We start from the raw sequence: 105,274 nt of genomic DNA, 5'->3' as shown, positions 1-105,274 counted from the left end.
TTAATAATAGTAGTTTTTAACTATTAAAAATAGTAATATTTAAAATTAATCTCTTTAACAACCTTATTTATCAGAGCATATTCCCCAGGACTGTCAGGGAGATGCCTGGAGAATCGGTTTTCTTGTTTGTTTTAAAAAAAGATAAAATCAGTAGAAAGTCTCCCCCATTTTTTCACTTATGGCACATACCTGTGGCACAGGGGATAGTTAGGAGTATACTGAGAGTCACTGCAGCCGCCTGCCCTGTGGCTTCCCAGGAGTTTGGTTTGTTGAATAAATCCCCAGAAAATCACAGAACTCTCACACAGATAAAGAAACGCACGGCAATGCTTAAAAGCATTGTCGAGAAATCCTAACGACTCTTTGAAAACCTCGGGAAAAGAAAAACAGCCACTGCAAAAGCAGTCTTTTTTTTTTTTTTTTTAAAAAAAAAAAAAAAAGGGAAAACGCTGGAATATCCCCTCATCCGTCAGGCGATGCACCTCCTAGCATCCCTGCCAGCCGTTCCCGGAGCAGCGGGAGGATGTCGCAGGGGTACGTACCGTGAGCGCTGTGCCGGGAGCTCCGGGAATAACCTGCCGGGGCAGATGCGGGAGGCTCGGCTCAGCCCCGCCGGGCAGCCCGCTGCGGCCGCTGACGCACAAGCTGCATCTTAACTCTTCCCCCGGGGAACGTCCTCAAGTTTGGAAAGAGCCCTGCCAGGGGATTTATAGGCTGGTGGATGCTCACGCAGGCACACGGAGCCCCGCACGGGGCCGGGGGGAGCGAGCAGAGCACGGCTCGATGCCTCGGCGGGCGCGGGGGCTGCTCCTCGCTGCTGCCTGGGGGTTTGTTCAGGCTACCTGCAGGGAGAGATTAACAAAGCCTCTCTCCTGTTCGCTCCCTAGCTGGGATCTTGCTGGAAGCGGTGGACAGAGAAGCGAATGCAGGTCGGTGAGGGATGCAGAGGGGGGTTTGCCCCGTTAAGGACTCGCCAGGAGCCCCAGGGTCACCCCACTTCTGTGCGAGCTTAGCAGATGGCAGAGATGTCCCTTTATGGGGGTGGCTGGGAGGGGACCTGGTGGCCACACAAGTCCCTGGGTCAGCAGCTCTCCCCGTTCCCGATGAAGCCACCTGCTGGGCTGGGCGCTGCCACCTGTGTGCCACCCGAGCAGCGGGGCTTGTCACAGCCCGCAGGGACTCTGCCCGTGGCCACACCGCTGACCCGGGCTGGCAGTGCCCAGCCAGGGTTATCTCAGGGGAAAGCAGCGGGCTGTGCTCCCTCCACTGTGCCCATGTGTCTGTCCCCAGGGAGGGGAAATGGCTGTAGCATCTGAAAGCCATATCCTGCAGCATCTTCCCTACAACATCCCACACAGTCACGATGCCGGGGCACAACTGAGTTATTGCAGGTCACAGAGACACCTGGCCAGCTGAAGGGGCTCCTTGCAATGTCTGTCACATCTTCCTCCCACCGTGCTCAGAACCAGCACGGGTGGCCATGTGTGACCTGCAGCAGGGCTCGCTGCTGTCATCCCCCCATGCTACAGTGCCCCAGGTAAGCGAGGTGCTGCTCCCCCTGTGCCTCACCACGTTTGGGTTCACCACAGGTGGGTTTGGAGCCAGGATCTGGCTCTTCAGTGTCATGAGGAGGAGCACCAAGGCCAAACTCCCACTCCTGAGCTGGCAAGGGGCACAGAGATGGAGTGCAGAGAAGAGAAGGCAGTCCCACAGCAGCAGCAGGTCACTGCTTCTCGTCCCCACAGCTCTGACTGGGACAAGAGCTGAGGATCCCAGCCCCGTAACTCCTGCCTGTGCGGGGACTGGCAGCATGTCCCAGAGCCTGGCTGGCTGCACCCAGCTGCCCCAGAGACCTGCTGTGCAGCAGAAGCTGACCAGGAGCTCAGGGAGGCGCAGACCTGAGCATGGAGCAGGAATAACGCCCAGGTGCTGAGCTGATGTGCTGTATCAGTACAGCCTCACCCTGCTGGGGGCCTCCACCAAAAGAGACCCTTTGTATATTTTTCCTGGCATTGTCTCTCTTATAAAGCAGCTCAAGATGCTGTGGGCCCTGAGGAGCTGCTGAGATGTGTGCCAGAGGGGTATTTCCATCCACCCCCCAGCCAGCAGGTGGGATGATGGCTGTGCCAGCGAGGAGACAGGGAAAATGCAGCTGAGGTGTCTCTGGCCCCACTGCAGCACTGCAGGAGGGGATCCCTCAGTGCAGAGAGCAGCAGCACCCCATGAACCAGCAGGGCTGGCTATCCTGTGGGGGGCTGTGCTGTGCTGTGGATGGCACTGGGAATGGTCAGGGTGTCAGGGTGGCTCCCATAGCCCTCCAGCTTTCCAGGCTGCCTGTTGTAGGGATCTAACCAGCTCAGCTTCACCTTCCTGCACCGGCTCACCCCAAAACAGCACCTCTCTGCAGGTGCTGGGCAAAGTGCCATCCCCAGTTTGCCAGTCCTGCAGATACCCCTGTTTCGTGTTCATCCACGGGGACAGGCGTGTCAGCTCCAGGGGCCAGCGGCAGGACAGCGCTTCGTGCTGCACCAGGGGGGCAGGCACTGGTGCTGCCTCCCTCCACTCAGCCCCTGATACCAAATCTCTCATTAGCGAGGCTGGTAAAGGCAGTTTCATTCCCAGCAGATTAAAAAGGCAGATGGGGACATGCAGCAGTGATCTTAACTGGGCAGACTGGGAGGTGCAGCTGTTGCCAAGTGCACACTGAGGTAAGGACACTGTGGCTGTGTTGTGGAGAGGGTGGTTTTTAATGATCTATTATTTCACAAAAGACAGAGCCCTGGGCAGCAAATACTCATCCAACGCTGAGAACTGCAAAACTTTTAATTTGGGATTTTTTTTGTGTGTGTTTTTGTCTGGCTGGGGGCTTGGGGAGAGTGAACCCACTGCAGCTCCCTCTGCCACGCAGCAGCTGAGCCTCTGCGCAGAGGCAAGGCGAGGGTTTTGTCTTGGGTGCAGATTGAAAGCACTGCTTAATCAGCACTCTGCGAGACAATCCAAATTCCAGGAACTGGAAGGGGTTTGTGTCCCTGCCAGGCGTAATATCCTGCAGCCCAGACTGGCCCGGCTGCCAAAGCACACGGTATCTGCAGCGAGGACCTCGCTGGGAGCCAAGAAGCACATGCATTCAGCTGGATACAGCAGCAGCAGGCAAATTCCCATTTTAATGAGCATCAGGGGGAACAAAAAAGATAAATCATTGAGTTCAAGCACTCTCTTGGCAGAGACACCCTCTGATGCTTTTATGACCAACAGACAGCAGCTCACTCCAGAATAAGATAATGGGACTTGCAGGATTTCTCTGTCATGTTTATTTCTCCCATCTGTTGGCTTTGGGCATCACCCATCACCCACATTCCAAGGTGGCAGACGGTGACATGAGCCCATGCAGGACTGAGCAGGGCTTTGCCCTTTGCTGACGTCAGGATCTGCTGTGGTCCCTGAGCGTCCTGATGCCTGGAGCAGGTTGATGTGGATTTCCATAGCAGGAGCCTTCTCTTTACTGGGGTAAAATAAAATGAAACCAAGGTCCTGTCTGAACAAATCTTTCCCCAGGCAATGCACAAACTCTGTTGCTTGAGTAAAATATTGCCCTCCTATCAACTGACAGAAAGTCTTATTTTCTATCTGTACTGAAAAGTGTTCCTTTTCCCCAGTTCCACCCCAAAACATCAACAAGAGCTTCAGCTACCTTGGTGCCTACCCTGGCAGGGAAGGAAAGTGGGTCTTTTGGTAGATTTTTGCATTTCTGGAGCCCTGTAGAGGTCCAGCATACCCAGAGCTTGGTTCCTCCTAACACATTATGAAGGGAGATCTTCCCTTTGACTTGGAGGTTGGAAGATTTGATCTCCACATCTTGTGAGTTGAGTAAACCCAGGCTGAGCTCCTGTATGTTCTTTTGTGACCTTCCAGGAGTGAAACACATGTTGAGGTGTAACACAACTGAGATCAGTCCTGAAATCTGAGGACTCCAAAGTCACCCTTCTTCCTGTTTAGGAGCAGTTCCTTGTGAATGCTGAATCCCTTACTGAGCTAAGCTGAACCTTGGAGGAAGAGCTACTGTCAAATCTCACACTGAAGAGGTGACCATCAACAGGGACTGGAGTTTTCCTGGAGCCTTTCATACGATGCCCAGCACATCCCTCTGCTTCAGGTGCAATGTCCTCTCATAACCCACAGTTTCTGCCTGTGGATTTGCTAAGGTGAAAAAAATCCTTTCCCATTTTATATACAGTGATGGTGGGGGGAGCCAGCAGTCAAGGGTACGGGCAGGAACCTGCACGTGTGGGTCTGACCATCCAGGCTGGGCTCAGCAGGGCAGCACAGAGCAGCCTTGCCCTCAGTCTGGCTTCTGACCCCTCTCCAAAAGTGACCTGGGCACTACAATTAGCTCCCTTTAGTGGTGCAACTGGCCAGGACTAATGCTTTTGAGTCCTGTAGTAAAAACCACTTGTTTTGGGGTATTAACTACAGTGTCCCTCAAGGCTGACATGATCCTCTATGAACTCCTTGGTGAAGAGGTGGGTGCCAGCCCCCACCCTCTCCCCACAGCACCTGGCACTGTCAGAGCTGTGGCCCCACCATCAGCCTGTGACTGCCTGAGAGGAAACTCTGATGGCAAATGGCTCCAGCCAGCACCAAGATATATTTGGAACCTTTGAAAGGTGAGAAATTTTTCCACTAGCTCTAGAAATAAACATCTCTGAAGTCAAGCTCTGTGGACAGTAGTTGCTCGCAAAGGTATTTTTTAACAGTAACTGGGCTAAGTTTAGAAATTCACTTAAATAACACGGAAGCTCCTCTCAGCACAATTTGGGAGATAGTTTTCTGCTTGCTAACAAATGGTTGTTCAGTCCAGTGCTGTGGGTGTGTGATGGTCTCACTGCACACTGCCAAGGTGAGAAGAAACTCTCAGCTCAGTGGGAAGAGGGACCCATCACACCCTGAGTCAGCTGAGAGCAAGACAGACCCAAACCTTGGAGCTGAACATCAGCTGTGACCTCCTCACCAGCTGCAACTAGGCTGGGTCCTGAGCCCCCCCAGCCCCACAGCAGTGCTGTGCCCACCACCCCATCCCCACTGCACACCCACAGCTCACCCACACAGGTGCAGCCCACATCCAGCTGTGCCCACGGACATGGGCCAGAACCAGCAGCCCTGGAAACACGGTGCTGGTGGGGCTTGTAGTGTGCTGCTGCCAGCTTTCCACATGATTGTTTTCCAGGCTCAGTGGTGGGAAACCCATCGCTCACACCCAAGAGTCGTGGTGGGAATTTCCCATCTCACCAGCCTGCACAAAATTCATCATCTGGGGTGAGCTGAGATCACGTCTTTCCTCATCATCTGACACAGTAAGTGCTACCTGTGTAATGGCTGGAGTGCTGTGGCTCCAGCAAAGGGCTGGATCAGCTGCTGGATGGGGGCTAGTGCATCCCAGCCCCAAAAGCCCAGACCCGGGGAAGTGAAGTCAGGACACCCTGGCAGCCTCACCGTGTAATTTTCTTGCTTGGACGGGGGTGTGCCACAGCTTGACTGCAGCCCCTGTGTATTCAGTCCATTCCCTTTTTTTCCAAGACCAAAATTAAGATAGAAACTGAGCACCTGGCACTGATTCACAGGCAGGTTTTTTGTGGCTGCACAGGGAGGTCTTGTTCCCATTGCTCCTCTTTTTGGGGTGGCCCCACTGCTCACATGCCCAGAACTCCACTGAGACACCAGCAAACACCCTCTGACCATCCCACCAGATCAGGGCTCCTCATCTCCAGCTGAAAAATGTTTTTGCTGTAGAAAAACACTGCCAGTGTTTGTTTGGCTCAGGTTAAATGACGGGGGCTAAAAGAGATGCTGCTTTTCCTCCCTGCCTCTGAAGGAAGAGGGCGATGTTTGCATCCCGTGGGATGTTGGGATGGATGTTAAGTTCTCCCCGAGGTCTGCCTGGGGCAGGAAGAAGGAGATGCAGCTTAGGTGGGTGATGATCATTCAAAGCCTGGGGGGATTTAAAAGCAGGCTCTGGTGAGCACAGGAAGGTGGTGCAGAAGGAAGGACGGAGCACAGCTCTCAGGGACATCCAGAGGTGATTCAGGGGTTTTGGGCAGGAAGGACATGCCTACAGAGGCTCTGGGTATATTAACATTTCTTCACAAGGCTGGGAAACAGCAGCAGTTCAGCTCTCCCCAGCAGTGCTGAAACAGAGCAAGCACTTGACAGGTGACACGGGGATGAAATCCAGAAACTTTTTTCAGAAACTCCTGAGTGACACTGAGCAAACCACTTTCCATACATATTTCTCTGCCCACACTCTCCCATCCTGATTGATCACATCTACCAGAGGACTCTGAGGGGTGCCTGTGACCTGTTCTGCATCAGAGCAAGTCCTGCCCTTCCAGGTGAGCAAGGCAGGACTATGCAGGATTTCTGTGACATTTGCCAGTTCCTGGCATTGAAGCTGAAAGGAGTCTGTGATATTTTTCCTCACTTTTAAAATCTCTTGGTGTACCTGCACATCTTGAGGCTTCCTGACTTCTGCCTAGGGAAAGTGAGAAGTTTGATGGACATTTTGTATTTCTCCTCCACTCTCCCATAAAGATATATTGTGAATCTTTGCCAAGAAATCTCCCTTTTCTCGTGGGACTTCCAAGCTTTACCATGTCCAGATGGTTGGATCGAAGCCACCAAATTTTTCTCTGCCTAGACAAGAAATTTCTCAGATTCAGCCATGGAAGCTGAGAAGTTTGCAAGAACCCCGTTGCTCAAAGCTGGGAAAAAATCTAGAAAAGCAGAAATCGAGACTCTTGGGATGCTCTGCAAAATGGGAGCAAGTATCTCTATATCTCTGTCATAAGAGAGACACACTTCTCAGGGTCTTTCCTCCCTGACCAGGGAACATGCTGACATGTGAGTCCCAGAAAATCCTGCAAGTGGGACACCTCACCTGAAGAGAACTGCCCTGAGGCTGGTGTGAGTGCTGGCAGCTCCCCTGCCCCTGAGTCCAGCCTTTGAAGGACAGAAGGAGCAGAACAGGGGATTCCTGCAGCTCCCTGGCTCTCTGTCCATCACTCAGGCTGTGTCCACACTGTGACAGTGTGGCTTTTGCCTGACAGTGGCTTTTGCTGCCACACCCACGTCGGTCTGACCTTGCCTGTGAGCCACGAGCAATGGGGAGGAAGGAGCAGCAAAGCTGGGCACACCCCAGTGCCAGGAGCACATCCCACGGTGACCTGGGCTTGTGGTGGCCCTGAGGACCAGGGATGATAAGGTTCATGCTGTCTCATCCTCGCTGCTGCGAGGCCGAACAATCCTGCACAGGCGAGCACAACCCAGCCTTCCCTGTGCCCACAGATGTGCTGGTGCCAGCCCCGTCAGAGGTACCTGCCAGGTGAAGGAAGGACAGAGCCCATCTGTCCCGGGGCCGGCATCTCGGACAGCAAACACGGAGCTCACCGAGCCGGCTGCTGCCTTTGGCACGGCTCTCCCCGGCTCTGCATCCCCGGCACAGGCGGAGCGCGGTTCTGCCCCGGTTCCTGTCCCTCTGTCCCGGCTCCTGTCCCTCTGTCCCGTCTCCTGTCCCTCTGTCCCGGCTCCTGTCCCGGCTCCTGTCCCTCTGTCCCGTCTCCTGTCCCTCTGTCCCGTCTCCTGTCCCTCTGTCCCGGCTCCTGTCCCTCTGTCCCGGCTCCTGCCCGTGTGCTGCTGCCGAGCCGAGCCTGCCGGGTCCCTCCTGTGCTTCCCCTGCCCTGAACCAGGGGAGGTGGGAGCCGTGTGTGAGTACAGTGCCCCCGGCACGGGGAGAGGCACCCCCAGAGCCTCCCCGGCATTTTTCCAGCCCGTGTCCCTCCAAGACACCATCAAAATCTTTGCATATTCCCATCTGGACCCCGTTACAGCCCCTGCACTTCCTTTTGTGTTTTTAACATCCAGCTGAGGGTTTGTGGCCGAGAGAGAGGGAGGGTGGCATTGCCCCAGGGGCATTGTTGGAGCAGTGAGGGTGCAGGGTCAGGTTTGGGCAGAGTGGTGAGGAATTAGCCTAGCCCCATCCATCTGCATTCATCTCATCTGGTGCTCAGCTGTTCCTGCTTTTTCCCTTCCCTTTTTCTCATTTAAGCTGCATTTTCATGCTGTGCTGATAAGCAAGAGGAGGCCTGGGAGCGTTGGTGGGTGGTTTTGGTGTCTGCATTTCCCCCTCCACCAGCTGCTGCACTACAGACATCATGGACAGAGTGGTCCAGCAAAGCCCTCTTCCCAAAACCAACACCCTGAGTCCCCCTGCGATGGGTTGGTGGGACATCAGAAGACAGAACTTGATAAATTCATGGAAGTGTTATGTGATGGTGTGTCCCCTGGAATTGTGAGGTGACTCATGATGTTCATGGATGAACCTGCAGCAGCAGGTGGGACATACAATGTGCCCTGTGAGCAGCTGATGCCCAACTGGAGTAACTGGCGTGAATGAAGTTGTTATAAAGCTACAGCAGCAGTGCTAGGAGCAGCACCGTTTTTTTCCCCAGACAAGAAAAGGATTTTCCCCTCTGCGTGCTCCAGTGATGGAAAGGATGAGGTGTCTGCAGGAGTTCATGGACTGTGCCGAGGGGAGGCCTCCAGGTCTCCTCACCGCAGTGTTTTGTGTCTGCCCAGCTCCTGAAGTGGCTCAGTAAATCAACAAGGCTCCCCTCTGTGCCTGCTGAAACCCCTCCAGCCGCCTCGCACAGATGACTGTTGAGGTGGTCAGGGGGGTTAATTGACTCTGACAAATATTTACCTGTTTCTCTGGGTTTGCAGAAACCTCCCTCCAGCCCCAGCTTTGAAGTTCAGTTCAAAGCCCCAGCAACGCTGACGTCTTGGGAGGATCGAGCTCTCCCCAGCGTGCAAAAGCTCTCCTTTAAAAGGAGGGAAACTGCAATCCCCCCATTCTCCTCCTTGGGCACCAGGTGCAGTCCTGGCATTTTCCATCATCTCACAGGGTCCTGCTCATCTTCCCACCCCAGAGCAACATCTGCTCTGCCAGTTCTTTGGGGCCTGCATTAAATAATCAGCCCAAAGAAAGGTCTTGTTCCAGCAAAGAGGCAGAACATGTTACACATGTATTTTTGTTCCTAACCTCTGACTGGTGTCAACAGAGATTGGGCTGAGTCTCACATCTGTGGTGGGCTTATATTTTAAAAAAAAAATCTTGTTTGAACTGTACAAATAAACACTTGTGAGAAGAATCCTGTTTCTTTAAGTGAAGTTGGTAAAAGCTCTGATTTAGTTAAAGCACTAGGATTTGGCTTTAATTTTATTTTTCACCAGAGTTAAAGCTAGAGGAGGAAAAAAAAAGTTGTTTATTGTCAGAACAGGTAGAGTCTAGGCAGGAGGAGCACAACATTCATCACCTACCTCCTCCTCCTCAGGCTGTTGGTGGCAGGGGCTGGTCTCTGTGCACTGTTGACCACCCTCCACACCTTCCTTCTGCTTGGTAAGGTGCAGGCTGAGTTGCTGTATTTTGGGAGATGCCTGGCAGTCTGGGATGTGCTTCCTTGGTGAAAGACAAGAGCAGCCAGGCTGGTGCACCTCACGCTGAAAATCTGGGCCAGACTGTACTGAAGCAGTAATGAACTGCCAGCCCTTCGTGCCTGACAGTAAAATGCCAGGAGATGCCTTGGAGAAGGTTCAGAAGCTCAAGAACAGACACTTCAGGCTTGGCTGATGTTTGGGAGCTTTTAAGCCTACTTGCAGCTCTTCTGTTCATGGGGTTCCAAAACTGCTGCAGATGATCAAGGGAAGAGTCCTGGATGGGAAGAAGTGTGAAAAGCTGGAGCCCAGGCCCCAGAACCACTCTGAGCTTCCTTTTGAGGCAAATTCATTCCTTCCCTGCCCTCAGGATGGGGATGGCTGAGCTGGGCATTGCTCAGCACCCTCACACCGACACATCCTCTGCCTCAGTGCCTTCCTGCCCTTCTTGTCTTTTGGATGCCACCCATGGATGGCGACCACACCAATAAATTCCATGGCCTGGGGTGTCCTGGTTTCTTCTGCCAAAGGTTGAGATGTGGGGCAGCCCTGTGGTGAAAGGGCATGGCAAGGTTAGCAGGGATGTTGAGCTCACTGAACACAGGGAATGCATAGGTAAAAAACTGAACAAATAGCTTTTAAAAATAATAATCTGTAATATTGGGCATCCAAATAAAGCCTGTGACAGAATTGAGTGCACTGGCTCTTCAGTACACCCTTTGAACATCTTTGTAATTATTATTTTTTGTCTGCAGAGCATTTCATTGTGGTCAGGAAAAATCCAAATCACATTTCCAGCCAACACTTTTATCATTATCCAAGCCAGTAAAGCACATATTAAATATTATGTATGTATATATTTTAGATTTATACTTAAATATTTGTAATTATATATTGGACTGAAATAGCTCTTGTTTTGTGGCTGGCTGTACCTGGTATCCAGTCAAGAAACCAGGCAGAAGTGTGGTCCTGCAGCTAATCAACACAAAGTCACTTCCAAATTTTACACTCTGATTCTGTCCTGAAAATATACGAGCTAAAAATGCACCAGTGAAGTTTGAAAAGTTCATATTTCTGAATATGAATTAATAAACACAGACCATTTCCTTCCCATATTTGACCAGTTGCAATAAACAGTAGTTTCTTAATCTAAAAATATTTTTAAAAATTTAGTACAGTAACTCGAGGGCCACCCACCAAATGGCTTTGTGGAAGTTGTCCCCGAGTTTTGTGTGATCTTTAATCTATGCTTGGTAATCCTTATAGAAAGGGAATAAACGGGAACAATAAATAATGCTTTTGGTGCATGGCTAACAGGAAGGTTAATTGGTCTGGGCAGGAGTTAATTCCCAGTAATTGCTGCTGGGAGAGCATTTCCCACTCAACCTGCAGGGAAAAACTTCTCAGCAGCTACCCCTGAAAGAACAACACATCGAGAATCAAATTAATTCAAATACACAGTTATGGGGGTGAGGAGGTTCTTTGGAAGCATGGAAGGTGTGAATTATGTGTTGTGGAAAAAAAGGGGAGTATTTCATCAAGGAGCTGCAAGTGCAGCCACCACAGCTGCTCAAGGAAGTCAGGCAATTAGACATAAACATGAGTAATTAAGACCGTTTTATGCCCAAGTACATTTACCCTTAATCACATGAATTATATATTTTTTCACATGTAATCTCATCCCCACTTCATCTGCTAATGGGCTCCTTAATCTGTATTCTAGGCAGAGTAGCTAGTTTACATCTTTGTGAACTCTGCTTATTTTTAAGTTCTTTGGATCATTATCACAGCCCTCTGCAACCTCATCATTTTCTCTGGAAGACATTTAGGAAGGAGAAGAGCAGAACCTCTCCCTTACTCTGCTCAGGGTGTGGGGATACAGAGCCTAAGGGTCTGTGGCTGGGGAGGGAGTTTGTCAGAGCCACAAATTCAACTCAGCTCCTCATGCTTGTCACAAGACCATTCTCTCCTGTACATCAAAGCCTGTCATTAGTCTGCTCTGCTGTGATCTAGCTGTGCCAAACAAGAAATGTAAATATTTTGTAGCAAGAGGCATTAATTTTTAGCATTAATAAAGTTTGCACCACTGAGAACTGAATTGGTTCTTTCTTATGCTTTGCCCCATATACCAAAATATTTTGATCTTTGGATGTAACCACCAAACACACTGCAAATTCCCTACAGCTCAGATCATACCCTTCCTATTCACTTGAGGAGAGTTGGGGGAAAATGTGTGACCTGCAGAGGTTTTCAGGCTGGATCCAGCCGGATTCAGTCTGTCTAAATTCCCTGGGGTTAATTTCCACACCTTTTTCTAAAATTCCTGGGGTTTCAGGATGGGGAAAGACCTTTCCCATTTATTTGGGCAGCCCCACAGGTGATGAGTTATCTCCCTTCTGTTTCCCAGCTCAGCATCTCCACTGCAGACAACACATCATCCCCTCACAGATCAGTCTTGTGAGGGGTCCAGGTTCTTCCTGCATCCATGGCAAGTCTGGGGCTGGCAGGAGGAGCATCCCTTCCTTCAGAGATAGGCAGCAAAGATCCAGGCCAGTGTGAGAGAAAGGCTGCAACGCCTCTGCCCCAGGCTGCATTTCAAAGGCATCACTGACACAAGGGAACAAAGCACCATATTATTTTTTTAATCTCTTTTCCTAAGCCAGCAGTGAATACAGAAGGCTGCGGAGCTCAAAGCACTGAGGTTGATGGACAGTGTCTCAGCAAAGGGCCAAAACTATCTTAACTTCAAGCTTAAGCTCCCATTAGGCAAAGAAAATACCGCCCAAATTATGCTTATGTAGCACCTCTCATGCAAACATCCCAGGACACTCCAGGATCAAACTCAAACACAATCAATCATGGAGATGTGAGCAGTGCTCAGCAAGGAAAACAGAGAGCAGGGGAGGCTCGGCAGGAATGAGCGGCACGGCTGCCATGAACACCTGGCTCCCCCAGGGAAGGGCTGGGGGCTGCGAGGGGCCCCGGGCAGGCAGGGATGGGGAAGCAGGTGCTGGCAGGCTGTGGGAATTGCTGGGAGGGAGGAGGATGAGCTGGGAAGACAGATGATCTCCCAGATCCAAAGGGGTTGTTGGCACTGGGGTAACTCATCCCCACTGAGTGTGTGGACATGGGCTGATGGCTCTGCCAGCCCCGGCGGGCCGGGTGCTTGGGTGGGCACCCACCAGCTGCTCCTGGTGTCCCTGGAGCACACCTTGCCCCTGGGGCTGACTGAGCTGAGAGAACCCACCTTACTCCAAAAGTGGGTCAGAGAAGAGCCATTGCTTGAATTTGGTAAAAAAAAGTGTGCAGTTTTCTCTTCTTCTCCTCACAGCATCCTTCCTTGGCCACAACACAGAGTGAACCCAGAAATCTCATAAAATAGATTCCTGTTTAGCACAGTCAAGAGGTTTAGTTTGACCGTTTGAGCTGAGATTTCAGTTCAAATGTCTTGGTCCTGTTCCACAGCAAACCTCCCAACCTTTGCCAATTTACTTTTAAGTGTCAGGACACTCCCTGGCTGGGGCATTCATGACGGCTGAACATCCTGCAGAGCTTTGCCAAAGGGCTGAAGAATTAAACTCCATTAAATCATCCTGTGATGGCTTTAAGGCATAATCAACTTTTCAGTAACAATCTTGCCACTTTCTAGCCTGTAATATTTTTAAGTGATCAGCAGGAATAATTTGTGAGCAGGGGTCTCGTGGCACTGAGGAGTGAGGCTGTGACCCCACTGCAGCATCATTTTCTCAGCATTGAGGCGACAGCAGATCACAATGCAGCACCTGAGCAAAATGCCACTGTCTTGCAAGAAGGTCTGAATTTCACCACAGCTAATTTTAAGCATGCCAATTAGGTGAACAGTTGCCCTGGGCTCCTGGAAAGAGCTGCTAAGGCTGTCTTTCCACTGACTATGTTGAAACTGGGGTGTCTGCTTCCTGATGAGGAGCCTCAGTTCTGCAGAAAGTATTCATACCATAGTCTTACATCAACAAGACAGACTTCTTTGCACTCAAAATGATTAGCAGATAATTAACAGAATCACCAAGACAAATATAATGTCTAAGCAACTTCATTATTTAAAATAATTAACAACTCCTTATGTCATTGCTCTTTGTCTAATTAATAGTTGATACCACATGAACTATGAGCAGGAAAGATTTCCCCCCAATCTGCTGCAGCTCATGAGTGAGGATGCCTTTTTCAGCTCTGTTGGATCCTATTTCAAATCTCTGCTCAGGGAGCTGGGATCTCCCCATTACCTGTCCAAATAAGTGTCCCAAGCTCCAGGTGACTGGCCATGAAGGGACAAGGCTTACCAACCACTCTTCAGCTCTACAAGTTGTTCTACAGCTCCTAAAGAATCTGTCCCTGCAGATTTTAGAGGCAAAATGGGATTTCTCAAAAAGAAGCAATTTGTTGGAGGCCTTGGTTAAAGTTAAATCAGAAAAAGAAATGACTCCCAAACCAGTTTTTGAAATCAAATAGTCTGAAAAATTTCAGCTTCAATCAGGCAGGGGTTTAGTGAGTCTAAGGAGGAAGTTAAGGCAAAAGCCACATCTGCTGTACCTGACAAATAAATTCAGTTTAGTATTGTTTATTCCTGTCACACCTTGACCAAGTATCCGTGAGAGTTTTTTAGGAGCCTTCTGCAATCCCATAGAAAAAACTTTAGTACTTGTTTATTAATGAAAGCTTTATCTGCTGGTTTAAAAGACCTAAAATCTTCTCTGATTCTTTATAGGGGTACAGCAGTCAGCTCCTCAGAAGGTCTGCTGGTCTTGGCTTGGTGCTCATGGCAGGGAATACATGGCCTGAAAGTAGAGCTTTCCCCTAAATCTGCAGAACACCTGGACCCAGTTGAGCTTTGCTCACTGCACTTGTGAGAATCCATGATTTACAGGGATAATCCTCAGACATTTCAAGCTGGGCTGAGGATAGACAACATTTCTAGCCCATACCATCAACTGCATTCATCTGGAACAGGTGCCAAGCTTACGAAATCCCCCTGCGTGTGGCAGACACCACAGCACGCTTCATTAGCAGCCAGCCGAGCAGCTCCCACCTCCAGCGCCGGCACTGCAAACAGTCTGCACATCACAGGCCCAAACCTGGGAAGCAGAGGAGGCAAGGTTTCAAAGGCAGAGGGGATTTAGGCAGACAATGGGGGACTCTGTGAAACCTGCTCCCAGCCCCTCTCATCCTCACTCGTTTGAGTGAGTGCAGCTGCCTGTCGTTTCTAATTCGGGGTGCAATGCTGGGGCTGGGAGTGCTGGACATGGCCGTGGCAGTCTTATTAAAAACAACAGCTAATAAATTGCCAAATGCCATTTACCCTGGATAACCTCCTTAGCCAAAACCCTCCATTTCTGCTGGGGATGCTTTGATGTGTTGTTCTGCTCTCTCAGCCCAGATGTTGTCATAGATTTGCTGACGATGACAGCGAAACAGCTTTGAAATGCTCTGGCAAGAAATACTTTCCCATCCTGTCTCAGATAGGGTCTGCTTCTCCCCCCCCACACCACTCTCACATTTTTCTTACTGAGGTCACTGGGATGAATAAAGGCTCTTTGTTCATTGAGCCATTTCTCTTCTTGCTGATGCTTTTTTATATTTTAAAAGCTAAGCTGACATGACAGCAGCAGCTGTTCAATAGATGAAATAGGTCTCAAATACCACAGCGACGGCCAGTGTTTGGACACCACTTTCAGCATAAACATGGGTAGTCAAAAGGCTTGGGAGCCTTAAAAGCTCTAGAAATATTTTCTCCCTCCCTCATAAACCCTAGGAAAAATTAAAATAATTGTACTGGTTGAGAAAATTCTCAGATTTTCTCATTAATATCACAATAAGACCCTCTTTTCATATGTACTGCTCTGGCTGCTGGCTGAATGGTACCCTACTTAAAAGTAGTGCTTGCTCTTTTATCAGGCAAGAGAAAACAGCCTCAAGTTGCACCAGGGGAGGTTTAGATTGAGGATTAGGGAAGGTTTCTTTACCAAGAGTGTTACAAGCACTGGCAGAGGGTGCCCAAGACAGTGGAGGGGTCACAGTCCCTGGAAGGATTTAAAAGATGTGCAAATGTGGCACCTGGGGACATGGTTTTGTGAAGGGCAAACGCTCTCAGGCACATGGTGTGACTCTCGGGGCTTTGCTGTGCAGGGCTAAGAGCTGAACTCAGTGATCCTTATGGATCCTTCCAACTCAGAATGTTCTGTGTTTCTGAGATTCCACAGCACATGCTGCCTCCCAGGAGGCCTTGGAGCATCTCTTCAGATGCTCTGCTCTGGGAGCACCGTGCACATCCAGGGAGAGACACAAAAGCCCATCTGTGTTCTCATTTTGACAGGGGAGGGTGGGAAATGGATGTTTCAGAGCATGGCTTTATTCCTGTGGCATGGACACACCACAGGGTGCTGTAGGTGGATCCATGTGGATAGATTTGTATGGATGGCTCTGTGTGGATGGCTCCTGTGGATAAATGCCTATGGATGGATCCCTGTGGATAGATCCCTATGGATGGATCCCAGTGGAGATATTCCTGTGGATAGATCTGTGTGGATAGATCTGTGTGGATAGATCCCTGTGGACAGATCCCTGTGGATATATCCCTGTGGATATATCCCTGTGGATATACCCCTGTGGATATACCCCTGTGGATGGATCCCTGTGGACATATCCCTGTGGACGGCTCCCTGTGGGTGGATCACTGTGGATGGCTCCCTGTGGATATATCCCTGTGGATGGATCCCTGTGGATGGCTCCCTGTGGATAGATCCCTGTGGATATATCCCTGTGGATGGCTCTCTGTGAATGGATCCCTGTGGATAGATCCCTGTGGATGGATCCCTGTGGACGGATCCCTGTGGATGGCTCCCTGTGGATATATCTCTGTGGATAGATCCCTGTGGATATATCCCTGTGGATGGCTCCCTGTGGATATATCCCTGTGGATATAACCCTGTGGATATATCCCTGTGGATGGATCCCTGTGGATGGCTCCCTGTGGATATAACCCTGTGGATATATCCCTGTGGATAGATCCCTGTGGATAGATCCCTGTGGATAGATCCCTGTGGATAGATCCCTGTGGATGGCTCCCTGTGGATATATCTCTGTGGATAGATCCCTGTGGATATATCCCTGTGGGTGGCTCCCTGTGGATAGATCCCTGTGGATATATCCCTGTGGATGGCTCCCTGTGGATAGATCCCTGTGGATGGCTCCCTGTGGATGGATCCCTGTGGATGGATCCCTGTGGATATATCCCTGTGGATGGCTCCCTGTGGATGGCTCCCTGTGGATATATCCCTGTGGATGGCTCCCTGTGGATGGCTCCCTGTGGATAGATCCCTGTGGATATATCCCTGTGGATGGCTCCCTGCGCACGGCCCCGCGGCGCAGCGGGCGCGCTCCCGCGGGCGCCCAGCAGAGGGCGCGGGGCCGCGCTGAGGGGCGGTGCGGGCGGTGGCCGCGCGGGGGCGCGCGCGGGGCGGGGCGCGCGCGGGGCGGGGCGGGCGCTGCGGCGGCGGCGGCGGCGGCGGCCATGGAGCGGCTGGAGCGGAGCGGGCGCTGGCTGCGGGCCGCGCTGGCCCGCGGGAGGCTGCGCCGCCGCCTCCCCGCGCTGCTGCTCGCCATCGCCGTGCTCGGCTCCGCGCTCAAGGACAGCGACCTGGTGCCCGACACGCCGCTGCAGAACAAGCGGAACCCGCTCAACGTGTGAGGAGGGGCGCGGGGGTCGCGGGGGTCGCGGGAGGGACGGGCCGGGCCCGCTGCGCGGCTCTGAGGGCCGGGGGGCCGGGCCGGCCCCGCTGGGCCTGGGCTTGGTGCTTCGGGGGATGGGATTGCCTCTTCCTGACTCAAAGGTTTCAGAATATCGCTACTTTCTGGCTCGGTCTTTATTGGAAGAGGGAGGAAGGAAGTTTTCTTTTTTTTCTTAACCTCGCCGATAATTCCTCGTAGTTGAGTAAACTGATTTCACTTTCTCTAGTAGGACTGACAGGAACCGAGGGCATGGCCTGAAGCTGCGTCAGGGGACGGTTAGGCTGGATTTTAAGAAAATATTTCTTCATCGAGAGGATAGCTGAGCACTAGAACAGGCTCCCCAGAACAGTGGTGACAGAACCAAGGCTGACAGAGCTCAGCATTTTGACATTTTGACAGCATTTTGACAATACTCCCAGGCACATGGTGTGATTCTTGGGCTGTCCTGTGCAGGGCCAGGAGTTGGACTCCATGATCCTTGTGGGTCCCTTCCAGCTCAGCAGATTCTGTGATAGTTACTGAGCTGATCTAAAACCCAGCTAACTGAAGGAAATAAGTCTTTTAGCGTCTTTCTTAAAAGCAGAGTGGTTGCCATCCTTTTCTAGCACCTGGGCAGTGATCTAACTGGCTTAGTCATTCTGTGAAACTAGTTTGAGCATTTTGAAGGCAGCAATGAGCTGGGCCAGAGGACCTGTGTCCTGCTAGAGGTCTGAAACTAAAATATCTGTTTTCCTCTGTAACTTGGGGAACTTTGGACTTTACTGATTCAAATTTGTCATTTAATGACATGGGAAAGGAGCTGCTTTTAGTGTGGCTGAAAGAGCATTTACAGGAAACACTAAGAAATTGATATTACAGTAAAAGCATAGTTCAGTTCTCCCTTTTAAACAGAGGAAGGTAATCTGTACTGACAGTTCTTGAAGCAAGTATTTTTTCCTTGCAAATTGCTTTCCTCCTGTGTTGTCAGCAGTAACCTTGGTATCCTTTTTTGCTTTTGAATAAAATGGGGAGTTTATTTTCAATTACTGTTTCATGGTAGTAGCTGTAGTTGCCACACAGACATCTTCTGTAAAAGAAGAAAAACCAACTTCTGTAAAATTAAAGAGTGAAGGAGGTACTGCTGAAAATCCTGGGCAAGGCCCTGACAGGTTTGTTAGGGTCATAAGGAAGATGCAGAGCTCTAGACTGGTTTGGCTTTGCCTTTGATGCTCAGGTGAGGATTAAATGATGACTGTGTGTGTCTGTCATGGCTCAGCCACAGAGTAGAATTCAGCTGTCTGTTTTCAAACTGGACTCTGGGTAACAAAGAGGCTGCACAATTCCCCTCTCCCATCAGCTGATAGGAAGCAAGCTCCATTGGAAGGTGCTGATGGGAGAAGCAAGATCCTGGACTGTGGTCACTTTAACTCATTAATAAATTCACTTACATGTGCTCCAGTTTAAGATTTGAAAAGAGAACAAGTTACACAATGCTTCTGTTAAACAAGATATCAACATATCATCATCTGGGTTTCAAGATTTTATGGGTATCACAGCAAAAGTTTTCAGGGCAGAGAGTGAATTTAGAGATGCAAGGATTTGTGTTTGCTAAAAGAAGGCTCTCATCAATTGAAAGGACAGTAAAGGAACAGACCCATAGTGCTGCTTCATTTATTTAGAAGGACATGAGAGGAAAAGCTTCACAGGCTGATGAGAGGAAAGAGCCAGCCCTTCTGGCTGTCTTAAGAGATTGAGTTTGTGAAAGGCTTTGTAAGGAGGGATAATTGAGATGGTGGAAGAGTCAGAGAAGGGGTTACTGTGGTCAGGGCGGCAAGCTAAAAATACATTCTTTGCAGCTGCATTTTGAGTAGGGCAGAGTTGAGCTGGCTTGTAGGGTAAAAAAAGCGATTGCAAAACTGAACTGCAAGTCTGCTGCAATGAATGAGGGCTCTGGGTCCAGTCAACGCTGCCTTGGGAACAGTACCTGCCTGAGGAAGTGTTCAGGTTTTGGGCTTGAGGGAAGTACAGGGGAGGGTTAAGATTGTAGCTAAGCTGTATTTTGAGGAGAGGGCACAAGTCTCTAATTTAGATGTTTCTGAACACTGACCTTGAGCACTTACTCCCCTGCTTGCCCCACTGCTGTGGCATTTCACCCGTGCTCGTGCTTCCTTTGCCTTTCCTCTGGCAGATACTTCGTGAAGGTGGCCTGGGCTTGGACGCTGTGGCTGCTGCTGCCCTTCATCACCCTCACCACGTACGAGTTGGCCCGGAGCAAGTTCCTGTACGGCCGCACCAAGAGCGCGCTGCTGGTGCTGCGGCGCCTGGGCGCGCTGCTGGTGGGCACGGCCGTGTGGTACCTGTGCACTGAGCTCTTCATCTACGTGGAGAACCTCACTGGGGAGTGCTCCCTGCAGGGCAAGCCTGGCCAGCCCCCCCGGCTCTACGCCTCCAAGCGGGAGTGCCACCAGGACAGCGGCGTCTGGAACGGCTTCGACATCTCAGGGCACTGCTTCCTGCTCTCCTACTGTGCCATGATGATCCTGGAGGAGGTGGCTGTGCTGGAAGCACTGTCCATAGACCACAGCTCCAAGCTGCGTGTGGTGATCAACGTCCTGTTTGTTTCCCTGTGTTTCCTCACCGTCATCTGGGTGTTCATGTTCCTCTGTACTGCCCTGTATTTCCATGACTTCAGCCAAAAGCTTCTCGGTGTGTTGATAGGTCTGTCAGCCTGGTATGGGACATACAGGTTTTGGTATTTAAAGCCCTTTTCTCCTGGACTACCTCTTCCAAATATACCTTTGAGTTCAAAGAAATACAGCTATAGCAGATAAAATAAGGTTTGAAATGTTTTGGATTTTGCTTTCAGTACTGGAGTAGTTGAATGTAGGAATGGTTACTGTATTTCCACTGTAAGGAACTAGGTGATGGGTTGGAGGAAACCAAATCTGTACTGGCCATTGGCTGGCAGGTGGTAATGAGGTTCTTCCCTGGGAGAAGAATAAAAATTGGTATTGGAAGAGGTCTGCTCTTGTTTAGGAGCTGACAACTGGGATTGTCAGCAGAGAAATCAGAAGCTGAATCTGTTTCTCTTACTAATAAAGGGAGAAGCAGACCCAAGGCTAAAAGAGGCCTTTGATCTTGAGGAGTGTGATTTATCTCAGTTAATTCTCCCTCTTCCTTATCGAATTATGTCAAGATATTGTGGATGATCCAAACCTCATGCTTTTTTTATTGTTCCTATTTGTATGGCCTTATGGGAAAGCTCTAATAATCACAGTGCTGCTAAGCATTGCAAAAATACCAATTCTTGTGAAAGCAGTTCTGTTGTGAAACTGGAATATCTCATGTTCTCAAGTATTAAAAACACTAACTTGCCAGAAATGCCTCATAGCTACCTGCACCTTCTGCAACAGAGAGTAAATCTGAAATGCAATGTCTTAAGCACACTGTGACTAAATTCATGCCTGCCTCCGAAAAGGAAACTCTTGAAAAACAAGCCTTAAATTTCTCCTTAGGTGAAATAGATGTAATAATATTTCGTCATTTTATTCTTAACACTAAAAAACCCAAACTCCTTTCTGTTTTGTTAAAAAGTCTAGTATGAGGATTGAGGTTTTAATTTTTAAAAAATCTAATCCATTGCACACTTTGCAACAACAAATTCCTTGGGTTTATTCTTTCTTCTAGAACAACAGTGGAATTCTGGTGTTCTGAATGAGCTAGCTTATCCTGCTATTTCCTAAATAGTCTGCTTGATAATGAGTGAAATGCATTGTTTATCCTGGGAGCTGCAAAGCAGAGTGTGCTTGAAGCAATATTTATTCTTGCAATACCAATAAGCTATTTAATTTTGATTGCACATAAAGCTGTGGCCACTTTTGATGTGGCTGGAAACCCACTACTGAATAAAACACTGCTATTAGATAATGAATAGGGGTGAGGTGGGTTTGCTCATCATATCAGATGTTTAGCATAGTTTTTATCTCAAAAAGCTTTTTATGATTTCATAAAGGCTCATTCATGATGCAGTTGCATGAAGTGTGTTTGACAGTAGTGACAGGACAGCCTGGAAGGTCTGTGGGTCACCTCCACTGACCCCACAGTGAGGTCACTTGGACTGCAAGGTGACTTTTTCTGGATACAGGGTATGGTGCTCCATCGGTTAATCTTGGCACATTTTGCCATCTCAACCTCTCTCTTCCAGCAAGAGAGTGGAAGCATTTGCAGTTCCTCCAGCAGTGTTAGTTCCATGCTGTGGCCTGCTTCTGAGGAGAGCTAAATTCACTGGAATTCCCACTGAATTCGGTGGCTAGTGGGAGTTGTGTGTCCTTAGAAAGAACAATTCACCTCTCAGAAAGAAGCTGTCCAGGGGGTTATGTATTTTCTGTCAAGCTCCTCTTGGTTTTGTATTAAATTGCCTTTTAAGCTGACTCTTTGAAAATTGCACTGAGTAACTCATATTGGGTTTAACTAAATTTGTTTAAACAATGCAAATTTATTTGCAGATACTCTTTTGATGTAATTTAAGCCTGCTCCCAAAAGAGCTAAGCTAGACCGCAAGCCACTTTCACCATGAAAAAAGATTATATACCCAGAAGGTTTTATGATTAATTTCATTAAGTTCCTATTTTAGGTTATCTTTATGTAACTTTGCTGTATAGACAAGCCCTTGGAACAGGAAATGCTGTTTACTTAAACCAACTGACTTGCTGAAATAACGTTCATTTTCACAAATGTTTTGTGCAATCACTGTGGATATTTCTATCCACTTTAACCAGTGTCATGCAGATTATTTTTTTAATGGTTATAATGTAGGATATGGTTATTCTCTTATTTAAACAATGAAAGAAATACATTTGAAAACTTTATCGGTGTTTGTGTCTTTGAGAATCTGTTCCTGATATCTGTGAATATGCCATTGTTGCTCTTCACTTCCTTGGATGACCCAGATCCTTGGAGTTTGTGTGACTACTGAGATGTGTGATCAGACTGGCACTGAAAGTCCTGCACTGCTTGAAAGGGTTAACAGATCATGGGTTCTCAGAAGTGCAGGGTTTTAAAAAGAAACAAAACAAAAGCCACGGCTAAAGCAAATTTCCCAACATGTGCCTGTTACACCAAGCAGTTCATTTTGTGGGCATGGGTTTGTTGTTGCAGAGGGAAAGCCTAATCCATTGAAATGTTTGGGAGAACTCCCATGGGCTGCAATACTGCTCGGGAGTTTGGAAATCTTGGGGTCTTTCTCAGTTACCCAGTCCTCTGCCTTGGGCCAGCTCCTGGCTCAGAAGGTTCCCTTGTGCTCCAGACCTTTATTTGTGCTTTTTGACTCTGCTCCAGAGTAGGAATCTGCTTCCTTCTGCTTCATCTGGAATCTTAAGGTTGCAAATTTCTTGTTCACATATTTGCCATCACATTTGTCTGACTTCCCTTTCCCTCCCAAATTTTATCATTAAAATAAAAATTGTAGCCTCTCCACAGCAGATTTGCAGCCAGAGAGAAACAGTGCTGGGAGCAGCTGGATTTGGTATCCTGTGCCAAAGGCACAAATCAGCTATCAACAGGTATTACTGGTTTCTTTCAAGTGTTGGGGTGGGGTTTTTTTTTTGGCTTTTTGTGCATTAAAGTATTCCTGTTCTCACAGAGCTATCTTTCTGTCTGTCGAATCACCTAGGGAATTTTTAATGTTTCCAACATTTTACTAACATATTTCAACATCTGTCTGCTAATCTTTCACTGCCTGTGTTTGGCCTGTTTTGTGGGCCTGTTTCACAGTTCTTTCACAGAAGCAGCATTTGGCCCGACTTTGTGGCCAAGGCAGCTCTTGGTGCCTTGAACATTCTCCTCTGCTGGGAACAGGTAGAGCAGTGGGACAAGAAACTGCCTTAGGATTCACTTCACTCTTCACTTACCTGGGACTCTTTCAAGTGTTGGCGTCACTGCAGGTGAGATCAGGCAAACAGGAAAGTTGAGGTCTTTCATAAGAGTCATGTGAGCAATTCAGACTTTAAACATGTCTGAACCCAGGGTTTGATTCTTCCTCCAAGTTTTTTCAAAGCAAATGTGAGCCATGAATGCTTCACTGGTGCTAAATGATATTCCTGGTTTCCCAATTTGTTTGTATGTGCTGAAACTTGGGTTGTGGGTGGCTGCAAAAAAAGAATCCTGTTTTCTGTTTTGGTGTGTAGCAATTGGTGACAGTGAGAAACACCCAGTTATGCCCTGGGGTGCACTTTTAATGGAAGAAACTGCTGTGATATGTTAAACATTTTGGGAAATCAGTCTTCAGTTATGAACACAAGTCTATGGTCACTTCATGAAATAGTATCTTCATTTTTCCACTGTAGCTTAATGGCCCTCAAACCAGGACACTTAAAGCAGCTTCTCTGCAATCGGCCTTTGCCAGCTCTCTGATCACCTTGTGTTATCATCTCCTTTTGCTCAGAAACCTGCTTCCTGGCATTATTTCTTTTCATAGCTTCATCTCTCCTCCTGGAGCACAGATTAGTAATAAACACTCTTCACCTCTGCTGGATGTGTGCTCTCTCTCGGTATTTTGCCTTCCCTTTTTTGAGGTATTTTGCAAAGCTGAAGATGAAAGTAATTAATACACAAAAAGACTGTTGTTAAACAGAGCTGCTCTCACAGTACTGGTGGAAAACCTGGAGAAAAGCACATGGTTTATTCATCGAAGCAGAACTGCACCTGATGTGCTTGAGCTCAGGGGAGGAAAAAGGTGATGTGACAGCAGAGCTCGATGCATTAAGAGAGTTACTTTTGTCCTTCTCTTGGGGACCGAGTGCTCACTTCAGTGGAGGGTACTTTCACCCAGGTGCTTAGCAGGAAATAATAAATTTGGATATGAGTGCCTTAGTGCTTAAATGAAGTATGGAATGAGAGCATAAAGTTTAAAAGCTGAAAAATCAGACAGAAATGGCTATCAAGATTGAGTGCAGTCCATGAAATCTCAGGCAATTATGTAATTGTAATACTTAGTCTGAAAGGTTATTTATTTTTAAATTACCCCCTGTCTATCACAAAACAAAAGACAATGCCACGTGCTTGTAACAAGCCAAATAACGCTAAAAGATGACTAGAGGATGGCTTTAGCAGCCTTTTGGGAGGGTTGGATATCACAGAAAGCAGCACCTGGAAAAGTGCCCTTTCCCTGTTGTGCTCTTCCTGACAGTGTGTGCAGTGGAAGGAGATCTGAGGCAGAACTGAGGATCCCCCCAGTGGTGGGGGCTGAAGAAAGGAAAATGTGCAACAGGAATAAATGCAAACCATTGCTTTTTTTCTCACATCTCCGCAGCCTTTTCCCATGCCCAGTCCGGGTTCATCTTGCAGGTCTGGGCTGAGTATTCCCTCAGGCACGGTTGATGTCAGAGCAGGAACTGGGCATATCCTCAGTGTAAATATCAGCTCTCCTGAAATGCCTTCCCCAGATCCTGCCCTGCCTGCAGAGCCTTCCCATCTCATGGGACTGTGCCGGGAGGGCACGTGTGGTGTGACCGTATCTGTGACAGGCTTAACGTCGTGATCATGGCCGAGGCAAATTCAGCTAAAGAACAGCCGACTGTGATGGAGAAAGCCATGCAAAAGGGGTGGAAAATAAGGATGGTGCTCAGCCCACAGAGCCTGCTGGCCTTATACAGGTGTGTGGATTGTTGTTCCCACACTGAGCAGGATTGTGCTGCAGGGAATGGCACCCTGGGCCTGCCCTCTGCAGCTTTTGCAGGAGTGAGCACGGATCTGCTGTGGGTTTGGCACAGCACCACTCCAGACCATGGCTCTGGTGCTTCAGCTTTGTCATAGCCTGACCTGATTCAATTTTTAGAAGAATGGGAGTGATAGAGGTTTGAAGTTTTTAAGAATATATGTATTTTTTCTTTTGATTGTCATAGTTTAGTTAGGAGGAAAAAAATGTGCCAGTGATTTTTTGGTTTATTTTGTTTACTGGGGAATTTCTTGGTTGTTTTCAGAGATTTTGTTGGATTTTTTTTTCCTTGTGGCCAAGACAAAAAACCGAGACTATTGCTGTTATGTAGTGCTTGGATCCAAGGGCAAAGAATGGAAAGAAATTGCTCCTGGTAAGCAAAAATAGGAGAATGTTCAGGAGTCTGGTGGTGGAGTGACATGACCTTGTGATGTAGAGAGTGTGTGCGAATACTTAACTATGTAGGATACTTGGTTCTGTGTCAAGAACTGCCTGCAGCATTACACAGCACCCTCAAACCTGGTTACACTCTGTTCTGATTGCAAAGTAGCTTTATTTGGATAACTCTCCTAGAGCTAAAAAGGATTTAGGTCGCAGGAGAGATGAGGTGCTGGTAGGAAAGAGCTGAGAAGGGAGGCAATGCAAGTAGGGAGATGGAGGTGTTATTTTTAAAGGAATGTTTTAGAATCATTGATCTGTGCTGTTTTTGTTAAGAGGTTTTTAGCAAGATTCCATCTCCTTCCTTTCTCAGCAGTTCTTCCTCAGACAGGGGGAACAGGAGGTGATGTGTTCACTGATGCAGAACCTGACAACCCAGGGACTCCTGAGAGCAGGAATGTCTCTGGAGATGGTCACGCACTGCCTGCTGTCTGTGACAGGAGAGTGACACCAGGGAGCCCAGGAGAGAGCAAAGGGCAGGACAGCAGAGACGGGTAAAGAAAAAGAGGGGCTGAAAGTAGATCATTGTGCAGAGGGAGCAAAAAGGAAGAAAAAATACTGTGAGCTCCTGAGGAGTGGGTGGAGGTTGGCATTTTGCTTACTGAAGCTTTTCAGCACCAAAGTGACACGGAAATGGAAATAATCTCCTCTCTGCAGGTAGAGCCTGGCCAGCAGCACATAGGTACTGCTGCAGTGATGGACACCCATGTTCTGACAGAGCAATTCTTCATCCTCATTATTTATGGCAGAGCTGCTATTCCTTCTTCCACTGAGAGCTGCTCAGTGAAAGCTGTTTTCTCTCTGTTTAATCCTCTAGAGGAAAGCAAGTTAAAAGGAGAATGAAAGACAACGATAGTGAAATGTCCTTTGGGCACATTTGGGGATCTGCACCAGGGGAAAACCAGGAAATTTGTTTGTCATGAATGTGCTTTATCAGAGAATCCAAGTTCCTGTGTGTTTTTATTACTGCTTATAACTGTAGATTCAGTAGAAATGGCTGGGTCTGAAACACTTGCAATTTGGCCACTGAGGCCATGCTTTGGGAAACCTTTCAGGCATACAAAATCTGTTCCTGTTCACTACATACACAGATGTTTTCACTCTCATTTCACACCTGTGGGGTTGACCTTTTCCCTGGGCACTGCTGCTGAACTGGGGACTTTGTTCTGACCCACCATGGAAGAAGGAACTTTTCTACAGACTTGTGTAGCAAGAGAAGCTTTACTGTGAATAGAAATTGCCCTTTTATCCTCAGCTGTGCCACAGATAATTGCAAGTTTCGGGTTATAACAGTTAGCTCTTAAATTGTACATTATTTCCTGTTTCTTTGGGCTTTTAGATATTAATCTTAGATTATCATATATTATCCCTAGCCACCTCAATATACTATATTCATATTTCCCACATTATTTTAATCCCATATATCTTTCAGCAGCCAGAGGGATTTAGTTGCTGTCATTGCCTGCATGGTGGATCCAGTCTGGGTGGTTTTGGCTTTGATCCTAATGATTGCAGTGAATGCCACCAAACACAACCTGATGTTAAATATTTTCACCAGCTTTAATGGTTTGTGTTTGGTTTTATGTAGGGAAATCCTTCATTTACTTCCACAGCAGAAAGGAAGGAAGGAGCAGCTCTTACACCATCCCTCTTCCCTCTGTTGCCTGGATTCTGAAATTGCAGTCGGGTGGTAAGGATGGGTTTATTAATTCAAAAACAGAGGAACACTTGGCAAATAATTTCTGACAGGGCCACCAAATGGTCACTAGATATTCCCAGGCAGCTCTTGATCTCTGTTTCTTTGGCAAGTTGTGAGAGGCTCTGCGATGTGTTCCCTGTCCTCTGGCCAGCTTGGTGCTGAAATCCTTTATTCTTCATGGAGAGGTCTTCTCCATCCCTTGCCAAGCAAAGGAGAATGCTGCCAGCCAGCAGTAAGGCTGACATGTACATTTACAGTTTTCATAATCGAGTCTTTTGAGCAAATCCTGTAGGAGTAAAAAGATTTTAGAAACTGTAGCTCTGCAAATGTGACCACTTGTTAAACAGGAGGCTTGGGAGGCAGGAGGGAGATACTCCGTGTCATGAAGCTGCATCTCAGGGGTGCTTGGACTTGATATAAAGCCCCTGATTTTCATCCCTCTGATAATTAGAAGTTCCACACCTCAGCACAGATACAGATTTTAAAGTACTGAGGTGCTGTAAAGCACATTTGTCTCTACAACGCAGGGATTTCAAAGTATGAAAATTTGCTTGGGTAAATAAGTACATCAAAATAAAGGAGAACCCTGGTTGAGGTTGGGTCAGGCACACAGGAGTGTTTGGTGCAAGATGCAGCAGGAGCCATTCCCTCTTGTCTAAAATATCAAATAGCACCTCTGAGGTGCCTCACCTTCCAGCCTTTCCCCTTGGGCACTGCTGTTACCCCACACCTTGCTGAGAGCAAAGCATAAAGTCCTGGAGTGAGAAAACAGATTTTTGCCATCATTTTCACGTTTTTGTGTGCAGAACATGCCCTGGGCAGTGGATGTCAGGCCAGTGCCTGGCTCATGGCCAGGTTGTGCAGTGGGCTCCCCTTTGCAGTGGAACTGGAGCAGAAAAGGTCTGATGAGAGCAGTCGGAGCAAGAGCAACTTTTTCTGATGACAGCCGGTAATCACCACAGGGCTGCTTACAGCAATGGGCTAATCTGGATTGATCGAGGCTCTGACATTCGTTCCAGGGATCTCACACATCAATCCAGCCTCAGCCTGCCACAGTAATTGTCTTTTTATCACTCTCACCGATTGCTTTTCCCTGGAGCAAAGTCCTGGTACTTTTTCATTACCAGCGCAGGAAAACAAGGCTTAGTGACAGGGAGTGGCACCAATTTTTTATTTTTTTAATTTTTTTAAAAATTGGTCTAGAACAAAGGCTTATTATTGACTATTTCTAGCTGAGAACCTGTGCAAAATCCACCACTACAGCATCAGTGGCTTCCCAGCAGCCCACAGCACAACGCTGGTGACAGCTCTTGTCCATGCCTTGTTCCAGCTGCTGGATCTGCCTGGTTTCCTTGTAACAGCTGCATTTTAACAGTGTGCTCCTAACAAAACACACACCTATTTTCTCCAGTGTTTAGAGGTCTGATTTGCTCCATGACTTTAAATTTATTCTGTGGTTTAAAATACAAAAATAAATAAAATTAAGGAGCAAAGTAACCAGCAGCAGTCTTGCTAAGCAGCTTCCTTCTGCCTCATTCTTGGACTGAAATCCTAGGAATGGAGGAAGTATTTCCTCTCCTTCCCTCTGGGTTTCCTGGTCTTGTAACCCATTAATATTCCTTTCTATACCTGGTGTGTGCATTTCATCAGCTTTTGGAGATCACTGGGGAATGTGAGTGTACGACCACAAACAAAGGGAAAAGGGTGAAATCCTGGTAAGGGTTTAATGTTGGTGTATCTTTATAAATATTTCTGGGGGGTTTAGCACCAGCTAATTGACCAAAGAGAGGATGACCCATAATTGATGTTCTCACACCTTTCAGATTCAGCAAAAGGGAGGAGCTCAGGGCACCCTCCTGCCTCCCCCTTCAAAAAGAAGGAAAATAACTGTTTTTTCTGAAGTCACTGATTCCACAAAGCAAATACTGAATGCATTTGGGAGAGCCTGGAAAGCCAGAGTGCTGACAGAAATTAGTGTTTGGAAGAAGAATACATATAATTTCCATGCAAGTTTTATACCAGTGCAGTACATGAGCCAAAGCACAAACCACCTGCACATCCCACTGCCCTCGGGCATGCCTTGCATTAGGACCAGAAGGATGTGGAACACATTTAGAGATGCCAAGCCATTACTCCTCCCATATGGTTTATTGAGGATCTGTTTCCAAAGCATGAGTAGCAGTGAGGCCCATTATTCTTTCCAGCATGCAAAAGGCACAAGAAAGTCATCAATGTGATTCTGTGCAAAGTGTCCCTAAGAAAACACACAGCGAGGAAATGACAGAAAAGAGCCCCCGATGGAAGAATGCCAAAGCGCCTTCAGGAAAGTGCTGAAAAGTTCTGAAAATGGTTGTACTTTTTCAGAGTCCAGATATGCTCAGTTGGTGAAAGATGCTTTGCAAATCCGTGAAAGAAAACTCAAGAGACAGAGCCAAAAGGCTTAAAACAATAATCTCCTTCATGTGCCAGAATTCAGGATGAAAGTCAAAATGATTTGTCTCAAGAAAAAAGTGTGGCAGTTAAAGACAGACATTAACTTCTTTAAAAAAAAGCCCACCGAAACCAGACGTAGAAAGTGGATACATTCTAAGAGCAGCTCAATAAAAAATATTCCTTTTAATGAAAATAATTTCTTAAATGGATACTTGAAGAACAGAAATCCACCTTGACTGTGACCATCTACTGCACCCTGCTCCCAGGAAAGCCTCCAAGCACGACAACACAACGCCTTCTAGAAGAAGAAAGTCCCCACTACCTGCATGTGTGAAATGTGAACAATTTGGAAACACAAACGCACAGGACCAAGTATCCAAGTCCCATTAGTCAACTTGGGTGTCGGGAAGTCTCCTGGGATTCCTGTCTCTCCCACTGGAGCTGGCTGGTGCTGGAGGCAGTGCCACTTCCCGGTGGGCACGGCTGAGCCTGTGAACCCTTGAGCCTCTTGCTGGAGTTGAATACTTAAACCTAAAAAAGGCATTTACAAGTTGACGCTTTGTTGTTGTTGTTGTTGTTGTCTTATTTCCTTGCAGTATAGGTTTCTACTTCTAGACTATGGAATGTTACATTAAACAATATAATTATTCATTACCTTGCTTCAAATTTCATTACAGTTACTGAGGCTTCATCATAATTTCACACAGCACAGAGACACCAAACTAAACACCGAGCAGTCAGCACTAGATGTATTTTTTCTTTAAGTACCAATAAGCAAAATACCCCATTCCCCCCAGAGATCCCATTAGGAAGGAGGCTCCAAGGAAGGAGGGAGGTTTCCGCTTGACCAGCCTGAAGGCATTGGGTACCACTGCAGACAGGAGCGTGGTGTGTATGTCTCCCAAAACTTTCCTGAAGGCAAAGCGTTTCTGTATCCTGTCAAAGAAGGACTGTAGGTTAGGTCTGCTGCCATCTTCCCAGTATTTCTTAGAGAGTCCCAGAAACTTGAGGCGGTGCAGGGTGGCTCCTAACAAGACATCGGCCAAAGTAAAGACGCACCCGCAGAGCCAAAGTTCACACTTCTGCCCTGGAGAGAGAAGAGACACAGCAAAGGTAAGAATCCCTAGGGTGGGCACCTAAAATCGTGCTCAAAAAGTCCACATAGGCAGAGCATTAGATCTGGGGTGTTTTTTCCCAGCTCTTTGGTGGGCCAGGAGCTCAGAGCCCATCACCAGGTTACATGATGGAGGGTATGAGGGTGCCAAAAGCTGGGAATGTGAGATGATAATTTATAGCCCATGTGAGTATACAAATTACGGACTGCAAAGTGGCTCTGCTGCCTCTCCCCCAAGTCAAGAGCAGCAGGATATGGCATGGAGGTCCCTGGAAAAGAGCCCTCTGCCCCTCTTGAAGGAAGATGCCGTGTAGTGACCCCTTCCACTGTGTCAGTGGTGGGGAGAGCAGCAGTGTCTGCCCTTGGCTGCACCAGGAGCTGTTTCAGGAGTGCCGCGTCAACCTGGCCTATTTTAGGGATGTGAGAAATCCTCAGGAATCAAAACCATTTGCTGGATGGCCTGGCTGCTCTCTCTTGTGTGCTGCTGGGGAGGTTCTGCCTTTGTTCTCTCTCCTGTACCCGGGACCCTGCTCCAGGACACCAAAACCAGCAGCACATCTGTGCCAAGAGCCAGGCTTTTGGGGAGCCAGAGCTCAGTGTGAGTGCAGGACACAGAGAAAGACACCAAAGGGTGAACAGCCCCTGATAATGGGTGATCCTGGAAATAACCCCACTAGAGAGACATCCAAAAATAAACCAAGCTGCTGTTAGGCTGGAAAAAGCAGTTTCAGGCCAGGATATTGTTAAGCACTCCCTCAGTGCCCTTTGAATACTGAGGAACTGGGCTTGGATGGAGCTGAGGGAGATGAAAGAAGGTGCAGGTAAAGAACATCAGAAGGGACACAAAAATCCACCCTCAGTCAGCTTTGCTCCAGATTCCTAATTCTGGGGTTCTTCATTGTCCTATGGTGATCGTATCAGGAAAGAGAAGAGAGGCTCTGGTACAGCACCCAGTGCAGGCACTGCTGCTGCAGGGCTGCCTGCAGGACCGGGCTGGGGCAATTATGGGTAATTAGCAACCCTCATTTGTAGTTGCTTGGCAGCCTGCCTAATCCTGCTGGAGGCACTGCCCAAGTGGACAGATTGCCTGTGCCTAATTAGTCAATAAATATTTTCAGTGACTAATAACTTGTGGGGGTGCTGCAGCCAGAGCTTCTTGGGTGTGGTGGGGACCTTGTGGGTGCTCAGAGGTGAGGGGAGCAGGGCTGGGGCAGCTGCCTCACTTCAGGCACTGCTGCAGGTGAAGGAGAAAGCACATGTGAGGATGGTGACTGTGGGAGAGAGCTGTGATCCTCTGCTGAGGTCTGGACCCCGATGTGGGCTACTCCAGCCCCTTGCACCCCTGCCCAGCACCGAGTGGGGTAGAAACACAGGCAAAGGCAACTCTTCCCATTTGCATCCACAGCAGCCCCAGCTCGGATCAGGGTGTCCCAGCTGAATGGGGTGTCTGTGGCAGGGGTCTGCTGCTGCTCCTGCAGCACCTCCCACCCTCCTCCCGCCTGCCTCGCCGCCAGCCTGGGCTGCGTGGGAGTGGAGCTGCAGCACTGCAGCTCCTGGGAAGTTGCCAAAGTGGTGATCATGCCCACTGCTGAGATCCTGACCAGGCCATGGGCACGGTGTGGGAGTTTGGGGTTCTGGGAGCGCCACTCAAGGACTGAAGGCATTGGAGCACCTGGGTGCTGGCAACAGCAGCAGCAGCGATTCCTCTGCTCCAGGAACCTGGGATGTGCTCCCAGGGTACCTCATTAGGCCGAATTCTGCTGTCCCAGCCCTCACACCCATTAATGAGGGTGTTTGAGGAAATTAGGGCAAGGCAGGATGCCACTGTGAACACTTGAGGGCTCTTGGTAAATCCCCACCTGATGCCCTGCAGGGCCCAACCTTGGCACCTCTGAGGACCCTCCAGCGTGGCCCCGAGAGTGATGCACGGCTCCCCAGGGCCAGGGCTGGCCCCGAGGGCAGGGGCAGCTGTGATCCCCTGATAAACTGTGCCTGGGCTCTGCTCTGGCACCGTGGTGCTGGCAGCCCTCCCAGGGCCGGTGTTCTGAGCCCTGCCAGCAGTGGGGAATAGAGGAGGGGGGACGGCGTCATCCAGGGGTGATGGCAGGACAAGCGCTGCCCAGCTGTGCCCAGGCACTCCTGACTGCCAGGGCTGCTCAGGGCAGGCTCCCAGCACTGTGTATTTGATGCCAGGGATGGCTTCTGTCCCTCTCTCCCACCTGCTGCCGTGTGACGCACACAATATAAGGGCTCTCCCCTCCAGGGCCCCTCAAATTCCTGGGTTTCGCTGCCCATGCTCCCCTGGGATGTGCTACAGCCTGGTGACATGAGGGGGCTTGGCTGTGGCACATGTCCCCATCTCTGCACTTTCATCAGCCAGTGCTCCTCATGGTGCAAGTGCGTGGGGCCAGCCTGCTCCTTCCTAAACCAGACAGAGCATCCATCACTGTTCACCCCTTGCTGGGGTAGAGGGCACCTGCCATCACCCTCTGGTGACTTTGGGGCTCCCAAAGAGCACCCATGAGGACAGGGGTCCTGCTATCCCATGGCAAGGGGTGGTTTGCCAGAGGTTAGTAAGACCATGGCTGCAACAACATCAGTGTACCCAAAACCAGAAGAGCCCAGTGGCAGCTCCAGACACACCAGTGGTTGCTCCATGGGAGTTGTTCATCAGATACAAAGCTTTTGGCTGTTTCTGGTGTTGCACCTCAGCCTCGTGTGGAAAAACACCCCAAAAACACAGCCCAGTGCCTACCTTGGTACTCCAATTTCCTTTTCTCCAGCTCAGCCTCAATCTGGTCTAGCACCATCCCAAGTTCTCCAAGGATCTTCTTCAAGTAATTCACATTATCGTGCTCCAGGATCTTGGCCTGGGTGGAGAGCAGGATTAGAATGGGGAATAAATGGATGCAGGGACACAAAGCATCAGGTGCCCATGGCAGGTCTGTGGGTCATGTTTCCCCAGCACCAGGGATGTGTGTGGCTTTGACCCACTCACCATGAGCTTCTTCTGCTTGGAGAGGTAAGGCTCAGATAGCTGTGGCTCCTCTTCATGGTCCAGCTTCATCAGATCCGTGGTGGCGTTAGCTAAATGTCCTGGGGGGACACAGACAAAGAGGCTGGGGTGACCAGTGTCTGGCAGCAAAGCACCTCATCCTCAGTCAAAATATCGCTGCAGCACCAAGAAACAACTGCAGCTCCATCCCCAGCAGGCTGAACCTTTGGGACGTCTGAGCTGGCTGCCCCAACCTGGTGTACGTTCAGAGCAGTGGGGCTGGGAGGGGCATGGGGACACTGCTTCCTCCTGGGTGGAGCTGTCCCACCCTGGCTCAGTGTTTGGGGATGCAATTCCATGGTGTGGAGCCCATCATGAGCATGGAAGAGATGCTCACCCTTCTGCCTCTCTAGGCATAGGGAGGATGGGAAGGGCTTTGTGCAAGGGAGCTAAAGGAAAGGAGCAGAGTGAAAGGAAGAAAGGAATCCTAGAGGCAGAGTAGCACCTAAGGGATAGCATGAATTACCCAAAGTTGGGCTAATGTCTTCCTGCCAGGGACCATCTGTCTTTCCCCTCCTTGTTCCCTCTGACAAGGGAGGCCTTGGCTCTGCCCGTGTGCTGGTGAAGGAGGTGCCAGGGCTGGCTGGGGTGGGAGCCAGCAGCAGGCTGTGCACTGCCATAAAATGCTGAAATTCTCTGTTTTCTGCCATGAGCTTGTGCTTGCTAAGGCTGCCAACCAGCTCTCTTGGGGCTGCAACTCAGATGGAAACCTGGATATCATCCTGATTTCATTCCCCTTGGGAGAGCCTGGAACCTTGGTTCACCCTCTCCTTGGGACGCAATTACATCGATTTCCCTCGGTACCCACTGCAACAGCGCAGCTGAGCCATTGCCTGAGTGCAGAAGATGTGCTGGGGAGGAAGGACACCATCAGCCCATGGACCTGCTTGTACCTCTCCAACAGCTTGAGGAAAATGTGTCCAGAGACCTCAGCAGAGTGCTGGGGAGGTGATGTGAGGCAGGTGGGGGCTGAAGCACATCACATCCCACCCTTTGGGGAAGGGATGGGCTCTGGCCTACATCAGCCAGGATTTGGGGGTGGAGGTGACACTTGGTGACATGGGGAAAGCTGTGATGAGTGTCAGCAGAGGCAGGGCAGACCACAAGCTACACCTCAGGAGCTGCCTATTTCTGTTTGTGTACAAGTTCATCCCACCTCAGCAGGACCATCTGGGACCCAGGCAACCGAAGGGATGGGGCTGGGAACAGTGTTTCCTACAGCCTCAGCTGGAGCCTAAAGGAAGGGAGAGACCTGGGACATGCCAATACCCTCCCCACAAGGTCGCTTTTCTGGCGAGGAATTCTCTCCAGGAGCAATCCCTGCCACTGAGTTATATTAAGCATCGTCAATGTTTCATGAGCACTTGAAGGTCAGGTACACAGACTTATGCCGATTCATCCACTGCCTGCAACTCAATCTGGCTGCACTCTCCCGCCTTTGCCCTTAGAGTTATTGGAGGGAGAGGGGCAAACTCCTGTGCCCCGGAAAGAGCTGAGGAGAAGCTTGCACGGCCCATGGGAGCAAGGACACCCCCTGAGTTAGGAAGTCTCTCTAGGATGCCTGCAATTCCCAGGTCAGCTGTGCTTTGCCATTTCCCAGCTCTGTCCCTGCCTGCTTTGGTGGAAAGGGGAGATGAGCAGGAGCAGGGTGGCTGGCTGGGCTGTGGAGCCTAAAGGAGCCGGGGAGCCCTGGGCAGCCCCGCCGGAAAGGCGACTTACTGCGGATCTCAGTGGTGGCGTACTTTGGGATCATGGAGTCGGTGGTGAGCTCGGGGTGCAGGATGCAGCCGTGCGTGTAGGCGTCCATGGGCAGCGAGTCCAGCAGCTCCCGGTACTGCAGCACCCGCGAGTGCAGCAGGCTGCCCGGCTCGGGGATCAGCTGTGGCACGTTCTCTGCAGGGCAAAGGCACGGCTGTGAGCAGCTCCTGGGAGGGCTCAAGAGCTCCATAGCGGCGCATCAGCCTGCTCTGGACAGCAGTGTGCAATCTGCTGACATAGCAGGGCTGCCTGAGGCAGAGCATTCACTCAGGTCTGTCGTGCTCTGCCCTCTCCCTCCCCGCTGCCCATCCCAGCCAGCCCATGGCCCGAGATGGGCAAACCTGCAGGAGCACAGGGAAGTGTGCAGATGTCATCACCCAGCCCCACAGCCCTTGTGTTCCCTGGGCTCAGTGCAGCCAGCCCTGAGTCCCCACAGCCTCTGAATTTGTACACTGTAACTTCACATCTCTTAGAATGGGAGAAAAATCTTCCTGGTCTGTAGAAAAGAGTTAATTTGAGAAGATTTGAATTTAGGATCTCCTGAGTTATATATTCTTTACTCCAATGACACTGAAGTACCCCATTCTCTTGGGTTTCCTTGAAAATCCCAAAAATGGGCCATGGGAGTAGATGACCAAAGGAGCCCAGTGTATTTTCCCTCCATGCTCAGGCAGTGTCTCAGCTGCAGGAACATCTCTTGCCCTGGCTGGCTCTGCTCCTCTCTGCCTTGCTGGGTTTTATTCACTTTCCATGGCTGGCAGTTTGCATTCCTTTTATTACACTTTCAGCTCAAAATAAATGGCAGATGACACCAGAAGAAGAGAAACGTTGCTCTTGTCTCCCCCAAGTTTTTTAACTCTCCAGTTTTTTAAGGGATCATAAATGTTTATAGTGTCTGCAGAGAGCAGCTCAGGTGAGTAAATCCACCACCGGGACTCTGCTGCCCTCATCCTGTCTGCAGCACTGGGCTCTCTGCGTGCCGGTGTCTCCACCTGAGTTAGGACACGTTGGCAGAAGGACTTTGGCAGATGTGACCAGTGCAGCCCCTTGTTTCAGGGCCTGAAGTGAGAGCTGTGCTCTGCCCAGCCCTGCTGGGCTGGCAGGAGCTGGGCTGCAGGCATGGCAGTGCCCACCTGGCAGGGATCTTGCCTTGCCATTATCGTGCCTGCTGGTGCCCATGGCTGGATGAGAGCCAGGCACATTTTGGTACCTCCTGTACTGGAAATCCCCCCATGGCTCTGACCCAGACTGTCCCTGCTGGAAGGCTCCACAAAGGTGTTCCCACTGATAGGCATCAGTGTCACTGTCCCCTGAGCAAAGGGGGTTTTTGGTGGCTCCTCCCTGCCATGGGCTCCAGCTCCCCAAGTGGGGATTTTCCACCTGAGAGAAGTGACCAGATGAATGAAACAATAACTGATCTATAGCTTGTGTTCTCCTTCCCCAGGGCTCCTGGCCAGCACCCAACAGGCTGGGGCTGGGAACAGCACATCCAGAGGGACTGTCCCATCCCGCAGGAAGATGGAGCAACCACAATGAAATAGCGGCGTGCTGGCCACCAGCCCACAACCTTCAGCATGTTCCAGGGAGGATTTTTGTTGGGATGGCTTGACATGCCTTTACATGCCACAGCAGCCTGCACACAAGGGCTGCTGTTGCACTCTATGGCTGTGCAAGGGGGTGCAGACCTTGGAGGACACTCTTGCCTGGAAGAAATATTGCCCTGGTCAACTCCTCAGTGGTTTCTGGGCACTGCTGGGCAGCGTCCTAGTGAGAAGCATCCTCAAATGTGTCTTATTGGCACTCTTCACTGCTATTTTGGGGGAAGGAAAACATTTCACCACACACCACCCTTTACTGATAGCTGGTTCCCAGTGTGTGTAAGCAGCTGATAAAGGCCATGCTCTTAGCCCAGGGGAAAACATAGCTCAGTAAAAATACCTGGAAAAGGCCTTTTCACACTCTACACATTTCTGCAAGGTGGCTGATTCCCCCTCAGATCCTAAACTCAAGATCAGCGCTGCCACATCCTGGTAATGCTTTTGGCAGCTGCTTTGCTGAGTGATAGGATGGAGCAGAGCATGGAGCAGGGAGTGATGCTCTGGGCCCTCTTTCCTGGAGCTTCCCCTCTCCATTTCTCAGCAAAAAGGTAAGAAACTGCACCTGGCTGGAAAATCTCAACAACAGGAGTTTTCCAGTGCTCAGACAGCTCTGTGTCCCCCTCCTGCTGGGGACAGCCTGTTGTCACATATGTCAGACCACCTGCCCTTCACAGAGACCAGCTGAAGTGGTGCAGGGACTGACACTCCCTGATGTCCCTTGGTGCTGGGGCTGCTGCCAGGCAGGAAAGCAGCTGCCATTCCCTAGGAGCTGCTGCTGGTGTGGGATTGTCCTGACAGACCCGTCCCTGCTGCCCCACTGGTGAGCGAGCTGTGAGCCTCCCCGGAGCAGCAGCACAGTGGCGGGGCCGGGAGAGGACAGCAGCTGAGCTGGCAAGGCGCCCTTGCTTCGGGAGCTATTTTGAGATGTTTTTGATGTCTCTGTTGCAAGGGGATGGATGCTGGGGAGAACATCGTGATGGCAAAGCCCGAGATCCCTGCTCAGCTTTGAAGGCTGCCCAGTGGGTGTCCCAGCCCAGCAGCCCCCAGGACTGGGGGAATGAGGGTGAAGATGTGAGATGCCAGGGAGCTGCTGAGCAAAGCTGACTTGGAGCTCTGTCTCAGCATCCCAGTGTGCCAGGCCTGCAGACCTGCTCCAGGGGGAATATGAGCTTCCCTCTCCTGGCTGTCCCTTCCTCTGGGTTTGTGTCACATCATCCTCCCGTGGTCTTCAGCACCACTAGCTGGTTTTGACTTTAAAGAGGCTGTGTCCTCTGAGGCACAGCAGTAGCAGGGACAGCAGGGTCCCCTGCCCATGGCCCAGGAATGCTTGAGGAAGCAGGGAGAGGGGCAGCAGCACATGGCTTAAACCCATCTTCTCTCAGCAGAGGCCCTTATGGCCCCTTTATTCATTTACCCAGGGCCAAAGCACAAACGTGCCTAAAGTCAGAAGTGTTCCCATGGGCTGTGCCCCAGTGGGGACTCAGGTGAAATGCCACCATGCACCATAGGGACTGAGAGAAATTGTCTGATTTGGAAGCGTGACTTTCAGGACAGAAAAAGAGGGACTCAGCTTTCACACCCCTCAAAGCCCTCCAGCAGGGGATTTCTGCTGGAAATTCTTCAATTTCATGGGAAAACATAGAAGTCTGGGGAGGGCCGGTGGCTTGCTGATCTTCTAGGATGAAGATGCAGCTTTAAAGGAAAAAGTGGATTCGTTTAGCAAACAGAATCTGGACCAGACACAAATTTCCCCTGAGGCACAGCCCAGCCTTGCATTACCTCCCGTGAAGTTCTTCTCCATGTAGTCGATGATCTGGTTGTAGTCGCTGATGATGTTGTCCCTGTGGATGATGACGGGCACCTCCTCGCCCAGGTTGAGCCGCATGAACCAGGGCTCCTTGTGCTCCATCAGGGGCATGCTGACATCCCTCTCCTCGCAGGGCAGCCCCTTCTCTGCGATCACCAACCGCACCTGGGCAAAGGCCGGGGAGAAAGGGCTCAGCCCACCCACTGAGCTGCTCTCCAGTCCCCCCATTACACCCCCAGACCCTTCCCTAAAACTTAAACACATGCCAGGATCACATGCTGGCCCTGAGACAAGCCAAGCAGCTGGTGCCATGGGACAGCTGCAAAATCCAGGCAGCCATGAAAGAATTTGTTTTCCTGGCAAAGAGGTGATTCCCAAACCCTTCCTGTCTTCTCAGAATCATGGGCCATCCTCCCTGGTGCTGGTGGCCTGTGTGACAGGCAGAGGAGCTGGAGGGCTGAGAGCCAATCCCTCAGCAGTGGGTGCAGGGAGGCAGGGGCTCTCAGCTGGGGGAGAATGAGTGATGCTGCTGTGGATCCCAGCATAGCCCAGCACATACCTGAGGAAGAAAAGGAGGAGGAAGAGGAAGAGGAGGAAGCAGAGGCTGCAGCAATGAGTCCTGCTGTCTGGCTGAAGGAGACCTGGATGCTGACTCAGGTATGTCCCACTCTCAGGAGTGGACTCTGGCTTTACCAGCATATTTTGAGCAGGTGAAGGCTCTGTTCCATGGGAAGTTCCAGGCAGCCCCTGTGACCCTGCACAGCGTTCCTCCTCCTCCTCCATGCTGACATTATCTTGAGGGCATCACCCAGCACCTTCACACCTCTCATGTCAAACCTGCTGCCTCCCCCTTCCCCTGCCCTCCTGGGCCTGCAGCAGCACTGTGGGGGTGGCACCCACACATCCCAGGGGTGGGAAAGGTGAGTCCAGCCTTGCAGAGGGGCAGGAGGAGGCAGGAGTGAGGCTGGATGTGGGATACCATCACAATCCCCATCCCAGTTGCCAGCCCTCAGGGCTGATCCTGCTGCTCTGCTCTATGTGTGAGATTATGTTGAACATGCACTCAGAGATGGCATTTTAGGCTTCTGGGTTATAAAACCTGACTATTATGAACTAAGTATGTCAAACATGAAAAAAAAAAAGCCCACGGGGGATGTGAGAAAGCCAGAACCACTGAATGAGGGAAAAGTACTTGTTTTCATCCAACTAGCAGCAGCTAAAAATACAATTTAACATATATAAGCATTTCTGTGAGTACTTCAGAGTTCCCAGGGAATTAGTCATTAATTATTCACAGGACTGGCAAGTTATTTTTTTCTTTTAAAGTCAAACAGGAGAAAGCCTGGGCTCCTCGACTGCAACTCGCTCCTGGCCTTTTCCAACCAGCTGATAAATAAACCTCAGCCAGTACCACCTGGGGTATCCAGCCCCAAGCTCCCTGCGCTTCCCTGTTCAGCTGTCGGGAGCTGAAGGCCTGGCAGGAGGCAGCTGCTGGGCAGGAGGCAGGTACCCCAGTGCCTGAGGGCAAGGGGAGCCCCTGCCATCTCCCCAAAGGGGGATCCCGGACAGGGGAGACAAAACATTGGGAATTCCGCGGGGAGCCGGGCACGAGCATCCCCCGCCAGTGCGGATCCCGACCGAGCCCGTCAGTGCCGTGCTGCCGGCGGTGCCGACCATGTGCGGGCACTCTCTGCTGCATTGGGCATCCTCCCTCCTTTGTGTGTGCACGCAGGAGCGGGCACCTCTGCCCCGGCCTTCCCGCGGGGCTGCGGAGCTCGGGGAGGCCCCGGCTCCGGGAACTTGGTGTTCTCCACCCACCCCTCCAACAGCGTTCTCCATATGGCATTAAGGGCTTAGGAATGCGGGGGGTTTGGGGCCGGGGGAGAAGGCTGGCTTTGCTACACAGCGCTGCGAAATGAGCATTTACTATGGTCTGGAAAAAGGGATTTCTTGCTGGGGCACCCCGGGAATAGAATATCCAGGGCACTGCTGCAGTGTGAGGTGAATCATCGCTGCGTGCTGGGGTCCGGGATGCTCTCCTGGAGCATCACCAGCCTGGCTCGGGGCTGCCTCTCCTCTCGCAGCAGCAGCAGCAGCAGCAGCAGGGTGGTCCCGGGGCCCGGCTCTGCCTTTGTCTGCGCTCCCGGCCACGCCAGTGCGGGGCTGGCAGCGAGCACAAAAGCCGAGGCGGCTCCCGGTGCGAGCCGTGATCCCAAAGCAAAGGCGAGATTTGCCCCCCCATCCTCATCCCCGTGCCCATCCCCTCCCCGGGCAGATGCTGTTAAAAGGTACAAAGATCTGCCTGGCCGCTGCTGCCCCGGGCAGCCACGGGGCTGAGCCCCTCGCTCTTCCCCGAGCGCCTCCATCCTCCCAAGGCAAAGGGATGCCCTGGGAACCGGAGGTGATTCTCGCCCGGGAGTCCGGCCGAGCGATTATTTTCTTTACCTTTTGCGAGCTGAAAGACTGGGTCCAGTGGTACAAAACCAATCTGTCCTGGGATTTGAGAGCGGGGTCCGTCGGGTCGTGATTTTCCTCGCCCTCCGTGGATTTCCCCGCGTTGTTCTCCAGCGCCGAGATGGGCCACCAGCTGCAGTTGGTGGGAGTAACATTATTGGGAGTCGCCATGACAGCGAGCGAGCGAGCGGGAGAGGCTCGGGGAGCGAGCGGCGCTAGCCCAGCATCACATGGGCTCCTGCCAGCCCATCGCTCCGGCTCCCCGGCCGGGGTGGGCAGCGCGGGGCGGTGGGCTCGGGGTCACGGCAGAGGATGCTGCCGGCTCCGCCGGGGCTGGGCTGGGGCTGGGCTCGCAGCCCGTCCCCGCTCGTGGCGGGGCTCCCACGGAAACGTGCAGGCATCGCTTCAATAGAGGAGGCAGCAGCGGAGGCTCCTGCCTGCCTGCCAGCTCGGCAATCCGGGGCAGCTCCAACCCCTGCGGCTCCTGAAGAACATTTTTCAGCAGAGATTAAGATATTTATTATTATTATTATTATTATTATTATTATTATTATTATTATTATTATTATTATTTTTACTCATTTAGTTATGGCGGATGTGTAATAAATAGCCACGGTGATGGACACTGGCTTTAAAATGCCTAGAAGGTGTCGTGCCTGCTTTGCAACCTTCACAAAAAGAAGGAGCAATGGCTCTTTAAAGGTATTCAATTACTTTTGGAGAGCACAAATTAATTTCTGCCTATTGGGTGTTATGTAGCCCACACAGGGGCAGAGCCCAGGAGCCTTTGGTGTGTACCAGAGCCAGGGATGTCTGCCCAAGCTGGACAAAGTAGGCACAGCTGGGGGTCACTTCCAGAATCAGCAAGGTGTGTCACAATTCCAAACGGGCCAGGAGACTCGGAGAGCATTGGGGATTGTGGAGCTGCTGCCCTATGATCATCACCCAGAGGTTTGCAGGTACAGATGTGTAGGCAGCTGAGTACAGTGACCTGGACATCTGGACTTGTGCTTTATGACACTTGGCTTTGTCATGCCCCATTTCCAGCAATCTGGGCGCCTGGAGATAATTTCCCACCCTTGGAACTATTGCCAGTGCCAGGGGATAAAGCCAGTCCAGCTGGGGGTGTTGTAAGGGCAGGTTCTGGTGAGGATTGGGACAGGCTGTGCAGGCAGAGGGAGCCAGCCTGTGTCTCAGGGCTGCGTGGGGGCTCTCAGTGTGAACCACTGGGGCTGGTGAGGGTAGAAACAGGAAGGTTTGGAAGAGCTGCTTCAAGTGGGGAAACTGAGGCACGCTTCACCCAGGAGCACTGGAAGGGAGCAGGGCCAGACTGGCACCCAGCTGCATAAATATAGTGCAAGGAGCAGTTTTCTAGGGACTGGGAGATGAAAATGAATTGTTTGTTTGTTGTGATGTTCTGTTCCTCGGGGTGTGCAGGAAGGTGATGAGAGGGGTGAGGCTGGGAAGTGCTGTGCTCTGCCCTGGCTCCTCCTTCTTCTCTCCCCCCCGTAGGCAACAGCCCCCAGTAACAAGCTCTCTCCCCAGCCCAGGTCTGCCCAAGTCCCTGAACTGGCCTCAGGGTCACCCACAGGGGCAGGCTCTCGCTTGGCCTCTGCCCTGGGACTGCAAAAACAAGGAAAAATTGAGTTTTGAAGAGCTGGCACCCTCATGCAGCACCAGCCTGCCCTCTGCTCCACAGCTTCCCCTCCTCGCAAGCGTCTTTGGGGGCTCCTGGCGCTGGAAGGGGACGCGGTGGGTGTAGAAAGGGCAGGGAGCAGTTTGTCCAGGCAGCAGCTGTTCTCCCTGGATCGCTGTCCAGAAGGCCCCATCTAGCGGCACATTTTGTGATGAATTAATGCTGCGCCGTGGGGAGTGAAACACGACAGGCTGCTGCATCCCTCTGGGTCCCGCAGGTACACGGTGCCTCTGTAGGGACCTGCTCATTTAAGCTGGGTTTTGGCTTGCTAAACTCAGCAAGGCTTGAAGGGCACAAGGGGTGCCAGCCCCCTTTAGGGGTGCCCTGACCTTGTGTGACCTTGAGATCATCCCCAGCTCTTCAACACAGCCTCCCTGACTGCCCCATGGGATGCTGAGCTCTGGAGACACTGGCAGAAGGTGCCATGGCAGCAGGATTGTGGCTGCTGGCAGTTTGGAAATCCCGAATCCAGGGGAGGTTCTCATCTCAGAGCTGATGCAAAGGTTACAGACAGAGACGAGAGAACAGGAGGATGGTCACGGGACTTTGCAGGCACAGAAGAACCCTCCCGTTTTAGAAGGAGAGGGTGGAAAGCAGGCTCTAGAAACGGCTCCATTGATTTTTTTTCCCCAGTGGCCTGATTCAGTGTCTGCCAATGTAAAGCTCAGCTTGGATTCAGAATTTGGCTTCTGTAAGGCAAGAAAGAAATGTCATTGATCCAGGGTGCCCTTCTGCATCCTGCTTCAGTTTAACTAGTCCTGGAACTAGAGGGACAAGGAATTGTAAAGTGCTGGGAGTGGGAAGCTACTGGAAAACACACAGGCTGGGTCTGCTGAGATAGGAAATAGAGAGGTGGGATCTGATTAAACTCCTGGGAGCACAGCAAGTCCACTGGTGCTTTCTCAGAACATTTCAGACATATTCTGTAGATTGACTGGGAACAGATCCTAGAGCATCCACACACAGAAAAAAAAACCCCAGGATTGCTGGGGCAGGTACAGCAGCAGCGGGGAGCAGTAGGGCTGCATTCAGCACTGTTTGTACCAGGGCACCTCTACTCATCAATCAAGCCCAAGGTGCTGTGCAGGCATTCCCAGAGAAGATGCAGTTTTCCAATAAATCCTGAGGTTTCAGGCAGGCAGCAGAAAAAAGTCACTGCGTTATCAGAGTGATATGGATGAGCTGAACTGAGAAGGTTTTGATGGAAACAGTAAGTTTGGGCCTCTCTTACGGCCCATCATTCACCCCCAGGGGTTGGTCTGTGCTGTGCAAATGTCAGCAGCAATGTTCCAGTACATTTACTGCAAACCTCACAATTGCAGTCAAGAACCAAAATATCTGCCCTTGCTCTGCCACAGGCAGCACTAGATGTGCTTAAACACTAGCAAAAACCGGGGTTCAGGCAGAAAACAAAACAACTGATTTATTCTTTTTTCCCTTTTTCCTTCCTCCTTCACTAGCAGTTTCCAGGCTCCACAGGACACCATGGAAGTCTGTCCTCAGAACCTGCTCTCAGGCTTTTCCCTCACACCTGGTGTTCTGGCAACCTGAATTCACTTCTCAGCCCTCAGTTTCAGGGTTTATTGTGGACTGGTTTAACCTCCACGATTTCCCAATTCCTCCTCTGTCCCTGGACACAGCAGGTCTGTGGCACATTGTCCTGCTCCACTACTGAAAATGTGCCCTTCCAACACTGCTGATCCAAACTGGGTTTATGTAACACCAGTCCAGACACTTCCTGGGGTTCTGCACACTTTATTAAAGAGCAGCACAGCAGAAACTGCCCCAAGGTGACCTTGAGCAGGCTGCCAGTGCACATTTCTGCAGAAGGGCCTTGCTGTGCCCCTCAGTAAGGCTCCAGATGCAGTGAGGAGTGGGGATAACCAATACCAGGCTTAAAGAACCATTTCTGTGCACGTGGAAGAGCTGTGCCTCAGCTTCACACACATGGATTCTGGATCAATGCTGGCAAAGAGGAAGGGAAACTGTTAAAAGGGGAAAAACCCTCTGTCTAGCAACAATTCCCATGGTTTTAAAGAGGGCACAGAACCAAAACGTGAATAAAAATAGGAGCAGATACCCTCTGCTGAAGCAGAAACACCCTTCAAAAAATAGCAGCAGCAGCAGCAAAGATAACTGGCACTAAATATTTATGTTTAAAAGCAAAGTACATATGATACCAGATTTTCTGTAGGGAGAAAGAAGGGAAAGTGGAGGAAACCCAAAGTGTGTGTGGGTACTGCAGGATAGTGCTGGAAAAGGGAGGTGACACAAGAAAATGTAGCAATCAGTTACATTTAATTTGAGTAAGAGCAAATACTGCATGCTAAATATATGCATGAAACTTAAGAGCAAAATTAGTTGTAGTTGTATTCTCATGTTTCTTGATTTGTTTGGATTTTAAATCTCAGCTTCCTGGACTTGTAAATTTTAGGGATGGTGAGAATAAAATCTACAGGGATTATCATTAGAATGTCTGAGCACTCTCCAGCAAAGACTACAAGGCCAACTGTCTGCATCTGCTTTTCATCTATTTATACACAACTGCTTGTGACTCCTTAGCTTGCTATCCACTCATTTTTCAGCATGTAAGTAAAAATTACAGTATTTTACTCAGACATGGTTGTTGAGCATGTTCAGCTGACACTGAAACCAGAGTTTTGTTGTGTTTTGTTTGTTTTTTTTTGAATAAAAAGGTCTTGAGGGAAGATGAATGCAAGTCAAATTATTCAGACTTTACGTTGCTGGGTTTTGACAAACATTTATTAATGCAAGTCTCGGCAACAGAATTTTTTATTGCAGTATTTTCAACCAGCAGGAATGTCATAGCTCTACAGCACAAAGCCAGGATGATGCACACATCTTTTTCACCCCCTTTCCACACCACTTTGTGTATCAGATGTGCTCAGGAACATCCTGTATAGATGGTTCAACCCTCTCCACTTCTGAGACCGCACAGCCCAAAAAACCTGATAGCCTGCTTCACTTCCCCCTAAATTATTCCATCTGTAAAGCACAAATAACAAAATATATCTTTACTTCTAAGAGCTTCACTTATCTGCAGAAAAATAGAACTGCTTAAGAGTGAGCGAGTTAGGTTGAGGAAGGGTCCAAGTACACACCCGCATGTTCTGGACCTCCCAAAAAATTCATAAGGAAGAAGCATTCACAACTTGATCCAAATAAAAAAGGAGCCAGCTAGTGTTCAAGGAAAGGAGATACATCCTATCCAAAATGCTGAATGCCTTCTCATCCTTCTCTCTAGAGCAGGAGAAGGATGGAGCTGTAGCTGTGAAACTTTTCTCTAAGTACTGAGATACATTAAGAATGAACATTCCAAACACTTCAAAATATCAGAAAAAAAAACCTACAAGTTTTTTGGTTTTGTTTGGGCTTTTTCCAAAACATAGTGAAAACAGCATACAGAGCTTCAATATTCACAGCACAAACCAAAAACCAAACAGAGCTCATTTGATCTAGTGTGCTTTTGTTAAGGTATTCAGAGACTTTAGTGCATTCTTTTTAGAACTAAGCTCAGAAACTATATTTAATTTTTCATTTTATTAGAAAACTAAACTGTATGAGGCAAAGAAACATTTAATCAAACACACAACAGTGAAAACATGGCACTGACAAGGCAATTAGCCCAACCATTGTAACAAACTCTGCTTCAGGATTCTCTATTGCTTACAGTCAAGTATACATCATCTCCGCCATGTGAGACATTTTCTTGGGAATATATAAGTAGTATTCCATGTATCCCGAAAGATCTTCAATAGTCACGTCATCCACAAAGGCTCGAGCTTGCTCAGAACAAGACCTTGCTGAGCTTGCTGAGGCTGTCCCAGAGGGTGATCTGTTCTGGAGGGAGTGGGCATGGACTCCCAGGACTGCCTTCTCGCACTCGGACAGGACGCTCCGCAGCCCGGAGAAGGAGTACACCTCCATGGTGCACCACTGCTTGCACTGGCACTTCTTGTCCGTACAAGGGCACTGCCTGCCCTTGCTAAGCATGGATAGGGACTGGAAATCCGAGGTTTGTTTAGAACACAAGCTGTTCTCAAAGGATGAGGAGAGAGCAGGGCAATTCTCCCCCCTCTTCTGCAAAGGCTCTTCGGCGGTGAAAGCTTCCAACGGTTCAGTTCTGTCGTTACTGGCCTCAAGGAGAGAATCCTGCCCGTCCTTCGTGCCATGCTCTGCTGGGACAAAAACATCTGAGCTGATGATACCCTTCGAAGTGTCTGCCTGGGGTTTGTGTTTCAGCTGGTTGTTGGCTTTCATGTTGCAATAGGTGAACTTGGGAGGGTGCAGGACCGGAGACTTGGAGCGCCGGCGCCGTGGGACCCTTGCTGATCCTCGGGAAGGCTTTCTCACACACCTGCAGGGTTCAACAGGTGAGCAAGTGGGTAACTCCAGAATATACACTACAGCTCAGTCACCTCTAAAATGTGATTAAAAACATTTTACAAGATTATTTTTCTGCTTGGAAGTACCAGATGACTGGTCACTTACAATCTCTGACAGAAAACGTGGAGGACTCTGAAGAAATTTGGGTTCCCCCAAAGGAAAGATACATACAAGGAACTCTTATTCAGGAACTCTTATTCAAGGTGCTTCCCCCCAGGTCTTCTTATTCAAGGTGCTTCCCCCCAAATCTTCTGCCTTAAGCAGATGATACTCTGTCATCCCAAATTGAACTGTAGTGCAGAACCTGGATCAGCTGGAGCTGCTGGCAGAGTCACACTGAATATCCAGGTACTTCAAAAGCAATGAAAGAACCCAAGAGTGAGGTGAGAGGGGGTCACAAAGGTTTAAGACTTGCAGAAAAGTACTACAGATTAAATCAACAGAAAATAGAAGTTTTGGGAACTCTCTCTAAGAGAAGATGCAGTATTGTTTTTAAAGACTTTGATAAATCCCCTTAAGAACAACGCATCAGTTATGGAAACATTTTGTGATAGAAAGATATCTTGAAGCAACTAATTGACAACAACTCGCACTGAAAGCAGCCTGCAACTGTTCAATGTGTCATGTTTTACCCATGCCACGCTTCCTTGGAGCTGGCAGTCTGCTGCTTGGCTCCATCCATGGCTGCTCTTGTCGTTGTTCTGAGAATCATCCCGTCGCCCACGGACAGAGCTGCAATACATCTGGGTAAAAAGGGAAATGCCACATCACAGAAATGCCTGAACATATGGCTCCAGAGGCCCACATTCAGCCTTTGTGCTTTGGATGCTCAGCTAAGCCCATCAAATTTGCTGCACTGACTCCTTCTGTAGTCAGTGGGTAGAAACATGGCCATATAGAGATTTATCCGACCCCTCTTACTATACTGGCCTCGTCAAATGGCTAAAGATAGGTGAGATAAAATGAAAGGCAGCCAAAATGCCCAGAGGTTGATGTCATGCCCTATTTGTACTAAAATGACGCATTAAAGGAATGTAAACTGAGGTTCCAAACGTTCTTGTCAGACAATAGTCATTAAAGATAGTCTCCTACTCCTCTGAAATGCAAAGTCAGGCACCTGGAACAGCAGGCTGAGGGGGAGTCTGGAGAATTGGATGAGGTACAACAGGCAAGGACAGATTACTGATTTATTTAGTTCTCATTAAGTTTTTGAGATAAGCATGGAGTGAAAAAATCATCTGACCCTGGAGGTCTAGATCACAAATACAAATGCCTCGGCACATGGATCTGTATTTATAATTATGATGGCTGCAGGTGTGATTTGAAACATGGGAAATCGTAAGAAATGGGGCTGAAATTCTATCAAACAGCCCAAACACTCTGCCCAAAGTTAATCTTAACGGATTAGTCACAAGATTTGAGCTGTTCACAACACATGCCTGCAAAACAAGATCTTTTTATGCCTAAGATGTCATCAGGAATCAACCAGAAGCCCACACAGTCTGCCAGTGGTACTACATCAAAAGTGTTATGATTAATAACCATAGTTCCATGATAGAGAACAGCTATTTTTTCCCACATTGCTCAGAAGATCTCCTGAAGCAGAGGGAATGAGTAGCAAAGCAAAATATATTTCCACATGCAGAGGAAATCCTGAATTCACAGTGTTGATGGCTGTGGGGATGAATTCGCAAGGTAACACTGTCAACACAAAACTTCCTCTTGTGTTTGTAAATTCCCAAAAGACTTCAAGTGAACTGTCTCAGAGTGTTAGACTGCATAATTTTATCACTGTAATTTTATTACACTACATATTATCAGCACACCCAGTATCTTACTAAGTTTTTAGTGTAAGAATGTCTGCAGACATTTTACTCCACAAAATCCCCTGAAATCAGAAATGCTCAGAGCTCATATTTAGCCTGACCCTTCCCAGTGGGACTGGGCTCCCCAGCACACTCTGAGGTGTTGGTGCTGTTGTCCAGATGCCTTCCAACCAAAATTTTGTGCACTAAATAAGGGCTTATAATGCATGGACCAATGTTTATAGGAACAGAGAAACAAATTCTGTATTGCACCAGGTGACTACAGCTACGATAGTTGAAAGTGGGTTCACTGTTTTAAGTGAGTTTTTTCATGTTTACATGCAGTTGCTGTGTGATTTCAGTTGGATATTAGTTAAAATCACTCTGTAATAAAGTACTGCATCGCATATTAGACAGTTATAATGACTGCATTTCATCTGAAGAGATGCAGTTCAGAGAGAGCAGAGAACCTTGGAGAGCAAATAATGTTTCACCAAATGACTTTCCTTTTTGAAATGTAAAATAATAGAAAACAAATATAAATATGTAATAAAAACCTAACAAATTACATTGCCTTTTTTGTTGCTCACTTACCCTGCTGCATCCACTCTCAGCTTTTTGAATGCTGTTTGTAGACTCTCCTCCTCCTCATCTTTAGCTTCCAAGTCCATTGATGTGCTGTCAGTGGGTAATCAACCGTGCCATATAGAATAAACTGAAACACAGAAATTTGGATTTGATACTGAGGTTTGAACACAGATGGCCTGAACAAAACTGGCTGACACCATGATCGGTGTTCATTCTTCCGTGGGCAATGTCACTGCCTTCTGACCAAACCCACCCTGAGCTTTTCACTGTGAACTCCAAAGTCTGAGTTTTTCAGAACAATCACAGCCTGTGTTAAAAATATCAAAGTGTCTTTTAATCAATGGGTGAATACAGATCCTAGTAACCTGTGTAACTTTGAGCTGTGAGCACAGCACCTGCAGCAAAGCTTCAGAAAGGTTTCAGGAGTCACAGGATGGTTTAGGTTGGCAGGGATCCCTGGAGGTCCCGCTCCTTTGCTCGAGCAGGGACAAGCCAAGCTGTTTTCCCAGGACTATGCCCAGGTAGCCTTTGAATAACTCCAAGGAGAAACACGCCAGCGTCTCCCTGGCCAGCGTGTGCTCAGCCACCCTTAGAGAAAAGCGTTCCCTTATGTTCAGGCAGCGTTTCAGTGTGTGCCCACGGCCCCCGCTCCGGTCCCCAGGCACCAGCGAGCAAAGCCCGACTCTCCCCTCCGTGCCCACCCTTGAGGCATTCCCCCTCTGCTGAGATCCCTCCCGAGCCTTCTCTCAGCGGCAGCAGAGCGGGGGCGGCCAGGCACTGCCGGGCGCGACAGCCCCGCGGGGCCGGGACCAGCGCCAGGCCCGAGCCAGGCCCGCGCCCGCCGGAGGCTCCAGAGCCGCGCCAGCCCAGCGCCAGCCCCGCTCCGCCACCTGCCCCGGGGCCTCCCCTCGCCGCCCCGCCGGGAAGAGCCGCGGCGGTCCCCGCGCTGCCCCCCGGCCCCGCAGCCGCCCCGGGGGTGCCGTCCCGGCGGGCAGAGCCGGGCGCGGGGGTCGCGGGGGTCGCGGGGGTCGCGGGACCGCCACTCACCCACCGCCGCCTGCCCGGGGCGCGCAGCACAACAGGACGTGACGTCACCGCCCGCGGGGGCGCGCCCCGGCCCCGCCCGGCCCGCCGGGTGCGCGTGCGCGAGCGGCGGCGGTTCCGGGGGGCGCCGGGCCCGGCCCGCGGAGCGCGGTGAGTGCGGGTTCCGTCCCGTCTCCGTCCTCATGCCCGTCCTCATCCCACTGCCCTGCGCGGGGCCGCCCTTGCTCCCCCGGGGGCCGGCGGGCTCCGTCGTGTCCCCGCGGCGAGACCTTCCCGCGCGGTTCCCGCCGCCGGTCCCCTCGTGAGGGCGGAGGGCGCTGGGGGAGCCTGGCGGGGCGCGGGGCGGTGCTGAGTCACGGGCGAGCCCCGGGGCTGGGCCGCGGGGGAGCGCCGGGGGCTGCTGGGGCTCCCCGGGGCGCGGGCGGGAAGGGAACTCCGAGCGGTTAAAAATACAAAATTAAAAAACATCAAATAAAAATGAAAACCACGAAAGTTCCTGTCCCGTGGGCTGCCACCCGGGGCCGTGAGCATCCCTCGCGGTGGCCGTCGTTAGCCCGCAGGGGATGGATGAGGGGCCCGTGGCCGCTCCGTGCTCACGGCGGGAGCTCAGTGGGGCTGTAGTGCGCTGGTACCGGGAATGCAGCCGAAAATACAACGGCAAAGAAAAGGTGTGTGTTTTCCCGGGAGGTAAAAAACGTGAGTTTCAGTGTGGTTTTTGACGCGGTAAATGTTGCCTGGTTTTCACATTGATTTTTTTTTTTTTTTTCCTTGTGTGCTGGCTGGCTCGTGTGTCTAAAATGCTTAAGCTTGTACTTTGCTATCACCCAGTGAGACTTTTATCTAAATAAATTCCACATTGTTTTGAGGGTTTGCAGTGTTGGTGATGAAGGGGAGCACGATGAAGTATTTAGTCTAAAAACTGGTACTCTGTTTTGAGTAATGTACAATGGTTTTAAAACTTTTTAATTCTATTTTCCTGCTAAGGTTATATAATACAGGAGTTTGCTGTTTAAAAAGCCCCAAAGTTATGTAGCCTGAATTTATTTTATTTTTTTTTTTTCAAAGAGTCATCTGTGGATGACTTGGGGATCAGGGAATAAAAGTGGAGACCATCTGTTTCACCAGAGCAGTAGTATTTGTCTAAGAGAAAATATGAAATAGTAACTTGCTCAGATGAGCATCATGTTGTCAGCGTTTAAGCTTCTTCCTCTCCTGTTTACTCCCTGTCTGACTCATTGGACATCATGTGCCTTGAAATTGTTATGATACATTATCCTTCTGTGTGTGTCATAATAGCTGTCTGCAATCCAGGGCACCCAGGTGAAATCACAGCACCGTGAGCAGCCAGAGCAGCAGTGGGAAGAGCTGCCACCTCCAGCTGGAGTGAGAGAGTGGGGGAACAGAGATTATTCCCCATCCCTCCTCAGAAGTAACTGAGCTATAGAGCTTTAGACAAAAAGGTCTCAGTGAAGAGAGGGTTATTTTCCTTGCTACAAAAAAAGCTCCTGCAGGGCTTTGTACTTCCCTTTGCTGAAGTTCATGAGGTTCCTGTTGAGGTCCCACTGGTGTTTCAGCCACTCATCCCAGGCTGGTGACATCAGCAGATGTGGTGAAGGTACCCTGGCACATCATCTAGATTGGTAATGAAGATGTTAAAAAGGACTGGACAGTCCTGACTCTGGGGTGCACCACTGGTGCCTGACCTCCAGCAAACCCAAAGAGCATCAAACTTAGAGAGATTTGAGACCCTTTGTAGAAAGATTAAATGATGGCCAGTGTAGATTTAAAAAAAAAAAAAAATAGCCAGTTTATATAATTTTTTTTATTTTTATTTCAAGCAAGGCTTTCTGATTGATTCTTTTATTTGTTTATATTTGTACTTGTTCACAAGCTGATATGGGAAAATTTTAACAGCTATTTGTAACCATAATACCATGTTCTGATAGGACTGTATAACTAGTTGGGACCTTGACATGAAGTCAAAAAGTTTTGTTTGACTTCAAACTTCTATCTTGTTTTAAGAAAAATCTCTTGGTTTGGGTTTTTTTAAAGTGTATGTGTGTAGCACTGAGTCCCAAAGTGGGAAGGAAGAGTTGTAGAAAGTTGACTGTTTCTAATGGTGTTGTTCCTTCTCACTTTGAGCTTTTCCACAATTATTCTGGTAGCACTGTAAGACAAGTGGAAGAGTCTGTTTGGGCTGTAATGTACATACAAGATGCTGTTGACACCAAATTTGATTTTGAATTGTTAATTCACCTACAGTTGTGCAAAAGACTGTTTGTTTCATTCTTGGGTATCATATTCATATTCTTGTTCTGAGTCAGCTTTCAAAAATGTTCTACAAGAATGACCTCAGCTTTGTGTGTTCAGTGTGCTATTTTGAGTTTATTTTCATGTATTATGGTGCTGCTGGGCAACTAATGTTTTTAGCAAGGATTTGGCCCTTATTTTCATGTGTCTTTTTTCTGCTTGTAGCAGTACATGGTAATTCTATCACCTTCTGGCCATCCCAATGATGAAATCAGAAGCTAAGGATGGAGAAGAGGAAAGCCTGCAGACAGCATTCAAAAAGCTGAGAGTTGACACAGCTGGGTGAGTAACACCACAGGGAGGCACAGACTTAACATCTTACAAATGGACTCAAAGGGAACACCCTTGCTGTGAAATTTGAGGGAATGAGGTAATTGCAAAAGGTTAGGCATAGAAAGCTTTCATTGTAGTTAAACAGACTGAAATTCACTACCTGCAGACTGCACTTCTTAAGGAATTGTAAATTATTTGATTGCTGTCAGCTTGCAGCATGATTGAAAAAAACCTCACAATCATGATCAGCTGACAGTGTGCTTGAAATGAATTTTGGCATGAATCTGGCTGCCAGAGGTTACCAGTACTAAAGTCCACAGAACTAGGAGTCCACTGTCAAAGTTAGTGTATTGCCATGGCTCTGAAGGCCTGTCATGAGAATAAAATCACATCTTTTCCCAGGAGAGAAACTTTCTTTCCCTGTCAGTAAGGAAGAGCGTTAGATTCAGTGCATCGTTCCCACACAAACTATTTTCATTGCTGTCACAAAATTTCTCTTTATAACCAAAATCACTAAATGGGAAAGAATGCTTTTTGTGTTGTCTTGGTTTGTGGAGATCTGACACGTGCCACTACACTCTCCCAGGTGGCAGAACATAAGCATCATGTGTCTTCTGTTGGTAATGATAATTTTTACCCGAAATTAAATAAAGGAAGGCTTCCATATAATGTTTTTTTTATCTGGTTACCATCTTGATGCTGCCTTACCTGGAATTACCACAGAGCTGAGATTGTGAATAGATGGGCTTCTAAAGTTACCTTTTGTTTAAGTAATTAAACTCATTAGTAATGAACTATCTCTCATTTCTTCAGTATGTCTAGTACCATCCTCCAGCTGGGCATATTTGATTACTTCGGAGTTTTTACTGGTGGGTTTTGATACCATGTTCTGTATTCATTGTCCTTTAAATGGAAATTAGTTTCATTAATAGTTTGGATTCTCTTAACCCATCCTAGATCAGTGTGTGGGGACTCACTTTCACTTTTCAGGGAATCTGTCCTGTTTACAAACTAATTTAACATAGCATTTGGAAAACAATTTCCTTGGGATTTCCACTGTAATATGTGAAGTCGCAACTTGAAAGAATTGTTCTTGGGTTATTGCAAGTCCTTCAAAATGAGAGTGTGGAATGAACTTACAGCACCAGAAAGTTGAGTAAATCTCCTAAGGCCCCTGCCTTGAATAGAAGTTGAAGGTCTGACACAATTCTGTGCCTCTCAAATGATTCAAATTGCAGGAGTATGAAGAGTTTTAGCTTATGTTAACAGGCTATGTTAGACAGAGGCTTAAGTGTTCTTCAGCTAAACAAAGTCTATTTATGTCCAAAGAACATTTATTTTTAGGAAAGAATGGCTTATTTGTCTCTGGAAAAAGAGATGTGTTTCTTCAGTGATGGTGTTTCTGCCCTCCCCTCTCCTGGGAAGCTGAAATTTGGCCATTGTGTGTGTTTGTCACTGACACGCGGGGTTGGCTCTGCAGTGGAGCTGTGAACGGCATCTCTCGGTCAAAGGGTCTGTTATACAAACCTTGGAGATAGGAGCGTGTCAGCACTCATCCTTCTGATGTGGGTCCTTGTGGGCAGGTCTTTTAACACTTACTCTAAATGATTTGGAGCAATATTTTCTGGGAAAGAAGATACACAAAGGTTTATTTTTGTAATCATAAGGCTAACCAGTGTAGGCTGTTAACTCTTCATTCTGTCTCTCACAGATGTACCTCTTCTCTCTCTGTGGGTGATGGGACAAGTCCCAGAGCAATAGTTAGAGCAGTGGCAGATGAAACCAAACCTAAGAATGTGTGTGCTTCTAAGGAAACCTGGCATGGGTAAGAGAAGCTTGAGATTATCAGACTATTTTAAATGATACTGCATTGAAAAGGAATGTTAAGTAGACAGTTTCTGGGTGGTGCCCCTCTAAACAAAGGACCTGAATTATCTTTACCAAAGAACTTTCTAAAATACTCACACCACCTTTTTCTCTTCATATATGACTGCTATTCTTTACAGTTACATGAAATGAAAGGAAATGCTGGTCACCTGTAGGTGGCTAAATGTTACAGATATTTCTCAATGCAAATGTGAGCTGCTGGTTTTGAATCAGACAGCCATGAATGCATCTCTTTCAGTCGTTTTTTGACACTGCAGAAGCTGTCATTGTGCCTTGGGAACTAGATTAAAATAAAGAATCGGTTTCTAGAGTATCTCTGCAGAACTTCATGCTCATCTGAAACAAAACCGTCCTTTGCCCTTGAATCATCAGTTTTGTCCTCTTTTCTTGTGCTTTGTCCTTCTTGTAGAGATTGTTTTGCCGTGTTTCACGTGCTTTACTCATTTTCTGAGCTTTAAAGCCCACTCTCTGAGATGCATTTCTGTGGTGTTCCTTTGATATTGTATACAACTGCTTGTCTAGAGCAAAGTCAGATTCCAAGACAGTATACCCTGAGCAAATATTCCCAACCTAAAGCTCGTGCATGCAATATAAATGCAGAAGAGATTTTGCCCGGTGTTCCTTATAACTCAGCAATAAGGATTTTGGTGAATCTTCATTCTCTTTGTGTCTTTTCCTGGCAGGTCTATGAAGAAGCCCTCGAGAGGAGTTGTGAGAACTCAGCGTCGCAGACGTTCCAAGTCTCCAATCCTTCATCCTCCAAAGTTTATCCACTGCAGCACAAAATCACACTCCACATGCAGCCAGCTGGTGCAGAAGAGCCAGGCTGATGCCCAGGAGGACAGCAGTGGGTTTGGGATGGCAGTCCCAAAGGAAGCTTGTGCACACGAATGCTGCAGCATCGCTCCGGACGCTGGCCAGAAGGGAGCTGATGAGTCTTTGGGAGTTCCTTTTGCACAGCTGACATCGGAGAACACACAGGAGAACTCTCCAGCTGCAGCTTCTCCAATATCCAAAACAAGCCTAAAGACTACAGAGCTTTCTGACTTCCAGTCTATGTCCAAGCTGAACGCGAGTGAGCCGTGTGCATGTGCAGATAAAGCCTGTCAGTGCAAACTGTGGCAAGATATGGAAGTGTACAAATTCTCTGGCTTGCAGAACACCCTCCCTCTGGCACCCAATAGAACGGTTTCTGAGGATCACTCCCAGCCTTTGCCATCAAGAACTCCCTCAAGTTCTCCACGCTCTTGCTCTGAGCAAGCCAGGGCCTTTGTGGATGATGTGACAATTGAAGATCTTTCAGGATACATGGAGTATTACTTGTATATTCCAAAGAAAATGTCTCACATGGCAGAAATTATGTACACCTGACAGCAACGAGCACTAAAACCAGGAGGATGGATGGTTTAAATCTGCCCTCAGGCACATGATGTGAATATGCAACCCACTCCCTGCTCACTGTGCTTGCAATAAAAACACTTCTTTGCATCTCAGCTGATGTTGATTATTTAAGCTGGACAACAAGTTTAGTTTCAGCATTATAATTTAAGCTTGGAGTAGATAATGTGGTAAATGAACCTAGAGCATACCTCCCTGTACTTAGGAGACCCAACACTTAATTCTACTTTGTTTCCAAAATCCCCTTTCTGCTTTGGTGGAGAGGAGTCCCTAGATTGTTTGATGATTAGAGCTCTTCTTGTGAGACACCTGGTGTCATTCAGCTCCTTTGAGACCACTTGGACCTCAGGTTGTAAGACTCAGGCTTGTGCTTTTGGATACTTGTGCCTCTGATTTTATTTCATAAAGGAGTCAGAAAGTTGAGGTACTGCAAATAGTAAAGACAAACCAAACACAACTTTTCTCACCCTCAGAAAATAATATTATTTGATGGGATACTCCTTTTCTAGACACTCAGAAAAGAGACACTGTGCTGATGCACACTATGTATGGAGAGCTGCTTGCTTCTGTAGAAGTAAATTCCAGGAGAATTCAAAGCTGGACGGGGCAGCTAAAGTGATGATGGTTTAGAAAGATGGAGTGGAGACACAGTGCTCAAGATTTCCCTACAGCTGACAACTGTTCACTCCAGTCTCTGGTTTTTAATGCCTGTAGGAAGGGTAATACTTGGTCCTATAGAGCAGGCTAATAAAGAAGCTAAAATAGCCCCAAAACTGACAGACAGTGTATGAATAAAGACCAATGAAACAAGGAAATTCTGGTTTGGTCTCCATAACAAATACAGTGAGCAGAGCCCATGCCCTCACTTTCCTTTGGTTAACCACAGCAGCAACTCCCCTCAAGAATGCAGGGTGTTTCTCTTGCAGACAAGTCTCTAAGGCCTGTTGGAAATTCAATAAAAGGTTTGCTTTCCACTTTTCCAGTAATAGTACCTTTTATGAGTGTCTAGCAAAGGAGCAGCTGATCAAATAATAGAATTTGTTGAGGGGGAGAAAAGTTGTGTTTGGTTTGTTTTTACTATTTGCATCACCTCAAATTTCTGACATGTAAGATGTGGAGAACAAATGGAGACAAACATTTTCCTGCAAAATCATTTGGTGTTACTCTTGGGGCTTTTTTGCAATTTCTGTAGCAGCACCTGGTGTCTTAGAACAAGTGGCCATGTAAGTTTACTTGTTTTGCCAGTTCTGAAGTGTCACCTACACTGTGCAGAACGTACCTGGGTCCCTCCCACACCTCTTTCTGTGCTCTGCATTTCTGCCACCTGTGTTCTGAATTCAAGGCAATGTTTTGGCAACTGTTGTCTACAAAACTGGGCTACAAAGTGCAGCATGACTTTATTGCTTAAGTAATTATTCTTAACTGTTCTCAAATGCAAATTCCAACCACAGCACCGTTGTGGGTCTGAAAGTGCCTTTCAAGACTGCACTGCTTTTACCATTTCATTCATTAGTGACCACAGACCTGTACTGCAGGGTTTAGGATTGCACTGTCCACTGCTCAGTGGACTGTGTTAAAGTGGATTGAAATCCAGGAGATGTAAAAATAGTAGAAAAGTGTGAGCTGGTGCTGACTGGGAAGGGACACGAGCAGTGCCACTAGAGGTCAGCCCCAGGCTGGGGCTGGCTGCTGCAGCAGGCTCAGCCTTCGGGGAGAACGGGAGATTTTCTGCTAAAATGAAGACACGAGAGCAGCTCTGTGTGGTGCCTTTGCGCACACAGACTGTCAGTGCTTTCTGCAGTCTGTGTGGGTTTGTTGGTGGTCAACAAAAGCTCTTTAAATGCCAAAATCTGCAGAAGTTATTAATGTTTAAACAAAGTGTGCAATCAGGTCACAACTGTGATGTGTAATTAGGAAAAGTTGCTAAGTAAATAATTACATAGTCCTGAACTTGGCATCCTCTTGGGACAGTTACGACATCTTTGGGCTCATAAGTGCTGGAACACCATGGAATAGAAGACCATGAGTTGCTGCAACTGCTGCCTTAACACTTTGTCTTCTGTTACCTCAAGGTGTTTTCAGATGTTTTGGTTTTTGCAGAAACCATAGATCAAAACCTTCTGGTTTTGCTTTGAGAAAATGTGAATTTATGTCCCTTAATCATGCAGCAAGAACCTTGAAAACTTGCCTAAGCAATCTAAAAACTTAGTTTAAAACAACAACAACAAAAAAATTAACTTGAGCCAATTTCAAAATCTGACTTTTTTAAAGGAAGGATTTAGAGGGCTGGTTCTGCCAAGTGGCACTTCTGAGTCATGTTGGAGTCCATTACCAAAGAGCTCATTCCTTCCTGTGGCTGAATAAAAGTGAAGCCCTTTGTAATTAAATTTCTAACTTGGTCCTTCTCACCTGTGCCTGCAGGTGTTCTGTGTTTATGCTGTCCATACACAGAGCTTCTCTCACAGTTATATATTGTGTGGTTCCTCTGTACCTTTTCTTCCTACAAATGCCAATGAGGAGGTTGAAAGCAGAAAAACTGAGTCCAAACCCACCACTGTCTGTGGCAGCTTTGCCCCAGAGTTCAGTGGGGTTTTGGGATCTCCCCTGGAAGGTCTGGTGATACCCCACAGCTCCTGCAGCTTCTCAGCGTGGTGGTCAGTAAGGGAGGGTCATTTCTGCATGGTCTTGCTGGGACAGTGTCTTTAGGAACAGGATGGGTGTGCTGTTACCTGCTCTTTCAGTCCTTGTCCTCTGCCATCCGTAATTGATGACATTATTACACACAAGGTGTCCTGTCACTACTCCGTGTGTCTGCGACACAGACTGAGCGTGCTGGCTGTTAAACAGAAGGAAATTTGGGAAGTTTGTTGTTTGGGAGAGGGGTAAATGGCTACTACTGAACTTCTTTCATTACCCTAAAGCAGCTCTGCAAAGTCACTTTCGGAAGTAGCGGCGGGGCTGAGTGAGCTGCTCGCTGCACTCAGGTGGCGGCTGTGCTCTGGCTCCTTGTTCTGCCCCTGCCCAATTACCCACGGTGTGAGTGACCCGGCCCCGGGCGCTCCGTCCCCGCATCCCGCGGGGCTCCGGCGGAGCGGGACAGCGGCTGCCGGCCCGGGGGAGCGCGGCGGCCCCTTCCCAGGCTCTATTTTAAGCAGACATTTACTTTCCCAGCCTCTTCTCCGCCTGGATCCCTGCCCGGGGCGGGGGACGGCGGGGGGGGTGGGATGTGTCTCTCCCCTCCTTCATAAAAGGGCCCCGAGGCGGGGGCCGGGCTCCAGGGGGGTTATTTTTGGGAGCAGCTCCTGGGATCCGATGGCCTTGTTAGGGCAGCGCTGACCTTTCTCCCGGCGGGGGAGGAGAGCGGGACGGCACGGGGCGGGCGGCGGCGGCGGCCGGGCGGGGGAGAGCGGCCGGCTCGGGACCCCCATCCCTCCCTCGGCCCCGGGGATCGGGACCCCCATCCCTCCCTCGGCCGCGGGGATCGGGACCCCCATCCCTCCCTCGGCCGCGGGGGCGGCTCCCCGGGCGGCCGATGCCCGTGCCCGCGGGGCAGGTACCGGCGCGGAGCGGCTGTCCCTACGGGGGGGCTGGGGCTCGGCCCGCCCTTCTCCCCTCCCTCTCGTCCAATTTCTCTCTCCTCTCGTGCCCCAGCCCCTCGGCCGGGCCAGGCGAGGCAGGAGCGGCCGCTCTCGGCGCCCAGCCCGTTCCCTCCGGGGATGCGGGAGCCCCGGAGCGCTGCCCCTGGGAACGCAGCCCGGCTGAGGGGCACCGGAGGGCACCATGAGCGGCGGCAGGTTTGATTTCGATGATGGAGGCGCCTATTGCGGGGGCTGGGAGGGGGGCAAAGCCCACGGGCACGGCATCTGCACCGGCCCCAAGGGCCAGGGCGAGTACTCGGGCTCCTGGAACTACGGCTTCGAGGTGGTGGGCATATACACGTGGCCCAGCGGCAACACCTACGAAGGCTACTGGTCCCAAGGCAAGAGGCACGGCCTGGGAATCGAGACCAAAGGACGGTGGGTTTACAGAGGCGAGTGGACCCATGGCTTTAAGGGACGGTACGGCGCGAGGCAGAGCATGAGCAGCGGAGCCAAGTACGAGGGTACATGGAACAATGGCCTGCAGGATGGCTACGGCACCGAGACCTACGCCGACGGAGGTAAGGGTGGCTCCAGAGGGAATGAGAGGGGGATGAGCAGTGTCACTCCCAGCCTGTGACAACACAGGTTTCATGTTGTCCCTGCTGAAGGGGTGACCTGGTCCTGTCCCCACCAGTGAGATCTAGACAGGCACAGTGCTCTACAATGAGCCATTGGGCTGCTTCAGTCAAGAAGAGGAGCTTGGGGTGCGACCTTCCCATCACTGTGTGCGTGCCCCGATTTTCCCAGCACGTGCAGCTCACCGACTGCAGACACGAGGGAGGAACAGAGTGTCTCTATTGGTAATTCACACCAACCAACTTGATCTGTGTAGTCTTTGACTCCTGGACTGGTTATTGCAGCTTCTGGCTGAACCAACCCAGAAAGTCCCAGCTGGTGCACGGCCAAGCGAGCCGTGCGCTCTCTCACCAGGCAGTGAGCGGTGAATGTTCTTGTGTCGGATATAAACCACCCACAGCATCCCAACACACTTTCCCTATGCATCAAACACTGCCTGCATGCCTCTGACAGGCTGCCTGCACATCTGCTTTGCCAAAGAGTTTTGATTGAGTCCATCTAAGCTGTTTAGAATATGTAGCCACATGCCTTTCCCCAAAATAAATCCCTTTGGTTATTTGGATGGTTTCAACCTCTGCTACTATACAACTGCACCATGTAGTCAGATATTTGTTGTGCTCTGTAAATGCTTGGTCTAATTGTGTTCTTGCATTAGTGGCAATTCTGGGGTTAGAAACATTGCAAGAATTTCTGTGCAAGTAATTTTGTAGCTCTTCAGCACTGTAATGTTCCGGGCTGCCACATTTAGGATAGCTAAATAGAGAGGGTGATTTGAAAGAAATACCCTTCAAAATATGGATCAAAATTGCATCTATATTTATCTAAGACAGACACTGGAGTTAGTTTATAAAGCAAAATAACTATAATATAAACCTTCAGAATGAAAAGCATCACATTTTTTGGCATTAGCAAAATGGACTAAATCGAGACTGGCTTTCAGGGCTATATTTTTCATAAATATTCCTCAATAAATTGTGTGGGTTTGTGGATAACTTTAAGATTGAGAATACAGTCTTTAAGTTGACCCATTTTCCTTCTGCCCTTGGATATTGTACAGACAAAAACTGACACATCCCTCCAGCTCCTTAAATTTTTCCCCCTTTCTGTCCTGCGGCCTTGGAATGGTTTAACGGGTGCAGGTTGCATGCACAGAACCTCATGTGAGGCCAGAAGACAAGTAGGTGACAGGGAAGGTGTTCTCTGATGAGTAGAGAGCAGCAATCAGGTCACTGTCAGCAACAGCTGCTGTTGGGAATTTCATTCTGGAGATGTCAAGGTCTCCTTTGAATTTGCACGGTTGCTTCCTTGCTGCTTCCTAAAATGCAAATCCTTCTAAGGGTGAAGGGCTACTGGAATTGCAGTTAATGTTCTAGGGGAGAATTTTGAGTGGTAAGACTTGACAGAGGGGTTTGATTAGATATGGGACTGAAAGCTTCGGACAGGAGAGAGGGAAAGATGAGCCAATGCTTTCTCCTGTAAGGATATAGAATATCCTGCTTCTGTCAGCACAGCGCTCCCCGGGGTGTTGACCCTCACCCAGGAACGTGCCAGCTGTGTGATCCCTGGTGCCACTCAAGGCTGGCAGTTCTGCCCTGATCCGTGAAGATGTGCCCTGCCAAAACCCTGAGCTCAGCTCCACAAGGCTCACGAGGGTTGTGCTGGGGTGCCCAGTGGCTGCTCCATGTGTTGGGTCATCACACCCTGGCTGATCTGAGCTGTTCATTCAACACATGAGCTTCTCTGATGGCACAGGAACATGGATAAAACTGCAGTCAAAGCCAGGGGTCACCATCCAGCATCACATCCCAAGGACAGGGGTGACCTGCAGGAACTTTTCCTGTTTTGTCTCCTCACCTGCACAGAGCAACCACCTGCAAGATCCAGATGTGGCCAGACTGCTAATGGGACCTGTTAATGTTTGAATTTGGGGTTGCCAAGATAAACATGTGGAAAGGCTTTGGATATCTGCTGTCCCTTGAGTAGGGGACACGATTCCCAAGCCCCTTGGAAGCCAGCCACACGAGGAAAAGGGCTCTGGGAATGTGCAGCCCTTGCCAGGTCGTCAGAAACTTTAGGTCATGGTTGGACTGCTTGCAGATTTCAGGGAAATGTAGCTGATTCTGATGTTTTAAAATAGATTTTAACTTTTTATATATACATATATATATAGACATACATAAAAATTTACATTTCAAAATACACTTAAAATATTCTTATACAGTTGTCCATGTTTGAATCTTGTGTCTGGCCAAGATTGGTGGCTAAAAAAAGCTCAAATCTGCAGTGAAACTTTTTGAAATCCCATTTAGATTTTTGGTGTCTAATAGGAACCAGGGTCATGGCACAGTTTAGCCCAGGCACTATGTGGATTATTTGTTTGTCTCCCCACTGCCAAAAGCCTATTTAGTGAAAGCTATGGGAGATTGACAGCTTTAAGGAGACTTCTGTAACATGGATTGAAATCAGCCAAGGGGCTCAGAGCTTTGTTTGTGGCTGGGCAGATACAGTGACATTCTGATATATCTCTTTGTGTATCCAAGCTGGATATACTGGTGTGTGCTGCTGTCACCAGGGAAGAGCTCAGAGCCCTTCAGAGGGGCAGAATGCTCTGGCTGAAGCAGACAGCGAGTGAGGCTGTGGAAGGCATAGCATGAAGGAACTCATTGTTCTGCAACGTAAGCTATGAGTAAACATGTAGTTATTTGCCTTTGCCCAGTGAGTTTTGTCCATGCTGTAGGGAAGGCCTCATTTTTTGGATACTTTTGTGCATTTGACTGTGAGTCAAAACCATGAGTCAAGTTTTACTGCAGAAGAAAATCTCAGTGCTAATGGTGAGTTGTGCTGTATACCCATGACCCAGCCCAAAGCCTGTCTTTGCTCTACAAATAACTTGTATGTATCTATATGAGGGGGAAAAAACCTCACTTGCAATCAAAGTGGCCTAAAACCAACTTATTTTTGATACTGCAATTTGTTCTTTAGGGTGCTAAGGAAAACAGTGGTGTCAATTAACCACGGGAAAACAATTAGACCAGTCAGTGGTCACAGAAGAAGAGAAAAGAAATGCAGAAGTGCTTTACTGAGGAGATGAAATGGGGGATATGGAGCAGCACAACTCCTCCCTGTGGCAGGGCAAGCACAGTGGAAAGGGGCCTGGACTGGGGCAGAAGGAGCAGCATCCATGGGATTTTGGCTGGGAAATGAGGAAAGGGGCCTGGGAGAGCCACAATTGTGCTGGCTTTTTGTCTGCTGCCTCTGTAGCAAAACTCCTGCCTGGCCGAGTGTGACCTATGAATGAATATAGTGAATTTTTTTACCCCTCTATGTGGTTTTCTGTGCCTTTCTTTTCCAGCAGAACCCATCAGACACTACTGCTGGCACCAAAAGGCAGCACTCTGTTTTTGATGGCCTGTCCTGCACATGGTGCTGTGCACCATTTAAATGCCCCTGGCCACTTACACTGAGTTCTAACCTGCCTGTCATCGCAGTATCTGGGTGACAGCAGGGGACTGTAGGGCAGGGATGTGATTTGAGCTGTTTGCATTATTTACATGGTTGTTTGTATTATTTACATTCATCACTAATTATATGGGAGCCTTGAGACAGGCTGGGAAGGGGAAGTGTGTCACTGCTGGTGATGGGATCTTGCTGCTGTGCTGGAGAGCACTGGGAGCTGAAACTTTTGCATTGGATGCAGCCATGCACCATCCCATCCTGCTGCTGGGGTGAAGCAGAGGGTGCTCCCACCCCTTTGGAGTGTTTGGAGCTGAAGGCTGCAGGGATGTCATTCCCATCAATCCTACAACTGACAATCCACAATCCTTCCTGTCCTATGAAGTTAACCAGGCAGCATCCCCTTGCTGGGGCTGTGCTGGAATGAATTGTATTCCTGGGGGTTGCAGAGGAGCCAGTGGTTTTTGTCATTAGGACAAGTAAAAATGCAGCCAATAAAGGATTACTGGGGCTGTGTCCCCCACTAATCACACCCTGATGAGATGAGGTGTCTCTGTCCCACTGCCCTGATGAATCACCAAGGCTGGGAAGGCAAGGAAGTGGGCTTCCTATCCTAAAGAGAGATAGAGATTTATTTATGTTATTATATATATATATATATATATATATATAAAATTTATGTTCCAGGTCCATGCTTTTTAATTACTTTTTGCAGAACCTCAGGAGTGTGTGAGCTCATGGCAGCCAGGCTGACAGCTCTGCCCTGGGCTGGCACTGGGGTGTGGTGATGGCTTGGGCACGTGCAGCCCTGCTGCAGAGAGATTTTGCACAGTCCCATTTTCTGTTGACCTGGCTGCACTGGGCCGTGTTGGTGAGGCAGGGCTTGGCTCTGCTCAAACCTTGCATGCCCTGATACACGGCCCCAGCGCCTCCAGCTGCTCCCTGCAGCCTCTGGCTCCGCTCCAGGGCTGCTTTATGGCTCCTGGCACGGAGCCTCAGCCGGGCAGGGAATGGCAGCACGACAGGGATGGGGCAGTGCCTTGGCTGGGCAGCCGTGGGCAGCACTGTCGGTGCCCTCCGTTCATCCAGGCAGGGTTGGCAGCTCTGCTCACAGGGATGATGTTGCTTGTGCTGTTTGGGCTGAAATCAGGGAGCTGAGAGCAGCCTGCAGAGCTGGTGTTGAGCCCTGTGTTGAGGCTGGCACTCCATCCCTGCTCCCTGGAGACCCATTGTGCCATGTGGCTTTTCCCACCCAGCTGGCTCTGGTGCTGTTGAGGGGGACAGAGGGGGCTGGGGCTTTGCTGGAGTGCAGCAGCTGCTCTGACCTGACCCCTGAGGAGTGGCTGAACCCCCTTAACCCACAAGGCTTTTCCAGAGTTCCTTTTCCAGGGAATGAACATGGCGGCATTACCAGCTGCAGCCTGATACGTGTGAAGTTGTTCCCATCCCAGGAGAAGGTCTCCAGTGTCACCCTGATCATGTGTCAGCCCTGCTCGCTGGCTGGGCGGGTGGGATGGAGCACTGGCCTCAGCAGGGAGCAACATGGGGGCACTGGGGGGTCTCTATAACTTCACTTTGGAAGGAAGTCTCATCACCATTTTATGGAGAGGGATTTGGGAGCATGGTGAGGAACATGCCCAGATGCCTGGGATCTGCAGTGATGGTCCTTGACTCCGGACTCATGCCCAAACCCATGCTTATTTTCCCTTATTTTTCCCTAGAAGAGCTTCAAACTTATCCAAGAAAATGGAAAATGTCCCCTTGCTCTGGCAGATGGCTCCCCGTGGCTGGCTGCAGTTTGCAGATGCCATGTACTACCTGAAGCCCGTTTTTGTAGGGGAGACCAAGTGTTTACAGGGACCCCATACATAACCCCCTGTGTCACAGGGTGGGCAGGGGCTGGCTGGGGGCAGCTCACCCAGGGAGCAGCTGCTGCCACTCGGGCACTTCTTGTCTTTCCTGGCCCTCAGCACTGTAAGTTAACACTCCACAGGCAGGTCCAAAGAGGATTTCAACGAAACCTGAAGCTTGGGAGGAGAGATTATGCTGCAGAAATGGCCTGGGAGACTGTAAAATATGCACTCCCACGATCGCCAAAGAAGGAACTGGATTTGCTCCTTGGGGAGCAGGGTCATCCCTGGGCTCAGTAATAGTGTCTGAGAGGGGAGATTAATGCCTTGAAGATGGGTCACCCCCTTCCATCTCAGCCCAGCCCTGGCTGAGCCTCCCCAGGACCATGTGTCTGCTCTCCCCAAAATCATGTGTCTCCTGGTAGGTCACTGCTTTTTGCAAACCAGGTTTGGGATAGATGTCTGTGAAAACCCCCCAGCATGGCTGACCCTTCACTCACATGAAGCAGCACCTGGGAGAATAGAGCAGCCTTTCCAAAGGTGTTTGTGCTCCCCCATCATCTGCCTGTGCCCCAGGCTGAGGGAGCTGCTGGCAGCCTCTGTTCCACAGGGTGCTGGGCTGGGGTGGTCCATTCCAGCTCCTGTAATGCCAGGAGTGGAGCAGAGTGCTGCCTTTGTTTTGGGTGGTTTGCTGGTTTCTGAGGCAACCACATCTATAGACTGATGAGAGCCAGTTTGGGAAGAGGCTCATCCCAGGCTCATCCCATCCCAATCCACAGGGCTCAGGGATGCTCTGATCTTCCCTGTGCTGGTGGGGTGGGTGCTGTGGGAGAAAGCTGCCTGCTGCCCCACCCTGCCCTTCCCAAGAGCTCTTCTTGTGGGGCCTCTCATGCAGCTAATTTAAGTCTCTTTGCATCCTGGTGAGAAAAGTCAGAGTGGCTCCACTTTGTGGAGCCTGCAAATGTGCTCACCTTTGGGATCAGGGGATCTGGAGAGGAGCAGTGTCCCAGCCTTCAAGGTGTCACTGCCAAAGTCCTGCTGGTTCTTAGCAGGGTCCTGTACCCACGGTGCAGCCCTGGCCATGGTTCTTTGTCTCCCATCATATGGCACTATCTGCCCTCTTGAGCTGGGTCTGGAGGAGTGTGGTGGGGTGGTGTTTTCTGGGGCAGAGCTGAAGGAACCCCACAAAGAGCTGCTTCTCTCCTCCCTTTTTCTGCCCATCTCCTGCTTTGTGCAGTGTGGCACAAGCCTTGATCTTGGGAACTCAGAGAAGCCATATGTCAGTGCCAAGGAGATGTGGCTTCAGGGCAGTCAGTGGACATTTGGGATCCTGACTCAGGGGTCTAGAGCTGGCCCTGGCAGCCTGCAGGTGACAGACCGCAGAACAGGCTGGAAGGGACTGTCACCAAGCCAAGGAGAGATGTGCCACCGCAGCTCACATGCCCACTGCCACCACTGCACCCCTGGGGGCTGCCTCCCGCTCCCTTCTCCAGATGAAAATCCAGATCCCGTACAGTAAGCGGCTTTGGGTTTGCAAAGCGTCCCCTGGTGCCTCGGTCCCTTTGCAAGAGGCACCAGGGGCTCTCAGGCTGGTGTTCTCCGCTCCCCTAGGCGCCGATGCTTTTGCACGTGGGTGACTTAGGATGGGTGCGACCCCACGGCTCACCTCCCTTCGCTCTCCCAAGGCCAAGGCGCTTTTTTCACGCTGCCCATCTTGTCTCCCCCAGGCACCTACCAGGGCCAGTTCACCAACGGCATGCGGCACGGCTACGGCGTGCGGCAGAGCGTTCCCTACGGCATGGCCTCGGTGGTGCGCTCCCCTCTGCGCACATCGCTGTCCTCCCTGCGCAGCGAGCACAGCAATGGTACCCTGCCGCAGCAGGACTCGCCCGCCGCCAGCCCCGACAGCCTGCCGCTCTCGCCCACCATCACCCGCGGGGGCTTCGCCCTCAGCCTCTACGCGGACGCGGAGGCCGGCAAGCCCAAGAAAGGGGGGCTCTTCCGCAGGGGATCCTTGCTGGGGAAGCTGAAGAAGTCCGAGTCCAAGTCATCCCTGGCCAGCCAGAAGAGCCGTGTCAGCTTCCTCAAGAGCGAGAGCGGGATCAGCTCGGCTGCCAGCGATGCCACCTCCACCGTCAGCCTGGGCGAGGGCGCCGAGGGCGAGGAATACACCCCCTTCGAGTCCGACATCGACGCCACCACCACGGAGACCTACATGGGCGAGTGGAAGAACGACAAACGCGCCGGCTTTGGCGTCAGCGAGCGCTCCAGCGGGCTCAAGTACGAGGGGGAATGGCTGGACAACCTGAGGCATGGCTACGGCTGCACCACGCTGCCCGACGGCAAGAAGGAGGAGGGCAAGTACCGCCACAATGTCCTGGTCAAGGGCATGAAGAAGAGGGTGATACCCCTCAAGAGCGCCAAGATCCGGCAGAAGGTGGACAGGAGCGTGGAGGGGGCTCAGAGGGCCGCGGCCATCGCCCGGCAGAAGTCAGAGATCGCGGCATCCAGGTGGGTGCTTGGAGCTCCAGCACGCGGGTTCCCGTGGTGTTGGTCCCCATCCAATGTGTTCAGGAGCTGTCCTTTTCATCATCCCCTCTCCTGTCCCCCTGCAGCCCTGGCCCAGAGGGGAGGTGCTGGACAGCAGGAATTGTTACCAGCCCTGGCCCTCAGCAGGATGGGGAGCATCCTGATGCTGTGCCAGGCTGTCAGAGCCGCTGGGCATCGATGGGGCAGCATGAGGAACAGAGGGTTTGATGGTGATAAATCCAACAGGCTCATGAGCAGCCAGACGTGTCCCAGACAAACTGGGGCTGCAGCAGAACACAATTTGGCCCTGGAGCCCCCGGTGTGGGGGCTTCCTCTGAGGGAAATTTGTGGGATGCATTAGGGTTGTCAATTTTAGCAGCTGAGTGTATTGCTCTGGTGTCCCTCCTGGGATGGAGGAGAGAGGAAATGAGTGGCTTCAGGGTCTGCCTGGAAAAGGCAGGGGAAGTTCTCCTCCTCCAGCTCACATCCCTGCCTGTGTCCAAGCTGTGTTGGCAGCATGCTTCTCCTGCAGCATTCCTGCCGGTCTCAGAGCCAGCTTGGCAGAGAACAGAGATCTGGGAGACAAGGCTGGAGCCTTCACTCCTCTCCTCTTCCTTAGGGAAAAGGGGTTGTAACAGTTCTTGAGGTTTCACCTGACCTCACCAAGAAAACCTCACCCTGCACAGGCTTTGCTCAGCTGCTAGGCAGTGGCTGTGAGTCCATGGCTGTCCTGTCTCACTCCTTTTAATTCCTGTTTAATTATCACTTACTTCATTATCAACCAGAGGAGGGAAATAAGCAAGGAGGACACCTATTCCCAAACCTCATTCCACTCCTTGGAGAAACTTCCATTTCACTCTCCTGGCGGCCATTTCTTCCAACTTTTGTGAGGAGTACGGTTGATTTTATTTAACGAAACGCAGTTCCCTCAGGGACTGGGGGAGAAAACCCAGTGAAGTTCCATTCAGGGCCAGCTAGGATAAAAATAACAGGCTGGGGCCCTGGATCCTTCTGGCAGAGCAGGCTCAGCCCGACAGCAGCTTTGCAGTGCCCAGGGAAAGCGTGTGGCCACGGCGTGAATAAGGAGGTTGGAGCTGCAAACACTGCTCCCAAAGAGTTTGGCTGGTTTACACAAACCTCTTTTTATTATACACTATTTACACTTTGGATCAAAAGCGGCTCTGCCGTGTTTTCAGTCAGGGGCTGGAATGTGCCCGCTGCCCTGGCGGGGGACTGCATCCCTCCCCAGTGCAGCCGGGGAATAATTTCCTATTAAGGAAGCCTTGGAGCTGGAGGAAATAAGACGTGGAAGCTGGTTTCCTCCAGGGAGTCTTCAGCCAGCAGATCCTGCAGTGGTGTGGCTGCTGGGCAGAGAAGGGATTGTGCTCGCTGGCAGTGTGGAACCCCAGCCCTGTTCCTGCAGATTCCAGCTGAGCTGGAGCCGCTGGGAGAGGAGAATCCAGGCTGCCTGTCCTTCAAACTATCAGTGTTTCCATCAGTGTTTATTCCTGGTGTATCTTGCTCAGGGCAGAGCTGCTCTCTCTACCTCATGCCTTTTGTAAATCCAACTAGTGCTCTCCTCCCTCCTCCTGTCACCTCAGATTTGGGATAGAGAGTAAATCTGTATATTTTTTACTGGAGAAGGTCCTTAGTTGAAACCCCAGCTCTGCCACCAACTTTTGTTTTGGCCTTGAACCTTGCCTCAGTTTCCACACCCAGGGCAGAGTAATTGCAGACAGATTGTGTAAATGGATTAGTACTGTTTACAGAAGGGCTGCACTGTCATTAGCATTGCCTGAGCTCATAACTGTGAGGTGGAGCATTTACCTTTCTCCTCTGATGGCAGTGTGTCCCTTACCCAAAAAAAATGCCTTTGAGGCTATACCCATCCTTTCCTGGGGGGAGATGTGACATTTCTGTATGTAAGATTATTACTATGCACTAATTATCAGGACACAGCAGGTGGGCTGTGCAAATTCCCAGCTGCCTCTGCACACCTGTGCTGTTGTACGTGGATGTTTGAGTTTCATTTGCTTGTGGCACTCGGGGGAGCCCCTTGCAGAGCTGAACTGCCATAATATCCAGCCTCCTGCTGTTTGGGGGTGAAATGCCAGGAGAAGAGCAGATTTCTCCCTTTTGCACCATAAAAGGCTCTTAAGGGATAGAAATTCCAAGGAAAACAAGCCCAAGCACTGGAAGCTGCCTTGGCCAGTTGCACTGCAGGAATGCCAGGCACATGCCGAGCTCTGGGGTGCACGGCTGGGGGCTGTCAGCAGCACTTAGGGGTGCCCTGTCTGTGAGATTTGGGCAGGAGAGCAGAGACAGCCAGGGACAATGGGCAGTGCAGTCACCAAACCTCCCCTGTGCCATGCTCTGCTCCGAGGGTGTCTGAGGCACCAGGCTATTCCACAGCTCCTGTCCCACCTGCTGTTTCACTTTGGGTGTTCTGGCCGGGGCTGTGGGCAGAGCTGGTTACCGCCTGTCCTACTGCCTCTGCTGCCCCAGCAGCGCTGCCCTGGCCGCCTCAGCTTCCTCCTGAATCCTCCTGGCTTGGAAATCCAGCTGCTTTCCCAGTTGTGCAAGAAGCTGAGGACATCATCTCAGTGTCAGTGTCATGTCAATCTCAGTGTCATCATTTTTCCTAATTTCAGTGAAAATCATTTGGCACGGGGTCATGCTGTCCTGAGCTGCCCATCCAGGCTTCACCCCATGCAAAGCTCATTCGTGCTGCTCAGATGTTGGGTAAAAACCCTGGGCACATCTCTCCTAGAGGGATGGAGTTGATGGAAGCTGGAGTGTGAATCCTCACCCAGGCTGCTCTCACTCGGGAGAAAAGTCATCCTGGAATGCAGCCTCTGTGGCATTACATGCATGGCTTTACTCCTGCCCAGGGAGGCACCCTTAACACACACCCTGTGCTGCTCATTAGCCCTGCCCTGTTCTGCTGGACTCGTCCTGCTGTGATCCCAAGGCACTCCTGGCAGAGCTGGGACACAGCTGTTCCTGCAGTGCCAGGTGAAGGCACCTGCTGTGTCCCTCAAACCTCCCCTTTCCCACCCTCCAGCCTGACTGGGGACTCCTTTGAAAAAAATTTGGGGTGAATGGGAAAGCACTGGGAGGTGAAGTTGGGACTTCACCTCCTGGGAGATGAAGTAGACAAACTGGCTGGAAGGCTGTGAGGAGGAGACAACTGCCACCAGGCCATGAGTGAGCTGGTTCAAAGCCGTGCTAAGTTGTGAAACAGCTGCCCTGCAGCTTTCTGGGCACATGGGCTGGTACAGAATAGGGTGCTTTGTAGCCCGGGTACTTGATGTTCCTTGGGCATGGGGAGCAGCATGTGTTTGCCTGTCAAATGGGAAGGAGGGTCCCACAGAATACAGGGAGAAGAAGCATGAAAATGGTCAGCTTTCATCTCTTCAGAACAGATATAAAATAAAATAAAATAAAATAAAATAAAATAAAATAAAATAAAATAAAATAAAATAAAATAAAATAAAATAAAATAAAATAAAATAAAATAAAATAAAATAAAATAAAATAAAATAAATTAGTAAGAGGAAGGTCAGGACTGTCTGCAGGGGGAACCTTTGATTTTTTGAAGCCTGTGTGCTCAGTAGCTGGGCAGGTTTTACAGGGGTTTTCCTTCTCTCTGTTCCTTTCTAAGGACAAAATGAGTGTAAATACTGATTTATCCCATGTCTGTCCCACTGCAGCAGTATCTGACATGGCCTGTTCTGCACATGGTTGTGCTTCCCAGTGACTTGGACCAAACTCAATGGAGGGACTTGGCCATGTGTCCTGCAAGGCACGGGTCTGGCCAAGCTCTGAGATACTTTGAAGGGTGCATGTCCTGGCAGGAACACTTCAGATACATCTGCTGGATGTCACAGGATCAATAGGGAAGCAAGATATTCCAGGCTATAATGGCTGCTGTGCTTCACCAGTTTGTCCTCGTGTGCTGGCCCTGTAGCCCCTGTGTGGTTTATACTTGGAGAGTACAACTACGTGTGAATACATTTTGGATTTATTTTTGTTTTAATCTACTATCAGTAGATATCTGCAGGAATTTCTAGGCTGTGTTCTGAAGTGTGTGGCATCAATTCCTGATTCAGTGGGGCTTGCTCATTAGGCTTTGTGGAAGCACAACAGAGTTTCAGTGCCAGGCATTACACTGATGTGGCTTCCCTGCCACCAACACGTGGGCATTGCTCACAGTGTGAGCTGTTGCCTGGTTTTGAAGCCTAAGTTGGTTTTCTATCCATACCCATGACTTTGGGGCACATCTTAGCTCTCCCTTCAAATAACAAGAGCACTTGACAGCTCCTGTATCACTTTCCAAGCCCCTTGTGCCTGGCTGCATTCCCAGCAGCGTCGCCGCTGTCTCCCTGCGCTCAGCATTTCCAGGCTGCGTGGCCGGGCAGCAGCGAGCGTCTCCTTGGGGAACGCGGCTGTGTGGTGCAAATGACGTCCCAAAATCGCTGGAGTCAGCAGAGGCTCCTGACTAAATAAGGGCAGGCAGAGCAGGGCTTTATCAGCGTGGCCTGAGTGTGACAGCTGAGAGCCGGGGCTGGGGCAGCCCACGCTGCTGGGGCTCGGCTGCGCGCTCCCACTCGGAAGGTGCTTTATTTGGCACAGCTCTTGTCCCCACTTGGCTCTTGGGGGTTCAAGCTGCTGGTGGGGAAAGCAGACAACCAAAGGGACAACTTCCTGAGGCACCTCTTTGGTGAGGTGTGGTTTGTGTGCAGTGCAGCGCTGGGCTGGTGGCCACGATGGCCTTGGTGCTCTTGGGGCTGACAGCACAGCTCAGCTTCCCCTGAGGCCACATTTCAGACCTGGGATTTTAGGTCTGTTGAATCAGACTTGGGGTTTGCTCTAAAAATGCAAAAGGATTCTTTAAAAATGTGCTTTTAGCCAGGCATTAGACACCTCAGGAGTTCAATAGATTCCCAGACCTTTAGGTCTAGAGCCAGAGGAGGGCAGGATGCTCATGGCCACCCTGCGAGAGTGAGCAGCAGCAGCCATGGCTCAGGACAGGAGGGAGCAACTGATCCTCCTGTGCTCTCCCAGCCTCACAATCTCTCTGCTCCAGGACTCCACACCTCCGAGTGTGATGGATGTAATTAGGAGGCAGCAGCAGGCAGGAGATGGGCAGAGCTTTTCCCAGCCCTGGGTGGGTTATTGGCTGCTATTTGCCAGGGAGGGACACAAGAGTTGGGAGCAGCATTTCTGCAGCTGTCATTGATCAGACACCAAAGACCACAGATGTCACAGCCTGAACTCTCATGGGGCTTAAATGACAAGTGCATGGAGGTGCAGGGGGGCCAAGGACTACGCATCACCTCCTCATGGGGTGCAGTGGGAGGGTCACTCAAGGTACAACCACACCTGGAGGCAGTGGAGTGGCCTGAGCTGCAGCACAGCTCCTTCATGGCTGGGTATTCTGGCTGCTCCAGGAATTCTGTCTGCCTCACAGCCCCTATAATGGGAATCTGCACCTTGGTGCTCCCATGGACAGGGTTCAGAGAGTGAGTATGAACATGGACAGGGAGAAACAAGGGCAGCTACATGGCTCCCTGCTATAGCAGGGTGCCAGGACACAGCATTGATGGGATGCTCCCCAGTTCTGCTGTCCCAGTAAAGATGTTTCTCACAGACCTCGGTGTTTATAAAGAGGATAATCCTATTTCATCGCCCTTGGTTAATAGAAACCCAGTTGCTGGCATCTATTTCTGCAGCAGCTGAAGCCCAGGGCTGGGACTCTCCCACTTTCTGTGTGGCACAGCAATCTCCAGCTCTGCAGAAATATTGCTGTTTTCAACCCTCTGCCTAATCCTCGTTCCACCCATCCTCTGGAGCCATGCAGGGAGAGAGCTGTAGGGTTTGGGTGAGCTCTTTGCTGTTCCTCATGCGGTGTGGCCATGGGGACAGCGAGCCCCAGTGCTGGGGTTCAGAGCCAGGATCACACACCCACCCCAGCTGTGAGACACCCACAGTGTGTCCCCCATGTGTGAGGTGCTGTGGGCTGGAGGGATCCAGTGTCCCTGGGTGAGTGATGGTGTCATGCCTTCACCCCCTTCTTCCAGCCCTCTCCCAGAACAGCCTCATCCAGGCTGGCTGCAGTTCCAGCACTGACACATTTTTGGCCCACGTGCTCCTTACGCGGGATGTGCTCTGACTCCAGAGCAGGGTGCGCGGCTTTATCTGTTTTCCACCCACCTCACATGAATTTCCTCAGGCACTTTTCATGCCTTATTAGGGTAAGAGGGAACATGCATTTTCAGTAGCTCCAAGGAGAAGGCATCTGCTGGACAGCACACAGCTTTCTCCAGGGCTTCCTGGGTTATCAGGGTTGAGGCTCTGTCTTGCAGGGATCCCCTCAAGAGCAGCAGAGATGGGATGTCAGCCCTAGGGATGGGTACAATTCAGATAGCCAGACAGGTAGGGAAAGTGGAATTAATGGGCTGTTCATTCTGACCTTGTGGGAAATCCTTATCTCAACAGCTTACAAACACAGAAAGGGAAAAATGAAGTGTGACTTTAATCTGCAAAAATGACTGTGGAAAATGATAGCATCTCGTTGAATTGATCGGCTGCTGCGTGGAACAAGAGGCTCTGACTCCCATCCAAATGCTTGGAACCAGCTGGCAGGGAGCTGGGCTTTGAAATCATTGAATTCAATCATGCTTTGCTTGGAGGTTATCATCATTTCAGTGGAATGTGAAATAGCCTTATCTCAAAAAAGAAATAATATTTAAGCGAAACGTCCAATTTAAATAGAAAGCCTGGGAGGCAGAAACTCTCCCTTCTCTTGGAGGAGGAGCATTTGTTTCAGCTTATCCTGGTGCTGAGCCAGAGCCCTTTGGCTTTCTCAGTCCAAGTTCTTTCACTTTGCTCCTGCAAAGCCTTGTGATTCTCCAGTGAGGGCTGGCAGGGACCTGGTGTTGCACCTGCCTGGGTGCTCTCAGCAGCCTTGGGAACTGCAGGCACTGAAGTGTGGGATGTGGGCTGGGTGCCCTCCCAGCTCCCTCTCTGCTTTTTCCTTCACCTCAGATCTGTGAGCATCAACTCAAGAGACCTGCAGCACTGCGAGAAAAAAAGCTCCTACTTTAAATCTTGATAAGTAACTGGGGTTTTGGGCAAATGCAATATTTTAAGAAATACACCTTAATTTCCTAAAAAAAAATCTGCTTTTTTTTTTTGACTGGGGATAAAACTCCACAAAACAGATACAGCAGTTCCTTGCTCTTTTGGTTTGGATTGCTGAAATCTGAAAAACATTTGATTTAGATGTTGCTAAAACTTTTGGTTGAAAAAACCAACAATCTTAGAGTGAAAACATAGACTTTCTGACCCATTTTAATACTGGTGGATGCAGAAGTCTGGTAAAACACACTGTTATAGACGTTGTCTGTTTGGCAGAGCCTGGGGCCGGGCAGGAGCTCCTGGGTTAGATGGGCTCCCTCAAAACAAATGTCTGCTGTATCCCTGGTCTTTCTTGGAAGTGGGAATTCCAAGGGCAGGCCAGGGAGCAGCCCCTGCTCCCTCAGTGCAGGTACAGGCAGGAAGGCAGGAGCACAGGGGGGATGGAAAGGCTGAAGGTCTCTGATTGCATAGGTGCTGTAAAGATGTTTTGATGCACTAGTCAGTGGGATAACCCAGCTCCTTTCATCTTGCAGTGGTACCTAATTAAATCAGGGTCCTCAGGGCATTTCTGAGCCCCTTTGGTAATGCTGTCCTGGAAGCTGGAATAAATCACTGGCATTTGGGCATAGCCCCAAGGCTGTGCTGCTCAGAGGGACCTGCTCCTGCTCCTTGGGGCTCCACTCAATCTGCACCCAGAGCAGCAGGGTGGCCCTGAAAACCAGGGGAAGAAGGAGATGGTCCAGCTGGCAGCTGCAAATCCCCCTTTGCCCAAAAATATCTCTGTGGATGCTCTGACAAGCTGCTCCCAGCCTGGCTGTGCTGGCAGGACAGGCTCCAGCAGGACCAGGAGCTGCCTGTCCTGCTCATGGTGCAAAGTCCCTGGGCCGTGGTGTCATCCTGGTGCCAGCAGCCCTTTGAGCCGGCAGGCTCTGGCTTGCTCCCCTCCTTTTGGAGCTGGCTCTGGGCAGCTACCAGCTGCATCCTGGAGCTGTGGGGGAAACAGAGAGCAGCTGTGGGCTGTGCCAGCCCCACAGGCTCCTCACAGCCCATGGGCTCCTGCTGGCCACCCAGCCCCACTCGGCTCCCGGGGCACTCCGGCTGGCAGAGACTGATGGAGCAGATCCTCCTGTACGTGGGGCTGGGCCGAGCAGGTTGTCATCTTATTGAAGACAGCTGCAGATCTGTCTGCTGAAAGATTAATATCACTTTAACTGTTCCAAGGGGAAGTATCCCTCAGTGAAAGATGCAAGTGGCTCAGAGCTATTTAGAGCTAAGGATAACATTTCGGTATTTTAAAAATTTACCAAGTAATCAAAAAGGCTGAGCTTGTTAGGTGGCAGGGATTTCTGCCAGGCCTGTGCTCCTAAAGCACTGCACAGAAAAGGATGCTTTTCTCTGGGCTGAATGGCCTGGTCATGTCCTTTCTGTGGAAGGAGGGAGAAAAGGTCTGATTTATCCAGCCAAGTAGCCTAGGCATGTACAAAGTACTGCCACTTCTGTGTAAGTGCTGGTACTGAGAGGGAAAAGGCTAGGGCATCTCATGAACTGCTCTGCAAGGTCAGGATGGTTTATCTTTTTGGTTTTCTGCTTCAGTAGCATGGAGGTGTTTCCTTTAGAATGCAAATTGTGTTGATTTATGCTTATTTCACAATTTAGATCACACAATGTAAGTGCAGAGCCCATATTATAAAGCAGCAAAGGCTAATGCACCCCAGGGCTGTCAGAGTGGAAGTGGAGTGGGTATATGCCTGTGAGTGATGGAGCAAAAAGAGCAAAAGGAACATGAATGGTACAGCTGTTTGTCAGGGCAGGACACCCATGGGATGGGATGGATGGGTTTGACTGAGGGCAGGGAAAGTGGCATGAGAGGTGGACTGAAGAGGGATATTCAGTCCTGTGGGCTGATTACAGGCAAATGAGGGTAGCAGAGTTTTGCTGGTATCCATCTGTGTGTGGAAGCAGAGGGAGAGACACAAAGGAGATGGATTGGGACAGCAGGAAAAAAGGGATGCTCCATCTAGAGAAGGTGGCACAGGTATGAAGATGGTGTGTCAAATGGAGAAGCCAGAAAGTTCTGTCCTAGTCAGGATGTAGAATCATAGAATTCTGGAAGGTACCTTTAAATGTCATCCAGCCCCAGCCCCAGCCCAGGTGTGTGCTGGTCAGGTCTGTGTCCCCTTGCCCTTCACAATGTGAGCACAGAATGGACTGCTCACAGAAAGGACCATGTTGCCATAAACAAAACCACTCCTTCAGCTTTCCCTTGATCCCTTCTGAGTGCTGCAAACATTCCTGCCAAGACAAATAATTATTTTAATTTTTTTCAGGACAAAATGATTCCTGTTGGATGCTGGAGCAGGGATTTGGCTGGGAGTGGAAGAGCCAGTTTCCAGGAGAGGGGAGTTCAGCAGAAGACTCTCTTCCTAGAACTGACTCATTAATTACTTTTGCTTAATGGTCTTCTAGACAGCTCCTAATAATCAAGAATGCCACAAATCATAGAATCATAGAATGGGTTGGGTTGGAGGGGTGTTCAATTGGTCCTTGCTCAAGGTTTGCTGAATCTACAGAAGGGAGACCCTGGAGAAAGAAGGACAGTGCTGGACAGGTCTGACATTCCCCCAATAAGCAAATGTGAGGGCAGAGAGCTGAACTCTTGCCCTATTTCTAGCTGCAAGGTCATGCTGCATCTTCAGGCACCCCAGCCTTGTCTGGTATTTGCAGTATTCCCTGCTAATTCCAATTTCATTTGCAGTCTAATCCAATGTGGATGTGCAAAACCGCATAAACTGTCCAAAGAGCCGGGCGTGCTGGCTGGGTTTGGGCCTCACCTGTTAGCGCGGTGCTCAGCTGCGGCTCGTGTGTCCGTGGGGATCTTAGCAGCAGTTGGAGGAATGATTCAGGCAGTGTTTCTGGGAGATGGCCAGGAAGGACAGGAGTGGTGCTCTGTGCTGCACTAGTACAAAAATGATTAGAGCATTAGAGCCATGCCAGAGGAGCAAATAAAGCAGCAGATGCATTTAACCCTCCCATCGTGCTGGGGTGTGAAGCCTGGCAGGTGCTGTGATCCAGAGGCAGTGGCAGCAGGGCTGGGACAGGGGCTGCAGACATTGTCCACATGCTTCCCCTCAGCTCGGCTCCGAGCTGCTGCTCCTCCTTGCGAAGAATTCACTGGAGCTATTTTTACGAGCACTGCCCAGGGAGATGGCTGAAGGTGCAGTTCGGATTTGCTCATCCTGGCAGCGCTGCCTTTTGGGACGGGGAGCACCGGTGTGGCTTTGTAAAGGTCCCTCTTTGCATTTATTTCCTCCAACTGGATGTGTTCAGTGTTCCTGGCTCATTGTCTAGTGCTGTCTTGAAAAGGGTCTTTTGGATTCTGCTGCTGGCTGCTCTAAAGCTCCTGGGTCTCTGTTTTAGTTTTCTGCTGAGCTCCTCTATCTCCAGACTTTATCCTCTGCTGGCTTTTGCAGGGGCTGTTTACTGCAGAGTTACTGGGAGCTGACAACAAACAGCAGTAAAAAGAAAAGTGTGGCCCTGATTAAAGTATGCCTGAATAGCATCAAATTTATCAAAGCTGATAAAAAGATTCTTAGAGCAGAATGATAAAGCTCATTCTGCTTTTTGAGAAGATCTTGACCTCCAAAGAAATTTTTCCTCTTGCATGTTTCACTTCTGAGCTTTGAAAATCACCTTCCTGGCACCCTCAAACCTCCCTGGGCTTTTTCTTTCCTTAGCTCCTGCTCCTGGCAGACCCAGGCCGTGGGATGGGACAGGCTGTTGTGCTGCATGCATTGGGCTCTCCCAGGGAGACTGGCTTTTGTCTCCTGCTTTGCTGCCAGGGCCAAGTTTTCCTCTGTGCTGAGCTCCCAGGCTCTGCCAGCCACGTTGGATAAATAATAAATTCAGGGATACTCGAGGCCAGTTATATGTTATTGTTATGGCTGGACCCTTTCCTCTAGGCTGGGCTTTGTCACAGTGCTACTAAACCCTCAGAGTGGGTTTTTTTGGAGGGCTGTGAGTAGCACTGCATCCCTTGGTGTTCTGGGGATGTGCAGCTCAACCAGGGAAGATGAACTTAAGACACCGTGCCATGTCTCTGAAAGCCAAACATTCATCACCTGGCTGCTGCTGCCAGATAAATGATCTCAGCAATGGAGGGACCCAGCACAGGGTATCAGCATTCCTGCTGGGCCCAGGCTGCTGGCTGGGACAGCAGTGCTCTCCTGGGATGCTGACAGGGCTGCCGTGGGGTCTGCTGGAGGTGCCAGGTTTGAAAGTGCAGCAGTGTTGACCACATTCCCTCCAGATCAAACACCTCTGGATGACTTTGCAAGCAGGGGGTCAGGAGCGGAGGCCAGCTGTGTCTCACAGGGTGAGAGCTGCTGTGGGGCAGTGCAGGATGCCAAAGTTGTGCTGCTCAGTTTCTTGTCACTGCTCTGTGTGTGCAGCCCAGGAGCTGCCCCAGACTCTCCCTGCCCTCACACCCCTCATTGTAGAGCCCTGCTGCCCTTGGGGCCGTGGTGTCTCACAGTGATGGCTCGGCTCCCCATCACCCACAGCATCCTCAGTGCAGCCTCTCCAACCCAGGCTGGATCTTCTTGGTCTTGCCATTTCTCCCTCTGCAGGAATTGCAATCAAATAGCATCCAGCAGCTTCTCTGGAGGAAAGCAAAACTCCAGCAGAAGAAAAGCACAACTGGGACCTCCCTCAACCTCCAACATCCCCAGGCTGTTTTCTTGTGTTGTCCCCAGGTGCTGGGAGAGAGCTGAGTGTGCAGGAGCCATCTGCACCCACTTGGTGACATGTCCAGCTCTGTCCTTACTAGAGAGAGCAGACCCCACATCTAGAGCACTTCCAGACTTCTTTGGGAGCTCCTTTGAGGAGGGCACTTGCCAGGAGCTGCCTGCTGCTCCCCCAGCTGGGGCCAGCTGGCTGATTGTCTGGCTGGGAATTGGTCAGGATAGCATCTGCCTGGCTCAGAGAGCAAATGAAAAGGAGAATTTTATCTCTTGATGGTGAATCTCATCCTCCAGGAGCAGCAGGACAAAGGCAGGGCCTGGAGCACGTCCTGGCAGGATGAAGAGCTGCATCCTCCCTTCACAAGCCTCTTCCCTGGGGCTGGCGCCAAGCAGGCTGTGTGCCCCAGGCACAGCACAGCCAGCCCACTCTGATCCCCCAGGCATGGAGAGCACAGACACATCCCCCTTGGCCCCTGCCAGATTATAGTGGAATTAATCATGCTGATTATATGCTACCAAAAAAGGAGGTGCTTTCTCCGTTCAGAACTGGCTCAGACCCCCTGCTTGAAAGCAGCAGCCTAAAAATGTTGTTTTCTGCCTCATCATGTCTCTGGGTTTTTCAGGAACTGTAATAATTTTGGATAAAAAGACCAAGAATGTCTGCAATCTCAGGCAGCTCAACCTGCAGTGAAAGCAGGGAGATAACGTGTGAGTGTGGGCAGGGAGGTGAATCATGGCTCCAGCAGAGTGGGATGTCATCCCAGGGAGGGACAGGCTGAGCCACAGCAGCTCTGCACCCTCTCCTCTATCGCAGGGCCCTGAACAGTGTTTTTGGCCCCTTGTCAAGTCACACTGTTGCCTGTATCAGTTGGGATTGATGCCCTACTTTTAGTTCTTTCCCTGCAGCTACTCAGAATGGCATATGTATGTATCTTCTCCCTTGTAAGGGTCTCAGAACAGCATCTCTATAATCTTTTCATTGCACCTGTTGAGTACTCAGACTTCAGCTTGTCTGCATACTGCATCTCAGTTTAATGGGAAGGCATCAATCCTCATTTCATGACTAACACTCCAAAAATTCCTCTGGAGTGTTTTCACTGCAGGAATGAGAACTGCATCTTTCCTCCTTTTTTGTCCTAAAACATACCAGATACCAACCTGCATCTGAAAAGGGCTCATCAGACACCCCAGGACCACATTAAAGGCTGTAATTTAGGGTGAATTGGTGTTTGAGGAATGCTAACTGCTTATCATACAAAAATATGTGGATTTGTACTGAAACATGGAATATGGGGAGCCTCGGAAAATATGACAAGGAGAAGATGGAGAAGGCAGCTCTCAGTAAGTCCTGAGTGCAACAAAGCAGCTGAATATACTGTGCTTCACCCACCCTTATTTTTAAGGTGCAACGTTGCTGTTTGAAGTCAGCTCCTTCCCAGACTGTGAGCAGCTGGGCTGTAAAGCCAGCCCTGCTTTTAGCAAGGAGATCACAGGGCCCCGAGCATGAGGCATGTGAGGAATATGACAGCTGGCCAGTAAAATAACTCCCATAGCCTGTAGCCCTGTGGAGCAAGGAGGGGATGTGCTGGGAAGGAGCAGAGAGGACTCAGCCAGCCAAGCTGAGAGGGAGACAATAGCTCTGGTGGGATCAGCCCGTCAGGCTGCAGTGAGTAAAGGAGCCCCTGGGCAAGGCATGTTGTTTTCTGGAGAGCTACAAGAGAGAAATTTTGGGGAAAATCCATCTTGTGTGCTGAGCAGGGGCACACTGCCTCTGGCAAGGTGCAGCAGCTCAGGGATGGTGACACACAGAAGAGTTCAACCACCAATGATGCCGGTGTGATGCCTTGGTCACTCCTCTGTGCAGCACAGCAATGAGCCCACTCTGCAGTGCCTGCTGCTTCACTGCAACATGTGAACATTCTGACATTTGCAAATACACCTGCCTGTTCCCTGTGTGCAACCTTTCCACCTTAGTCTTGAGCATCTGGGCCCCTTCCATGCTGAAAATCTGATCTTCTCTCCCTGAGTGTAGGGTTTTGGGTCATGTGGGCAAATTCTGAGTGCTGTTATGCCAGATGGACTGATCCAATTTTGGTGCCAGCCAGGGTTTGCTGTGTGAGCTGGGATGACCTTGGCTCAGAGGATGCTCACTGTTCTCCCCTCTTCTCTCTGCAGGACAGCTCATGCCAAAGCCAAGGCTGAAGGCTCTGAGCAGGCAGCTCAGGCAGCCAACAACGAATCAGGCATAGCCAGAATGATGGCCAGGGAGCTCTCCCCAGACTTCTACCAGCCAGGTAGGATCAGAAATATCTTCCAAGGGGGATCCTGCAGTTTCCATGGGAATCCATTCAAGTGCTTCACCCACTTAATAACTCCACAAGTTGCCCTCCTGTCTATCCTAAATCCTCTTTTCCTCAGTTGCAGCCAGCCCCTTGCCCTGGCTGATTTGCTGCCTTCCTTACACCCCTGTTTCACTCACTGTGTTACCATAGCCTGGAGGAGAACCCCACAGTTTCTTATCTTCTCATGTTTATCCACACATCAAAGCCCTCAGAAGAGCAGGCAGGACAGGCAGCAAGCTCGGGTCTATCTGCAGCTCTCCTGTAGATACATCCCTTGTGGCTTTTTCTTGGAACACTGTTGCACATTGACTCACAAACCCATATCCTGTGGGGCCTCAGAACAATCAGACTCTGCTAATTAGGGTCTGTAATATCCTATAAGAAAGCAGCTAATACAAAATACTATTTCCCTGATTCTCTATTCATTTGTTAGCATCACTGCTAATTATTTGGCTGGGAAAACACTTGGGAGGTTCCTTCTGTGAGACCAAGCACCGAGGATTAGTAGATGGGAAGTGTAATATTAGAAGCAGCATTGTGAATGCCATTACTTTTCCCTGGACTGAGTTAGGTAGAGATATGCTCTTCCTGGAAAACTTTCCTGTACAGAGAGGGACAGTAATAACAGAGCAGAAAATGAAATTCCAAGTGCCTACATTTTCATCCTTTCTTATTATCTGGATTTATTGCCTGGAGTGGGTGTCCCATGGTTACTGAGGCATGATCACAAGGGACTATCACAGCAGTAAAAATGGGGGTAGAAGCCAAAGGTTGACTTGTGCTCAGCAAAACTGGACACCTGCCTCTGCTCTGATTTGGGTGTCTCTGCATCTCCTGTACCACACTCCGGCACAAGGCACACAGTGGGAAATGGGAACAGCTAACAGCTGGTGCCTGGCTGGGGAGAGGCATGCTGACAGATTTTCCTAAATTCCCTGTACTCTCGCCTTGTCCTGCACCTATGAGCTGGGGAAATGCCATGCTGGAGGGCTGCCTCTTCCTCCCCAGCACCCAGCAAGGCCTGTTGGAGCTGGCTTTGAGTGGGGAAACACCAGGGCACCCGGGCATGGGCATGAGCCAGCCTGTGGCACTTCATTTAACAATGGCTAAATGGTGCTTGATCCTCACATAAGCCCCCAGCTGCCACTCACAGCTCTACATTCACCCTTTGCACACTGGGGTATTTATAGCACAGAGACAAAGGAAACTGGAATTCCTGAGGGGAGGTTTTGGACATCTAGCTAGATTACTGTTTCCACCCATGGCGATTGAATGAGACAATTGAAACAGTCTCTGTAAAACTTGGGGCAGCCTGACCTCCACTCCTGGCTCCTCAGGTGCTGGAGCCTCTTGCTGCTGTTATGAAGGGCTTCACCTGGGTCCTGGCCTCTCTCAGTGGCCTTCTAAGCTCCTGATGCATGTTACTCTTCTATGATTCTTTTAAACCTCTCAATTCCCAAAGTGCACAAGAATGTATCTCTTCTCGCATGGTTGCACCATTCAGGAACAAACAGACAGTAGTCCAGCCTTGGGTTTTGCTAGGACTGAGAGCTGCTGCTCACGCAGCCAGGAGAGCCCAGCAGTGTTTGGTACCTGCATTTCTCCCTGCTGTCCTGGCAGATTGACTGTGTTGTGTCTGGCACAGGCAATCCTGCTCAGCAAGCCCCATATCCCTAATAATTGTTGAGCCCTGAATTTCAGTCAGGGTATCATCCCTAGTAACTTAGAGAAGGATGTAAGCCAAAACCCTTGCTGAAATGTGCTGGGAGATGAAGGTGGGGAGGTGAGTTCGTGCCCTCTAGGCAGCTGGGGGTTTTTGTGTTGTAAATTATTCAAGAAAAGAAGAAAGCAGCAGGAGAGAGCAAGGAGCCTGGAGCTGCAGGCAGCCTATTTTGAGGAGTCTGAACAACTGTTGAAATGGCTTCCAAATAACTCACTTGCAGCCAGAAATAAATGGCCCTGAATGGGTCACCTGCTGATTGACAGGAGTGTGCAGGCAGAGCAGAGCAGCTGAAATCAGTGCCCTCCTTTTCCCCACTGCTCCTTCGAGTGGAGGCATTGCCTGCATGGACAGGAGGTAGCACTGTGCAAATCATACCACTGACTTCTGAGAGGGAAAGGAGCACCAAGCCAAATTTCTCAACCACACTCAGGTCTGCACCAGTCCTTGAGATGAAGGGAAGGACCTTAAGGCAAACAGAGGCAGTGTGGCTCCAGGATCTGTGTTCTTCAGGAGCACAGAGCAAGCCCTGTACATCTGCACTCGTCAGCATCACTGGGGTTCAGCAGAATGAGGCCAGAGCAGGTGCTTTGCTTTCAAAGAAGCTGCTCTGCAACCTCACACTGCACAGGATGCTCTTCGTGTTCTCACTTGCTATGAGCACCACAGTGATGTGTGGGGACCCTTCTCCCAGCATGTCTCAGCATGTGGAGCACTGTAGAGGGTTGTTATTCCACAAGATATTACCAGTTCTTTAGTGATGCATTTTGGTGGATATCTTCAGTGTCAGGCTCTGTCTGAATTCCCCTGACCCAGGCTGGGCTGCAATTTGTAGTAGGGTTAATAAGAAGTAAAGATTTAATAATAGGTGAACAATTGAAGTGAGGCAAGCTTGCTGGGATCTCACAAGTCAGTGTGTGAGATGAGGCCAAAATGAAATCTGAAGCCCTGAGTCACCTTTCATGATGGTGCCAGGTAATTTTGCTGCTGTTGGGGAGCTCAGGGCAGACAAGACATACAGCTGCATAACTTCCAACCCTGTTCCATATATAAGAAACATATTTTTCCTATTACGATGGATGGCACATAGATCAATTGGGGACCCTGCCTTTCCTGATGATCTTCACTGCTCATCCTGTGCATCCCATGAAGTTACTGTGCTATTTGACACCAAGGAATCCACCTGGAAGAGTTTCCCAGCCATTAAGTAAAAAACCCCAACAAAATTCTTTGGGAGCTGTCCTCCTCAGCCTCAGCACTACCCATCTGTGTGACCACAAGAAGCTGGGCTGCAGATTTTGTTTTCTTTAACCTCATCTGCAGCTCCTGCCCACTCCTTCAACTCTTCCCAACTGGACAGCCCACAGTAAGGCTAGGAGCCTTTGGGAGTTCCTGGAGGAAATTTCCTCCTGGCAGCAGGGTGTGGTTTGGGAGTAGCTGCTGTCCCACATTCCAGCTTGGACCCTCGCACCATGGTCCCCAAACCCATTGCTGCTGGGGGGAAGCCCCGATCGTGGTACCCTGCTGTCCCCCGTCCGGCGGGACCCCTCTCACCAGCCCTTCTCTCCGCAGGCCCCGAGTACCAGAAGAGGAAGCTGCTGCAGGAGATCATCGAGAACGCGGAGCACGCGGTTAACATGGAGGAGGAGGCGCCGCGGCCCGAGGCTGCCCCGCCGCCCCCGACGCCGCCCGAGAGCCCGCAGCTGCACGAGCAGGAGGAGCCGCGGCCCCGCTCCAGCCCGGCCCCCAGCCCCGCCGCCACCCCTCCCGAGGCCAAGCGGGCCAAGGCGGCCCCCCGGCAGGACGGGGCCCCCCGGCAGGACGGGGCTCTCCGGCCGGGCAGCTGGGCCGAGGCGGGCGGCAGCCCAGCGCCCTCCGAGGGCGAGGCCCGGCCGGCGTCGCGGGGCCGCGGCCGCGCCGCCGAGCAGATGGAGATCGGGCCGCTGCAGCGCATGGCCCGGGAGCCCGACGTCGAGCTCTTCAAGGGCTACCACAGCTACGCCGTGCGGACATCCCCGGTCACCCCCGCCACGGACTATGAGGAGGAGCCGTTCCCCGAGAACGAGCCGCCCTCCCCGGAGCCCCGGGGGGAGCCCCAGCGCCGGGGGGGCACCCCCGGCCCGCCGCAGGGCCGGGAGGAGAAGCCAGCGGTGGCGGCGGAGGCCAAGGCGGAGCCGCCTCGCCCCAAGGAGCCGCAGCAGCGCCCCAGCCCCGAGCGCAGGGCCCCGGGCCGGGCCGAGCCCGCGGCCGACAGGAAGACTGAGGCCAGGGCCCCGGGCCGGAGCGAGCCCAGGGCAGCGGCCAAGCGCGGCCCGGCACAAGCAGCGGTGGCAGCACAGAAGGCGGAGGAGTGTGAAGAGGTGATGTGGGCCATCCCTGGGAGCCACCTTTGCCTTTCCTTTATTGTCTGGCAGGACCCAGAGGGATGCAGACTCCCTGGGCCTGGGGCTGCAGTCAGTGGGCGCCAAGTGGTGCCTGGCGGCTCTTTTTGGGATCATAGAGCCGCTGGAGGAGAGTGTTGGTATCCCCCTCTCCTGCTGCCTTCCCTGCCTGGATGTTTGGCCTGACATTCATAACCCGCCCGTTTTGACCTCCTCTCTCTACCTGGGCAGATATCCTTTCACACACATTATATTTCAAAATTTGTACAAAACCAGGCATCATCCAATTAATTTTATCCACTTTTCTCACCTTCTTTTCCCACCCTATTACCAGCCAACTTGGATATGAAAGTTGGGGGGGGGGGGGGAACAGGAAAAGCTCAAGTGTATTTCTGTTTTATCCATTTCACTTATGTTTTTTTCTGTAGGGGCACCTCATAAGCTGAACTGTGGTGTTGAATCACCAGCCAATTTCCCAGGTTTAAAATATAGTCACTGAAACTCAATTTTGCTCTTAGCAAATACAGCTGGAAACCCAGACATTTTATTAGCCCTTTGAGTTTCATCTTGCAGCCCTTTGGACGTGAATGATTCCAATGTGACTTTAGAAAAGCATGGCTTGGAAATACTTTGGTCTGAAGTTACAGCAATCTCACATAGGTTCATTTGTTGGGGTTTGAAAATAGATGATGTTCAAAGTGCCCTTCCAAACCAAAGCATTTTATGATTATATGATATTAAAAATGGCACGTTTACAAACACAGGCAATGTGGATGCCGAAGGGAGTTGGGAGGAGCAGCCTGGCATGGGATCAGCAATTCATGTTCCTGTTATCACGGTTTCATTTAATCTAATTTAGCTGCAAAAGAAGCCTGACTTAACCTCCTCCAAATGAATTTGCAGAGAAGTAGGAATAGGATAGGATAAACTAGTTTGAAATTCGGGCTGGTTGTTAGGTGCCAGATTTCAGTGCATTGAGAGGGGGTGATTGTGGTATTTTTGAACAGAAGAATCAAGCTGTGTCTGTCTCCTCCCCTGGAGCTGTGGTGTGTAATACTCTGTTTTGGGTTTTTCCTTCAGGGACCTAACACAATCGTGATCTGCATGGTCATCTTACTGAACATTGGTCTGGCCATCCTATTTGTACATTTTTTGACATGATGAGCCTCTTGAACAAGGTAAGAAGCAGAATGAGATTTTATCCTCAGTTTGTGAATGTAACACAAGAGACACCTCTAAGGCACCATGGAGATACAGGGCTGCTTTCCCAGGACCTCCTGGGGGACAAAACTGCTCTGCTGGGCACAGCTTTCTGTCATGTTTTTAGTCTCACTCAGCCTGCACAGGTGAAAGCCTTGCAGACAGCTGTGGTATTGTGTTGGACAGGTGTTTTGCTCTCCCTTGACTTTCCTATTTATCTGTGTCTGGGACAGGCGTTGCTGCTGGTGGAGACCTCAGACCTTGGCGGGGATTAAAGTTCAGCCACCTGGAAACACCTAAGAGGAGGACTTGAGATCCCAAGGTTACACTGCAAACATCAACCTTAAATGAGTGTCTGAAGATCAGTTCAGTTTCCTGCTCCCAGGCTGTGGCTGGCCTCTGCAATCTACCAAGGAAAAGCCAGGGTTTCTGCGCTGTGGTCTCCTCTTCTTTGTATAAAATAGCAGTTGCCTTAAATTATTCTCACCAAAGCCATCAACTGTCCTGCCATGCCAGGGATGAGGGACTTATCTGTAGCTGTAGGAAAACGAGTGAGAAGGTCTCATGTGTGCACACTGATGTGTTTTGTAACTCCCTTGGTTGACTGGGTGTCAGAGATTTTCCAAAGATTGTCATCCACGGCATGGAGATGAAGCAATGCAGCAACCAGAATGACTCATGAGAGCCGCGCCGTGGCTCGGGGTGGACGACGCTGCTCTCCGTGCTTGGAAGTCATCCAGAGGGATGAACAAAAAGTCTTTCCTTTCCCCTGGCACCTGGCATCATTTTCCATGTATGGAGGACTGAGAGGGGGAGCAAGTTGAAATTTGGCTTGTTGAAGTGTGACCCGAGTCCTGCCCATGGCGGCCGATGCACCACGGATGGGCCCGCGGGGTGGGGTGTGAGGGACTGCTGGATCCAAGGCTGTTGGTGCCTGTGGGGGTGCTCTGGGTGGAGATGGGGCCTTTTTTGGGACCAGGCACCATCCAAGCGCTCTCCTGCCACCAACAATGCTCTGCACAGAAGTGTCTTGCGGTGGGTGGCTTCCCACTGTAACGGGAAAGGCAGTAGGTGTGATGAATTTGTCCCTTTACCCCTTTTTTTCTATGAAAATGTTGTGAGTTCCAGTGAAAAGGAGGTTCTTGCTGAAAATGCCTCCATACACCTGCAGGTTCCTCCCCTTGGTGTTCTGGGCTGCAGGGGGTCCTGGCCTCTCATTGCACCCAACTTTCCAGCCAAAGGATGTAGGGCGGCTATCGTGGGAGAGGTTACCTTATTCCTGAAAGAAAAAAGGTGCAGAGATGTGAGTGACTGCAGTGTGTTTGGATGTTGGGCTCAGAAATATGCAGCAGCCAGGCTTTCAACGGTGGCAGAGTACAGTGGGGCAGTTGTAGCTGTTGCTCATGTGTGCAAGGCTGAGAGGTCTGGGCGATTTGTATCAATTTCCCCAAAGCTGTGACAGGGAGTGACCTTTGGAAGGAGATATTTCCACCACGATCTGCTCTGATCCTTAGCAGTGCGAGCTTAGAAAGTCAGCACAGATGAAGTTACAGTTTAGTGTGAGGCTGAGTGCTTGGACATGTTTCTTCCTTCTTTTAAGAGCAATGTGTATTTCCTATCCCTTTTTAAGATAATCAGAGATGTTATTTATAGTTGGTTGTGCACCTCTGTGTATCCTGAAGTCCCACAGCACAGGACTGGGTGGGAAAACCTTGTTGGACTGGAAAGAATGGGGAAATGATAGTTAAGGAAAAAAAAACAGATGCCTGGTCTGCTTCAAAGGTCAATCTGAAAGGATTTCAGAGACGGAGTGGCAGACACACAGGGGTTTAAACTCACTGGAGACAGGGGGCAAAACCTGCCTGATTTATCTACTCTAGTTATGGCGTAAGAGAGTGAGAATAATTCAGTACTTTTCTTTGTGAACCAAGTCTATTTTTTAACCTTTTTTCAGCTCAGGAACATTGCCACAGTAGCAAATATGTGGTATTAAGTGTGGGAGAAGTGAATATGATCCTTTCCTAAAAGCCATGTGGCTGTACCAGTCCTGAGAAAGCTGTGCAGCATCATCTACACTTCCACAGAGCATAGTTTAGTAGCAATTTCCTTATTTTCTTTTATTTTTTTTTCTTTCTTTAAATATAAATGTATTGCAAACCCCAGGCTCTGCTTCCTTTGACATTTTATCTCCATTTGCTGGCATTCACTTGCCAACTCTGCAGTTTCAATATGCCAACTGCTTTCATTCACCACCAAGACAATTTCCATTGAGAGACTTGAGGGGCTTTTATTTATCACTAAGCGCAAAAATGGATCTTTTTCAACAGTGCTAAGGTAATTCCTTCCCCCCCTCCTTATTTTTTATGCATGTGATATGCACTCAGTAATGTGCTTTCTTCCTAGTAACCTTCTGAGAAAAGTAGGTAGATTTGCTTTTATGTGATGTATAACTGTATCCATATTGCCCTGAGATATGGATATATATACATAGAGAGAGAGCCCCTTAGGGATTTCATTTCCTTAGATGCAAAATACCAGATTTACCTCAAAGTGCATGCTTTCAAAACTGATTAGGATTTTGTGTTATACTTTTCAGGTCTTACAAAAATGCAGATACCTTTCACTCTTCACACAAAAATACCCTCATCACAGATTTTGCAAGCTGTTTACTACAGTCTGTGTACTACTGTCCAGAGTTTTCTGTCGGTTGTTCTGCTGGATTATGTGCAATAATAAACAGTTATCTGCTCACTCTATCCATGTGGATTTTTGCAGGGGAATATCCAGATTTCTTTCCATGTTGACACATTCATGCCAGTTCTAAAGCAGAGTAGTACAGAATTTTATTGGTGGCATCTGGATGTTTTTTAGCTATTTCTTAATTACCTGTTATAAAATTTTGCAATTTTTTTATTGATGGGGATACTTTGCAAAGAGAGTTGTTTTCACTGACTGCTTTTAGGCAGCCTTTAAGGACCCTGTGAGTCTGTGAGCACACTCCATGTGCTCCCATTGTGCTGGCCTCTGGCAGGGGTTGCACAGAGCCAGGAGGAGAGGCAGTGCACTGGCCCAGAGCCTGCCCAGGCCATACAGATGGCTGCTGCCAGGTCCCTTTGCTGCCTCCCGAGCCCAGGGCTGCTGCCAAGTTCATTCTGAGCTGTGCATCACTGGCTGCTCCTCCTGGGTTTGGGGGGGAGCTGTTCTCCACTGCCTGTGCCCCATCCTCTCGCTCAGCCTCCTGAAACAACCCGGCTGTGTCAGGCACGAGGCAGAGGGAGATGGCAGCTGGGTGATTTATGGGGGAGGATGGATGAGCAGAGCCCAGCACCAGCCCAGGGCAGCAGGGCCCCGGGGCCTAAGGAATCCAGAGTAGCCAAAACCTTCAATCCTTTTTCTATTTCTGGAGTGTTCCACATGAGCAAAGCCAGACTGTGCAGAGAGGCTGGTGGGACACAGGCTCAGCCTTCATGGGCAGAAGCACTGTCCCTGCCTTCTGTGGGTGTGAGGGGTCTTGTGGCAGACTTTACGCCCTGGTAGAGACTTAAGGAGCTGAGTTTAAGGAAATAATGGCTTTACACTCCTTTGGGCTTGCTTTGCTTCTGGGTATGGGAGGAACCAGCTACGTCTCATTCATCAGTCAGGGGCAGCAGGGTAACTGGAGCTTGTGCGCCTCATAAATCTCAGGCTGATGAATGGAGCAGGTCTTTGGCTCACGTGTTACAGAGGCAGTAGGGAGGGAGGTGGGTCTGCTGCTGAGGCAATGACACATTGCTTTATTAATTAAGGCAGAACGAAAAATCTGCAGCTTCCCCAGGGTAGTGGGGACAGTGCGTGTCTCTCTGCCTCAATAGCTGCTGGTTTCAGGGATAATGTCCCCACAGTGTCCAGCCAAGTGTCCCCAAGGGCAGGCAGGGAGGTGTCTGATATGTGAGAACCAAGCTAAAGGCACTGGCCTGATCCTGTGTCGAAGGGCAGAGCCTTACCCTCCACTGGTGGGAGGGAAGGTGCAATCTGAGCCCCAGTGTCCTCTGACAGTGACCTGCCCAGGCGTCCTGGGGACAGCCACACTGTTCTCTGCTGTCCTAGTGGGGCATGGGGGCTCTCAGGAGCCACCCTCTCTTTTGGTCCTCGTCTTTGCACAAGAGGAAGGGTCAGAGCTGGGGTAAAGGTGACCCTGGCACTGAGAAGGTGCTGAAACATGCAGAAGGGTTCCTGTAGTCCTCTCTGGCCAAGGAGCCAGGAATGGGTCTGGCTCCACACACCTGCCTTTGCTTCACGACCCTTCCTGGAGGAAGCTAGCTTGGGCCCCAAGAGCATTAATGCATCAGGGATCAGGCACCACCAGCAAGGGCATCCCATGCCCAGCTTGGGGCTGGCAGCAAGGGGCCTTACTGTAGAACCCTCTCCTCTTGTCAGAAATACTGGCACTGCACAGCTGGAAGAAGTAGCTTTTTATTTACTTCCTCTGAGCAAGCACCCACACTGTGCCTGCAAAGACAGGATCAGTCAGCTTGGGAGCCCAGTGGGCCCTTGCTGAGGACCTCAAAACCATGTTAGCACCAGGACCATCCCAGGGCCTTCTCCCTGAGAGGTTAAAGTTTTTATAGGCTTCACAGCTTGTGTTTTCAGGCATTAATTCTCTATTAGCAGAGCAGTGAAGAGCCACTGGTGCACTCACAGTATCCCATGTCTCTATAGAAACAGCACACTCAGAGCCCAATTCATAAGGTGGTTATTAAAGAAAATTCATCAATTATAAAGCACAAATTGCCCTTAATACTTCTGCTCATCACAGGGGCCTGTGTGTTGCCATCATGTTCCCTCCCTCAGGCAGTACCAGGGAACACACCCCAGATTTGGGGCACAGGCAATGCCCTCCCATTAAAGTCTTCATTTAGACTCTGGCAGGACAGAAATGTGTAGGGCTGGTTAACTGCTAAACTGAGAGTATTGTAGTAAATTAAAGTCAGTCCCACAGGACTGGCAAGCTTTGATGTGCTGTGTGCCCCAGGGCACTTCTGGAACTCTTGCCTTGGTTTGAAGAGTCCTGAGGAGCAATCCCTGAGTGAGTGCAAGCCTGAAGGCAGGTCTGGAGGCAGTGCTGGCCCAAGAGCCCTCCAGAAGCCTTGGGAAACAGGAATTGCAAAATAAACAACTCTGAGTGATTGCATTAATATTGCTGTAGGACTATCCCTAGGTTTTATTAGCAGCTCTTTAATTGTGATCTGCTTGAACTAATTAGCCCAAAGAAACAGCTGGGGCCAGACCAGATTGAAAAAGGGCTGCATCCAATTCTTTCCCTACTGTGTGGTCCACCCTTTCTTGTGGCTCTTAAAAATTTAAGCAATTGCTCAGCATCCTCTTTGGTGACCTGAATATTTTTCATTTAAAGGTACCACTATTTTATTTTAGAAACATGGTTGGGTGCCACAGAGTGGAAGCCTGTTCTGGTTGCAGGGAGGTGCTGCATGCCCTCATGGTCTTTTAATCTTTTTTTTTTTTAGGGAACTGCTGGTATTTTGTGTTACTCCATAATTTGTCCCTGGAGCAGGCTGGCTTTCAGAGTGCTGACCATCATTGTAGGGGAGCAGCTCCCCAAAAAAACACCTGCATGATCTCTCTCCTGTGACACAGGCTGGCATAGATGCCCTATTTCCCCAGTTTCCCACCACCCAAATCTAGGGACAAAGAAGACAACCTGATAGGGCCTTCAACTACAGATTTTCATAAGTTACTTAAACTTGTGTGTTTTGCCAGAGTACATAACCCTTGCTGAGGTCCCATCCATGCCCTGCATACAGGCAGTTGCTGCGTGCCCTCTATCACTGGGACCAGTTAAATTCAGGTAAATGTGCTGGATGTGGTGTCTCCTAAGCTGAAACTCCCTGATGAATGCCAGGAGCTTCAGCCAACCTATGATCCTTCAGGCACAGAAACCTCACCACTCTCCCATCAGCTCTTCCCCAAGCCTCTGCCTCCTCCATCCCCCTCTCTGCACTACTCATAAATTCTTCCCCTCACCCCAGGGCTCTGCAGCACTGCCAGATCCCTCCTCTCCTGCCAGGGGACTTGTTTGTAATTGAAGAAACCAGATGGTGTTTTACCAGGTTAACAACCCTTGAAAGGGCAGGGGTTAGAAAAAATGAGCTTTAATTAGGAGAGTAACAGGTTAGACCATGTTGAGTTACACTTCAATGCGATAAATTACTTAGGAGCAATAGATTCTTTATTTGCTGGCATGTTTATAAACTCACAGCCCACACTCATGCTGTTGAGACAAATAAATGCTGAGGGTAAAATACGGCTTGAGTCTTTATGAGCAGGGTGGGATTTTGCAAGGTGCTAGGTAATGCAGGCTGAAGCTTCAAGGGAGATCTCTGATTTCTTATAAGGAATTGAGGTTTTTATTCAGGCCCTGAATATCCAAAGGAACTTACAGTGATGAGTTATTTATTTTAATTCCTTTATGCTATTGATATATTTCCCAGCAGCATGCATATCTCAACCACCATCTCCTTAGCAGCTGAGTGCTGACCTTCTGCCTCCACTTCCACCTAAAAGTCTCTCAGCTCCTCCTAAAGTGTCAGGATACATGCAGGGGGAAGGACCAGGAACTCATTCCTCATCTACAGAGTTTAACGCTCTGGTGCATTTGTTGGAGATCTCGTGGTTCCAGGAGAATTTATCTGCCAATTACTTCTCAAAAAATAGCAAAGGGTCATGCAGTACTTGGCAGCTAAGAGCAGAAAGGGGAGAAGAGAATCAGGTTTTAATTGAATCTCAAGTGTGTTGAACAAATATTTCAGAACTATCTGTTCTATCTGCTGGCCTGAAATTTAATTAAGAAAATAATGCTTTTAGGGTGTCTCCATCTGGGGGGAGAAGCAGAAAGGGGGAGAGTGAAGATAGGAAATGTGATGAGGAGTGGAAAACATCTTGCTGGAGATACTTCAGAATCAAGCAGCTCCTTGTGTTTGCAGAGATCAAGGCTGTCTGTCAAACTGCACATCCCGTGCCTGAGAAATGCCTTAGGTCAGGATGCAGGTGGGTTTCCAAGCTCCAGCAGTAAATCCTCTTCCCACATCCAGCCCTGCACCCTCAGCTTCAGGGGAAGGGCTGGAGGAGACAGCACAGCCCATCCCCAGGAAGATGCTGCCTGTGCTCAAGGCCCCAGGAGTCACCCAGGGATCCCCTTCCCACTCCCCCACCTTACCCTGATCCTTGCTGCTCTGCTTTGTCTGCACATCTTTATCAATGGCTTGTTCTGAGCTGCTAAGGAAAAATCTGTTCTAAGGGAGAAAAAAATGTCTGTAGTATAAAAAAGATTGTTACAAGCAAATCCTCACATGTTAGCAAAAACACCTCAATTTTCTTCAAGAAGTAAATCCCAAATCTCTGCACAGAACTTTCTTAACAACAACAAATAGGAACTCTGTTCATAAATTCACATTATACAATATACACAAAACAGTGCAAAAATAGCATGAATGCTTAAACTCCAAATGCATTATGTTTAAAATAACTGCAAAAAGCCAGTGCTCTCTTCCCTCATCCTCATCTATTTTAGGGGTAACATAGATGGTTTAATAACATGCAATATAATAATCATATATGCAAAACCTCCCTAAACACAACAAAATAGGTCCTGGACAGTTCCAACACACTGAGGGGACTTGAGTTCTTGTCCTGACTAATTCAGTGAAGTGATTTCCTGTAGATGCAGAATGGTTAATTAACATTTTGTGCCCTTGAAAATATCACACATATTTTCCCGAGTGGCTGCAAAATTCTAAGCTCTTTTAACACTACAGTTTGGTGAAAGCCAAACTAAGGTAACTTGACTAGTGAGGCTGCATTGGCTGTTCAAGTGATACTTCACAGTCACTTGAGGCTTACTGGTGGCAGACACTTGTTTTATTTGGCATGAGCCTAGGGTTTGGTTCATGTGAATCTTTTTGATTTTGCTCATAGTCCAGATGGTCTCTTGCAAGTCTGGGGCAAGTGTCCTTGGTCTCCTGGATGCTGCAGGGTATGAATATCTACTGACAGCAGCAATAAATATTTGTGTCACTAATCACAAAACACTTAATGGGCTTCACAAATGATTTCCAGGAAATAAGAGAATTTCTTCACCTGTCTTGGAAATGCACCTGTAGCTGGGGCAGAGAGCAACACTGCTCTGTGGTACACAACTACACAGATCACTGGGGCTTACAGGACAAGAGTACAGCTTCCAGCTGAAGCAACCAGAGGAATTTTGACAGGAAAGGTAAAGTTATCCAAAAGAAACTCAGACCACAACGTGGGAAGTACTTTTGTTACATTAGGGAGCATTTACTATTAGTTTGTTCATTATTAGTTTGCTAATTGTAGCAAATCTGTCTGGTCTGGATCTCGGGTTTCTGTGCTACCAGCACTGCAGTGTTTCCAGAGGCATGATATGAGGCTCATGACACCCAGCTTTGGTTATTCCTAATGTAGGAGTCTCCCCCTGAGAGTCCCTTTACAGTCAATGGCCTCGTATCTTGGAGGCATTTATCTCCTCTGTGGGGATGTATTCCTCACAGGAGAGTGGTGAGATGAGACACGTGGAAGTGCCTAATTGTCCTCATTAACTTCAAAAGGACTCCAGAGGAGCAGCTTCCATGGGGTGTCTGTGGCATGTCAGTTTGGGTAGGACAGACTCACTCCAGAAAAAGGTGTATTTTTTCCTTGAACAGTCTTCTGTTCCTGGGATTCCTTTCAGTGCTTTGGTCCAGCTCAGCACTTGCACATAACAAAATGGGGTGGCACTGCTATATTTAACAACAGATGCTTTGGAGATGCTAAATATTGACATGTGCCTAACACTTCACAAACAAGAATAAATTAGCACTAAGGAAAAGCAAATTAATTTGCCTATAACAATACGTTTTCTTAAATGCCCTGAAGAAGTATTGAATGAAGCTCGCTGCAATGCCAAAGCAATTCCTCTTGGCACTCTCCCAGCACAGTGTGTACAGCCACTTAGCTCTCACTGCCTGTGTTGTTTCAGTCTCAGGGGATTTGTTTATTTTTCTTTGCAGGTGCAGGGAGCCTGCTCAGATCCTCCTGCTCGGTGAGGTTGTGGTCAGAGCTGTCGTGAGAACAGTCCTTCACAGCGCTGTAGTACACCGGGGTGCAGGGCAGGGCAGGGCGCTCAGCACCCTTCTCCTGGCACTTGTACAGCTTCCTGAAGGCAGCCCTGAACTTCTGGGACATGAGGTTGTAGATGATGGGGTTGATGGCACTGTTCAGGTAGATGCACAGGCGGCAGAAGAGGAGGAACCAGGTGTTGAGGTACGGAGGGTCCACGAAGGAGTTCACCACCACCAGCGTGCGGTAAGGCAGCCACAGCACGGCAAAGAGGGCCACCACCACAGCCAGCATCTTGGTCACCTTGATGGGGGGGAGATGCAAAAAGAGAAATAGCCAGATGGTGCTAAATCTCCAGCACAACTTTCCCACTGTAGCACTGGTGCAGACAGCTAGTTCCTCTCTCTAAGCATTTAAAAGAAACACCCAGGGCATGGTGCTAGTTCTTGCTGGAACCATTTTAATCAGGAAATAATCTTGCATAAATAAAACCAGAAATTATAGATTGTCATCTACCATTGAAGAGCCTCTAAATCTCTTTAGGAAAGGTATTCACCATCCTTGTAATGAGCTAGGATAAGCATGGGAATGTCTGTACCAGAAAACTAATTTGAAAATTTTACATAACAGTAAATGAATGGGGAAAATACTTGTCTAAAGATGAGGACCTCGGTTTTAGGGGTGTCATGGAATACACTTCATCTCCTTGCCTAGGGTTTCCTGGTTTCCTACATCACTTACATTGTTCCAGGGAACAGGCTTCTGGTTCAGAGCAACCCTGGAAGCAGAGGAGACTGTCAGGAATCTTATATTACTTGTGCTGATATAGGGCTTACTTAGCTACTTACCATGGGTTACTTTAATTTTCAGCACACTAGGGGAGTACTACATAAACATATTGGGAACAAAAAGAAACTGAGAACTCAAAAGTGAGCAGTAATTGCCCTCAGCTCAAAATAAGCTCGTTCAGGAAATTGGGGTTTTGCACTGAAACACCAGTCATCCTAATAATTTCAACAGCTATTTCTGGTAAGTGGCAATCCTCCTCAAACAAATACTAACACAATACACACGTCCCCAAGGAGGAAAGTATGACTAAACACTGATGCCACACGCGTATCTAGGCAGTGGTGTTTCAAATGTCAGAAAGGGAATTGTGCAATAATCCAGTTCTTAGTATGGACATAAGCACTGGGATCACATTTAAAGTCTCTCAGCTTTTCTTGGAGTGCTATTTTACTTCATCAAAAGAAACTATACCTTCCTGTAATGCCGTGAGTTGAAACTGGGAGTCATTGCTTGTGGCAACAAAGCTTTCCCTAGAAGAAAGGGACTATTACCCAGCTGTGGCCAAAATAGGTGTTTGCAGTGTGTGGTTTAATGGAAATGTGAGGACACTTCCAAAAATAAGATCTTGCAGTGATACAATGAGTGCTGAGGCTGTTGCTAAGACTGAAACTTGTTTGCTGCTACAGTTTGTTACCTTTTGGGAAAGAGATGAGAAAATGTACAAGTGGTGTCTCACAAAGCTGCGTCCAGCCTCTTCTCCTCTCCTGGAAGCCACAGATGCTTCTCCCGAGCCAGTATCCTCCCTCCTTATTCCTGCACCGTACATTCTGAGATGTACAGCCCTTTTTTAGGAATCCCACTCCCTCTAGTGGTCCCTCTTCGGGAGGAGAAATACAGACTTGGAGGTGTTCGTAGAAGTGGTAAATACAGCAAAGCTCACACCTTGTTTGTTGTCCTGCTCAGGATTTAGGTGCTTTTAGAAGCACCAGTGAGAGAACTGCAGCATCTTCACACCCCAAAAGCAGGGCAGTTCTGGGGTTGTGTAGGAGCACAGCCACAGAAAATCTCCCTCAGCCATCCAGGCAGGGGAGAAAAGCAGGCCCTTCTGAGACAGCCCATTTAGGAGCTTTCCCAGGGAACTCTGGGCACGGGACCTGGAAGAGCCAGTTCCCCTATAAAGAGAGGCCAGAGGAGAAACGCTGATGTGGGTGTCTGTACTCTGGTCAGAGGCACCTCCAGAGCTACACACACACCAACTGGAAGCCCTGGAAAACTGCTTTACAGTTCAAAAACTTAGTGCCATCTTTATTCCTTATGATGGCAGCACTGTGATGTCAGGCTTTCCAAGGAAGTCTTTGCGTGCTAGGATATTGTGGGAGGTAATGCCAATCTCGAGTCAACTCCTGGTGTAACAGCAAAGAGAGCACAAGATGTTTCCAGGAGCTGGAATGCCCCAGCAGCCACTTGTCCCAAAAATGCTGGAGCATGCTGTGCCACTCCACAGCACAGCATTGCAGGGGGAGCAGCACAGCCCCTCCAACAAGGGGAATGCAATCTGCTCTGGAAGGAGAGATCCATCAACCAGTCGAGAGCCCTCGCTGCAAAACACCCTGCCCGAGGCTCCTGCAGCAGCCAGTGGCCATGGGAGAACAGGCAAATGCTTTTGGAGAAGTCAGCACTTGCTTTAAACCTTTCAGAGAAAAAGGGAGGAAAAGCTGGACTGGAAAGATTCTGAAGTTCATGAAGAAATACACGTTCTCTGAGCTGTTTGCTTCCCCTCTGTGACCCTGACTCGTCTCTCCTGGGGAATGGAGGTTCCTGTGCAAGGCAGACAACAAGCTACTGAGCTGGAAACACAAGGACTATAGGGCAGGCTGGAGCTACTTTGGAAATCACAACAGAACTAGTGATTTCAAGGACTCAAGCCGAAGTCCCAGATTCAACCCCTTCCTTTACAAGGAAAGCTGAATGGGCCCTGCCTGTTGAGAATGGGACTGTCCCTTGTCTGGATACTGACCTGCCCAGAGAGATGGGACACGAGGCAGTGATTGCCCATGTGAACAGAGAAGGATGAGCAATGAGGACAGAAGGAGGTGGGAGGAGAAGGATATGGAGAGATAGCAGCTGAGAGACACAGGAACCACCGAAATGCAAACACACCACTGTGGCAGTGACTCCCCCGGCTGCACGGACTGGGGGCTGCAGCCAGGGCTGGCCTCCAAGGGAAGACAGTTCTCCCTTCTCTTTGCTCCTTTAAATGTGAGCTCATCTGCACAGGACGCTGTCTGAGAGATGAGTCCCACTGCCATAACGTGACCCAGCCCTCTCCTCCTCGGGGAGGCAATCAGTAATTAATTAGCCAGCAGAAGTGCCTGCCCTCCTGCCTCTCCACTGCTCTACCAAGCCCTACCAAAGCAGGGGGAGCCCATCTGTGCTGCCAGACCCCAGATGGGCTTGAGGGGCTCCTTTGCAGCAAAACAACGCTCCCCACTCCCTCCAGAAAGGGAAACAAAGCATCGTGGCACCTCATCCCTGCCAGAACGGCCCTCACAGCCCCCAGACGGCAGGGAGCCCCTACCTGCTTGCGGGAGCTCAGGGCAGCCCTGCCGCCCCGGCAGGAGAGCTTGAGCGAGCTGCCCTGGTGCCCGGAGCCCGGGGAATGCTGCGGGGTGCCGGGCATGGGGCTCGCGAACAGGATGCGGGCAATGAGGCCGTAGAGGACAGTGGCCAGCCCCAGCGGGATGACATAGAAGACGGCAAAATCCAAGAAGTAAATGGGCATGTAAAGGCTTCTGGAGACCCGGTAGCCACAGGTGACCTGCGTCCCATCCGAGAAGGTGACCTGGGTGGTGTCCACCAGGAAGAACCACATGAGGCAATAGAGGGAGGTGAAGAGCCACAGCGAGGCGATGATGCGCCTGGCGCGGGACACGGTGCACAGGAGCTGTGCCTTGATGGCGTGGCAGATGGCGATGTACCGCTCCACCGTGAAGGCAGCGATGGACCAGGCGGAGATGTTGATGCCCAGGTACTGCAGGTAGGTGATGCAGAGGCAGCCGGCGTAGCCGTACACCCAAGAGGCCAGCACTTCGGAGATGTTGGGCAGCCCGGCGGCCAGCAGCACGATGAGGTCGGCCACGGCCAGGCTCACCAGGTAGCAGTTGGTGGGGGTCACCATGTGCTTGGTGCGCAGCACCACCAGCACCACCATGGCATTGCCGGCGATGCCCACGCCGCAGATGAGCAGCACCAGCAGGATGGTGACCACCTGCAGCTCCAGGGGCTGCCGGGGCATCCTGCCCAGGCTCTGGTTGCCGCTGGCCGAGCCGTTCTCCATCGCGCCTGCCGGCACCGGCGGAGCCCCGCGCACCCTGCGGCGGCAGCGGGAGTCGGGGCTGCCCCCGAGCCCCCTCCCCGCTTTCCCGCCCACCCCGGCTCCTCCCTCGCCTTTTTTTCCACGATTCGCCCCAAGTCTTGCAGCCGCCCTGCTCCTTGCATCCCTCTCCCCTGCAAACTCTCCGCCTGGAGGGGCGGGGAGCGGCCAGGATCCCCCCAGTCCTCGGGAGCCTCCAGGAGCTGCCGTGAACCACCCGGGACTGTCCAGAACCCCCAGGCTCCCGGGACTCTCCAGGACTCCCCTTAGCCACCGGCACCCCGGGGAACCACCCGGCTCCCCCAGGACAGCCCCCAGCCCCCTCGGAGCCCGCATCGCCTCCCGCCAGCATCCCCCGCCTGCGCCCGCCGGGTCCCAGCGCACCGCTGGGCGGGACGGAGCGGGAGGAGGAGGAGGAAGAGGAGGAGGAGGGAGGGAGCCCAGGCAGGGATGGGGGTGCAGGTGAGAGGTGCAGAGGCTGAAAGTACCCCAGCACTGAGTGGGACCCCGCACTGTGGGTGCCTGTGTCCCCAGCCAGGACACAAGCTTCACTGTTCCCCCAGGACAAGGAGAGCCGAGGGTGAGGAGTCCTTTATTCCTCATCCTCAGGGCGGTGCCAGTGAGATCCACAACATTTCCCGTTTCCCCTGGGCTGAGGAATGAACCCCTGAACATGGGGCAGTGACCTCCTCGTTTCCTGTCCCAAACAAGCACAGTGTCACTTCTGAGGGAGAAGGCTTAACCCAAAGATTCCAAATCTTTCCAACAATGAGGCTGGGATATCTGGTATCTCCCTGGTGGTCAGGTTGGGAGATCAGATCCCTGATGGTCAGCAGTAGCCACAGTTTGCTGCCAGCTCCATGCTTGCTCCTGGTGTCTCTGCAATCTGTCAGAAAATTCATTTTCAAACTGAAAGAGAAATTGTGCTAAGGGCCCCCTAACCTGTGGAGTGGAAAAAAAAAGACAAGGAGGCAACTCTCTTTTTTATTAGATCAGATTTCAATTAAAGGCAGAGGTGTCCTGTTAATCCCAGACACTGAGGCACATATCCGAAGTGTGAAGGGTCATTCTGATGCTGGGTGATTTAAGTCCAATGTTTCACGGGCAAATTTTTAAACCTGGGCTGCACAAACCTGGGTGGATAAAATGCCTTTTGCCTCAGCCCAAGGAGCAACACTGTCCCCAGTCTTTGACTTGCTGTGGCAAATAGTGTTTTCCCCTTTGCTCTGGGAAACCTTATGCTGCTCTTTGGCAGACAACAATTCATGTCTTTTTCACTGCTTCCCATGATATTTCATTCACCTTTGGGTCAATTTTAAAGGACAATTATCCTCTTTTTCTCCTTCCATTTGGCTTCCTTAGGGCTCTACTGGCAGCCTGCACCAGGTCCTCTGTGTCCTGGCCAGCCTCACACCCCTGCCCTCCACGGCCCCAGGTTTATGAGCAATGGCAGCTCCTGTCCCTTACTGCACTTTTGTGGGAAGGACTGGGAGTGTGGGCACGTGTGTTTTCTCACATAATCCGAGGTATTTCAGTGCTCTGGAGTGACTCTAACACAGACACAATTCCAGCTCTTCATCCCACTGTTGCTGGCTCACAGTGATGCTGGGAGCCCTCGGAATGTGGACTGTGTCATAGAACTGTGTGTGGGAGAGGAGAAGGGACAAACCTGGCACAAATGTTCTGAGAGAGAAGTTGGGGTTCATTTGCTTCCTCAAACCCATTCCAGGCTTTGTTGGATCAGGAAACAAAACCAAGACAAATGCCTGCAGACACTGGAAAAAGCTTTGTTTTGGTTCAGACCTGGAACACTGTGCAGGATAATTGCAGGTAATTACTTCCCTGGCTGCTTTACTCTGTGGCACTGACAATCCAGCAGTTATTAGTGCAGGTAACAACAGCATTTAAAGCACCCCTGTGAAGCAGCTCCTCCTGCCAGTCCCTGAGCAGCTCTGTGTCCATCACCAATCCTCCAGGAAATGTGCCTGAATAAGCAAAAAGCGAGAAGCAGGTGGAAGCACTGGCTTTCAGGGCAACACAAAGAAATGGAAGCACTGGGAGTCCCAGTCTTTCTGGAATCTTGATAACTGTAAGAGGAAACTGTGGTTTGGGAAACCAAAGCTGAGCCTTTGCCAGAACCAAGCAAGGCTTGGAGCTGTGATGTGAAAAATGACACATCTGATGTGCTTTTGGGACACCATGTGTGACACATCCTACCTCAACCACCCATCCCAGTGCTCATCCCGAGGACAGCATGCAGGGTAGGATGTGCTTGGAGCCAGAACAGAGATTGGCAGTTCCCAGAACAGTAATCAGGGTGGATGTATGCTGGAGGGGCATCCTGGGGGGATAATAGCCACAATAATGCTAAGGGGAGATAAAAGCTCTTCATGCAATATTATAAAATAATAAAATTCTGCCAGAACAATTAGACTGTAATTACGGGTTATTTCATATTCTGTGACATCTAAATGTCAACACCATAACTCTGTAACAACAAGCACTTGGTACAGCACACTCTGCACACCTGATGAGCACAGCCCTGGGAGAGCACAGCAGCCTCCAGCTCTGCTCCTGCTCCCTGCCCATGCAGGCAGAGCCATGACATGCATCTGGGAATCAGGGAGGAAACATGAGCCTACCCTCACTTGGTACCCAGGTCTGGGCTCATACCATGACTGGATGTCACACCAAGCAGGTGTGACAAAATGGAGCTGACAAAATGCTCTAAGTCCTTAGGTTTGGTGCAAACACCCAGGAAACACTGGGAATGGTGTCTGTAAAGTTCTTCATCACTGAAATCTACCACTGCATCCTACACAGCAGTCTAGGGCATGAAAGAACAGGAAAAAGCCTGCTAAAGCTGACCTCTCTGGTCCTGCTGCTGCAGATCTTCCCCCCAAAATATGTCTCTGATCCATCAGCCTTCACTCCTCAGAGCTGCTCTGGTTAGTCCAAAAGAACAGGTGATGAAATTGCAGCAGCTCTTGCTGCTCAGGAGCCTCCACCCAATTTGTGGTTTCAAACATTTTTTCAGTCTTTTCTGTGTGCACTGCTCATTGCAGTGTCCAGACAGAGGGCAAATCTCTCCCTGCTCTTAGAGGAATTTATTCCAATGCCAGAGAAAGCTCCTTCCTCCTCTCAGCCCCATCTAAAGCACCATACTCACTTCCCACAGAGCCCAGTACCACACATACATCACCAGCTGCTCCTGAGAGAGCAAAACTCACATGGTTTTAGGCATCTATTTTTAAGAAAGGTCTAGATGGGACCAAAGTTCCTCCCTCCCTCCCTCACTGTGGTTGTGAACCTGGCACTGCTGATTCCCTGGCAGTGCAGAGCACAAAGCATTGGGCATATGGAACAATTTCTTCCCTCTCCTGGTAAAGGGAAAAGGTGATTCATCCCATCCCAGCCACGGCCTCAGCTTGACCTGCTCCTTCCTATGATTCACAGAGGTTCTACTTTATTGTCTGAACAGCTTAACTTGTAATCCAAAAGAGGAAGCTTTCAGCTTTTCAACTTGGCTGTTTCAGTTTCTCAACCTGCTTCAAAGGAAAACCTCTCGTCCAAGCTATGGATCACCCCTGACTAGTCAGACCCCTGGCCTTTTTATTTTAAATCTCTTGGGAAATAAATTCACAGAATTGGCCTCTCTTCCTTCTCGGGTATGAAAGCATCTCTCCAGCTGTTTCCAGGTGAAATGAGGAATTACAGAATGTT

At 49.9% G+C, this 105,274-nt stretch overlaps 6 protein-coding genes across 11 annotated transcripts; 3 read left to right on the top strand and 3 right to left on the bottom strand.

Annotated features, from left to right (window-relative positions):
- Positions 1–16,986: 16,986 nt before the first annotated feature.
- Positions 16,987–22,091, top strand: FITM2 (fat storage inducing transmembrane protein 2). Its single transcript, XM_058850516.1, has 2 exons — positions 16,987–17,199; positions 19,412–22,091. The coding sequence occupies exons 1-2, from the start codon at positions 17,027–17,029 to the stop codon at positions 20,052–20,054; spliced, it is 816 nt and encodes a 271-aa protein (XP_058706499.1). The 5' UTR covers positions 16,987–17,026; the 3' UTR covers positions 20,055–22,091.
- A 7,112-nt stretch (positions 22,092–29,203) lies between these two features.
- On the bottom strand, positions 29,204–41,766 carry GDAP1L1 (ganglioside induced differentiation associated protein 1 like 1). 2 transcript variants are annotated; one of them, XM_058850507.1, is made up of 7 exons: positions 41,285–41,766; positions 38,812–39,004; positions 35,396–35,569; positions 33,620–33,717; positions 33,377–33,491; positions 30,567–30,594; positions 29,204–30,443 (listed from the first exon to the last, which is right to left on the bottom strand). In XM_058850507.1, exons 1-7 carry the CDS (start codon positions 41,462–41,464, stop codon positions 30,251–30,253), a joined length of 981 nt encoding a protein of 326 aa, XP_058706490.1. In that variant the 5' UTR covers positions 41,465–41,766; the 3' UTR covers positions 29,204–30,250. The 2 variants fall into 2 exon arrangements, with proteins under 2 accessions (XP_058706490.1, XP_058706489.1); XM_058850506.1 differs by having other exon boundaries at positions 29,204–30,594.
- Positions 41,767–45,734: 3,968 nt separating this feature from the next.
- LOC131584922 (oxidative stress-responsive serine-rich protein 1-like) lies at positions 45,735–50,969 on the bottom strand. Its single transcript, XM_058850514.1, has 4 exons — positions 50,837–50,969; positions 49,796–49,916; positions 48,029–48,139; positions 45,735–47,367 (listed from the first exon to the last, which is right to left on the bottom strand). The coding sequence occupies exons 2-4, from the start codon at positions 49,870–49,872 to the stop codon at positions 46,683–46,685; spliced, it is 873 nt and encodes a 290-aa protein (XP_058706497.1). The 5' UTR covers positions 49,873–49,916; positions 50,837–50,969; the 3' UTR covers positions 45,735–46,682.
- Positions 50,892–56,796, top strand: OSER1 (oxidative stress responsive serine rich 1). 5 transcript variants are annotated; one of them, XM_058850510.1, is made up of 4 exons: positions 50,892–50,983; positions 53,309–53,425; positions 55,128–55,241; positions 55,987–56,796. In XM_058850510.1, the coding sequence occupies exons 2-4, from the start codon at positions 53,346–53,348 to the stop codon at positions 56,672–56,674; spliced, it is 882 nt and encodes a 293-aa protein (XP_058706493.1). In that variant the 5' UTR covers positions 50,892–50,983; positions 53,309–53,345; the 3' UTR covers positions 56,675–56,796. The 5 variants fall into 5 exon arrangements, with proteins under 5 accessions (XP_058706493.1, XP_058706492.1, XP_058706496.1 ...); XM_058850509.1 differs by having other exon boundaries at positions 50,917–50,983; positions 53,312–53,425; XM_058850513.1 differs by lacking the exon at positions 50,892–50,983 and adding an exon at positions 51,011–51,501 and having other exon boundaries at positions 53,312–53,425.
- Positions 56,797–60,042: 3,246 nt separating this feature from the next.
- On the top strand, positions 60,043–91,031 carry JPH2 (junctophilin 2). Its single transcript, XM_058850495.1, has 6 exons — positions 60,043–60,860; positions 67,949–68,732; positions 82,808–82,926; positions 86,267–87,054; positions 88,156–88,253; positions 88,509–91,031. Exons 1-5 carry the CDS (start codon positions 60,482–60,484, stop codon positions 88,234–88,236), a joined length of 2,151 nt encoding a protein of 716 aa, XP_058706478.1. The 5' UTR covers positions 60,043–60,481; the 3' UTR covers positions 88,237–88,253; positions 88,509–91,031.
- Positions 91,032–97,295: 6,264 nt separating this feature from the next.
- LOC131584919 (thyrotropin-releasing hormone receptor-like) lies at positions 97,296–101,539 on the bottom strand. The gene is made up of 2 exons (XM_058850505.1): positions 100,757–101,539; positions 97,296–97,692 (listed from the first exon to the last, which is right to left on the bottom strand). Exons 1-2 carry the CDS (start codon positions 101,513–101,515, stop codon positions 97,312–97,314), a joined length of 1,140 nt encoding a protein of 379 aa, XP_058706488.1. The 5' UTR covers positions 101,516–101,539; the 3' UTR covers positions 97,296–97,311.
- Between the last annotated feature and the right edge of the window lie 3,735 nt (positions 101,540–105,274).

This window comes from Poecile atricapillus, chromosome 15 (assembly GCF_030490865.1).
Source record: "Poecile atricapillus isolate bPoeAtr1 chromosome 15, bPoeAtr1.hap1, whole genome shotgun sequence".
Classification (NCBI taxonomy): Eukaryota; Metazoa; Chordata; class Aves; order Passeriformes; family Paridae; genus Poecile; species Poecile atricapillus.
The sequence above is the reverse complement of the archived record's forward strand: the minus strand, read 5'-3'. Positions and strand labels throughout refer to the sequence as shown.

Bases quoted from the DNA above. Each gene is read 5' to 3' on its own strand.
- FITM2 (XM_058850516.1), top strand. From the start codon at position 17,027: ATGGAGCGGCTGGAGCGGAGCGGGCGCTGGCTGCGGGCCGCGCTGGCC. The intron at 17,200-19,411 runs GTGAGGAGGGGC...TTCCTCTGGCAG, and splicing joins AAGCGGAACCCGCTCAACGT to ATACTTCGTGAAGGTGGCCT.
- GDAP1L1 (XM_058850506.1), bottom strand. From the start codon at position 41,464: ATGGCGACTCCCAATAATGTTACTCCCACCAACTGCAGCTGGTGGCCC. The intron at 35,570-38,811 runs GTAATGCAAGGC...TTTGCCCTGCAG, and splicing joins GGAGAAGAACTTCACGGGAG to AGAACGTGCCACAGCTGATC. The intron at 33,718-35,395 runs GTAAGTCGCCTT...GTGTCCCCCCAG, and splicing joins CGCCACCACTGAGATCCGCA to GACATTTAGCTAACGCCACC.
- LOC131584922 (XM_058850514.1), bottom strand. From the start codon at position 49,872: ATGGACTTGGAAGCTAAAGATGAGGAGGAGGAGAGTCTACAAACAGCA. The intron at 48,140-49,795 runs GTAAGTGAGCAA...CTTTTTACCCAG, and splicing joins CTGAGAGTGGATGCAGCAGG to ATGTATTGCAGCTCTGTCCG. The intron at 47,368-48,028 runs GTAAAACATGAC...TGAACCCTGCAG, and splicing joins TCCAAGGAAGCGTGGCATGG to GTGTGTGAGAAAGCCTTCCC.
- OSER1 (XM_058850510.1), top strand. From the start codon at position 53,346: ATGATGAAATCAGAAGCTAAGGATGGAGAAGAGGAAAGCCTGCAGACA. The intron at 53,426-55,127 runs GTGAGTAACACC...TGTCTCTCACAG, and splicing joins CTGAGAGTTGACACAGCTGG to ATGTACCTCTTCTCTCTCTG. The intron at 55,242-55,986 runs GTAAGAGAAGCT...TTTTCCTGGCAG, and splicing joins TCTAAGGAAACCTGGCATGG to GTCTATGAAGAAGCCCTCGA.
- JPH2 (XM_058850495.1), top strand. From the start codon at position 60,482: ATGAGCGGCGGCAGGTTTGATTTCGATGATGGAGGCGCCTATTGCGGG. The intron at 60,861-67,948 runs GTAAGGGTGGCT...TGTCTCCCCCAG, and splicing joins CGAGACCTACGCCGACGGAG to GCACCTACCAGGGCCAGTTC. The intron at 68,733-82,807 runs GTGGGTGCTTGG...TTCTCTCTGCAG, and splicing joins TCAGAGATCGCGGCATCCAG to GACAGCTCATGCCAAAGCCA.
- LOC131584919 (XM_058850505.1), bottom strand. From the start codon at position 101,515: ATGGAGAACGGCTCGGCCAGCGGCAACCAGAGCCTGGGCAGGATGCCC. The intron at 97,693-100,756 runs GTAGGGGCTCCC...CCCCCCATCAAG, and splicing joins CCCTGAGCTCCCGCAAGCAG to GTGACCAAGATGCTGGCTGT.